Genomic DNA, 109,861 nt, shown 5'->3' on the forward strand with positions numbered 1-109,861 from the left:
ATGAATACATACTCAAAACATCAGTCTTGAAGATATGCTATATTTAATCTGCTTTGATAATTTCCTACCAACTTAATAACAGTTTTGCTGTGTTCTCACACATAGCATATACCAAAACCATGAGGTTTTGCATATGCTGTTCCCTCTGCCTGGAATGTCCTTCCTTTTCTATGTATTAAAATTCTACTTATCCTTGGCACAAGAACAGACACTCAGATCAATGGAACAGAATAGAGAACCCAGAAATGGAGTCGCAAACGTATGGCCAACTAATCTTTGACAAAGCAGGAAAGAATATCCAATAAAACAAAGACAGTCTCTTCAGCAAGTGGTGCCGGGAAAACTGGAGAGCAACATGCAGAAAAATGAAACCGGATCACTTTCTTACATCATACACAAAAATACACTCAAAATGGATTTAAGACCTGAATGTAAGACAGGAAGCCATCAAGATACTCGAGAAGAAAGCAGGCAAAAACCTCTTTGATCTTGGCCGCAGCAACTTCTAACTCAACGTGTCTCCGGAGGCAAGAGAAACAAAAGCAAAAATGAACTATGGGGACCTCATCAAAATAAAAAGCTTCTGCACAGCGAAGGAAACAATCAACAAACTAAAAGGCAACCGACAGAATGGGAGAAGATGTTTGCAAATGACATATTAAAAATAGAACCTACGACCCTACAATTGTACTACTAGGTATTTATCCAAGGGATACAGGTGTGCTGTTTCGAAGGGGCACAAGCACCCCAATGTTTACAGCAGCACTATCAAGAATAGCCAAAGTATGGAAAGAGCCCAAATGTCCATCGATGGATGAATGGATAAAGATGTGGTGTATATATACAATGGAGTATTACTCGGCAATCAAAAAGAATGAAATCTTGCCATTTGCAACTACATGGATGGAACTAGAGGGTATTATGTTAAGCGAAATTAGTCAGAGAAAGACAAGTATCACAGGACTTCACTCATATGAGGACTTCAAGATACAAAACAGATGGATGTAAGGGAAGGGAAGCAAAAATAATACAAAAACAGGGAGGGGGACAAAAACGTAAGAGACTCTTAAATGGAGAACAAACAGAGGGTTAATGGAGGGGTTGAGGGAGGGGGGATGGGCTAAATGGGTAAGGGGCACTAAGGCATCTACTCCTGAAATCATTGTTGCACTATAAGCTAACTTGGATGTGAATTTAAAAAATAAAATTAGAATTTAAAAAAAAACATTATAAATGGTATGCCTAGTAATCTTAGACATGTAAATATGCAATACTCAAATAGTAATTTATCTGGGTTTTAGAATTACCAATTGACTTTTACGGTCTTATTTTAATTTATATTTTCTTTTTTAGCAATGAGTATGACTTTTCAATAAGCAAAATTATTTCTTTGAAAAAATAAAACAAGTTCACCCAGAAAAAAAATAATAAAATTCTACTTATCCTTCAAAACATGATTCAAAATTCAAGTCCTTTTGAAGCTTATTCCTTATATTGGTGTATTTATTACTACAACGTGGGAAAGTGTTTTGGAATGGAGCCCCAGAGAGATTTACCTAGTTGACTAGAAATGAGTAAAAGGCATTCCAGGCAAAGGGACAGAGACAGAGATGGGAAATGGCGCATTGTTCACAAGAAACCCCAAATGGTTAGGTTGCAAAGGACTTTGCTGGATTGGTTGAAGAGGAGAGACTGGTCAGATAGGCTGAACCAGACTTGGCTATAGCATTAATATTTTATTCTGTTACTGATGGTGAGCCCTGAAAAGCCTTTTAAGGGGAAGAGAGACATCTTGGTACGTTGTACGTTAAGGAAGAAAACACCTGTGGCAATGTGGGGCCCGCCTGAGACAAAACTCCGGAGGCCAGTGTAAGTAACTGACGTCAGAGGTTAACAGACATGAGGCAGTAGAGGCATCTGCGAAAGGGGAGACCCAGGAGACACGAGTGGGAATGGCGGGATGTTGTGCTGGCCAAATGAACACAGCAGACGGTGTGTTGGAGAGGCTAAGATGACTCCGGTTCTGGTTTAGGTTACCAGGTACACTTTGGAAATGTGAAGCCCTTTAGCAGGAAATACTGTAGGAAGAGCAGGTCTGGGAGTGGACGGTGAAACGAGGGTTTTGGGACAAATAGCCTGAAAATATGATGGGAACATTCGAGAGGCCTGAGGATGCAGTTGGAATAAGGTCTAGAGCTCAGACCTAGAGAACGAATGTTGGCTGGAGTCATCCTGTTCGTGTTCTCTGAAACCATGGGATTAGAGGAGGTAGACTAGGCAGCACCAGAAAAGGGCCAGGTACAGAAGTTTGGCCTAGGAATTGCCTAGGGAAGAACGAAGAAGAAGAATCAGAGTGGGAGGGCAAGTCATAGGAGTAATTTTAGTAAAAAAAAGAAATGTTTTATAGCAGCAGAAACGCAGCAGAGTGATATGGAAAGACAAGAGACTGAGACGTTAGCTTGGGTCAGAAGTGGCATTAGGGGTCGCAGGGAAAATGGCGGTGGGGCGGAGGCAGGGCGGGCGCAGACAGGTGCAAAACAAACAGCAGAAGTGAGGGGGTTATGCCTCCTTCAGAAACCATGGCCTGTTGGTGAAGACCCCACAGAAACCAGCAGTAACGAGAGGGAGGAAGAAGCTCACGGGAAAGGTATGGGGTTTCTTTGTTTTTCGGTCCATTTGTGGTTTTGTTTTGTCTTCCAAACAGAAAGATTTAGGACAATTTTAGATTCAGGAGAAGGAGTGTAGGAAGAGAAGGACTTCAACATACAAGAAACGAGAGGACTGCTCGTTCGAGGTCTGAAACATGAGGGAGACTGGGTTCCCAATTTTCTTCATCTCTTTGTAAGGACGTCCTGTGGTACATAAATCATGTATTTCAGAAATAAATGAATACATAAAACAGTATTAATTCATGATATTTATTACTGGGGTTGTTTACAGAAAAGCCTTTTTCCCACTGTTAATTTAGGCCTAAGAAGAAGGGGTCTGTGTCTCATGTGACCTCCTATTAGAACTTTTATTTTAAAAAATCATAAAACTGTCTATATCTGGGAAGATATTAATATCAATTTTTTTAAAAAGTGGGGAGGGTTGGAGATAGGAGTTTTGCTTTATCCCTTAGTAACTACGACCAAACAAGGTATAGAACTTGGCAGGGTTCTTGCCACAGACGCATCTGGCTCCCGGCTGCAGCTCACAGAGCGGTGTGAAGGGGATGCAAAGGCTTTTAGCTCCCATGGATGGAGCCCCAGGTTCAAGATCTTGATCTCTGAAATTAAAAACAAATTAAGAATTCCACTCATTTATGCTCTAAATTCCCATTCTTTTTCACTGCAATGCTCACAAGTTCTGTTAACTACATTTACCTAGCAGTGGTCTTTTTGATCCAGTCTTCACAGTCAATTTCCCCACAGAATGGAATCTGAGCAATCTAATAGAAAAGAAAAAATATTCTGGGTTTAGAATTCCCTTCCGTAAAAGGAATACCTGAGTTGAAGCAAAAAGGACACGTCTCCCATGGTAGCTGTTTCAGGCCACGGTACCTTTCCAAACCTGCAAGAAACTCTGCTCAGAGGTGTAAGGGATGGGAAAATGTTTTTGTCCCTCTATCCAAAACCCATACACCGTAAAGCAACACGACAAAACATCTTTGCCATACACGTCAGTGTCCAAATAAACTGGCTACAACACAGTGCCTGAAGAGAGGAAAGGAAGGATCGGTAGATCTGAGCCCAGCCTCTCACTGTACTGCTCTCACTTCAGATCCGGACACTACCCGCTCTGCCTAGGTGACCAGCCGCAAGTAGGACAGAGGAGAGATGACGAATAGTAAACTGATGTTTAAACTGCCGTTAACGGTAACAATGAACAATCAGGTAAACCTCGCTTTATGCCATACTGCGATAGGCAAGTGAATCACTTTTAAAGTCCAAGGGTACTCAAAGTCAAAAATAATTTGTATCAGAAAAAAATAACTTCTCAAATTTTCTTTTCTAGATCATACAGAATAACGGGCAGAATCAAGAGAGCTGGGATTTTACCCTAATTTTGAAATTCATTGCATATTTGAAACTCTCTAGCTCTGAATCTTCTTTTGTAAAATGCGTGTTGGACTAGACAAGAATTAAGAGTTCTCTCAGCTGTAAACCCTAAACTTTTCATAGCATGTCTACTTCAAAGTGAGGTTTGTATGCAAGAACAATTATGTAACAATCCTACAGAAAGTTCCTGGAGATCAAGATTAGCAGCGGGGAGATCAAAGATGGGGACAATCCCCAGACATTAGTTTAAAAACAGAAAGTTATCCAGCTCCCTCATCAACTTTTTTTTTAATGTTTATTTTTGAGACAGAGACAGAGACAGAGAGAGAGACAGAGGGAGCGTGTGTGTGTGTGACCAGGGGAGGGGCAGAGAGAGAGTAGGGGACAGAGGATCTGAAGAGGGCTCTGCAATAACAGCAATGAGCCCAAGCTCAATGCAGGGCTTGAACTCACGAACCGCGAGATTATGACCTGAGCCAAAGTCGGACACTCAACCAACTGAGCCACCGAGGCGCACCCCCTCATCAATTTCTGATCAACTACTTTGAGCCACACATTCCATACTCAAATCATGACCCTCTTGCAAACCCCTTATAAGGCACTGGGAATTTAGTTAAACATACTTTAAAAGGTTTCTCTAAGAAGTAAAGTGAAAGTAACAGTAGGAAATTATAAAAAGAACAAGTAATTCATCAGGTGAACATTCTGCAGGATAAGGAATAGTTAGTTATCTGTCTCTTATTCAACAAAATGTGTTAGCCTAATTCCCAAAATTGATCAACTGTTATTTTGATAATCTGCCTTAAGACAATAAAGAAGTGATAACTTGCTAGGAAAATCCCGGCAGGGTAGTGGGGGGGTGGGAGGGAATGAGTGGGTGAAGAGAAGGTGTAAGGAATGGTATTAGTAAGAATTTTGAAACATTTTAATAAAAATTGTTTATGCGATGAAAGTGGAAGCAAAATAAACTTAGATATATAAGGGCTGAAATAACCCAAAGTTACCCCCCTGTATTGAAATTTGGTAAATCATTAGCATTTGTACAAACAGAAAGCATGAAAAGAATGCACATTCATAAAAGTATTGTTTAAAATTCATTACAAAAAACAGAATGGGAGGAAAACTTGGAACCACTGTCACTGTGCAATGATAAAAATATTAAGACTTAATTACAAAGAGGGTCTTTGGATTATAAATTTAAATTTGGTCTCTTAGAAAATTTTGCTTTTATTTTTAACCCACAACACAACTATATTTTCATTACTTTAACAAATTCTACAGTAAGTGGTCTTATTTTCTTTTTCCCTAAGAAAAAATTACTGAGCCTTGAGAAGGGATTTCTAAAATAATTTTTAAAATTTAAAAATGCCATAGTATGGAAAAATTCAACTGAAGTTATTTAAACTCATAAATGGTAATTTTGTAAAAATGCATGTTTTAATTCTTTGTAGCTTCAAAGTAAAGTGTAGGTGGTAAGACGTGAAATTTCTATTTATGCATATAATTCATTAATATGAAAGTAAAATATATATTTTTAGCCTATTTATTCAACCACAGAAAAGTTTTTAACTTTTATTTTTTATTATTTCTATATGCTTTAAAAAGATACAATTTTCCACAATGTATAATATCTTGAATTCTGAAGCAGAAAATGTTAATGACGAGAAATAGCAATACTCAAAAATCATAGTGATCAACAGATTAGTAACATACATCAAGACTAAAAAAATTATACATAAATAACATTTGTTTTTCATTTAATTATACTTTTGAAAAAATTTACTGAAGTTCTATAAATCAGATCTAATTTTTTTTTCATTTATACCAACAAAGAGTAGAAAATCAAACTTTCACCTACATGCAAGTTCCAAAGATCCCTTTCTCCTTCTCCCCACCTAGTAAATACAGTTTTATTTACAAGAGCCTCAAAGGTTGCTTGACGGTCAGTCAACACACAGAAGGTGACCAACATGAGGGGAGGTGGGGGGACAGAACTGGCTACTGATACAAGAAACAAAATCTAATCTCTACGTGCTCTTTGGACATACAACTAACATCCCACTTTGTGCTTTAGAATAGATGTTGAAATCTCTAATCTGATATTAGAATAAAAGATATGACTCTACTGATATCTGCTGAGATTCCTTTCTTTGAAAGCAATGGATTAACTGATAAGTTACTCTATTGATTTATTAACTCTTACATAATGTCTTTACCAGACTGGACTGCAAAAGTGACTACTATATTTCCATAATAAATGAAACATTATTTTTTTTTTTTTTTTTAAGTTTATTTTAAGAGAAACAGAGAGAGAGAGAAAGCAAGCAGGAGAGGGACAGAGAGAATCCCAAGCAGGTCCTGTACTCTCAGAGCAGAGCCCGACGCTGGGTTCGATCTCACAAACTGTAAGATCATGACCTGAGCTGAAACCAAGAGTCAGATGCTTAACCAACTGAGCCACCCACCCATGCACCCCAATAAAGGAAATTTTAAAAATTCAGTAATTAATGGAATAAAAATAAAATCATAAATAAATTACAGTGAAAGAAAAAATAAACATTGAATCTTTAGCCTTCTATCGGAAGTATGTAGTCTGAGGGGCTCCTGGGTGGCTCAGTTGGTTAAGCGTCCGACTTCGGCTCAGGTCATGATCTCACGGCTTATGAGTTCGAGCCCCGCGTCGGGCTCTGTGCTGGCAGCTCAGAGCCTAGAGCCTGCTTTGGATTCTGTGTTTCCCTCTCTCTGCCCTTTCCCCAGCTCTCTTTCTCTCAAAAATAAACAAACATTAAAAAAAAAATTTTTTTTAATTAAAAAAAAGAAGTACATAATCTGAACCAAGTGACAACTTCCAGAAACCAGAAAGGTGGAAGATCACAAAGGCAATAAACCAAGAATAATAGAAACCTACTGAAGAATTATGGATCTGAAGGGGATTTTAAGATTATCTATCTTGTACTCATTTACAGATTAGTAAACTGAGAGCCAGAGAGATTAACACATTGTCCCAGCTCATGCAATAAAAGACATATTAAGAGGTTATGACCTGGGGCGCCTGGGTGACTCAGTTGGTTAAGTGTCCCACTCGATTTTGGCTCAGGGCATGACCTCACCATTTGTGAGTTCGAGCCCTGCATCAGGGTCTGCGCTGACAGCGCAAAGACTGCTTGGGTTTCTCTCTCACCCTGTCTCTCTGTCCCTCCCCCGCTCTTGCTCTCTCTAAAAATAAACTTAAAAAAAATAATACATAAGAACAAAAATATACAGAAGAAAGTGCATTAAACTTAGTCAAAATGACATCTAAATTTTAGGACCAAGTTTGCCTCTGTAGAGCTCGGGGTAATTCATTTAGACTCTGGCCCATGGTTTTCTCATTTATAACCTGAGAACACAGGATTGGTTGTAAAATCAAGCATGAATACCAGAATATTAAAGTTCACAAGTGATTCATTGCAACAATTAATAATTGTGCGAATCAGGACACCTCTTTTCTTTGAAAATTAGAGAAGTTTCAGCTAGGAACATCTGCATACTCACAACACATAAAACTGATAAAATTCGAAAGAACCACTATGTACCCACCTGATTAGAAAGACCTAGGTTTTTTAAAGGAGCGTGAAGTACCCATTCATTTTGAAAAACAGGCTTAGACATGAGCAATATTTTCCCCCTTATTATTCAGAAAAGCTCAATCAATTAAGATCAGGGAATTGAAAATTTTGACATGGATTTTTAACCTTATTTTAGGAATATGCACATTATATTTCAATATTACATTATGTTAACGCTTACTTCAGGAACTTAATTCAAGATGAAAAACACCTTCAGCAATTAAAACATTAAGGGTCATACAGAATGAATGCTGTTTAGCCAGTATTTAAAGTGAGAGAAAAATTTTTTACATAATCAGTTCACAGTGTTATCCAGAAATGATATAATGCTGTAATGCTTTAGGAAAGCCAATGGAAAACAGGATAAAATGTGGAGGAATATATAATCCTGTTGCGTGACTGGCCTTATAAAAGGGATTAATATCATGCATAAATTCAGTGAGTCTTAAAATACCATTACTGAAATATTTTATATTCAAAACTTTCCAGAAGTCTCTTACCTTCCCAGAATCTAGCATCTTCTGAAAGTCTTCCATTGTATTAGCCACGACCATATGAGTCTTAAGGTCTTCAGAAGCCCTATCAAAACATAATTGAAAAAGAATATATTTTTTCTTACTAATATGACAAAGTTTTCTTTAAAAAATAAGCATAATCTAACAAAAGAGCAATTACCTGGAAGTGAGAACTTCTCAATTTGAATCTCCACTTTGTCACTTAACAGCAACACGCAGTAAGTCTCAGTCAACTCATCATTGTATTACCATTAACACTAAATGAAAGGGGAATTTCCCAAGCATACAACAGGTAATACTTTTTTTTTTTTTTTTTTAAGTTTGATTTATTTAAGTCACTTCAACATGGGGCTTGAACTCATGACCCTGAGATCAAGTCACAGGCTCTCCCACTGAGCCAGCCAGGTGCTCTAATTACTTTTGTTACTGCCATTAAATCTCTACTAACCAACATTCTATTCCTGTCTATACCACTACCATCTATGAGAGTATCATTTTTTAAACCTCTTTGGTCTTAAGTTTTTCCCTTCCACAAAACTGGAAAAACACTCAAGTAATCTAACTACCATATAGGATTATTGTAAGAATCGAACACAAAGGCATGAGCATGTTTTAAAAAAGGAAAAACAATAAATACACAATATTCGAGCAGTTATCGTATACTACGTAACTCCCTTATAAGAACTTCTAAACTACATTTAGAAATGGAAGTAAGTATTTATTCTCTTCCACATTCAAAGCCACACAATACATGAGGACCACTCATGGGTGGTGACAAAGAAAGAGAAAGCATATGCTTCTTTTCTGACTCTCAGGTCTAAGACCATGTGAATTCTGTGCCAGTGCCTGCTAGCTCTCCACCAAATCCCCTCCTGTGGACTTCTTCATATTGAGATAAGCTTATGTGAGTAAGTTACAGCCAATGAGATCGAGAAAAACGAATACACGCTTCCCAGGCTTAACACTTAGGTGGGAAAAAAGTGCAACTTTATGCAACCTACATTGTTAACAAATTTACTGAATAAAAATGCCAATGAAAAAAACTGCTTTTTAGCCACTAAAGCAGTTTTCCAACCAGGCGTGTGCATCTGAAATCACACAGAGAACACTTTAATACTACAGACAACCAGAATCTATCTTAAAACCTGTGAGGCTCAGGTATCTTTCTGTTCCCAAAGTTCCCAGGTGACTCTGAAGAGAATCCCTAGAAAAGAACCACTGTCCTAAATACATTACTTTCTTACTTACTTTTTAATGTTTTATTTATTTTTGAGTGAGAGAGTGCATGCGCTCAAGTGGACGGGCAGAGACAGACTGGGACAGAGGATCTGAGGCGGGCTCTGCACCGACATCAGAGTCCTATGCGGGGCTCGAACTCACAAACCGTGAGATCATAACCCAAGTCAAAGTCAGACACTTAACCAACTGAGTCCCCCAGGCACCCCCAAATGCACAGCAGCATTAAATGGCAGCAACAGAGACGGGCAGCCTTCTGATCTTTCACCTCTGACAGTATTACCTGTTCTGAGTTCAGATGGACTTCAAATGCACTATTCATTAGCTGGTTAAGTAAATCCTTGAAGTCAAGAGACTCATTATCATTCCATTTTAGGGCAAGCAAGCCCAGAGGAATGAAACCACTTGCCCAAAAACGTAAGCAAGCACCAATGCCACAGCTAAAATTAGTTCTTTCCTTAAATGCATGATTTATGGGAGCCTAATGAGTCCGGCACAAGGCATCAGAAGATACAGGAATAAACACGATGCAGGCACTACCTTCCCCCAAACTGAACCTCCATCCCCAGGGGCAGTGGGCCTTTCTCTCTGCCTCGGGTGGGTAGGAGAGAAAATATGGTGCCACACACACACACCAATCTTCTAGTGCCTCTGACTTGAAACCCCTGATTCTAGAAGACCCCTCTCCACAGGTCAGGGCAGCCCTGAAGCTTCCTCTCATCCCGGACCTACAATCTCAACCGAAAGGTTCTTAGCCTTGGCCACAGGTCATCACCACGTGGGGAGCTTTTAATACTACAGCTGCCAGGCTCACTCTAGACCTACTAAATTAATATTTCTAGGGAGGGTTCTAGGCACTGGTATTTTTTAAAGCTCCCTGGCTGCTGCTAATGTCTACCCACACAGGTGACAATCAGTGGCTTAATCCCCCAAATTCATATGTCATAAAAGCCTGCATCTAAAGTTAACCCCAATTAGTCCATGGGACAGAGAGGCCACTGCTGCAAACCTATTAAGCAGAAAGCTCTTGGAAAAATCGTCATGCTACCAGTCAAAAACACAAAGAGAAACGTAAATGAAGAACCATGGGAGCTCAGAGGGAAAGATGGCTTCCAGTTGGGGCGCTCAAAAAATCCCTCAGTAAGTTCTCAAAAGCTGAACAGGATTTCAAGATCAGAGACAAAAGCAATTCTAAGGACTAACTTTGTAAAAAGGTTCACATGGATGTCTTCCAAAACAGCTTGAAGTTTAGTCTCAGCCTCATTATCAGCAAATGTCAGCTTTTCTCCAGTATCTCGTCTGACAGCTACAAACTGACGGCTCTTCATATCACGTGGCCCAACTTCAAGTCTGATCGGAACTCCCTAGAAAACAAAAAAGACAGTTAAAATGATACATGCATGTCTCCACTCGAAGATAAAGAATTATTTCATGGCTTTATCTACCATAAATCATAAAAACCCTGAAATCAAAGGCATTAACAAATAAAGGCAGCAGGCAATATTCCTAAGATACTAAGGTGATCTCCAATAAGAACGTATGAACCTAAGAAAAGATGTAGTGCCCAAGTGGTTTTGAGCTAATAAAGTGTTTAATGGAGAAACAGGAGGGTAGTGCTCTCTAGATCAGTATTCTTGACTCTTCTCAAATGACAGCACGCACAGAAAGTTACATTTGTGTGGCACGAGCTGGTAAACAGAGGCGGCTTCTTGAACCTAAGGCCACCAAACCATTGATTAGCATACCTTGGCACATCTGCGACTCTTATGGGGCACGATGGTGTACTCTGGTTGGTCTCAGGTCTGGACACTCTACTGTGCAGCAGAATCTCTGAAGGCTTGCTAAAGCAGAGACTGCAAATTCTCTGCCCCCCAGAATTTATTACACTAGGCCCAGGAATGGGGCCTAAAGATTCATATTTCTCACAAGTTCTCAAGTGATGCTGGCACTGCTGGTCCTGGGGCTACACTCTGGGAACTACTCCCCTATTCAATACCTTTGGATTTTACAAAGACGCTGAAGGACTAAATGCAACTTTAAGCCTGTGAATGTTCAACCCTCATGAATGCTCCAGGAGGGGATTAAGGCTCAGGGAAACCTTATTTTTAGGGTAGAGTACCTTACCTGATAAACAGTAGGGGTTTTTTTCAAACTGTTTTTTGTTTTTTGTTTTTTTTTTTTTTTTTGAGTAAATGAGCTCTAAAACTAATTTGGGGTTTTCAAATTTAAGTTAGGCAACCTCTACATATATGGTTTTGCTGATAGTAGTCCTCCAAATCAAAGCCACAGGAAAATTTTAAATGTTATTCTAGAAAAAATGATTTACCTTTAGAGAAGCCTTGTTTTATAAAATAATGAACACCATCAAATTGTTGTATACTAAGTATGACATTATTTCATTGTATTCCTTTATTTACCCAATGTACATGCATGTGTAACAGTGTTGAGTGTAATGAGATTTACAAGAGGGATAAAAAACAGATCCTGTCCTCCAGGAGCTTCCCATTTGCCAGGCAAATAAGGCACGCATACAGACAGTAAGTACAGAAAATCAGAAGTGGGAGACCACCCTCAGCTGGAAGAGAGAAGAACGTTACTACAGAAGGCAAAACTTAATGAGGGATTTCATCAAAACTGAGGAACATTCTATGAAATAACTGACCTATATTTACAAAAATGCCCATTTCATGAATGGCAAAGAAAGGCTGATGAACTACTCCTGATGAAAGGAAACTAAAATGACACTGACAACTAACAGCAATAGATGGATCCTATACTGGACAAGGAGAGCCGTGGCAGCCCAGGGCAGGGCGTCAGAGCCTGAGTGGGGCGAGAGGGCCTGAGAAGAGCCTGGCATGGAGTGACACCACCCTTGTGGGATGGGAAGGGCATTCATGTGGGGAGTGGGTGGCAAAGGCAGAGAGAGACTGGTTGCATACAGAGGGGCTGATCAAATAAATCAAGGTATTACGGATAACTGGAGCTAGGTGTTTCACTGTCAGAGAAGGGAGTGAAAACCTGGAATGGGAGAAAACTAGAATGAGTCCTGTTTTTTTACTGGAATTGAAAGTATTAATGTGAACTCCCAGTTATCAAATTACATAGATATAGAAACACAGACGTAAATTTGTGTGTCTGTGTGCGTGCGTGTGTGTGTGCGTGCACATCCCCAGTCTGCAGCCCCGTCTACTGAGCAGGTCTGGAAAGAGGGACAGCTCAAAAGTGATGAGTGCGTCCAGCACGAAATACCATCTCTGCTCAGAGAACCAGGGCTTCTGTGAGATACGACTAATTCTAGTACCAGACAGCAAGGAAATGCTCAAAAGTCAGCTTTAAGGGATTTTATGAGTCGTATCAAAGATACTTTGAGCCTCAAAATAATGACTGTACTAGATTATAATCCACTGAATGACATGAGAAACCATGGCTCCACAAAAATATTTTTTTAAAAACAGAAATATGTATTATTTGATTAAAAGGTGAATGTGGAATGTGCTGTGTCAAGATCGTGATAATCAAAGAAAAGCCTAAGGCATTATTCCAGAGTAAAAAAGACTAACAAGATGTGATAACTACATGTAGCTCAGTTTTGAACCAGATCCTTCTGCTATGAAAGATACTAGGGGACAACTCAGAAAATTCGATGGGGTTCAAAAACTCACTGGTAATGGATCAATGTTAACTCTCCAATTTTGTGTTCATAGAGTGAAGAGGCATCAGGCTAGAATCTTACTTTCAACTGGTTCAGGAAGGAAAAATTAATTTTTTGTACTATACATGCTTGCCACAAAATTGAGACTGTCTGGGGTGCCTGGGTGGCTCAGTTGGTTAAGCGTCTGACTTCGGCTCAGGGCATGATCTCACGGTTCGTAGGTTCGAGCCCCACGGCGTCGAGCTCTGTGCTGACAGCTCAGAACCTAGAGCCTGCTTCGGATTCTGTGTCTCCCTCTCTCTCTGGCCCTCCCCTGCCCGTGCTCTGTTGTTCTCTCTCTCTCTCTCTCAAAAATAAATTAAAACATTACAAAACACATTAAAAAAATTTATGATTGTTTCATGATAGCAAATTTTACAACCGAGGTGGAAGAAATAGCACAAGCAAAGACATAAAGGTGGAAAAGAGACTGTCTGAGAACAGAGACAAGGATGTATGAAAGGAGGTTAACAAGAAATAACAGCTAGAAAGATAATCTGAGGCCAAACCATAGCAGAGGCATAGATTTTGTTGATAGTTTTTTCTAAGTAACAAGTTACGAATTTACTCATAAAAGGCTGTTTGCTTGTTTTTCTTTTCAATAGCAACACAACATGATCCAACACAGTAAAAGGAAAAGTACTGAATTCACTCACATTATTTTCCCCCTTTCTATTTTCCTACTACAGGAAGAGGTATTAAGGAAGTTGTGGGGGGTCGCAGGGTCTGGTCTCACCACCAAACCGTACCCCCAGTTATTCAACTGAGTCTCACAGTACATATCCCGCACCACCCCGACCGCCTCTCTATATAAAATTAATTACTACCAAATGAGTATGAATCTAGATCTTTCAAAATACTTTCTTTTCTCAGGAATCCTAGGACTAAATGGAGATTAAAATGGCATTAAAAAGTGCCATCAATACTTTTCACTAACTGGAGAACTCTCCTGGTGTGCCTTAGTTTTCGGAATCATGTTTGGAACACAGGGGCTTTGTTTTCTTTCCTGAGAACTGTAGACAAGGAAGCTGTGGGGGAGCCAACTCCTACTAAGAGGTCCCCTTCACGGTACAGGTTCAGCAGGATATGAAAAAGAAGAGTGACGGGGACAAAGTCAAGTCGGTTCTAAGAGAAGAAGGGAGACGAAAGGGGAACAACACAGAAGGGAGAAGTGAATACGGATGCCTTTTTTTCCCCTTTCAATCCAGCCAGCAGCAGAGTAAGTTTCTCCTCTAAGTACTCATGGGCTCAGACGAGCTGCCACCAGAATCACACAACAGTTACTTCTAAGTAAGCAAAAAACACTGCAGGTAAAGGCAAGTCATGCAGAGAAAACATTTATCTTTAAAGTCTTCATTAAACGTAGGAGAGTAAGTAAAGGAAAAAGCATTTTACACAGAAGGGAAGCAGAATGAATATAACTACTAAGTTTTAGCACAGAAGATTTACCTTAGGGGCCAGTTAAAATAAAGTGGGCCGTTAATAGCAATTTGGGGAACCCTATGTGTGTTCACACCGAATAATCCCCCTCCTGCTGAGCTTCCACACTTGGGACCAGCTTGCAGCTGCAGTGTCACTACTCTTCTCGCATGTTTCCTGGATTGTAAATTTATAAATTCTCGACTCCTCACTGCTAAATCTAATATGATTCCCTTGTTAAATAAAGCATATGAAATCAAGTTAAATCCCAGAAGTTTACAAAATGGAATTAACAATATAGATTATTCTACTAATGACAATGTGCAATAAATGAAATTCGTCTTAAAACATTAAGCCAGAATTTAGCCTTGAATATACAAAATAAAAACCAACAAATTGGTGTTGAAAAACAATGTGGTGTGAAAAACCAAATACGATGATAATCTCTGATGTTTTACAATGTCAGCTAGGTGATAACCATGCACCGTTATTCTGACAGTCTTACTGTTTAAATAGCTTAAATATTTAAATAGCTTATTATTATATGAATTCTTGGTGTAAACATTTTTGTATAACAGTCTTAAGTTTATTAATCATATAGAAGGTCTTTAAGATCATTTTTATTCTAACAATAAAAATAAGCTTCCACAGAAAAGATTTTAAATTTAGAAAATATGTAAGCTTTAGGTATCCCTCGCTGTAACAAAGATCTGGACTTTGTCTAAGTGAAGTTTAAGTGAAGAAAAAAAACAACTATCCAAACAGAGAAATGTAATGAGAAGCCTTATGTCTCACAAAAGCATATGCATAAAGAAGCTCTAACTCCAAACTGGGAGTGTGGAAGGGAAAGATACAACTGAAGAATTTACCTTGAGCTCCCAGTGGTTGAACTTCCAACCTGGAGAATAGTTATCTCGCAAATCAACTCTAACTCGAATATTAACACTCAGTAACCGCCTTCGATAATCATTGCATTTCGCAAGCAGAGCATCTCGGTCTTCTTCAGAAAGTGCATTTGTAATGCCACAAGGAATAACCACCACCTAGAACCAGCACAATGTCACAAATTTACACAAAGAAACAGTGTACAAAGGTAATGAAGTCTTACCGCTGCGGGACACCCAGATGTCAAAACCAACTAGGGACTATAAATTTTAACACGGATCAACTTATGTGATTTCTCATCTCCACTGAACGTGTAGCACTCAGCTGCATTACTTTTCTATGCTAAATGCATTTTTACTTGACCTACTATATTTCATTAAACCTATTGTAAGTCATTTCAAAAAATGATTTCTAAAAGAGTTTTACCTAAAAAGCAGCTAAAAATTACGAGCAAAGAAAACAATAAGAAAACAATAACAGAAATGATACACGTAGTTACACAATACTAACAGATCATACTCTATGTTGTTTCTATATTAGCAAAATCTACCTGAATGATACTCAGAAAATCACCCTTTCAAATTTCCTTTAGTAAACAGGGCTTGTATTTTATAAAAGGAATGATAAGCAGAAATATTTTCCTTACCTGAACACAAGCTACACGGGGTGGTAATACTAAGCCCATGTTGTCCCCATGAACCATGGTCATAACACCAATAGTGCGAGTTGTCAGGCCCCAGGAGTTCTGATAGGCAAACTGCTTCTCTCCTGGTGTCTTTGGATCTTCAAAAATAATTTCAAACATTTTGGAAAAATTCTGCCCTAAATGATGTGATGTTGCTCCCTAAAAATAGAAATATAAGCTTTAATTTTAATAACCCCAATCATGCCTCTGAAAATGATTTCTATAAGATCACACACCCAAAATGACACTAGATATATAAACTTAGCTTCTTTGCTTTTTTTATATTAAGTAAATTCTTAAAGCATAAATGATACAACAAAGAGACTAGGATTAGTCAAAAAAACACTACAGAAGTGTATTTGCTGGGAGCAGTCCCTTTCATAGGATTAATTTCAACTACAAAGGCTAAAAAGGAATCCGTGCTTTGGTAATTCAGGATACAAGCCTTTGCTTAACTAAGTGACCTCAGAGATTTAGAGAAGAATGGGACAGAGAAGCCTGAAATTATATGATCTAGGAGGCACACGAAATGTACTGATTTGTTTGAAAATGGTCTACTTCTCTGACGACCTGCAGTCTGTTGGATGTGCCCAGAGGCTATGCTCATAGTCCCTATGAACCGCTTGTGCACTTTGTGATACCTGGATGGCTCTTCCACTAGCAGATATAAATGCTTCTACGGTAGTTGTATAGTCTCCTCCTGCAAATTTTTCTTTTTCAGTCTTTCTGCCTTTTACAACAGGAATTGCCAGGAGCTCTTCGTACACCTGAGCATATAAGTCAAGTATCTGCAAGACCTGTAACAACATTTTAAATGTGAAAGCGATCAAAATTCATGGTGTATTTATTTCTTAAAGGTCTATAAAACTGTACTATTTAAAACTAAATGTGGTGGAACAAGCATCTCCAACAATAAATACCTTTTTTTTACGGGAAGGCTAAAGCAGCTAGTGTGTATTTATTATGGAAAAACATTCAACCAAGTAGGGTAAAAGAAACTGAATAATTTTTTTAAATGTTCATAAGTTTAGAATACAAGAAAAATAGGGGCACTGGGTGGCTTAAGCTTCCAACTTCAGCTCAGGTCATGATCTCACAGTTCGTGGGTTCGAGCCCCGCGTCGGGCTCTGTGCTGACAGCTCAGACCCTGGAGCCTGCTTCAGATTTGGGTCTCTGTCTCTCTCTCTGACCCTCTCCTGTTCATGCTCTGTCTGTCTGTCTGTCTGTCTCTCTCTCAAAAATAAACATAAATTTTTAAAAATTAAAAAAAAATAAAAAGAAACATTTATGAAAGATATAAAAATATATAGTAACCAGGGTGAAAATCTTCTGAAGAATAATTAATTTCACCCCTGGGATTATAATTTCCTCTATACATGGAAGTCCGAAAAAACTTTCATTTGAAAATATAAGGGCTGCCTGAGTGGCTAGCCGGTCAAGCATCTGACTCTTGATTTCCACTGAGGTCATGATCTTGCACATCGTGAGATCAAGCCCCACGTTGGGCTCCATGTGACAGCACCGACCCTCCTTGGGATTCTCTCTCTCTCCCTCTCTCTTTGGCCCTCCCCCACTCGTGTTCTCTAAATAAATAAGTAAATAACTTGCTTTTTTTTTTCTTTTAACAAGTAATACATACATTTTAAGTAACAAAATAATTATACCAGGAAATTATCTTTTAAAGTTATTTTGAGATCAGATTATATTTCCACTTGTATTTATTTGTTGAATGATTTCTATACAAATAGACAGCACTGTATTACTTACAGCTGGGGGAAAAAAAAAGCACAGCCTGGACAAAGAAATGGAACATAATTAATATGGAAGATAACTTTTTATACCTCTTCTGCTGCTTCTTCAAATGTAGCAAATGCACTGTGCCCTTCCTGCCAAAGGAATTCGCGAGTACGTAGGAAAGGTTGAGGATGTTTGAACTCCCAACGCTGGAAGAGGCAGGAATATAATTTCACCATTATGGAGAGCATTTCAATTTTTATTAACGATTTCATGTGGTAAGTAATCAGAAATCATAATTGTAATCCATAACTGTAATAAAAAAATACTTCCATTCTCCCAATCCCTTGAATATAAAAATCAGGAGAAACAAAATGTGCTTTAAAAAAAAATGAGTAAGAAGAAGAATGAAAGAACAGAAGAAGAAAGAGTGTGTACCTACCACGACATTACACCACTGATTGAGCCTGATGGGCAGGTCTCTGTGTGACTGCACCCATTTTGCATACGCAGGATACATCACTGAAAAGATACAGGCAAATACAGGCAGAGTTAATCACTGAAGATTTTGTTTCTCTTTGAAGGCTGCTAACAGTTACACCAACAACATAATTACCAGAAATTAAAATGATGTTTGTGTAAATGTGTATCTGACGTATGTAATGGTAAGTAAAAGGTATTGTTATATTTTGCATAAAGCGGATTAGTCAAGAAAATCTATCTAAACTTGACCTTATTTTATGTTCTTTTTACATTGGGATTTACATTTGACATTAAATTTGACTGCTTTTCAGCTGTTTTATTTTCAAAAACACTAAGCGAAGATCTTAGAGTATATATCATGTTCTATGTCATGTTCTTTGAATCATTATACTGTTCAATTCTCATTCAATCCACAAAGTAGATACTTGAATCTCATCATTAAAGATGCAGAATCTGAGCATAGAGAAGTTAAATAACTTGCTGAATCCTGCAAGTTAGATTTTATCTATTTAGAGTAAACCTATTCAATGCATCTATCCAAAGTATGGAAGCTCTTATCATGAACTGCTAATTTAAGGGAAGGTGTCGGTCTTATTATAGGTACTCACGACTACCTATAATTACTAAAATAAAACTCTGCCTATCTGAAAACAGTTGGGGTCATAGTTTCAATAATGCATCCTTATATTATACAAGAGTTATCCCTAGAAGTATGAAATAAAGAGCAAACAATCCCTCATTCTAAAGATGGATAATCACTTCACAAAACACTGACAAGCCCCAAAACTCAAAACCTCCAAGTGGCACTCCTACTCACTACATGTAACTTTAGAAAAACCACTCAACCTCAGAGACCTCTTTTTACCTCCACAACTGAGACAACAGCTGCCTCCACCTCTCCCACTCACTACTTTAAGAATAACACACCATGGAAATGAAGTCACTTAGGAACCTATAAAAACCTATACAAATATGAATGTCGTGTTAAAATGACTAAAAATTCCTAAGAAAATATGGCATAAAACATTAGTGCTTGCAAATTTATTATCAATTCCAAGAGAGGCGCATGGGTGGCTCAGTCGGTTAAGTGTCGGACTCTTGATTTTGGCTCAGGTCATGACCTCATGGTTCGTGGGTTTAGGTCCCATGTCGGGCTCCGGACTGACAGTGAGGACCCTGCTTGGGATTCTCTCTCCCTCTCTCTCTGCCCCTCCCCTGCTCGTACTCTCTCTCAAAATAAATAAATAAACATTAAAAAAAATATTCCAAGAATCAAATTCTTGGCAAGTTCTGAAAAGTTACAGCATCACATAAAAAATGATTAGTGTTTTTTATTTTAAAAAAACCACCTTCGTCCTAATGACTATTGCACACAGAATAAAATTCTACGCAACTTCAGTATACATTCACCTTTATCAACATTCGTTCAACTCTGTACCGTCAACAAGAATTCTAAATATCACAGAACAGACACGGAGACTCGACTCTAGAAGCCACCTCTAGTGTCCCAGTGAGTGCCCTCCTGCTCCAAGGCCCGTCCTCACCTGTTTCGCTAGTAGGACGAACGGCAATTGGTTCTGCCAACTCTGTTTTGCCAGATCGTGTAACCCAAGCAACCTAAGAAGAGAAAATCATTTTCCACACATTTTTTAAACAGCAGTTTAGAAAAACAGCACTAATGCAGGCAAATATCTACTTCAATTTTTGCTAGAGAAATTAAGGCAAGTTAAAATAATTGCCGCTGTTCATGGTAAGAAAAGTAGACACTTACTGTCCTTATAAATGTTTAGCAAAAAGTAAGAGCCAGTTAATGTAACAAACAGAACTGTAACTTGCCCTGAAGACAGAAATATATATATATATATATATATATATATATATACTTTTAAAAATGGCTGTGTATTTATCTGAACCGGTTGTTGTAACTTGTCATTTAAATTACCATTCAAGTGTGAACTGAAAATACACTTTCGAGTTGATGAGGAAACTGTAAAAATAAATAAAGCAAGCTGACTTACCTCAGGGGCAAAGTCAGCAACATGAGTCTTCTCTTTCTCTAATGCACCTTGAGACACAAACATGGGGAAATAGCAGTTTTCAACACCAAGTTTCTTGATCTCAGCATCAAAAAAGTCCTTGATGGATTCCCAAATGGAATATGCCCAGGGACGGAGAATATAGCAGCCACTTACATCATAGTATTCAATCATTTCTGACTTTGTGATGACCTTTTTAAAAGAAAAATACAGTCTGTGAAGCCTAAATTAAACCAAAATTACACTACAAGTGCCAAGTGAATGATAACCAAGCTTCAAATCTGAAGGCTTCCACTGTTACTGTGCCCGTAAAATGGACTTTCCTCGGCTGAGAAACACCAAGCCCTAAACTCTTAAGATCTGAATTCCAATCTTGCTTCTCCTGTTTACTGTCTTTGTGACTTTGGATTAATCCCTTTACCTCACCATTAAAAAATAACAACAGGGGCGCCTGGGTGGCTCCGTCGGTTAGGCATCCCACTTCGGTTCGGGTCATAATCTCGCAGTTCGTGAGTTCAAGCCCCGCGTCGGGTCCTGTGCTGACGGATCGGAGCCTGGAGCCTGCTTCTGCTTCTGTGTCTCCCTCTCTCTCTCTGCCCCTAACCCACTCACATTCTGTCTCTGTCTCTCTCAAAAATAAATAACATTAAAAAAAATTTTTTTTTAAAGCCTAAGTGCCCCATGGGGCACCTGGGTGGCTCAGTCGGTTAAGCATCCAACCTCAGCTTAGGTCATGATCTCACGGTTTGTGAGTTCAAGCCCTGCCTCGGGCTCTGTGCTGACAGCTCAGAGTCTAGAGCCTGCTTCGGAATCTGTGTCTCCCTCCCTCTCTGTTCCTCCCCCACTCACACTCTGTCTCTCAAAAATGAATAAACGTTAAAAAAAACAAACAACCTTGAATAATGACTATCTCATAGGGCTACTTCTCAATTCAATGCTTTATGTGAACATGCTTTGAAAACTGGGACACGTTAAAGGACTATACTATATATTACTAACAACATTACACATTATTACTTTGTCTGAACGTTAGAACCTAAATACAACGTAGTCTTTGAGAAATTGAAAACATAAAAATCAACTGAATAAAATACTCACTTGAGAATACCAATCTGCAAGATTTTCTTCTTTTTTTGCCTCAAGGCCCAACCTGCAGGCATGAAAAATAAAATATGAATCCCTTCGTTCATCAATTGCTTGTAGGTTGAATGAAAATAAGCCTCAAAACAGATTAGTTTCTCTTCAGTATGAGTTATTTCCATATGTATCTCTCTTGTACATTCATTCCCAAAATAAAGTTTTTAACCTAGAAAACAATTTCACCATCTCTTAAAGGTGGTAAGGTACTGTCCACAAAGAACTAGGAAAGTCAAGCCCAAGAACAGCTATGATTTTAATGCAGACATCTCTTTCACAAAGTCCTTTATAATTTATAAGGTAATGTATCTGTAATAAAGAATCTACTTACATGGGATTCTCTCACTAAAAAGAAGAATCTTTGACCAACCTCAATCCAGAAAAAAAATTATAATTAGCAAGATCAGTGTCCCACTGAAAGTAACATACAAAAAGTATAAAACCAATAGCTGTCTGTGTATAAATAAGCTTTACATGGTCTACAATTTTTTTTTTTTTTTTTTTTTTAAGAGACAGAGCACATGAGTGGGGGAGAGAGGCAGAGGGAGACAGACTCTTAAGCAGGCTCCCAGCTCAGCATGGAGCCTGACACGAGGCTCAATCCCAAGGCCCTGGGATCATGACGTAGCAGAAATCAAAGAGTCGGACACTCAATGGACAGAGCCACCCAGGTGTCCCTACAAATTTTTTTTAATTGCAGTAAATAAAAGTTGCAGGGGTGTCTGGGTGGCTCAGTTGGTTAAGCATCTGACTTCAGCTCAGGTCATGATCTCGCAGTTTATGGGTTTGAGCCCCGAGTCAGGCTCTGTGCTGACAGCTCAGAGCCTGGAGCCTGCTTTGGATTCTGTGTCTGCCTCTCTCTCTACCCCTCCCCTGCTCATGCTGTCTCTGTCTCTCAAAAATAAATCAATGTTTAAAAAAAAAAAAAAAAGTTGCACAGACAGATGCTTCTAAAATAAGTTAGATCTGCGATTAAAAAAAAAAAAAAAACTATTCCAGATGAGAATCCTTTTCTTGGAACATCAGTAATTATTCAAGCACTGTGGCTTATGATCCACATAGGAAAATTCACCCATTAGTTACGTTTTAGAGTTACCAACAAAGCATACTGGTTAAAATCTTAATGTATTTATATCTGACTTCTCCTGCTATTTCACTTTTGACACAGCTCAACAAGATGCCTACATGAAACCTGACCCTTTCACAAAGAGGTAAAAGGTGAGAGATTCTGTTCTCTCTTCTATTATTTTATAATCTATAAATCTGACCACCCAGTCAAAAGGCAAGAAAAACCACCGTTATATTCTGTTTAAGGAGATACTGCATGTATGACGTGAGAACTAAGAGGCAGAATTTTAAAATCAGCTAAACAAATCTAAAACCAAAAGACCTCACAATAGCAGTTGCTAATGGCAGCTTTCTCCTCTTATTAAGCCATGAAAGGAAGCTGGCACAAAGTTCACTCTAATTTTGCCATAGGGATTACAGACAGGGGCATCACATTATTCCTACGAACTGGAACATACTGAAACACCACCTATGCCACTGTTTTGTCTTTAAAACACCTTCGTTTCGTATTTAACCAACCAAATTTAAAATCCTATTGAGAATGATGTTGTCATTCCATAAAAGATTTTCATTCAAAAAATTTGCTTAAGGTAAAAAGCAATGACTACTGTCAGGCTACCAATTGTGTTAAAAGGGAGGAAAAAAGGATTGTTTACATATATTTGTTTTTACTGTGTGACCAAACGAACACCTGTCAGTGGTTACAGAAGAGACCAGCTGTGGTTACCAACTCGTTATGGCGGTAGGAGAAACTGGGAAGAAAGGACAAAAAGTGTAAGAGTGAGGCTTCACTGAGCTTTTTTACATTGAGATTCCTGAACCAAGCAAACGAATCTGTTGCCTATTTAAATAAACAGAAGATCGACAACAGCTGTCTGCAGGCACTATACTTCCAGCGTTCTCCAACCTCATGGGACAGTTAAACGAAGCAAAATTTGGTTTTTAAAAAAGCCATTTAAGAGCTGAATTCATTCAGAGCCTTGCTTCGCTCCTACTGAAGCTGCCACGCTTTGTTACCTGGTCTGTCTCTTGGGCCCTTGCCCTTCTCCTGCTCCACTTGATGACAGTCCACTTCCTCGGTTTTTTAAGGAGTCTTTCTTTGGGCCATCACTTTGTTTCTGAGGTTTATTCTGCTTTTCAGATTTATTTTCTTTTTCTTTCTTTCTCTTATCTTTGTCCTCAGCCCCAGTGGCAGAGACAGGCTTATACTCCACTCCTGTCAGAGATCTGTACTGTGCCTTCAGCCGAAGGAGTTCTTGGACAGCCGTATCTACCTGCTCCTTCAGTTTAACAAAAGAGGAAGAGAGAAGATAGTATTTAATTCAAATCACTGACTAAGCACCCATCTCCGAAGCTTCGAAAGCAGATTTGAAAACACAAGTAAAGGTAGAGGGGAATAGGGTAGGGGTGGCGAACATTAAATATGCTAACTACTGAGAACAAAAAAATATGATAAACAGGAACAGAATTATGCAAAAGAGGGACTGAAAAACAGTATTATAACTGCACTATCCGAACGGCAGTCACCAGCCACACGCGGCTATTTAAATGTGAAGTAAATAAAATTTGAAACTCAGTTCTTCAGTCACAACAGCCGTATTTCAAGTCTTCAATGGCGACACACGGCCAGTGACTGCTGTACTGGACAGAGCTGCTACACAACATGCCCGCCATCAGAGAAAGTTCTGTAAGAAAGCACTAGTATGTAACAAGCACTCCACTGCAATTTAAGTCAGGAGCCATTAAACTATACATGTTGAGCATTTCACAATCATAAAAATAACAGTAATCGGGGCGCCTGGGTGGCGCAGTCGGTTAAGCGTCCGACTTCAGCCAGGTCACGATCTCGCGGTCTGTGAGTTCGAGCCCCGCGTCAGGCTCTGGGCTGATGGCTCGGAGCCTGGAGCCTGTTTCCGATTCTGTGTCTCCCTCTCTCTCTGCCCCTCCCCCGTTCATGCTTTGTCTCTCTCTGTCCCAAAAATAAATAAAAAAAAAACGAAAAAAAAAAAAAAAAAAAAAAAAATAACAGTAATCAAGTTTCTGTACTACTGGTTAAACTTCAAAACCTGTAATGACTTACTGTTTCCCACTCACAAATCTGTACCCAAAAAATCCTACTCCTAGGAAGTGAATATAATTAGCACAAATTACACCAGAGCTCAAAATAAATAAAACCTGCCATTTGAGACTAATTCAGCTTTAGGAGAAGGAGTAAAACAAAGAGCAGACATCAAGGGCCTACAATGAGCCAGGCACTGCTAGAGTCTAGGGCCCCATTCTCCAGGATCTCACAACCTAGAGAGAAACGGACAATTGAACCAACAGCTAAAATACACAGGGTTTAAGTACTATGCCAGAGAAAGGCAGAGTCTTATATAAGAGACTGTCCAGTCAAATCTAGTTGGGGAGAGAAATGGTCAGCGAAGGCTTCTCTACTACACAGAGTTGAGAACTGAAATACGTGAGCAGAACTTAGATTTGATGGGCGAGAAAGTGTTTTGGGCAAAGAAAATAGCCTGTAATGTAAAAAACAAAAATACAAACTAAATATCCCACGAACCTTAGAAGCTTTTTCAGCTTTAAGTTTTCGAACTACTTCTCCTTGAGAAGCTACTTTGTCAAAAAGAACTTTGGCTTCTGGTGTTTCTGGACCCCTAGGCTCGGAGCTGTTGGTCGCACTTGAGTCTGAACTTTGAGATAATGGGGGCTGACCAGGAATGTACTCCTTCCCAGTTTTTTCCTTGTACTGAGCTTTCAGGGAGAGTAAGCATTCTACAGCTTCATTTACTTTAGCCTGAAATAAAAGACAAAAAACAATTATTTGAAACTTTGTGACATTTCTGAAAATTTCAATGATTATTAAAAATCATTTGTTCTATCAAAGTATTCCTATAAATAATCACGGAGAAACCCAAGCAACAAAGGAGCTCAATCATAAAATAACAGATCAAAGCTAAAAAAAATGTTGAAAACATAAATCAAATGATAATCCTTTATACAAGTCATAAAAGTAAACACACATACACATATAGTACCATAATTTCTCATTTTACACATGTAAACAGACAAATAAATAATAGAATATCCAAGCAAACTGGCAGTGTCCAAGCCCTGGGTCTATAAGTAGTGGAGTCAGCATTTACAAAATCAGAACAAAGATCAGCTCAATGGCTTTGCTATACAAACCTTATTTTCATTAGCCTAGTAAACAAACACTAAATACAGCATTAAAACAAACAAACCAGCTCGGGCCCAAGTAAAGAACAGTTACATTATTCTTTTAAAAATTTATAATACAATGGGTAGGTGTGCTGAGGTTTTAATTAGACATTAACCTATATACATCATCCTCTGATACTTCAACATAATCAGAATGAAAAAGAATGAAACACTCAGCCCAACTGAGACACTTGTGATGCCGGCAGAGGACAACACAGGCAAAGGGCCCAAGCTGGACGCCTTACCTGAACGGTAGTACTGTCTAAACACAGACCAAGATACCACTGAAAAGGCAAGGCATCAATCAATCAGAGAGAAAAAGGGCCTCTAAATTACCCTATCCAGGGGCGCCTGGGTGGCTCAGTCGGTTGAGCGGCTGACTTCGGCTCAGGTCACGATCTCGCGGTCCGTCAGTTCGAGCCCCGCGTCGGGCTCTGTGCTGACAGCTCGGAGCCTGGAGCCTGTTTCGGATTCTGTGTCTCCCTCTCTCTGACCCTCCCCACTTCATGCTCTGTCTCTCTCTGTCTCAAAAATAAATAAACGTTAAAAAAAAAAAAAAAAATTACCCTATCCAAGCTTCACGGCTACATTATGACAATGCTCCAGACAGCTAAAAGCAACACAACAGAAACCAGGAAGACTACCACAACTGGGGTCAAAAGCGTACAGGAAGCACCGGGACACCTTTAAAGAATTTGCATCTATGAATCAACAAGTGACATTTCCTCGTCACTTATGATACAACGTTTTGGTACTGAAGTAGAGTCTGTCACACCAGGTACCACACAGAAGGAGTAAACAGAAGAGGAGAAATCACACAAAGAGAAGCCGGCAGCTTGCCTGATTTGTACCCCTGACCTGTCTCTTGCTTACATTCTGTCTTTAGAATTAAAAGCATTTTGGGGGCACCTGGGTGGCTCGGTCAGTTAAGCGTCTGACTTTTGGTTTGGGCTCAGGTCATGATCTGACAGTTCACGAGTTCGTGCCCCATGTTGGGCTCCACACTGGTGATGGAGAGCCCGCTTGGGATTCTCCTTCTTTCCCTCTCTCTCTGCTCATGATCTCTCTCAAAATAAATAAATAAACTTAAAACTAAAAAAAAAAGAGTTAAAAGCATTTTCACAGCAGAATCTACCTGTCCATAAGAAGTAAGACACACTTAGTGATAAAAGAAGCAAGAAAAAGAAACTTCCATCAGCTAAAAGAAAGAAAATGGGAAAAAAGTTAAGGGACTTTCCTGCAACCACTTCTACAAAAAGAGGCCTTTGAAAGAAGTTCCAATCTACACCATAAGCAAGTACTGACCAGAGTCTGAAGTCAAATGGCACACACTTCATGAAGAAAAAAAAAAAACCTTGTTGGGCAAGATTACAATTCAAAATATTATAAAGAAGAAAATTCTAACGTGTCCATCACTTCATTATTATAGGATATTCTAAAAATAGACTAAATTATATACACTTATATCCCCTCCAACTGAGAAATGGAATACTGTGGGTAACCAAGTTTTCTATTCAGGTTATTTTTCAAAACAACGAAATTATACTACTCCCTATGCAGTTTTATCTGATGACTTAGAAGGTATCTAAAGATTCTTGAATTAGAATTATCAATATAAAAAAATTAGCACTATCATTTGATGGCCTATTTATTTACTGCGTACTAGACGTTATGCTTAGTGCTTTACGTGGATCATTTTATTTCTCGAAATAACCCTGACTCATTTTATACAAGTAGTAAAGCTTAGAAAGACTAAGCACCTTACCCAAAGTTACACACTAAGTGGCAGTGGAGCCAGGATTTCATCTAGGGTTTATTCTAGAGTCTGTGATCTTGACCCTCACAGTTTGCCAAGCATCACAGAAGGTATGAAACGATGATCTAAGTGTCCCGTTCACTCCTGCCATGCCACGAAAACGGCATTTTCAAAAGATATCTTTGATTCTACTTAATGATGACTCCTACAATGAGGAAAAAATATCTTTTAATATTCTAGTTTTCTGGAATAAGAGGCATTTACAAAGGGAAATTGGATGGTATTACTCCATACAAGAGTAAACAACAGAACCCTACAAAGCGTATGCTGATAAATTTTAAGTTCCTAGTAGACAAAGATCATTTAAAATTTTTTTTTTTTAACGTTTATTTATTTTTGAGAGAGAGAGAGACAGAGCATGAACAGGGGAGGGGCAGAGAGAGAGGGAGACACAGAATCGGAAGCAGGCTCCAGACTCCGAGCCATCAGCCCAGAGCCCGATGCAGGGCTCGAACTCACGGACCGCGAGATCGTGACCTGAGCTGAAGTCGGACGCCTAACCGACTGAGCCACCCAGGCGCCCCGACAAAGATCATTTTAAACTTATCTAACGTGTGCCAAATCAAACACGAAAAGTTTTCAGTAAATAATTGTTGATGCAGATGAATGAGAAAGGAACAGCCTACACACGAACACTTCTGTGGAAAGTTTAAGATGGGAATTGGAGGAAGTAAACATGATCTGCAGATGAGAGCTGACTCATAGGGCTGTGTGCAGATTGAGAAGGACCCAAACAGCCATGTGGGCAGCAGCTACTAGATGGAAACTTTCTAGAAAGTTCTAGAAAGAACTTTAGTAAGAAAAACCTAGAACTTTACCAATTTAAAATTTTAAGAACAGAACCTTTCGAAAGGGCCTGAGCACTTTAATTATCAGCGAAAACAGTTTTTTAAAAAAATGTTTTCCAATTCTATAATAAACATTCTCCCACTTTTTGTTCCTTTCTAACATAATTTGAGAGAACTACACCTGCACACATCAGTGATAATGACTCCGGAAGCAGATTCTCACTTGGTGGGGGGGGGGGACGGATGACAATCCAAAGCAGGAATCCTCCCAAGTTGAGGAGAGAAAGAAATGAAGCCGGTCTCATACAAAAAAGTCTGCTAGGAGATTTAGCGAACTAAAAGTTCACAGGTTTTCAAAGAAGGGTCTTTTTTTTCCTAAGTCAACTAATTAGAAACCTGTATTTAGCTTAAATAAATTTTATTTAAATCTACTTAAATTTATTTAAATCCCAACCTTGTAAGGAAATCCCAACCAGCCCAATTATGGAACCCCAATCCCAGGAGCCAGTCCAGCACAACAGAGGACCCAGACTAGAGTCGGGTTGGAACACCTGTTCTGCTGTTTCTCAGCTAATAGTTCATTTACCTAAATCACAATGTATCTGCTACTTTTCTCTGACACAAATCAGTCAATACAAACTCCTCAGATTTTCCTAGAAGATCCCTAAGCTGTAGCCAGTCTTGTGAAGTGTCCGGTCTCACAGACAAGATGGATAGGTTTTATACTTGTTTAGAGCAAAAGCAAGTTTGCATCAAGTACCAAATACAGATATAGCAGAAACCCACCACATACAAATCCTAAACAAGAAGCTCAAACTCTGTCAAGAAAAAGGATGGGTTTGTTTCTTCTTATATTCTCCCCCTTCAATCTTTATTTTTTGGCCTTAGAATTCTTAAGGCTATTTGGGGTAGGGGTGAGGGGCAGTGGTTTCCTAGAATAGCCTGTTTACCAGACAAAGGGGTAGAACGATGGGGTTTCCTTTCCTTAAGCTAAATACAGATAAGCTATGATTTGGGTTTTAAAACCACAAACACTGGTGTAAAATATAAAAGAGCACAGATGGGTGGGATATTGAAGATGAATTACTGGGGGCATAAATAACGTGCCATGAACTGAAATGCTGTAAGTGCAGAAGTAAAAGATGATCAACATCTGTCCACTGGGACGGGATCGGACAAAAAGAGGCTGTCAATGACAAGATGCAACAACTGTGAATTGTTTTTGTTTTTTTAAGTTTTTCTTTTATTTTTGAGAGAGAGAGCATGGGCAGGGGAGGGGTAGAGAGAGAGGAGGACAAAGGATCCAAGACAGGTCTGTGCTGACAGCAGCCAGCCCAATGTGGGCTTGAACCCACAAACTGTGAGATCATAACCTGAGATAAAGTCGGACATTTAACCAACTGAGTCACCCAGGTGCCCCTAAATTGTTTTTATTTAACATGATAATCATTTGATTTTGCTGCCATTTATTATTTCAATTAAAAAAGTCATTACCATAAAGCTTCTCAAAACTGTCCTCTAAAGAGATGGGTCAGCTGACTTTCCAGTAAAGGGCCAGGTCAATAAAAAATACTGTAGGTTTTTGAGAGTCTGTTATAACCACTCAACTCTGCAATTATAGCCCATAAACAGTCTTAGACAATATGTAAACTAAAACGCATGGTTGTGTCCCAGTAAAATTTCACTTACAAAACACAGGTGCAGACTACAGTTTGCCAAACCCGGTCCCAGAGTTTAAAGTGTTGTTAAGTATTCCATAAAGCCCTTAATTTTCTGACTCTCATTTCAAGCAACACTGTAATTTCATGTTCAAACTGCATTCATTTAGATTTCAAATTAGAGAAATGTGTTTTATTATTTATCAAAGTTTTATTTTTTGAAGCTATAACTTTAGAGCTTTAAAAGTTAGTATTTCAAATCTGAAAAGTGACTTCCATTTTTAAATAACTCAGCATGCAGAATTATTTTATCTTTGGTGTATTCTCAGACATGCAACTCGCACTGTATCTGCCTGACCCGCTGTTTTGTAACAACCTACTGAGCAGGAGAAAAAGGAAAAGAGGAGCAGAAGGTGGACTTGAAGGAGAAACTGAAGGTAGGTTCTTCCAGGTTTTCATTCCTTGCCTACCCGTTGCTTATACTCTGCCTTTATGCTTACAAGTTCCTACACAGAATCACGTATCTGATCCTCAAGTGGGGGGAGGGAGGCAGGGGAGGAGAACAGATGGACGGACAAACAGAAAAAGAAAAGTCTAATTGAAGCTTGTAACTATCGCTTACTTAGCCACTGAACATGACTTAATAGAAGCTACTTGTGTAGGAAATGGAAATAAGAGGCTTAGACAAGTTATTAATGTAAAATGTGTACGGACTTGCTTAATAAATTAATAAACTGGTAAAACCAGAACTCTCTAGTGTTCCTAATGCAATACACCACTCCCATCACCTCTGAAGGGAAATAACTTGGAATTTGACTGCAAAATTAGAATCCAGGCTTTGTAAACTTCAGGAAGTTACTCTCAGATCCAGTTTCTTACTGGTTACTAAAACAAGCCAATAAAAAGGGGAGCATTATCTGGACACTCTTGAACAAAGCTGTGGGGAGGAGTCAATGCAAGAACAGCACCAGTGTGTAGTCCACAGTGCCAGATGTGGTCTAAATAACACCGTCCGTTCCTAGCAATTGGGCTGATTCTCTGGAACAGGAAAGAGCACTATGTGCCACTGTTAGCATTTAGAGAAGAAAAAATACAAGCAGTATTTTAAAACACTGCTATGGTGCATTTTAAGCATTCAATTAAAACAAGGTTAAACTAAAGTCAGCTTAATTTCAGTATCCCATTCACCATGATCAAAAAGCACCTAGTAAAAGTATCTGACTAATTACCAAAGACACAGATTTTTTTACCCATAGGCGGACTTTTCATAAGCTTGACAATGCTGTGTCAGGAAAATATGCCATAATCCATTACTCAATGAGATGGGAGGTGTAGCTGGCTGTTGCCCTACATATAACGGTTACTGCTGTTACTACCCCACACATAATTAGCTGTCCAATAATCAGCACAGAATCTCAATATACTCTACTCAGAATGAAGGAATTTAATTTTTTTTTAACGTTTATTTATTATTGAGGGACACAGCATGAGCAGGGGAGGGGCAAAGAGGGGGGAGACACAGAATCGGAAGCGGGCTCCAGGCTCTGAGCTGTCAGCACAGAGCCCGATGCGGGCCTTGAACTCACAAACCGTGAGATCATGACCTGAGCCGAAGTCAGACACTTAACCGACCGAGCCGCCCAGGAGCCCCTCAGAATGAAGGAATTTAAAGACCAACGCTCTTCCCCTCAAATGACATCTAGAGAGGGGTCCATAGCTTGTGTCTGATCTATAGAGTGGATCATGTACAGAGTGGAAATACTCCTAACCTTGCCAGAGGGTGGGAGAGATCAAGGATTTATGTCCTAAGCTCCAGGATTTATTCCTAGGAGCAGAGCTATTTTAAGATCGTCATGGCTCTGCAGGACTTCCAACAGGCTCACTAAAGAGAAAAAAGATTTATCACACTTCACAATAGAGAGAAAAACATTAACTTCTGGACCAAAACCTTAAGACTTCCCTAAAGCATTTTCTCTCTTCAGCAGAGGTCAAATGTCCATGAAAGAAAGAATCTTAGGGGGACAGTTTCCAGTCAGAGGCCTAGCAACTGTTAATGAGGTGAGGAACCTCCTATTCCATTCTTCTCCAACCAAAGCCCAGGACACTGATGGGACAACATATCCCCTCCAGTACCAGAAGTCAAGTCCGAGAGTTCCCCATACCTCTCTGTGTTCTTGTCACAGCCCAGAGTCTATAATTTTGGAAGTTTAAGAGGGACTGAATTATATCCAGTTACAGCACTACTCGTTGGGTCATGTTTTAGAACTACACTACTGTTTGAACAGAACTGTACATCTTGATTATTAAATATGGCCCTTTTCTACCACAGATGCCATTCCTTTCATCTCTCACAGCAAACAATCCTGTTCCATACTCAGTGCTACCATCCATTTGGCTAAATGTTTTGCCTAAAGATATCATTAAAACAAGAATAATATGTATACTTTAGTCAAAACTTAGTATCACTTTAGGGTTCCCCTGAGAAGAATGAGAAATAGTCACTGGTCCAAAACCTCTTGACAACCCATTACTCCCTGAATACACCTTGAACCTTCATACCTCTCTGCCTCTGCCAGTGTGTGTCTTCCACACCCGGCCCCAGGCCAGCAGCACGAGCATCCCCTGGACAACTGTTTACAAGTGCACACTCTCTGCATACTGTGAACTTACTGAGGAGAAGTTCAAGAGGTGGGACCCTGCAATCGGTGTTTTAGCAAGCTCCCTAGTAATTCTGATGTACAATGAAGCTTGAGAAGCACGGATCTACGCTTAAAGAGTACCTTCCCTGAACTTTATTCATCCATAAAGGGCTTCCTCTACCTCAGGACTATTTTAAATATCCTTTATGAACTGCTTCCTCCTTCCCTGCCACTTAACAACCACAAACACTTGGGAGAACAGTTTACACGTCATACAGGACTACCGTCGCGTCACATGGGATACGGCGTGTATGTTTCTTCCCTGACACCTCTCCCAACTAGATGGTGAGCTGCTGCTTGCTAGTATCTCGAGCTTGGCACACAGCAGGCATCAGTAGGTGTTGACTGTTCCGCCAAAATATTCAAGCAGACAGTCTATACACAGTATGTCTTCACAGAAGATGAGACGCGACCATCCTAGACCATCCGAATTCATGAGCTTCCTCACAATGCTGTCTCGACTCATTCCAGCATACTGACCTTGGGGGCTTTTTCAGCTTTCAGTTTACGAACCACCTCTCCTTGGGCAGCAACTTCATCATACAGAGATTTACTCTCCAGAGGACGTGCTACTGATACAGAAGAAACATTCTGTACCAGTGCGGCAGGATTTCCAGGCTTGTACTCCTGGCCAGTTTTCTCCTTATATTCAGCTTTCAAGGCCAAAAGTTGTTTTACAGCCGCATCTATATCTTCCTTGGCTGCTTTCTTGGCTTTTAATTCACGAACCACATCCCCTTGAGCAGCCACTCTGTTGTAAAGGACCAAGGAATCCTCAAATGTAGCACAAGTATTATCCAAAGAAGGACCTGGTCTTTCCTTAAAAGGAATAGTTGGCTACAGAGACAGAAAACCAAAAGTGAAATAGTTAATTCATGTTAAATGTCTTCCCACAAAATTATACACATTGTCTTATAACATTCCATGCTAAAAAATTTTTAAGTTTTAATCCCTTAAAAAGTTTAAGTAAATAACCTCACTCCTAACAATTTATCTTAATGAAAAATGACAGAAATAAAAACAGACGTAGGTAGATATTTCACTGGAGCATTTTTAGCACAGTAAAAAACTGAAAATAACCTAAATCTTAACCATTAGAGGATTAAAGAAATTATGACACATCCCATGTATCTGAGAAGAAATCATGGTTCCACCACATGCTGCGACCCTGAATTACTTACAAAAGCTGTTTCTGGTTTCAACTAGAAGACAGGAATAACTGTACTGAACCCAACAGTGTGATGGGAAAATACAGGTAATAAAGATGTGTAAAGCTTTTAGTTACAAAGCCTGAGAAAAAGTATCACGGAGTTTTAGGTATTATTAATTTTGTAAAAGAGGAGACAATATCTCGATTACTGACAAGGAAGACTTCCACGAAACACTGATACAAATTTAACTCAGTACTGTGGAACAACTCCATTTGTATAAAATTACATACTTATGGGCAAATGGTTATATAAAGGTGTATGCAATAAACCTAGAGATATGTTCTGGATAGTGAATAACTGTGCTATTTTTATTCTCAATGTCATACTTTCCTTCTGCCTAGGATGCTTTCTACCCTACTGAAACCCTTCCAAATTTAAAACCCAGCTCACATCATACCTTCCCCATGACTGTTTTCTTCGATGGTCTTCCACTTAACTTTTCAAAATCTCATCCATATTCATGAGTCACATGCATTACCTCTAAAATGTTTCATCTCTAGGCCAGGACTCTGTCCTGACCCCAGACCCAGCATTCTGAATGGTCTTTAAGACATCTTTATCTGGATAGCTAAGAAGCACCTTAAGCTACATCAGAGTTGCATTTTACATGGGGGCTAAGTTCTGAAGTTAGCATGTAAGTCAAAAACCACATACACGTGGAGCACCTGGCTGGCTCAATGGGTACAGCATGTGACTCTTAATCTCGGGGTCACACATTGGGTGCAGAGGTTACTTAAAAAAATAATAAAATCTTAAAAAAAAAAAACCTACATACACTCAAAACTACTCCTTCAAAATACACAACCATGAATGTTAATATACACATATAAATGCCTATTATACAGTAAAGGAAAATACACAAAGGGAGCCACTCTGTGCCAAAAATGCATACATTCTGTTCTGTTATACTTATTTTTGATAACGTGAACTGACTCAACCATGCCTGGTAAAGAACGAAATAATATTAGGGTAACACTGAAAAATCACACCACCTGGTGGTGATTTCTCCCAGTGTGTTCGTTCATGTACATGAGACAAAGAAGCATTCAGGGAAAAGCTTTCTCACTATTAAAAGAGAAAGCTTTAGAAGTGGCTTGAGTGCAGGTGGTACTTTAAAAACACTGTTTACCACAACATTAAGCCATCAAATGAAGGTGCAAGTGTAAATGAAGAAATTTCAAAAAACTATCCTCCTGGGCTTTAAAAAAAAAAAAAGAAAAGAAGAGAAAAGATGAAGCAGGGTCCATGATGAGTCAGACTTTATTTTTGATGACACTGATCTCTACTAGAGGCAAATACCCTCAAACCTACATATCAAAGGACAGGGCATTAGCCTTAAGATTTAAGGCTGCAAACAATGGCTGACTGCAGTGTTGGACACCAATGCCAGTCAACTGTTCTTGAGTTTCTAGGAGGGTCTGTGCAGGTTCCAAAGCATATCCACAAACGTTCTGACACTCCTTCCATCAAGAGGTGGAGTCTATGTCCCCTCCCCTCGAAATGTGGGCAAGCTTATGAGTGCTCGGTACAACAGACAACAGCAGAAATGACACTGTGTGAGATTTTCAAAGTTAAATCATAAAAGGCAATGGTGTTCCCACCGTGTCTACTGGACATTCACTTCTGAAGCCTCAAGCTGTCATATACAAAGTCTCACTACCCGGACGCTACCAGACTAAAGAGGTTTCTTGCAGCTGTTCCATTCGATACTTTCTGAGTGAGCCACTGTGATGTCCAGCCTAGCTGAGCCTTCCATGACTGCTAACCAGCCACCACTTGACTGAAACTACATGAGATGTACAGGTTCTTATTCTTAGTGTTTTGCCCCAACTCTATTTTCCCTAATAAAGCAGCCCTGTTATTTTTAGTATGCCATTTTGCAAAACATAAAGTTTTTCAGGAATACACAAATTTCTGAAACCAATATTACACTATATGCTAGTTAACTAAAATGTATATAAAATTTTGAAAATAAAAAAGGAATACATAAACTTATAGCATAACACTAGCATCGTTATAGGATACGTAAAAGGTGAGAGGTACCGGTGGAAACTGGGACCAATGAGGGAATGGGTAGCCACATCTCCCAGTTCATGTTTATTTCATTACAAATACTAGTGGTTCTCAAAGTGTGGTCTACAGAACCCAGAGGATTTCTTCCTTTCTTTTTTTTTTTTTTTAAATGTTTACTTTTGAGAGATTGAGCACGAGCTGGGAAGGAGCAGAGAGAGAGGGAGAGATAGAATCCCAAACAGGCTCCACACTGTCAGCGTGGAGCATCGCGGGGCTTGAACCCACAAACCATGAGATCATGGCCTGAGCCAAAGTTGAAGACTTAATTGACTGAGCCACCCAGGCACCCTGAACCCAGAAGAGTTCTGAGATCCTTTTGAAGGAGGGCTGCGAGCCCACAGTTATTTAATAATAATACTAACACGTAGTCTGTCATTTTGAGTCAGTCCTTCATGAGGGTACAATGCAATGTCTTGGAGGCTGTTAAGTCAGACACTAAAGAGAGATTTAAAAGTGCTGGAGCGCCTGGGTGGTTCAGTGGGTTAAGCACCTGACACTTGACTTTTAGCTCAGGTCATGATCTCACGGTCATGGGATTGAGCCCTGCATCAGGCTCTGTGCTGACAGCGCGGAGCCTGCTTAAGATTCTCCCTCTCCCTCTATCTCTGCCCCTCCCCCGCATGTGCGCACTCTCTCTCAAAAATAAACAAACATTTAAAAACAAGTAAAATAAAAGTGCAAAAACCACACCATTCTAATTCACAAATCTGTTTTGGAAAACATATTTTTCATAAAAAGTGTTATTTATATAAACATATAATTGGGTTTATAATTGTCATTTTAAAATGAATATGTTCTTTAAAAACTTGTCAATTTTATTTTTAGTGTAGCCAATACTAATAAACATAACTCACATAAAACAAAAGGGGTCCAGTTTTAAGAATGTAAGGGTCTTGAGACTAAATAGTTTGAGAGCTGCTGGTATATACTTATAAAAAACAGAACGTAGATACTGCCCCATTAAAATTCTTATTTTTCGGGGTGCCTGGGTGGCTCAGTCCATTAAGTGCCTGACTTCGGCTCAAGTCACGATCTCAGGTTCCTGAGCTCGGGCCCCGCGTCGGGCTCTGTGCTGACAGCTCAGAGCCTGGAGCCTGCTTTGGATTCTCTGTCTCCCTCTCTCTGCCCCTCCCCCGCTTGCACTCTGTCTCTCTTTCTCAAAAATAAATAAACGTTAAAAAATTTTTTTTAAAAACCTCTTGTTTTTCTTCAATTTTCTTTTGGCTGAGATCCCACAATATTTGTGTAAATTAAAAGCTCAAGCCACGACATCATCACTGTAAACAGTTCCAAACTCACATCTAATAAACTTACGTGTCTCTGTCTTCCCTAGCTCAGGTTATTTATCTTTATTTACCTAGTCAACCCAACAGAATTAGAAATTACTGTCTCAACAATTCTACTTCCCAAATTCATGTCTTCCTTTACATCCTCCATGCTCTCACGCTCTGGCTTCCTCACCACTCATAACATCTTCTAGTCCTACTTCCAGTCCACCCTCCAAAGTATCTTCTACGCTGATACCAAATCATCAGTGTTTACCCAATTGCCAACATCTGTGGATCCCAAACCAGGTATCAAGGTGCTCCAGGGTGCCACAAAATATTTTATGTATTTGAGGTAAACAGAGCAATATACCCAGCATCTCTCAAACATTACATGTTTGTAGTTTGCATGTACCACAAGCTCAAAGTGGTTCAGTCTTAACATTACAGTATGCTACATTTCTTTCAATGATGTCATATCTTTGCAAAACTAAATTTTCCACAACTGCTGTGTTAAAATCAAGTACTACAGGAAAATCATTGTGGAACAGTAAATTAGCATGGCAGTGTCCAATCTGAGTCCAAGATTCAAGAAAGAAACCTATCGCCCACAACATGGCAACTCCTATCCATGTTCTCTTTTCTGAACCTCGGTCTATCAGGAGCTCTTCTCTCAGAGGCACTGGAGTCTGACAGAAAAGTACAGATAGGGAACCATAAAACCGCTTCAATGTCCTAACTCTGTCAATAACAACTTTTGTTATCTTGGGCAAGGGATTTTTCCTTTGCTTTCCATGTGTAAATGAGTAGCTAAGAACAGGTGGTCCTCTAAGTACTCTTTAGCTCTACACAACGATCCTAAAGTAGACAGGTTATTAAAAAAAAAAAAGGGGGGGGGGTGCCTGGGTGGCTCAGCTGGTTGAGTGTCCAACTCTTGATTTCAGCTCAGGTCGTGATCTCATGGTTATGAGATAGAGCCCCATGTCAGGCTCCAAGCTGGGGGTGGGCCCTACGCGATTCTCTTTCTGCCCCTTCCCAACTGGTATGTGAGCTCTCTCCAAAAAAAGAAAGAAGAAGAAAAGAAAAGGATTTGGGGCACCTGGCTGGCTCAATTGGTGGAGCATGTTCTGGATCCTGGGGTGTGAGTTCGAGCCCCACATTGAATGCAGAGATTACTGAAGGTAAAGAAAGAGTGTAAACCCTGGGGCAAAAATATCATCGACTAGAGCCATATCCATAAAAGTCAACATTTACCTCATTTTTTGTTGTTTCTACCTTGGTCTTTTCCTTTGACCCAGATGTTGGCATTTCCTTAGTATGTCCATCTGGAATGTATATCAAAACACATGGGGCTTCTTTGCAGCTATAGGGGCTAAAGAGAAAATAGAGGGTCAAAAAAAGTTTATTTGAACAAAATTATCTGACATCAATTAAAACCGAATTCCTAGATTAATTCAATGGTACCGTCTACGTTAATGTTTTTCAAAGTATAAACAGTCCATTCTCTTATTATTCAAATCAGAAGCTCTTCAGAGTAGTTTAAAACCAATAAATACACAAATAAAAATTTGCAGTTCTAAGTGCATGCTTCCAATTTAAGAACTTTTTATAGATATAAACATGTTAACTCCTGGACAAAAGCTACTCTGTCACCAGAAATGGCACTAGTGGCTGCTAATGGTCTCATTCTTGATTTAGAGCAAGTGCGTCTACATACCACACCTAATCTGCTTATAAACAGAAGAATTTCTGTAAAACATGTATAAGAATTTCTCAATTCTAAAAGTAATTAGCAAGATCCACTGTCCCGGAGACTATTCATAAGCAAATGATTTCTTCAAATTTTGTAGGAAAAACAAAAAGAATTCAGTGACAATAGGGTCCTGTATCTCTGCAATGTTTTTAAATAGTCTTATTGAGATATTATTATAAATCAGCCTTCGAAAGTACACAATTCAATGATTATATGAAACTGTGCAACATCACCACCCTCTAACTTTAAAACATCTACATCACCCCAAAAAGAAATTCTGGGCCCTTTATCTACCACTTCCTGGTCCCCCATGCCTCTAGCATCTGGCAGCGACTAATTTGTTTCTATGGATTTGTCTATTCTTGTATTTTGTTTAAATGGAGTCACACAATACGTGGTCGGCTGTGACCAGCTTCTTTCACTTAGCGTATGTTTAAAGGTTCGTGCACGCTACTGCATGAAGGGTACCTCACTATTGTTTAGGACTGAATAATGCTCCCTTGTATGAACATACCACATTTTGTTTATCCATTCATCAGCTGAGGAACATCTGGGTTATTTGTAACTTAGCTATTACAAATGAGGCTACTCAGCGTTCCTGTCAAAGTTTCTTATGAACACGTTATTATTTTTCTGGAGTACACAGGTAGGAGGAAATTGCTGGCTCAAACGCTAACTCTATGTTTAACTTTTTGAGGAATTGCCACAGTTTCCAAAGTGGCCAGATCATCTTAAAATTCATAATCCTATCAGCAGTGTATGAGGGTTCCAATTTTTCCACATCCTCCACCACTTGTTATTGTTGGTCTTTTTGACTATAGTCATCCCAGTGGGTGTGGAGTGACGCCTCATTATGGTATTGATTTGCATTTACCTAATGACTAACGATACTGAGTGTCTTTTTGTATGCTGACTGATGATTTGTATATCCACTTTGGAGAAATATCTATTCAAATCCTTTGCCCATTTTTAATCTGTTTTTATGAGTTGTGAGAATTCTTCATTTATTCTGTACACAAGTCCCTTATCAGACACACGTGTAAACATTTTTCTCCCATTCTGTGGGTTTTTTCACTTCCTTGGTGGTATCCCTCGAAGCACAAAATTTTTTAATTTTGATGTAGTCCAATTTATGTATATTTTCTTCGGTTGCTTGTGCTTTGTTTAAGAAAGCAATGCTAAGGTACAAAGACTTACACTTAATGTTTCTCCTAAGTGGTTTATAGTTTTAGCTCTGATATTTAGTTCTTCGATTCATACTTAATTTTTGTAGATGGAGTGAGGTCCAACTTCACTCTTTTGCATGTGACCATCCAACTGATCCGGCACATTTGTTTAAACTCGACAATTTTTTAGACTAAGTTAAGAACCTACTCTGTTCGGGGCATTACTCTAATTGTGGTACCGTCACCACCCACACCACTACCACCATCATCACTAAATGTGTGACAAGGGTTACTAGGTACCAGGCACTGTACCACACTGTTTACATGTATGATGTTATTATGACTGAATGCAATGTGGCATTAAGGGAAAAAAAAAAAAAGTATCTGTCCCTGATGAATGAATTCCAGTAGCGGAAACAAGACAGATTCAATAGCATTCAAGACACATTCAATAGAGTGTGATAAACACTCTAAAGAGGAAAAGTGCCAGATACTATGGACATACATAGGTTGGGTACCTATCCAGACCAGAGCTCTGGGAGAAGTAACATCTGAAAGGTTACCCAGCTGAAGAAAAAGCAGGGCCATTCCAGCAAAAGGCAGGACAGGAGGTTCAAAAGCATTTGATGCCTTTGGAAAGCTCCAAGCTATCCAGTATCTTGAACAGGACGGATACGTGAGAGGGTAATTACAAAAGATACGGCTCAGCGGGGTGGAGAGGCCACAACATAAAAAAATCCTACAAGTCACACTAAGAAGTTTAGATTTTACCCTGAAATCAAGAAGAGGTTTTAAGCAGGGGGGGAAATGTGATAAAATTGTTATTTTGAAATTTTTAGAGTTGGGCCCATGTGAAAAGTGGATTAGAAATGGACAGAACTGGAGGCAGGGACGCTACTTTAGAAGCTGTTTTGGTAATCAAGAAGAAATGCCAGGGGAGGGGCGGGCAGGGGCGGAGGGGCTAACACAGCAGAGCAGGGGCCACACAGAGATAGCCTAGACTGGCAGTTAAAGCACTAGAGTTTACCAACTGGAATGAGGGGATGAAGGAGCAAAGCAGAGATGGTACTAAGGATCTCGGGATTTTGAAGATACTGGGTTTGACATATCTATTCAAGGATGTCTAAAAGGCATCAGATTCCCAAGTGTAGCGCTCAAGAGAAAGGTCTGATCACGCAAGAGATGACAATGAAAAAACAGCAGAGACAAAAAAGAAAACCAAAAGGAACACGGACAAAAATTTAGAAACTAAAAGTTTTCCTAATAATCCCATTAGCTCACAGTTTAAAAAGCAACAGAGGGAGGGGCACCTGGGTGGCTCAGTGGGTTGAGCATCATACTTCTGTGCTCACTGCTCAGAGCCTGGAGCCTGCTTCGGATTCTGTGTCTCTCTCTCTCTCTGCCCTTCCCCCACTTGCGCTCTGTGTCTCTCTCAAAAATAAATAAACATCAAAAAAAATTTTTTTAATAAAAAAATAAAATAAAGAGAAACACAGGGGTGCCTGGGTGGCTCAGTCGGTTAAGCATCTGACTCTTGATTTCAGCTCAGGTCATGATCTCATGTTTTGTGAGTTCAAGCCTGGATGGGGCTTCACTCTAACAGCACAGAGCCTGCTTGGGCCTCTCTCTCTCTCTGCCCCTTCCTCAGTTCATGCTTTTTCTCTCAAAATAAATATTTTTTTAAAAAATTTAAAAAAAGAAAATACACTATGAAAAAAGAGGTAAGAGTGATAATTTTCACCCAAAGGTAAGATATGATGAAACTTTTTTGTTTATACTTGGACTCCATGAAGATGAATTATAAGATGGTTTAATTTTAGAAATGAATAATTTGTTATTAGTAATTACTGTTTCAAAGTTACCCCTTATTACTATAAAGCCTGAAATACTAAATATAAAACAAACAAATCGGACCGAATAGAGAATTATCAGGGACGGTACTTAAGTAGAAACTTAATTTTTAAAATATTATTTACTGTAAGAACTTTAAGCATTTTCATTTAAACGCTCAAAGACAGGCGTGCCTAGGTAGCTCAGTCAGTTGAGCATCTGACTCTTGATTTTGGCTCAGGTCATGATCCCAGGGTTGTGGGATTGAGCCCACCATTGGGCTCCATGCTGAGCAGGTAGCCTGCTTAAGATTCTCTTTCTCTCTGCCTCTACCCCTTTTCCCTGCTCACATGCTCTAAAATAAAAAAATTTACAAAAAATTTTTTAATTAAAAATTAAAAAAATAAATGAATGCTTAACTACATTTACTTACCTAACAGGTTCATATGGTTGATCACAAATAAAGAACCCTCTTCTCTGGAGTTGTATAATGTCTCCTTTTTTCAAATCCTTCAGGCAGGGATCGCCCAGCATTAGTTCCTCATGCTGTAAAGAGGACAGAAGATGAAAATACACCTTCTCAGAAATCAGAGCACTCAAGAGAACTCTACAGTACAAGCTGTTTTTCCAGAGGCTATTTTCAACAAATATGTTAAAAGCTTTACTACTTAAGCAGACACTGTGAAACAGTGAAGAATTAAACAATTACATTTATTGTATTTTCAAAAGTCAAAATCTATAAATTGACGAATTTCAGAAAACCTCTCAACTAACTTGATTGGTGTCCCTGAAGATATATAAATAAGTTTCCCACCACAGGTAGGAGCCACAGTGCAAAAAGCACACTCAGACCTGGCTGAAACTCACGGCAGCCCTCAGCACTTAGGCACAAGGGCTCTGCCTGTCCTCAGGCAACTTACTCACCTTCAGTGTGCTTCAGCTTCTATCTTCCGTAAAATGGAAACATCACCCTTTTACATCTTTTCATTTTAATAAAATTTTACAGATCTTTTCTCCATTTTGTTTGAAAACCAAGTACTTAAAAGTAATTTTTAAAAATTCTTAAAAAAAAAAAAGCTTATATGACAGGGAAAAAAGAAATACGATTTCTTTCAGGGGTCTACCTTACTGTTCTTGTTGACATACTGCTTAAAGTCTTCATCTTTTCCTAGCACGGGCTTTGTGATCAAGTGCTCATAAGTGACACAGACTGCCGGGATGGGAAGAGCTTGCGCGGTCTCTGCAAGCCAAGTGATCTTAGTGGTTTTCTTGTAGTCTTTGTTCTCCAAATTCAATTTTGCATCAAGAGACACAATTTTTCCATCTGCATTTCTAGATATAAGATTGAAAAGTGTTTAGAGAAAACAAACCATAATTGCTATGAATGCATTATTTTGTTCTGTGATCTGTAATAAATGGCTAGAAATTTTCTTTGGAAGAGTGTCAAACATGTATTTGAATGTCTAATATTTGATGAAAAACAAGAATATATTTACAGATTTTAAAGTCACCAGCACGAAGTATTAAAAAATGTAAAGAATTTTAAAGCATGTAACAATTACTTGAAATCATATGCAATGACTGGACAATTAAGATTTCTGAGTTCACATAAACTAATTTTACTAGCATGCTATGTTCCATTTACATAATCTTAAGAACTGACAAGTGTAGCACACTATAATAACTGGACAGTAGCATACTCATCACAAAATAATTTTAAAGCAGATTTTAGGATAAAGATTATGTTACATATACAAATTCTGTCCAAAGGGTCCCTCCCGCAAACTGTATAATGAGAATTAATGACAAAAAGGGATCCCATAAGCATTAGAACTTTTTTTATATTCAGATGTAGTAATTTTCAACATCACAAGCAAAACATATCCCAATATCCAATTAATAAATTGGAACACCTATGGAAAAGAAATTTGTTATGTGTCCAGAATTGAGAGTTTCTACACCTGAGCAAGTTAACCAGTTGGGAAAATGAATGAGTCTAAATTAGGTTATTTTTAATAATGAATAAACTTAAGAATTTCCTTTCACACTTATTAGAAAATAGATGAAAAGTTCTTACTTGTTTATTTTAATAATGTTGATGTTGCCCCAATTTATGAAGGTAACCATCTCACCCTCTGATAATGTCTCTGCATCAGCACCTTCAATGAAAACTTTAGGACTATACCACACTGGCTTTAAGCCAACATCAGGATTCTGATTTAAAAAAAAAAAAAGAGTGTTGATTGAAACAACTTATTGAACCCAGCATGCAGACTTATATATTCGTTCATTTTATTCTTTAACCAAATGTATTACCTGTGTTGGTCTGAATCCCAGCTCTATGACAATGAGTAAGCCATCTGACCAATAACGCTAAGGGGAGTCAGAGGAAGTGACCTGTCCCTCTAAACTTACTTCCAGCCTAAAATTCTTTGTTTTTCAGAGCTAAGCCCATATTATTTGTCCTTGGTGTCCCTCCAAACAGAATCTGCTTTGCTATCCTCAGAATCTCACTAAAGGTTTTTCAGCAAAGGAGAAAATAAAGTCAGTCCTGATCAGTGACTACAGAATATTACAGGACAACAGATGTCCCCACAGCAGGAAATTGTGGACCTTTCATATTTTAAAAAACAAATTTTAACAAGTATTATATTTGCATACAGATAAATTTTCTGCCTTGTCAGAAAATGTGTTATATAAAGAAGAAAAAAGACCTAAGGAATAAAAAGAATGCTGTGTTAACTTTCAGTTGTTTCACTTCAAGAGAAAAAAGTATAAGAAGATCCTTTGAAATAAATCTTACATAGCATGTATTTAATAACTGTTCAATGAAAGTACCAATACATCTGAGAAAAATTAGTATATTGTATCAAGCTATATTCTGCTGGGCTCAGAACAGAATGCTAAAAGGCTAAATCTGTAACACTTTGTGAGGGTAATAATACTGAAAATTCCACATATCAAATTGAGTAATCCAGTCATCATCTAAAGTGTATTTCCAAATCAATTAGTTCCTAACTTATTACTTTCCTTTATCACTTACTCTATTAACTAAGCTATCTGAATACATTTAACCATCATTTTAAAAGCAGCAGCACCCTTAAAAAGTTTTATCCTCACCATTCAAATTTCAAAACATTCAGTTAGCTTCACAATTAAACTAACAGTAGTAGGTGATAGATCAGATACTACCACTCACCAGGCTGAACCAATCAGATGTAAGATAAAGGCAAAGCCAAATCAATAACAGACACACACACTTTCCACATCTTATCAGGAATCTCCTTAAAATAACTCAAATCTTTAAAGTTAAAAATAGCCAATGTCATATAGAAAGGCAATCATATTAAGGCTGCATCTTAGAAAATCCATAGCTCTTCGTGATGCATGTTGTTATACGTGAGTTAGTCTGTGAACGTAACGTAATTATGAGTAAGGCTATGAGGGTAGTGAATCGGTCTATGAATCTCCATCACACAATGAAGGTATTTATAGACAACCCCCAAAGCTGGAATACATGGACCTATTTTTGCTTCATGACTGTCAACCAAGCAGTCATAACTATCTAAGACGACAACCATGCTTTAACTTAAGAGGAATTCGCCACTATCTACATTTAAGATTTATGTTCTCACTTTGCTGATACTTTCTACAACAGAGTAAATGATAGATCCTGGACTAAAATCGTGATTCAAAGGGCGCTTGGCTGACTCAGTTGGTAAAGCATGTGACTCTTCATCTCAGGGTCATGGTTGAAGCCCCTCGTTGGGTGTGGAGTCACTGGGTGTAGAGACTACTTTAAAAAAAAATGTGATTAATATTACTAGGTCTAATGTTTGGCTTCAGGACAAAGAAAGGTAATGATGAATAACCTCATTAACAGCGAATGCACCTCGTCTTCCCTATAAAGATAAGAGCATGAATTGTAATACCTCATCTTTCAAAATGACTCCAGAAAGATAAATCTTATTTATATACTTCCACACTATCTCTACAGAATAAGAAAAAGAGGCACAGAGGGTAGTAGTTCTCTGAGACGTGTTGTGGATTATTACTAGAATAATTTTCTTCAGCAGGAAACCCACAAAAATATTTACTTCAATTAGTATCAACCCCTAACAAATAAGGTTGAATAGAAAATGATCCCCAAACCACACTATTACCACTAAACCACACTGTCCCCTCTTTAATCCTGCTCCTTCTGAGAATAACATTGGTGGAAGTGAAGGTGACCTTTGGGTGTTTGGCTACTTCCTTCATCTCCTCCTGAGCCTCAGGGACATTCACCGGAATCACTTCTTTCTTCAGTAATGCAACATATCGCGGAGCCACCGGGTCAATAACCTGCAACAAATGCACCCTCGTTTTAAAACATTCAGACATTTTAAAAACTTCATAAATAAATAATAGCACAGGAATACTAACTGGCTTTCTTTGTTACTGCATTTACTAATTTTTTGGTTTACCTGTTAAGTCTTCTACTTCTAATATTTAACTGTCAAGTAGAAAGAAAGAAAAAAAACAATCATGAAATTTAGAGTTCCTTTCCAAGAATTAACTACTAACAGGTAAAAAGAAACCAATTAGGTAAAGCAAAATACTTCTTTTGAAAGTCATGTTTTACTCTGGTATAAGAAGGTGAGGAAAAATTATCCTGTGGGGTTATGTATCAATCCTACAGGTAAATGTGTTACGTAATTTTGTATTGTTGGAAAGTCCATTTTGAAAGAATATAGATATATGTGTTTTAGTACCGTTTTTAGCGTTTGGCAACACAACACCATCAAAAGCAAAATAGCATTAGGTCACTATAATAAGGCAATTCTACAAATCTTAGTATAAACAAGACATTTCTACTGGTCTGCAAGCCATATATACAGGGAACGCTGTGTTCCCAGTACTCAGCAAGGGCCTGGCACACACAGGTAATGAACAAGCATTTGCAGGCTAACTGAACAAATGGTCGTGCTCCCGAGGCTCTAAACTAACTCCACCTCCAAAACATGAGTAGGCTGCCCTTCTAGGTCTGATGTCTTTTCTTCACTTCACTGTTCAAAATTTAAAATGATCCATGATGACCACATATAACAGCAGTGTTTAGACACTAAATAAAGCGTATGGAAGAAAATGTAGATAGAGGCATGTGTAGAGTCAAACAGCTAAGTAGAAGGATGCAGGAAATAGTGGTATGGCTAATTAAACTTGGCTGTTTGGTTTGTTTTGTATTAACTTTGTCGTTGCCACTGTTGGGTTGGTTTTTGTTTGTTTGCTTTGAGACTATTTTTCGGCTTCTGAAAATTACGAGTGACTCGAAACATCCTTAGAGAGTCCCTCAAAGAAACTAGAAAAGCTACTGAACTTCCCCATGTCTGCTACTCCTAATGGCTTATATTCCACGTCGGTAGTAGATCAACACCAGCCTCTCTGTTTATTATTTCATTCTTTGCTCCCCTGAGTTAGCTTACAGGTCATTCTTACTCGTTTGGGATTTCTTCATTCAGCTACAACTGGGCTAGAATGATCCAAGATTTAATTAGTGACTACTCAGTTCAGTATTTAAGCCAGGAAGACAGATGAAATTTCTTTAAAGTTACAACCAGACAAGCCAACCTGACAAGTCAGTTTCCTCAACTGATGAAAGGAGTAGAAGACGGCCTCCCACAGCTGACTACCTGAGACGCTCACTCAGGGCACTGGCCGGCACTGTACTCGGGCCACTCGACACTAAAAGATTATCAAGGTAATGGTCTGAAGTAAAGTCTAGGAATCTATATATTTTTTAAGTTTATTTATTTTGAGAGAGAGCGTGAGCAGGGGAGGGACAGAGAGAATCCCAAGCAGGCTCTGCACCATCAGCACAGAGCCTGACACAGGACTCGAACTCACGAGCCGTGAGACCATGACCTGAGCCGAAGTCAAGAGTCAGACACTCGACCGACTGAGCCACCCAGGCACCTCTAGAAATCTATTTTTAATAAGCATTCCATAGATGGTCAGGATCAGACAAGTTTGGGAAATCTTGGATTAAAAGATTTAAGTCTTTTACAGCTCTAAAATTATACTTTTATTTATCTAAAGGTTTGTAATTCTAAAACTTTCTGGATCAAATTACTCTAAAGGGTCCCCGGAATTTCAAGGAGTTGCTCTAGCAGACACCACCGAGTGGGGGAAGGACAGGCCTCGTACTGGGCAGAAGAGGACTCCAGAACCCTTGACACACTTCAACCAGGACACCCTTTCACTGACTGGGGTTTACTTGAAAGTTGTTCATTTCAAGGAAGACTTTGCTTGTTTGGGGTTGAAGAGGGAAGTCTCTACATAAATTTTCTAGCTAGGAGCGCACATGAGGGTAAAGATGAGATTTGGGGAAAAAACTATTGTATTATCATACCACTGAAATACTAACACAGACTGTAAAATTAAAGCACTAAATAAAATTTGATGGAAGTAAATACTATTCTGAAATGAACACCTTAATAAAGCTTGTGACTCTTCTGCCTTGACTGAAGACTTCAAATCTTAACATGTAAAACCAAGAAGGAAGTTAGAGAGGAGCTGGTGAAATGTCTATCAGTAATAAGGTAGATCATTTAATGGAAATGGATTCTATTTAGTTATTCTGTATTAGTTTCCTTCTGAGATGAAAAGTCAGGCTAAGAAAATACAGACTATAGTAGTTGCAGAGGGATACTAAGATTATTACCACCCCACATGTCACTGTCTCCTTCATCCATTTGTCCCCTCTTCTCTTTACTATATATACCACACTCTGTAAATAAAGCTCTTTCCCCAAGGAGAATGTATTTAAAGAGTCCCAGCTAATCCAGAGTTAATCCACTTGTCTTTTAGCAGGAGATGCTTTAACAGAAATGCTAAGTTACCAAGAGTGGGAGAGTGTCCAAAGAATGACATTTTCTCTGTCCTTAATAACTGCTTCACAATGCCAGAGCATTAAATTTAGTTCACTGATGCTTCACTTACATTTTATTTGCAGAACTTGGAAAAAAAGAACAAGCCACAAAAAAACAAAGCAGTGATCAGACTGAATGTGACATGAGCCCTAAATAAGAGATCTGTACCGCAAGGGTCAGAGAGAATGGCAAAGTGAAGGACATGTGGGAAGATGTCAGGAAGGCCAGCAGTAGAAACAAAAAGGTACATATCAGAACAACTTCATTTTTACTACCAATGAAAAATTTTAGCCGTGCTATGTGTTTAACATGGTGCTTGATGATTAGGGATCCCACAGATGTATGGATAAACAAAGTAGACTGAAAAATACTCACCTACCTTCACTTCCTCCCACATCCCCACTAAAAAGACATAAAGGATTTTTTTTGTTTGTTTAAAGGTACAAACCCAGAAAAATTAGTGTAATTGGAGAGGAGATAACAACAACAAAATGCTGGAATCTGGAGACCATGTGGAAACAGCCCCTCTCTGCAACTGCCTCTCCCCCAGCCCCACTGAAGAACGGAAGATTACTCTAGGAGGAGCGTGTCCAGATCCTTCTTGATACCAGATACCAGAAAGAGCTGAAGGGGAGGGTTCTGCACGAGGGGATTAAGTGAACGTATGACACCACACAGGCCGCACCAGGCTGCTCAGTTCAGCTCCAAAGCCGAGAGCAGCCAAGCCTTCACACTTCAGGCACGTAACTGAAAGAAACCCTCTGGAAAAACTGCCTAATCCAAGAAGTGAGATATAAAGTTACTGACACAGAAGCTGTCCAACTGACTGACTCAGCCAGGTCATCCTACAGTGAGTCTCAGCTGAAGGTCCAACTCTTCCCTTCAGGGCTTCTAACTGCTCCCTTAGTCCATGTTACACGTGCAGATGACCAAGACTAACCAGACGTCAGAGATGCCTCTGATACGCCTTTCACAGGAAAGAATAAGCCTAAAGAAACAATCTGCAGGAAAGAGATGTCATGAGAAAAATACTCCTAGTGATGTTAGCGTTCTAAGCAGGAACAGAACAAGAAGCAGAGAATAAAAAAGAAATCTTAGAAATAAGATACATAAATGAAAACCTCAACAGAAGGGTAGGAAGACAGAGTCAAGTAGATCTAGCGGAAAGCAAAGGCAAAAGAGAGAAAATAAAATTAGAGGACCAGTCCAGGAGGCCCAACATTTGCTCAAGAAGAGTTCCAGAGAGAAGAAAACATAGTAGAGAAAAAATAAAGCATTCAAGAAAATTTCCCAGAACTGAAGGAATGAGTTTCCAAACTAGGAGCCACATGTTCTTCTGATGGATAGGGATGAAAACAGACCCCCAGCACAGCACATAATCATGAAATTTTTTAAGTGAAAAAAAAGTCAGGGGGCGCCTGGGTGGCTTGGTCGGTTAAGCGTCTGACTTCGGCTCAGGTCATGGTCTCACGGTCCGTGAGTTCGAGCCCCGCGTCGGGCTCTGTGTTGACAGCTCAGAGCCTGGAGCCTGTTTCAGATTCTGTGCCTCCCTCTCTGTCTGCTCCTCCCCTGTTCATGCTCTGTCTCTCTCTGTCTCAAAAATAAATAAACGTTATAAAAAAAAAAAAAAAAAAAAAGTCAGGCGCCTGGATGGTTCAGCGGGTTAAGCATCCAACTTCAGCTCCGTTGATGATCTCACAGTTCATGGGTTCAAGCCCTGCACCGGGGCTAAGAACACAGAGCCTGCTTCAGATACTCTTTCTCCCTCTCTCTCTGCCCCTCCCTCACTTGCACTCTCTCTCTCTCTCTCGCTCTCAAAAATAAACAAACATTAGAAAAATAATAATTAAAAAAAAAGGCCATATACAAGGTCTCAAAAATCTTCATCCCTTGCCCCCTTCTCAGGGAGCTACCAAAGGACAGAGTACAGCAAAGCAAGAGAGTAATAAAAAGAGAAGGGAGATCCAAGAACCAGAGGATCCATCATAGAACAAACACAAAGGGGATTCCGGGACGATGATGACTGACCTCAGAAGACTGCCTGCTGTGCTTCAGAAGCTAACGGGCCCTAATCTAGATCAGAAGGGAGTAGCGCAGAAGGCTCTGGAAGAGATGTCTCCACAATGAAACTGAAAGTATACTGAGGCATAAGAACATCTTGTTAGGAAATTTAGATAACTTGCAGAAAGCTGCAGACAGATTTAGAAAACTAAACAAATGAGGGGGAAAACAAAACAATCAGCTACAAGAAAGCCAACAAGATATAAGAAAAAGTAAGAGACCCACATCCCTGCTTTCCACTGTAGGAAGTCAAATAAGGATGCCTGAAACCAAAAAAAAAAAAAAAAAAATCAAGAAGTAAGAACACACATCTTATTTAGAGATACAGGCAAGAAAAATACCAAAAGGATTACCCAAAAGAGCTGAAAGTGATTTCTCTAGAGGGAGAAAATGTAAGAACAGAAGACAGGAAAATCTGCTGTTCACTTTAACAGACCCTACAGAATTCTCTAACCATAATGAAATATATAGTTCATACAATTGAACTAAGTGCACATGTATGATTTTATTAGAACTGAAAACCTGTAAAATTTGGTTTATTAATGAAAAGTACTCCAAATTAACTTTACCTATAAATTCTACTTGTACTTATTATTAGTAACTGCAGCAACAGAAAGAACCAATTAGTTCCGTTATGTATCAAAAAACACACAAGACTAAATAAAACAAATTCAAGACACATGCGAGACAAGCAAGTATTTCTTGAGGCAAGGCATCAGCACAATCAAGCAGCAATAAGAAAAAAAAAATTACAGAACACAATCACAGAGACTATAGTTCAAAACATGGCATTTTAATGATTTGCCTTATTATAGTGTCTAAGCATCTGCTTCCAATTAGAAATTAATAATGTCCATATGCAGTATTCCTTGACTTTCATTTAAGAAATAGTTAAAAAAAATAAAAGCTACATTCAGTTAAGACACAGTGAACCTTCAATACAACTCAATGAAACATACAACTTTAAAACTCTGTCCTCTCAGTACACAAGGGAACAGGAGAATGGAGTTAGCCCAATCTTCCCTTTGCCACTAAGAAAACTAGAGGACATGTGTTTTTGAAACTAGGAATAATGCATTTTCAATGGATTTGTATAAGCAAGTCTTTTATATAAATGTGATTGTGCTTCAAGGCTGTATAACATCTCAGGTTATAACATGTATGCTAAAAGCTATGTGCTAAGTAAGGCAGATAAAAGCATTAGGTAATACCTTCTTACAGAGAGCTCGCAGCTTGAAAGCAGAAAAATGAAATGCAGTGTTCATAAAAGATTGAACGAAAAAACTGTTACCGTTCCCCACTAACTCCAAGTTTGTTTTAATCATGGTTACCTGCTTGGTATAGCTAATAGGCTTAATGCTCTTTTTATGTTTAAGAAAGGAAAACATTCCATTTTCCTGAAGGTCTGCAAAATGACAACATCCTTCACAAAATTTTCTCTACAATGAACACATTAATGAATTCCACACATATTACATTATTCAGGAGTTAGGCATGAGAAAGGAGGACCAAGAGTCAAAACATGTACCTTTTTATTAAATGCCCAAATTTTGTCCCATTCCATGTTCACAACTGAACGTGAAGAGCCCTAGAAAAACAATAAATAAAACGATTTAAAGGTCAAGAAGTGTCCATTAGAATATTTAATTAATTACGTTATTAATTAAATTAATATTATATTTATTATAAATTAAATTAATTAATTTAATTAATTATTTAAATTAATTAATTTAATTAATTTTCTACACATGTTAGAAAAGAATACACCCAATAAATACTGTTGACTTCCACTGGGATATAAAACTGAGTGTGCACGAACCAATCCAGTTGCCCTGAACAGCCACAGTCAAGAGCACGTATTTCAACAGGTAAGCATACCATGGCTGCCTCTGTCCCACTCCAGCTTAAGGGCTTAGGACATTCTCAATTTTCCACTATTAGAAACATACTCCTTAAAAAAAAAAAAAAAAAAATCCTACCCTTACATTAGAAGGAACAAATAAGGAACAGAATGGACAGAAATAACAGAGACTAAAGGGGTATTAATGAGACACGTAAAAACACCGAGAAGCCGGAAAACAAAGCATAGGTCACCTGAGCCGCAATAAACTGTTTCAGCCCTTCGACAGTCATCCCTCTTCTGAGCACACCACGAACTGTGGGAAATCGGGGGTCATCCCTGGGAAAAAAGGAAATGTTCAGTTACCAAGGAGAACTCTTTAATGTATAATCACAAAGAGTACAAAATGCCTTAATGAATAATAAACTATAAACAGCTTGTGAAAAGACTTGTGACTAACAGTTGCTTATAAGAACTGGGTTCCCGTGAGCCCTCGTTCATGGAAGAGCAAAACTGCTCTCTGGTCAAATACTGCTCAGTAAAATAAATGTACTAGAAAGAGTAAAGTACATTTCAAAAAGACACAAAGGTGACATCTTCAAATACAGAAAATCCATGCATTAAGACATTCTTATTTGCTTTTTATTTTACAATATTCATGGTCTCTATTCTATACATGACCATGAAAATCAGAGAAGAGATGGTCTCATGTCATCCACGTATGAATGTACTTCACAAAGCCCTTTGGGTTATAAAAAAATATACACATTTGGGTTATAAAAAATATACGCACTGCTTATTAATATTCTGCAGAAATTTGCACACTTTAGTAAGTTTGCAGTAAAACCCTTTGCCTGGAGCCCAACATTTGCCTTTTGTCAAATATAGCTTCACAATAAACCAGTATAAAATACATCTTATTCAACATATAATACTTAATACATACTGTCACTATTATGTGATGCCAACAGAAACTACTGTATACATTCTTATTTAGATAAAAAATATTCTTGACTTATCAGCATGGTAACCCATCTGAACAGGTTTTGTTTACACAGATACATGGCTACAAGGTGACTTTAATTTTCATACTCTTCTTCCTCATAGAAATCCCATATAGGTTATTAATATGCTACCGAGATTTGCAAACTTTTCCTAGGTGCTGAATCCTCTGGGCAACCGACTGCTCCACAAGGTGGATCTTCACCACCAAGGCAGAGACCATTTATGTCTTTGCTTCAACTCAGGGCATCCTGGTCTTCATGGGACCCAGCTGAAAAGAAAAGCCTCAGAGCCTCAGCAGTGTGGAGAGTGGTAACTAGGTCTACAAAGGACCAGAGTCACAACTATTTTTCTAAACAATGCTGAGATTTGCAGAGGCTGTGCCCTTGTGTGTTTCATTCCCATGCACCAGGGTCCACAATGGGCACTCCGTGTTTGTAGCATTAAAATAAAGGGGAGGGGAAGGGGACCCGATGCACTGGATGAAATAAAGACAAGGACCAAAAACCCTGGAGACCCACCCATTCCACCTCTTCCCATTCATCCTCCCCACCACTCAAAAGTTTTAAAATCACTGATATACCACGTTCTTACTTCCTCTCAATTCTAAGTAACAGTAAACATACCATCCGTCTACCAATCCTTCATTGACAAACCATGTGAGTTTTCTCTTGGATAGCACTGTGTTGTTGAGATTTAATCGACTATATTCCCAAATATATGGCTTTCTTATGCCTAAGGCTTCAATAATCCAATAAAACTGTTCATCTCTGTCATGGTATTCTGTTGTTCTCAGGGCATGTGTAACACCTTCAATACTGTCTACTATGGGGCAGGCAAAATCGTATGTCGGATACACACTGGAAAAAAAAGAATATTTTTAAAAGCAAAATAAAGCATTTTACCCTTTCCATATTAGATCGTGCATTATAAGCAGCAACAGTAATTTGAAATAATTCCTTACAAGTTAGGAATTTCTTAAAAATAATAGGTTTTGCAACCCATAATATTATCAAAGCATATCAAAACATCAGTCTTTGAGGAAAATAAATCAGTTAACCCACTCAATATTCAAACCAATTCACAGCAAATTCCACAATCACATTTCTGTAACGGCCAATGTATACCATGGTAGAAAACAAAAGCAATATACATACAGTTGACCTTGAACAACACAAATTGGAACTATATGGGTCCACTTACGCATGAATTTTTATAAATACAATACTACACTATAAATGTATTCTCTCTTCCTTACGATTTTCTTAACATTTTCTTTTCTCTGGCTTATTTAAGAGCACAATATATATTACATATAACAAACAAAATATGTGTTAATTGTGTTATCGGTAAGGCTTCTGGTCAATAGGAGGCTATTAATAGTCAAGTTTTTGGGGAATCCAAAGTTATATACAGATTTTTGACTGCACAACCCCCTGCATTGCTCAAGAGTCAACTGTACTTAATAATTCAAGGGAAATTTTAGCTTTCCATTATCTTAATTAATCCCACACTCAAGTAAATCCCTATGCTTAATCTCCTGTAATTAAATGAATTCAAGAACAAAGCATTTCCTTCTCTGACAAGTAAAAGGGAAGAAAACTAGGTTAATTAAAATTCTATTTAAGATGGAATAGTCTTAAAAACAATTCCTGATTAATATAATGTACATAATGCACAAGTACTTTTAATTTGAATTTTAAAAATATGCCGTATTATGCCTTCTAATTTTTAGGCTACAACTTCATTAAACTTCTACTTCATTATGCTTAGCAATTATTTCATACTGAAAATGCACATCCAAATTAACTTTTCCAATGTATTCAAAGTATTTGCCTAGTAAAATGAGTAAGCACCCTGTTAAAAATGAGAGACTTATTAAAAAAAAACAACAACGAAAGATTTGTGTATACATGTGTAACCACACCCATAATGTGTTTGTCTACATACGGACACACAGATCTATACCCACAAGTTTAAAGTCACGTTAGCTAAACAGGTTATCATTTACATTCACTAATCTCTTCAGAAGTTATGATTCAGCATTTATCTATAGTGGGTTTCTTCAAAGTATAAAAAAATACATTCTATGGTTGCCTTATATGGTAAATTAATGGAGAAGGGGAACCCATTTAAAGAAAAAGAATCTTTTAACTGAAAACCCACTTAGAAAACTAATCGAAACTAGAAAAAAAGAACCCATGTATTTTCTTATAATGCTCACATTTCTGTAAAGTTTCAAGTCCATCACTTTTTTTTTTTTTTTTTTTGTGAATCAACTTATGCCCAGCAGAATCCAAGTTTATAAGAGGAAGAAAAAGATCTTCTAAAGATACACACCACAATACACCTAATCAATATGTAAAAAGCAACTTTAGGCAAACTGAAGGACCTTAAGGAAGTACCTTAGAAACAACCTAGTATAACCTTAATCAATAGGTGAGTAAACAGCCCAAGAGATTAGGTTACATGCTTTCCCAAAAGCAGTTATTAATCTATGAGTGAACAAAGATCCAGGTCTCTTGACTATTCTGCATCTACTCTTGTGTGTAGAGGCAATCAAAGTGAAATCACAGTAGGCTGCCTAGCATAATGAAAGAGATACACCTACTTGTATTTATTTCCAGTTCTTGGATGTGGTTGAATTTTACAGCGATAAAGCGTTGGGTCTCTCATACATCCATTGTTACTACTCATGTCGATTTTTGCTCTCAGACAACAGGACTGACCAAACTGGCTCCCTTTTTTCATTTCTTCCCACATTTGTAGATTCTTCTCAATAGCTGTAAGATTAATTATATTACAGTTTATCTAATATATTACTAACCTAGTTGAACTGAAATTATTTTAATAGTTTACTTTTATATTATAAGCACACTCCCCTAGTTTAAAAATACCATCATAACTGTATGTATGTAGAGAATAAGTTGTCAATAGAAACGAACGTGGCCTCTTAAAAATAAATAAATATACAAATTAAAAAAAATAAAATAAAAAATAAATTAAAATACCATCATAGTTCCAATACCTGGTACGAAGAGTAAATGCATCATTTTTTATGAAGAAGTCTCACAAAAAACACTTAGGAAAAGTACTCTATGAATATGTTTTTAGAAGTCAAAGCAATACATTTCACTGATATAGTACTCATTAAGGGTAAGAGACCTGGGGCACCTGGGTGGCTCAGTCAGTTAATTATCCTACTTCAGCTCAGGTCATGACTCTTGGTTCACGAGTTTGAGCCCCGCATCGGGCTCTGTGCTAAGAGAGTCTGGAGCCTGCTTCAGAGTTTGTGTCTCCCTCTGCCTCTGCCCCTCCCCTGCTCGTACTCTGTCTCTCTTTCAAAACTAAATAAAAATTTTTTTTCACTGAGATAAATAAATAAAAGGGTAAGAGACGAAACATGAGACTTGAAGGTTTTTCTCGCCCTGTGTTTCCCACTTGCCGATCAAGGCACAGCTAGCCAGCCCCTGAGCGTCTCAAATTTAATTCTGCTTTTGAAGCAGAAGCATTCTGTTCCTCTGCTTCCTCATGCTCAGGAGACAGACCAGACTGGCCTGATCCACAGGGCCCACAGGCATCAGTGCTACAGCCTGTGCCCATGTAAAGAACATGACTTGGGCTGTGAGCCTGAGTCCATGGGCTACCAGAAAACCCTGTCAGTCATTCCAGTGGAAAACAGGACTCTCTTGGATCAAAAAAAAAAAAAAAAAAAAAAGAGAGAGATCACAGAAAACAGTGATACAAATTTCATCCCAGAAAATTCTGTCCCAAGTAGCTATGGTTCTATCTTGTGAAAATACTGAAAACCTGCCCCATGCAGGTAAGAAAGAACTATTAAACAATGACTCTCTGTGGAACCTCCTGAAGATATGATGGACACTTTGTCCTCAAAAAAAATCAAATGAGTCTAAAACTACAGTTGTTAACTATTTTTGAAAATGTTAGGGAAACCTCAAAAAGAGGGGAAAAAAAGACTTTTTAACAATTTGACAACAATTCACTATACACTTCCCAAATGTGACATCATGGCAACATAAATGCAGAATAAAAACAGCCCCAATCAGTAGCTCAGGAGACAAGTAATGAATAAGAAATACGCTTTTTCGTTAAGTGATATCTCAGAGGTATAGAGTTGTACTAACTAAGCTTACATATTACACTCACATGCTGAAAAGAAGATTCGGGTACTAATAACATGATCACTGAACCTCTTAGAAAGGCTAAGTATTTAAATTGGGAGAACTACAAAGAATTGCAGAAGTACTCACTGCAGTGGAATGAACGCAATGCAAAGGACCAAGTGCAGTGAGACACTATGGGCACAACTACGGGCACACACACTTCGCATGTAGTTGTGACACCAACAAAGTAGTAACGATGTAAAGATGATAACGAAAGAAAAAAAGAAACCTGTGATGAACGTATGGGTCACATTCCCAAATGGGTCTCAAACCAGCATCTTTCACAGAAATCTTGTTCTACTAAAGAAGTAGAACACAAGACCGCCAATTAAAATGTAAGACATTAAATGAGCCTTACAGTTTTCTCTATGCTTGGATTCTATCCTCTGTTCACGTTCTGCTTTCATCTGCTCAGCAGGAGTATCATCCACATAAGCCTTCCCTTCCTGAATTAGCTTCTCTGCGTATTTCATTATAGTTTCAAAATGATCCGAGGTATAAGTAAATTGATCCGGTTTGATATGCAACATTGCAACATCCTCCAAGATAACCTGCAAAGAGAATCCAAAATAACCATCAACTTATCTTTTGCATTTTCTTGTGTATTTTCAATCCTTGATACTGCATTTGGGCAAATGTAATAATACACCATCAGTCAAAAAAAGAAAAAAAGCCTGAAAATGGTTGTACAAGTTGTATATTAGGTCAGAAAAGAAAAAAAAAAAAAAGAGAATCATTATACTAGTCTCCAAATTTTCAGCTGAGAAAGCTGATTTCATGATGGAGCTTTCCATTTACTCTGGAAAACTGGTTATTATTGGTCATACCGACAATCATTTGCCCTCTCTTTGAACATATTGCAGTGCTTCTGAACAAAGAGGATAGAAGAGGCCAAGAAACCTCCCCATTTTCCGATACCTACTTGGTGTTTGTTTCATTCACACACTTACAATTATATGACAGAAAGGAAACCTGTCTCTAGTGACCAATTCATTTAAGAAATTGGTACTTATAGGAAAACATAGCACTTTGGTAAAATTGTACAATTGAGGAAGAAAACAGTAAGTGGAAGTTTTTTGCTATAGGAGCTCAATATTGCTTGCCTTAGGTCTCAGACACAGAATAGACAGATGAGGGAAAAAGGCAGCTATGAGAACAAACTTCATTTATTTTCTTACCATGAAGGTATCCAGTCACCCTCTAATTTTAATTAACTTTTCTGACAAAGGGTCATCACTACACCTTTAATTACCTTCTCAAAATCTTCCTTTTCTTTTTCGGGATTTGTGTCATCAAATCTCATGATCAGTTTCCCTTTAAAGTTAACCTGGTAGTGCTGGTTCAGAAGAGCAGCTTTTGCATGCCCAATGTGTAAGTAACTAAAACAAAAACATTTCACAAAGAAACTCATTAACATGTTTTACCTAAATACTTGAACTTAACCTTCCTGAGGAGATGAGAACTAAACAAAAATCCTTCTAGTTGGTACTCCCGTCATAGTTTATTTTCTAACAAGAAAGTACTCTGATAGAAAAGCTGACCCTCACAGGAAGAAAAAGACACTACAACATTTATAAAGTCATCACAAGAAACAATTTCACATGGAACATCTCACAAAGAGACAAGTGATTTAGTCACGTTACCACCTTAAGGAGAATCTTTTTCTTTTTTACAGAGGAAATGAGTGGTCGTTTCGTTAGGGGAAACCTGCTTCCTGGACAACGGTGTCCAGGGCTACACGGGAGGCTACACGGTGTCCAGGGCTACTCTGCACAGAGACCTGACTCTGCGGTGGACGGAGCACCCACCTCATGCACGCCAGCGAGAGGTGCCTCTGAGATCGCCACTGCCACGTGCTAACTCGTGGACGGACACGCGGGAATCGGGAAGCTGCAGAAGAGCCACTTATTCTCAAGGCTTCGATTCTCTCAAAAGCCAAAATACAAGGATTTCAACTAAAGGACTTGACAGGTCTCATCCAGGACCAACGCTCCATGAATCGCAATCTGTGAAAATACTATTCTATTCCTATGGGCAGTTGGCAATTACAAGTAAAATATATCAGAGGCCCTGTTGATATAATATGTCACCATTTCCCTTGATCAGTGAAGTGGGTAAAAAGCAGTATCTTGTACCACTAACAATGAAAATACACTTTCCTGGGCAGCAAACAGGGCATGAAGTGAGGAAGTTTAATAATCCGCTCTCACGAACTTTTATTAGTTGCCACTGACAATGGTAGCCACCGTTCCCCTGTGCTAGTCTCCTAGTTTCTCGCCCACCTCTGATCTCAGCTGGGGTCAACAGGGGAGAGGGAAATACAACTCCTTGCATGTCTTCACACCAGTTTTTAAATCAATCCATGTTTTAGAAATTCACGCAGCATTCTAGATCAATGATTCAATGTTAAGAAGGATTTATATGCACCAGTTAATGCAGACAAGTACAAAGCAATGCATTTACGGCTATTCAAAACTTTCTATATAAAATAAAAGGCTGTCACTGGTATCCCAGATGAGATTCTAAAACAGGAAAAGGACATTAGTCAAAAACTAATGAAATCAAAAAAAGGTATGGAGTTTAGGTGTTAATAGTAATATACTGATATTGGTTCACCACTTGTGACAATGGTACCTTAGAGTAGCGTTAAGATGTTAAGATCATGGACAACTGGGTATGGTATATGTGGGAACTTTCTGTACTATCTTTGCTACATTTCTGTAAATCTAAAACTATGCTAAAATAAAAGGTTTACCGAAAGTAAAATAAAACAAAGGACCGTGAGTTCCAAGAAAGAAACAGAAACACCTACTGCAGTTTTCATGGAAAGTGTTATACTTGTATCATGTTATACCTATCATTAAAAACAGGAAAAAAAAGACAACTACTCATCACTGACTACCCATACTATATGATAGTTAATGTGCTAGGCTTTACACAAAAGAATTAATTTAAGAGGAATGAGGAAATCAAACCATTATCTTACACTTAAAGATATTATTTCTGGGGGCACCTCGGTGGCTCAGTAGGTTAAGCGTCCGACTTCGGCTCAGGTCACGATCTCACGGTTCGTGAGTTTCAGCCCTGTGTCAGGCTTTGTGCTGATTCAGATTCTGTGTTTCCCTCTGTCTCTGCCCCTCCCCCACTCACACTCTGTCTCTCTCTCTCTCTCTCTCTCTCTCTCTCTCAAAAATAAAGATTAAAAAAACAAAAAAAATTTTAAAGATATTATTCTGAACCTGAAATAATGTGTGCAGTTCTAACAAGTGTAAATGTCAAGAAAGCTAACAAGACTATGAAATATTCACAAGGTAACTAAAATAGTAATCAGCTCAAGAAACAACCTAATTGGAATAGCTAAAAAAGTGAGATTCGCGCTATGTCACAGTTAGCACTTATGCTGAATAGGGCTTCTGCCACCCATAACAAACATAGGCAATAGAACTTTAAGTCAAATGGATTCTAGAACCAGATAGCACAGGTTTGAGTTTGGCAAATTACTAAAATGTTGAATGAATCAGTTTCCGAAACCATCTGTAAAATGGAGATGTTAACAGTGCTTTCTTCACAGGGCTGTGAGGATTAAAACGCTGTGTGTATAGTGTTTGATAGTACCTGTACATAACAGCTCCTATATATGTTAGCTAGGAATAAGAAAAAGGGCTGGGGTGCCTGGGTGGCTCAGGTGGTTAAGTGTCCAATTCTCAATTTCGGCTAAGGTCACGATCTTACAGTTTGTGAGTTTGAGCCCTGCATGGGGCTCTGTGCTGACAGTGCGGAGCCTGGATTCTCTCTCTCCGTCCACCCCTCCCCAGCTTGTGCCCTCTCTCTCTCTCTCAAAAATAAACCTTAAAAAAAAAAAAAAAAAACAGAAACAGGGCTGAAGCCGTGCCTTCTGGCCCTTCATGAAAGACATAGAAAAAGAAAAAAGAAAAATTAAAGAATTCTTTAGCAGTATACGGGGATAGGACAAAAATTATGAATAAGAAAACAAAACAAAAACCCACCAAACAAAAAACAAGATTCCCAAAATACCTGAACATTAATTTATATTCCAAATCCCAAAACTGTATTTGGCCAACACTATGGTCTCTGAAATTGACATGACTTATGGCAGACAAATGTGTTTTACAGAGTAAATTATAAATGTGAGGCACTCACTATTCCAAGAAATGATGGTGACAAAAATATAAGAAGATTCTAAAAGGACAAATGTCCAAATGCCGCAGCTATAAACAGCCACTGCTTAGAAAGTGGCTTTTTATCAAACCATTAAAGTCACTCACTCCCAACGGGAAAGCATGACCTGTCGCAGTAAGCACACAGGAACAGAACACAGGGCCGCATGGACCCAAGATGTCAGTAGGAATAAAGTGTGTATGAGAAGTCTTATCTATGAGATTCCACTTAGTCAACTACCCATCGATCACTTAATGATTTAGTCTGTGAATTTTCCAAAATCCTTATTTCTCTTTCATCCCCTTCCATCAATCCTTTATTTTGACACTTAGAAAAGCAGAGAGAAAACTTAGAGAAAACTTAGAAAAGCAGAGAGAAAATGTAGAATTCTAAAACAGATTTTCTTGTCAGTGGTGCTTCTGAAAACTTTGTGGAGAACTCTTAAGAACAGCTAAAATAAAATGGATTTTTCCTTATCTGCCACTTTCTGTTATCTACACATTCCACTTACCACAAATGGGTAAGAAAATCTGAAACTAAGCAAAATTCTGGCATTAATAAGAGGTATTTTACTGTATTACTCACTATCACGGGAAAGGGGCTATCACAAAGCTTGTCCGGTATGCTCACAGAGGCTGGTGCAAAGGTGGACTCCCCCTGGCCTTGGGTAATGCTGGGCAAGGCCTGAGACAGCCCCAGGCTGGTGACCACCAGCCAGAACAGTCTTCTTCTCTATTGCACCCTTCAAATATTATTTTCTATTGGTGCCAAAAGTGAAAGGGGTTGGGAAACATGCTAACAACAGAAAGAATTCAGTAAGAATAGGCTTCTCAGGATGCCATTTTCTTTATTTCGGAAAAAAGTAACTTAAAAATAATTCTACCATAACTTCTGCTCACCAAACGGACTGCTCAGGATACAAAACAAATCCCTATTAAATAAGAGCCTAAAAATCTCAAAATGTAAATAAAACTTAAGGGTTTCTATTTATGGAAAGTTTCCTATTTATAATTAAAATTCCATCTGGGGTAAAATAACAATGTTGTCTAATTGCTTTAAAAAGCTAAAACTACAAATTCAATACATTAACATTAATAGACTTAAATGTTCAGAAATTTGACACCCCCCACAATTAAAACCTTACTTATTTTCTTCCATATTAGTAATCTAGTAATATTAAAAGCATTTAATGGTCTTTAAGCTTTTCCATTAAATATATTTCATTGTAATTACAAGTTACATTTTCTTACCCACTAGCCTCTGGAGGAAATCTGACAGTAACCTTTCCCATCTCAGCACCTGGAAGCTCAACAAATTTCCCAACATCTTGCTTTTTCTCAGATGTCTGAAAAGCAGAAGAAAAACAACATATGAAAATAGTTACATTGTTAAATGTTTAAGAATACACTCATTCAACAAATACTCAATACCCACTATGTGCCAGGCACGGTTACAAGACAAATGATGACTAGAACGTCATCCTTGCACTTAAGGACCCCAAATCTTGTGAAGGACATAAATAAAACTAAACACTGGCAACAGACCATACATATGTATGTATAGAATGCGTTACAGCAGTGAGTTGAAGTTAACCAACAGCATCTAGGGTCATCAGGAAAAGCTTAAAAGGAGGTAAGAACCAAGCTGGACCTTAAAAAGTACGTGGAGATACATCAGATGCAGAATGTAGAAGGTATTCATTCTAAGAAAAGGGGGAACAGCACACAAAGGTAAGGTAAGACACAAAGACAATGCAATGTCTATGAAAAGTTAGAAATACATGGGGTGGGTGAATGAGCAAAGAAGCTGAAGCTGTTGACAAGGTCCAAAACATGAAGCCTCTTATGAACTTGCTTTTAGGTTTTAGGCAATGAGGAAATCTCAGGGGATAATGGGACCATTTATTTGTACTTTCTAAAATGATACCCAGCCCAGTGCAGAAGCTGAACTAGAAAAGAGAGAGACCTTTGATGAGATTATGGTATTAAATCAACAGGGGGTAATGAGGCCTCAATAAAAATCAAAAGCAGTGGAGACAGAAAACAGATATGAGAACACAACTTGTTGATTGATTTCATGGGAAAAAAATGGTGAAGGATGAATGAAGATTTTTAGCCAAAACAGCTGAGTGGACTGTGGTGTCTTTACCCAAGCAGACAGTAGTTTTCAAATTTTACTGTGCCAGAAAATCTTTAAACTTTACTATACATGCCTAATATGTTAAACAGATCACAGTACAGAGACCTTGGGAAGAGAATCTTTTCTACTGTACTCTACATCACACGTCCTACAGAATCAACAAAAAGGCTCTGCAGAAGCCTAGGACTCAATGGTTAAAAATCAACAAACAGGAGAGAGTCAGGAGGAAGAAAATACGGTACAGCTATAAAAAGGAGGTTTTAGTTACTTGGAGTTTGGATTTCCTAAGGGACATACACCGGATGACCATAATATTTTAGACATATAATTACAAAGATTAGGCTTTATGTAGTTAAATAATTAAAGGTAAGTCAAAACTTTATAATAGCCTTGGCAGATTTTTCCAAGAAGATCCTTTTTCATGGATGGAAAGGGGAAAAAAAAACCAAACTATTAGTAGGAATAATTTTCTTTTCAGATCTACAGTCTCAGCATTAAAAATGGCTCACCACTTTAGCTTTGGTCGTTGAAACGTTCCACTTGGTACCTACGGACTGGAAGGCCTGGTGGGCTTCAAGGAAGCCAAACCAGCGTTTGACATGCACTGGAGTTTTGCTCTGTTTCAACTGTTCCTGCCACGCCGGATTTCCTGTTAGCAAACATAATTTTAAAACCATTCAATAAATCTGCGACTTTGAAAGCAAAGTTCTAGATGTAGTTAATTTAAATAAACAAGATGGCTCAAAGTTGTTCTTCTATAGGGGCGCCTGGCTGGCTCAGTCGGTGGAGCATGTGACTCTTAACCTCAGGGTCTTGAGTTCAAGCCCCCTGTTGAGTGTGGAGTCTACTTACCAAAAAAAAAAAAAAAAAAGGTACACTTCCAAAATGAAACATTTTAAATCTAGACACACATTGCAATGTTTTCATGTAATTCTTTAACATACTTTACAGAATTCACAAAAGGTAATTAAAACTATTTCTGCAGTTCAACTCAATGAAATGAATACTAAATCCTGCTCTCACCACCACCACACACCCACTGTAAGGCCAATGCCACACTTTTTTTTTTTTTTTTTTATAAAAGTTTATTTGAGGGGAGGGAGAGAGAAAATCCCAAGCAGGCTCTGCCTTCTCAGGGCACAGCCTGACGACACAGGGCTCAATCTCAAGAACTGTGAGATCATGACCACAGCCCAAACCAAGAGTGGGTCACTTAACTGACTGAGCCACCCAGGCACCCCAACCAATGCTACATTTCGTAGATAAGGAAAAACTTTAAGTAGATCCACTAGAAAACAAAATAGAAATCAAGATCAAGAAGTAGCTCATTTCTTCAGATGTAACATCAAAAGTAGGCACTGAAGGAAAATTTAATTAACATCACAAAGCTACATCCTTAAGATATTATCTTCCTTTTCACACATATTAAGTCAGAAATAAAAAAAAGACAACAATGTCAAACCTATACATGAAAACATTTAATTAGAAAAGGACTTCATTTTATGTTGATTATTTTAATAACAATTTAATTGAATTTGGAGGAAAGTTTTAGCCACAAAAATATTACACATAATGTAAAAAATGCCACATAATGCAGAATTAAAGAATGATAAAACCTTCTGGCGTATTTGCTTCTATTTTTTTTTTTAAAGAAAATAACAAAATTCAAGTCCCCTTTATACCTCTCATCAATCCCATAATCTTACCCTGTTACAAACTAGTCACAGAAGAGCAGATCAGTGACCCCCAAGAGAAACAACTCTAGATTACCCCCCAAACACATATACACCCATAATCAGAGACAACAATGCCTGGAGTAAAGGAATGGCTGAGACAGGAGAGGTGCTGACATAAATGGGATGAGGGCTTCTTTAGCAGGGCCAAGGTCAGCTTCATAGGCAGCAGGGAGATGGATTAGTGAGAAAGATGACCTCTAGGGACAGCAAAGGATAGGGAATCCCTGTGACTTGACCGGCATAAAATAGCAGGTGGTCAATCCTTTGCAAGGAAGTCCTAAGTGACTCTTTCTATGTGGATATGTTTCTGTGTATGCACATGTATATGTATGTATATATTCACATATGCAGAAATATGTACACTTCTTACCCATCAAAATATCAATTAAAATAGAACAAACTTCAGGAAGAATAATTGATACCTTTTAGGGTAGCCCAAACACATAAATCTGCTAAGCTCAAGGAATTTCCAACTAAGTATGTTCTCAGAGACAGGCAATGATTGAGCTCGTTGATTGCAGAAGTAAACAAATTACATGAAGACAATTTTGTGGCACTAAACTCCAGCCAGTGATCAATCTGTGAACATAAAAGATGGAAAATAAATGCACACCACGGTTTAAATTTAAACAAACAAATGGCCTTAGTTAGAAACATGCCTATCTTATCTCCAATTACAGAATCTGCCATTATGTGGATTTAATTCTGGTTGCCCGGGATCTAAATTGGCATTAAAATAAACACATTTCATTCATTCATTTTTCATTTTAATTTCATTCATTTTTCTGTTTTTTCTTTTTGCAGGGGTGTGGAGGGGCACTTCAAGGAAGAAAAAGATTTGAAAACTGGCAGCAGCAGGAAGGAATAACCAACTTGATCAAAACCGGCAGGTGATTATCCACCTGCAAAATTTAAAAGTAAATTCTTAGGAAACTATTCTTTGTATTTCAAATTTTGCAAATTTAGGAAAATTAGAGCTGACTACAAACAAAGAGAAAAGCATCTAAACAACTGTACAGGAAGTTAATCTACTGTTGCTATAATTAATCAAAGTATACACCTAGAAAGGAAAAGAGAATCCAAGCTATGTGTGTGACCCTGGGAAAACCTCCTAATTTTCTAGGCCTGCTGCCTCATCTGTAACGTTAAGGGAGGTGCAGGAGATGATCTATACAGTTACATCCAGGTATGAAATTTTAGGACTCTATGAAGAAGACAGCACTCGCTGACCCAACAGGACTGCTGGTGGGGATTAAAAGTTGAAATTTAGGAGCTAGGAAGTTTTTTCCTGAAAATAAAAATAAGATGAGAATTCCTTAGCTAGGTCTGTAACTAAAACTCCATCAATAACCTTAAATAGAATAATCATACATAAGTCAACAATAAAATGAAGTTCTCAAAAGAATAGAAGTATAAATCAAAACAAAAGAAAACAAACCCAAGGAAGTGTTCCTTCCTTACCTCAGTATGTTCCAGCAGGTTCGAGCCATAGAGCCTAGCTGTAGTTGCAACTCGAGCCAAGTAGCGAAGTATGGAATTTATGTCTGTGAATACCACATTTCTAGAATACAAGCAGGAGATAAAATATTACCATAGCTCTAGCGAATCAGTAGGAGTCATGAGACTTACGAAGAACTGTAAAAATAGAACCCTTACATTTACCATGTATTTTCTACTACAGTTTAAAAAAAATCTGCCTAAAAAAAACAATCTGCCTAATTCATTCTTTACTGTTTCTATCAAATTCCAATATGTTCTGAATGTTCAGTTAAATCTGACAATTCAGTTAAGAGTGGACACTGCTTTGTCCTTCTAACTATTGTCTATTCAGTGGTGAAAATATGAAAATATAATTGGGGTATCAAGAGTAACTGATGTAAAATAAATCAAGGCAGAGAAGTCAAGGATATACAGTCATAAAGATGCTAGTTGTATCAACTTCCAAGTAAAGATGACAGATCAAACCATATAAAAACTGTTCTGTAAAAATTATTTTTTAAAAAGACACACACCCATAGGAAAAAGAGACTAAGGAAAAGAAAGAATAACAATAAAAATTCAGAAGCTAGAGAGATGAATTTAACAGGTCTGAAAAAACCGAATCTTAAGCAGACAGTGGACAAAGCTGAAAACCAACCTAACTTCAATTTTAGAATCCACAAAAGACTTAGGAATGGAAATAAGAATGAACTGGGGCTAAAATTAGGAGGGCTGGTAAAAAGTCTATTTAAGAATCACTTGGAGGACACACGGGTGGCTCAGTTAAGTGTCCAATTCTTGATTTTGGCTCAGGTCATGATCTCATGGTTCATGGGGTCAAGCTCCAATTCAGGCCCTGCACAGACAGCCCAGAGCCTGCTTGGGATTCTCTCTCTCCCTCTGCCCCTCCCCCACTTGCGTGCGCGTGCGCGCGCACACTCTCTCTCTCTCACAATAAATAAATAAACATTAAAAAAAAAAAGAGAATCAGCTGGAAATAGATACCATCAAACCCTATTCTGCACAGCTGGGCTGCTTCTCTTATTCAATCTTGGCAAAAACTGGAGGTTTATTCTCTAAGCACTAAAACAGAGGGTCTCTCAACTGGCGGAAATTGGTCACTGCTGAGTTGGTTTATGCAAGTAACTGGGTAAATGAATATACATATACTAGATGCTGAGATCTTTAGCCTTCTTCCCTCTCAGCTCCCAAAATATTCTGGTATGAACTCTTTACCTTCTAAACAAGAGACTGAAAGTCTTCATTGAATAATCTGATCAGCTTAAGAAGAAATAACTAAGGATACTAACATCAGAAGTTCCCACTAAATAAACTGCTCAATCAGACCAAAGTATGCTCAGAGCTGACAAGCCCACCCTTGAGGTCAGAATTTGCAAACAGCTTTAAATTCCTACCAAAATCTAAGAAGGTCATCAGGAATTACCAAATATTTGAAGAAATAAGCACACAGTAAAATGCAACCTGGACAAATTAGGAAAAAGAAAACGAAACAATATATTGCAATCATAAAATAACAAGATACTGTTAAGAGAAGTACCCAAAAAATAAAAAAAGCTCTTAGATACTAAAAATATAGTAGCAAAAATAGAAAAAACTCAATAGAAAAAATGGGATGATAAAGTTGAAGAACACTCCAGAAAGTAAAAAGAAAAAAATAGATGGAAAGTGAAGGTGATACTTAATCCTAATATCCATATAAAGAACAGAAAATGGAGGAGAAAATCATCAAAAATTTTTAAACATTTTCCAAAACAGAAGGATTTCCATTCCACATTTAAAAGAGACCAAGCACCCAGTGGAAGAGATTTTTTAAAAGGCCCACACGGGGCACGTGGCTGGCTCAGTGGGTAGAACATGTGACTTAATCTCATGGTTGTGAGTTCGAGCCCCAGGTTGGGGGTAGTGATTACTTTAACATCTTAACAAAAAAAACCAGACCCACACTAAAGCATATCATTGTGAAATTTCAGAATACTGAATCACCAGAAAATATTCCTGCAAATTCCTAAAGTCACACAGAACAGATCAGGAATCAGACAGGCTTCAAAAGAGAACAAAGCAAACAATTATTCCATAGAAAAGTAAAAGTTGTACACAAAAAGTAATCATAGTATGTGGCTCAGCAGTAAATAAAACTTACTAGGTCATTACAGTGTAAACACTGAAAGGTGACCTAATCAAAATTACAATACAACTACACTGGGAGGAAGGACGAGAGGGGAGTGGAAGAGTGTGTTTGAGTATGTGTTTTTGTGTATCTTGCCCCTTTCCCAAAATAAGTCTTTCTGTCAGTTTATTATGAACCTTTCAACACTTTTCAAATCTGCACCTTGCTGGAGAATATCCTGGAAATTTTCTTTCAATTTGGTCTAGATTCTACTATCTGGTGAAATACTGTTAAAAGAATCTGAAACCAGGTTGTGTCCATTTCTTAGTTTCATTAAACAAAAATTAAAGAGAATAATATCTCCCTTTCCAGTTCTTTTTATTCTTTCCAGTGGGTTCCAAAAGAAAGATGTTTAATCTTCCATATATCCCAGGATGCAAATGATTCACTTTAATCAAGAACATACAGTATATGCTCATTGTAGAAAACTTGGAAAACAGAGAAGGAAAAAAAAAACCCAAACACCCATCATTCCATCACCCAGAAACAGACACCATTAAAAGTGCTGCACACTTCTCAAACATATTTTTCTATGCAAATATGTGATTTTATCTTTACGTTCTGTTGTTTTAATTAACATTATATTGTAAATATAACCCATCACTAAAAGTTTTTCATAAGCTTTTTCACAGATGCCTAACATTCCATGCTGTGGATTTACCATATTTATTTATTTGCTATTACTACTAATTTTGAATATTTCCAATTTTCTACCAGAATAAATCACAGAATTAAAAACCCTTATGTATAGGGGCACCTGGGTGGCTCAGTCAGTTGAGCATCTGACTTTGGCTCAGGTCGTGATCTCACAGCTCATGGGTTCAATCCCTGGATTGTCATGTCAGCTGTGCTGACAGCTCAGAGCCTGGAGCCTGCTTCAAATTCTCTCTGCCCCTCCCCCACTCCCCCACTCTGTCTCTCAAAAATAGACAATCATTAAAAATTCTTCACTCTTAAAAAAAAACCTCATGTATAAATCTTTCTGTACATTTCTACTTTCTTTTAGATTATAAGTGGGATCAGATACCTTACTGACAAATATGTGTCTCTGGATATACTTCTTTTAAGAATGAAGAATAGCAGACTTCTTTCTAGGGACAATCTACCAACTAGCAAGTAAAACAAGCACACAACACTGAATTCTGAATATTTCAAAAAATGCTGTTCAGTACTGAAAACAGAGATATAAAAGTACTTACTCAGATACATGAAGAATATTCTCTTTCCCTTCTTCAACAGAAATGCTGACATTGTCTTTCACATGTTCTACAGCCAACAAAGCTCCTAAAAATAATGACATGAAAAGATTTTTCTTTATAAACTTGAATCATAAAGCAGTAAGAATGACTCAACAAACCAGTGTTAAGTCCTACAAGGAGTAAACTTTTTTCCTAATGGTCTATAAACAGAAAGTATGGTCTTCTGGTCTTGGGGAAATATTACATCAGAAATTATTCATTGGCACAGTCCAACTGCTTTTGAATATGTTCAGCTTCCAGGTAAGGACACTGAAATTAATCTTTTCCTCCGTCAGAAGACAAGAAGAAATGAGAATAGCGCCTTCTATAAAAACTATTGTTAATAACATTTCAGTGATTACTATGTGGCGGACACTGCGCTAAATGCTTTACAGTCATCGGAATTTTCAATCTTTATGGTAACCTTAAGAGGTGGTCACCTTTATCTCCATTTTACAGAGGAGGAAACTGGGCTCGGAAGGATTAAATAACGAACCCAAGTTCTTGACTAAATATGTGCCACTCGGGAATTGAATGCAGGTCTAAGGCAGTCCAGAATTCAAACTCTAAAACACGGTGTAATCTGCCTCTCAATACCTATTAAATATCCTAAATTGACTCATTTAGTCCTATAAGTTTGGATAACATGGGCCACCAACACCCAGATATTGATTTCTAAATATCATGCTCTACTGGAAACAGGGCTGCGGCAGGGAAGGTACGAGATAACCCCGGAAAATCTTGTGCTAGAAAGCAAGTACACAAATAGATATGCCAAAAGGACACAGAGGCCAGCTTGGAGGGGCTCCCACTGGCAAACAGTAGCAATGTAACCACTAAAGTAAATAATACAAGTTTTACTGTATTCATACAATGAAATCCTAAATGGCAAATAAAAAGCATGAAGTACTGTTACAGGCGGCAGGATAGATGAATCCCAAAGCATTATCCTATGTACAAAAGAATATATATGATATAATTCAGTGTATATGTAATTCTAGAAAAAGACAACAGTGACAGAAAACAGATCAGTGACTATCAGGGACGAGAGATGGGGAAGGGAAACTCACTGCAAAGGGGCATAAAGGTACTTTCCGAAATCAGAGAAATATTCTCTATCATTATTGTGGTGGTTACTGTATGTTACTTGTCAATTTTAAATTGGCAAAGTTTAGTATATGCATGTTGTAAGTCAATAAAATGGATTTCAAAAAATAAAAATTTTAAAAGAATAAAAGTAAATAATACAGATTATAACTTTTGAGTACATTTTGTTATGAATTTTTTTTAATGGGAAAGAAAAATATCTTCTGACACAAAAATGCCAACTAATACATGTAGAAAGAACAGCAGAATTGGAAGGTCACCTTTGGCACCTTCTTAATCATAATCAAGTTGGGAAGGAAGCATCAATGGATGATGAAACCAGTAAGTGAAGGTTTGAGCAGGATGTTTACATGGTCCCAAAGCATTCAAAATGCCTTTTAAACGCAAAGGGAAAACTTTCCAGTGCGAACAGCTGGCTGACAACATCTTAAGTAACTGAGATCAGATCACCGGTAATGGGAAAAATCAACTTCATGCGCCAATTAATGGGTGGAAATGAAGAACACTGAATCACTTCTGTGCTACTCTTGCCAAAGATGTGTAGCTGAATCTAGCCACAAGGAAACATCAAACAATCCGATCAGGGGACATTCTTCAAGTAATTGGTCTTCAGCCTTCACAGAGGTCAAAGCTATGAAAGTCAAGGAAAGACTAAGACTATATATTCCAGATTGAAAGAAACCGCAGAGACATGACAACTAGGTGCAAAGCATGATTTTGGATTTTGATTCCTGCACTATGGAGAGTACTGCTGGAACAACTGGTGTTGGAATATGAATGAACAGGGTCTGTGCATTAAGTGGAAGAATGATACCAATGTGTACTTCCTGATTTTGATGTTCCTGTCAGGTCACAAAGTTTTTCCTCACTTGAGAGAGCACTACACTGGCATATTCTGGATGCTGAAGCATCATTATCTGCAGTGTGCTCTCCAGTGGTACAAGGGGAAAAGCATTTTGTTCTATTCTTGTACCTTGAAGTTTGAAGTTATCTTAACATTAAAACTTCACATGCTGAACGCATATAAAATAGGGAAATAACAATAATGCAATCTGTTTTCTAAATGTTTCATCTAATTTTACTGATTTAAAGGTAAGATGTATTTTAATTAAGCAATGTGAAGAATTAAAAACAAAAAAGGAGAGAAGCAAATATATATTCGATAACTGGTCTACCGTTCAAAATGACAATAATTTTTTTTAAGATTCTCTTCCAGAATTAAGTCAGAATGTGATTCTGAGTTCTACAATTCACTAAGGAAACAGGTCTATCACCTTCAAGGTGATTTTCTAAGTAACATTAGTAAAAACTACAGCTAGAAAATACATAAATTGTGTTAGGAATTTTACCTACAGTCTCACGTAATTCTGGCAACCAACCCTATGTGGAAGATACTATTCCTCTTAATCAAGGAAACTGTAGGAGAAGCCAAACAAGGAACTTGCCAATGTTCCACAACTAGTAAGTGGCAGCCAGGATTGGACCTAAGTCTCCAGGAAGCAAATGTCTTTGCTCTTAACCATGAGACCACACTGTCTAGTGCTTTCCAGCCCAAAAAGCAAAACCCATTTCTTCCGGAGTTCATGGATTAGGGTGAGGTTAGCCCATAATTACTGGAACCAATAGGTTCAAACACCAGCATTTTTAAAGTACTTAAAATGGCAATTGTGGGTTTTGTTCCAAAAGACTCAGAATGCCACCAAAGGTGAAAATGTAGTGAATAATTCTGTCAACCGTATGTGGTCAACTGCATCTAAAGATCGGCACTTCTCCCACATTAGTAAAGTATCTGTGAGTCTAGACTATGTAAACACATTACCAAATAGGACATTAATAAACTACTTAAATTCTTTTGTGTAATTTTCCAAAGTAATAAAAAAGCAGAAATTCCAAGCTGTCTATCTACAATAACCTCAGCCACAAAAAAAAAAGCAATTCCAAATAGAACTTAAGATGTATTAGGTGTATGGAAACCAATATGACAATAAATTTCATACAGTGAGAAAAAAATCCCTATCTAAAATAAGTACCTATGAATAAGAAAAGTATTTACAACTGAATTCAAATAATATACTTCCTTTGATAATATTTAAAATGACTTCACAATATATCACATACTATGTAAAATGCAAAAAATAATTCTGTAAATAAAACTCTAGGCAGTTAAAAAAAAAAAAAATGTATTAGGAAGGTGACAGATCCGATGTTTATTCTGGCCTTGACTACATCCATAAGGATGTGTGTGGTAAAGCAACCCGATCACTCCGCAGTATACTTGAGTGTTCCAGCAATTACCGTGCCACCATTAATTAAAAACAAGTGCAACCTCAGTTTTAATACAACCTCAGCTACTACGATCGTCTGCCTGGTTCCCTTTGAATCCAATAAAACATAAAGTAGTGAAGTGGCCTGAAGATCTTTTCTGAGACGAGGGAGGAAGGGAGACGGAAGGGGGATATGCTACAAGAGAGGCGAAGATAATGGGATTTTAACTTTCAAAATGATATTTCTATGAGCAGTTCTAGGTCTCTAGGGAAAGCCACTTCAAAAAGGGAGAGGGGAGCTGGCTGAGAGTCATCCCTCTTAGAGAAAAGGACCGAGGCTGAGCGACGTGTCGCCCTGCCCGGGCTCACACCACGCCTCCCTCCACGCCCGAGTAAACCGTCTCCGGGAGCAGATCCACACGCCAAGGACGGAAGATGAGGGCCGCGCTGCTTACTCCGTGTACAGTTTCGGGGAGACGGCAGGCCTAATCCCACACCGCGACCGCCACTGCGCAACGCCGGGCGCGGCGACCTTCCCTGCCCCGCACCCTCCCCGGCTGATGCAACCCACTTAGGTCGGCGGCCTCGGTCCCTTACCCAGCGGAGGGTCTCCTGCATTTACGGTCAGACAGAGCATCGCCATCCCCGCCGGTCCGCGGCTCTACCTGTCAGTGCGCCTGCCTGGCCGTCAGAACCACCCCGAACCCGCCGAAAGCGAGAAGCTGCAACGTGTGCACGCGCCTGACGCTGCCGCAGCCTTCGCCCCTCCCCTGCGTCGTGGCTGCCGCCGTCTCCGCGCACACCGTGATGCGTCATCGCCGTGCGCCGTCTCCGCCCCGCCGCGGGCCCCGTGGTCTTCGACCCCGCCCCTCTGCTTCAGAGGGAAGGAGGGCCTAGAGGCGTTTCGCGCCGCCAACGGAGGGTGCTGAGGCGAACGAGTCTTTACGACCCTTCGCAAAGCGAGGAGAGCAGGTGTGAGAGCGTTTCCGAGGTGTGAGGGCTTGCACGTGAGCCACAAAACGGAACACGCCAGGGGAGCGGTGTGTTGTTGATGGGCACTGTGTGTTTAGAAACGCAGAGAAGTCGTGGAAGCACCCTGCACATCAAACCATGGTTACACTGGGGATGGGGGGAGCTTTTCTGATTTTCCGCATTTTTCAAAAGAAGAATGCATTTCCAAGAGTTATTTTCATATTTGAAAATAATGCTTAAAAAGAAAGGATTTATTCGTAAAAGGCGTTACTAAAAGCCAGTGCCCGCGTTTGTCTTGGCTTTGTTTGCCTGGACGCGGATTTCTCCTCTACACCCCGTGGGAAGGGGTGGGGGTAGAGGTAGGGGCATGTGTGTGCGTGTGTGTACTCCAAGGGCTGGTATTCGAGCCAAGGGGTCAAGAATTGATTCCAAAAAAATATCTCAACCTCATCACCCCACCAGTACCACCACCAATACATGCCCCACGTGGCCTCAAGTGGGGGTGGCATTAAGTGGGGCCACTTGGTGCTATTCAACTGGAGCCTGGGGTGGTCAAAGGTGCAGAAGGGCTTCACTCACCTGATGCCTGAGGTGGGAAGTCTGGAAGCCTAGGCTCAGCTGGACCCCACCCGTCTCCATAGGTCCTCTCCATGTGAAGCCTCCAGCAGGGGAGTAAGACTTCTTACAGGGTATCTCAGTATCAGGAAAGTGAAGGTTCCAAAAGACCAAGATGAAAACTGCTAGGGTCCTCCTGATCTAGCTTTGGAAGTCACATAGCGTCACTTTTGGGCCACTTGATTGGTGACCAGTGAATCACAGGGCCCACCTGGATACAAAAGAAGGGACTACACAAAAGCATCAATACGAGGAGGTATGGTTCACTGGGGTCTGTAGTAGATTTCTTGTGTCTCCCAAGAAAAGTCCAAGTCCTGGCCCTCAGTCCCTCTAAATGTGACTATTTGGAAACAGAGTCTTTGCATATGTAATGAAGTTAAGGATATTAAGATGACATCATCTTAGAAGGAGAGGGAAATTTGACACACTTTAATGAAGTCACAGAGACACAAAAGGAAGGGCTCCAATGGGTCAGGTTGAAAGTCAGGATGTCTGCATCACCAATTTCAAAATCTTCTTACTGAATCAGAGAAACCCACTGATGCATAATGAACTGAACATCACCACCAATAGGCTCTATGGAAAAATGATGCATCAATTTCTTTAGGACTTGGATAAAGTTAACAAACTGTACCTAGCCAGTGTGGGTTCTGCTGATTAGGTAAATGCTGCTGAAGAACGTAAAGAAGGTTCATTCCTCAGTGAAAAGCCAAACAAATGAAGAACATCAAGGACTGTTTCCCAGTGGCTCTCTTAGCAAATCTGTTGTGCTAATCTTAGCAAATCTGGTTCTGGTGGACACAGTCTATTTCAAAGAGCAGTGGGACCAGGAATTTGATAAAGAACATACTGAAGAGGGAGAATTTGGACTGAACAAGAATATGAGCAGAGCTGAGCAAGGTCTTTAATTCTGCCTTCCTTAAGGATGTGCAAGCCAAGATTCTGAAATGCCATAAAAAGGCAAGCATGGCTTTGCTGATCTAAGCACGATTGATCATGCAGATCTAAGGAGGATTTTGCTGCTGCCAAATGAAGTAAATGGTCGGCAGAAGCTTGAAGATAAACTCACTCCTGAAAAATTGATAGCCTGGGCAACTTAGAGAATGCGAGCAAGAGTGATGTAGATTTGTACTTATATCAGTTCAAAGCGGAAGAGGGCTCTGGTATCAAGGCCATGCTGGGAGCCATGGGAATAGTGGATGCTTTCAGTCAACAGAGCATGATCAGGAGCCAGGGTGTTGAGGTGTCTAAAGTCCTACACAAGTCACTTGTGGAGGTGGCTGAGCAAGGCACAGAATCTGCAGCTGCCACTGGCATGGAAACTTCCGACGTCATTGCCCTTTTATGAAAATTTCCATTGCGATCACCCTTTTCTGTTCTTTGAGCACATTAAAACCAACAGCATCTTTTTCTTTGGCAGAGCCTCCCCTCCCTAGATGCTGTCAGCCAGTCACTACTTTTGGTAAAAGCTCACAGAGTTGTTCCGGGAAATTGACTGCTAGAAATAACAGGTTCTATTTGTTTTCCTTTCTAGTATCAGTCACAACCAAGAATTTAATAGTTGGAATATCATGTCTGCCTATCTCTCTCGCTCCACAAATGTGTAAACCTACATTTTTCCCACTAAAGTTCCCTTTGGACATTAAAATAACACTCCCTTTGGACAAAATGTTCAGCTTCAAGATTCGACAAAGGGATATTTCAATACTGCATCTTCTAAAGTTGAAATATTGTTTCTGAACTGTTTACATGAATCAAACCAAATTATGCCTGCTCTTCAAACTTATTAACTCAGACTCCTCCATTTCTTTGAATTTAGCTAATATCTGGGACCCTTACATGTCTATTTTATTTTATTTTATAAAATACATTGTCAGTAAACCAATGACTAAAAAGAAAAAAAAAAAAGTAGTACATCTTTTATCTTTGCACCACTTTCCTTTTGCCTGAAATTATTTTCCCCCAGATTTTCATGACTGACTTCTTATTCAAATTTCAGATCTGAATGTACCTTCACACGTCCCTTTTGATGTCTTTAGCTTTTAATTTTTGCTAATATTGCATTTCTTATCTATAGCCTTTCAGACATAATATTTACAGATTAAGGTCTTTTTAACTTGCAAACACAAAAGTGAGAAGTGGAATTGTTACCTGTTTAGCCTTGTAAAGATGGTTCCATAACATGTTTAACCTCGTATTCTCCATGGATGGTCCCTCTCAGCTAGTAAATCAGACAGAATGTTCTATTTGAAGTCAGTGTAGTCTTAGATCATCTTTTGTTACTTCTTCTGTTTTATATTTATCCTTTTAAAATTGCTTAGCAGAGAGCTCCTTATGCTGCCACTTCAAGCTTCTATGTTTTGGCCCTTTTATTATATATCTGCTTTTTTTATGATTATAGACTCATAATTTCATTCAAACAAAACAATGGAAGAGGCTTTCATTTTTCCTGGTCACAATATCATAAATGGCCAAGGGACAATATGTATCTTTTTCTAAATGTGTGGAAACACTTAAATGAGATAATGGTTAGAGGGGGTAGGAAAAAGAGAATTATAAAGTGCGATGTGATGCCATTAAGATAAGGAAACTTGTATTGTCATGCTCGGCATTTATTTTATGACTATTAAGAACTCCAAGGCGAAAGTCACATTCCCCCCTAGTTATGGGCCCCTCCACTTCATCAACCAATACCTCACGTAACTTTCGGGGAGCTGTTTCAGATTTGGTCACAGCTTCCATCTAGGTAGTAAGCAATGTGTTCACAGAGTGCTAATACTGTGATAGATTACACTGATACTTTGAAGCTGCCCTCTTCTAAATATACTCCTCTTGGTCAAAGTGATTTTTAAGATTTTTTTGATATTATTAAGTTTCACAAAGGGTCCAATAGACTTTCCTGCACGTCGCCGATGTACACTCACTAAATATTATGCAGTGATTGAATCGTACATGAGATATAGGGAAAAGATCAGTGTTTATTTGCTGAGGAATTCTTGGGTCTCTCTTAAAAATTCTTTTCATATTGAGTGTCTTTTTCCATATGACGTACTAGGGATACAGAGAATCTTGAAATCACTTCCTCAACAGATGAATAACCAAATAACCTGTTTTTGAACACCTTCAGTGATGAGGAACTTAATACTGCTCAAGACAGCCCCCTCTGTTTTTAAACACCTATTACTACTAGAGGCATCTAAATCTGCTTTTCTGTACATCTGCCCACTACCCTCAGAGGCTGTTCAGAACAGGTCTGGGATCCTCTACATGGCAACTTTTCATACACTGGAAGTTGTCATGATGCCTCCCATGTCTTTGTTCTCTAGGCCAGATGTCTCCAGACCTTTCAACAATCCTTCAAATGATAGTTTTAATCTATCCCACCTTCCCTCTTCCAAACATGCTTCTGTTACTCAATGTGTCTTTTAAAATGTGATACTCAGAACTGAACAAAAGGTTCTGGGTGTGGTGTGATCAGGGCAGAGTGCAGGCAGAAGCACTGTCTTTTGTTTTGCCCATCACCATGCTATTAACGTACGCCACGTTAGCTCTTTACAGCCACAAGAAACTGTTGACTCATATTAATATTGTAAACAACTCCAGGACAGAGAGCCCAGAAATAAACCCATACTTATAAGGTCAATTAACTATGAGAAAGGAGGCAAGAATATACAATTCTTGAATATACAAGTGTTTTAAATAAATGGTATTGGGAATACTGGACAGCTACATGTAAAAGAATGACCACTTTCTCACACCATACACAAAAATAAACTCAAAATGTATTAAAGACCTAATGTGAGACCTGAAACCGTAAAAACCCTAGAAGAGAACATAGGCAGTAATTTCTCTGACATCGGCCCTAGCAATATTTTTCTAGATATGTCTCCTAAGGCAAAGGAAACAAAAGCAAAAATAAACTGTTGGGACTACATCGAAATAAAAAGTTTCTGCACAGCAAAAGAAACAATCAACGAAACAAAAGGCAACCTACAGAATGGAAGAAGATATTTGCAAATGATATATCTGATAAGGGGTTAATATCCAAAATATATAAAGAACTTATACAACTCAAAACCAAAAAAACCCACAAATAATCCAATTAAAAATGGACAGAAGACATGAATATACATTTCTCCAAAGAAAACATGCAGATGGCCAACACACACATGAAAAGATGTTCAACATCACTAATCATCACAGAAATGTAAATTAAAACCACAATGAGATACCACCGGTCAGAATGGCTAGTTGCAAAAAAAACAAGAAACAACAAGTGTTGGCAAGGATGTGGGGAAAAGGAAACCCTTGTGCACTTTTGTTGGGAATGTAAATTGGTACAAGCATTGTGGAAAGAAATATGGAGTTTCTTCAAATACTAAAAAGAAATATACCATATGACCCACTAATTCTACTACTGGGTATCTGCCACCAAAAAACCAAAAATACCAATTTAAAAATATATATGCACCCCTACGTTTACTGCAGCATTATTCACAATAGCCAAGATATGGAGACAACCCAAGTGTCCATCCATAGATGAGTGGATAAAGATATGGTATACACACACACACACACACACACACACACACACACACGAATATTACTCAGGCATGAAAAAGAATGAAATCTTACCATTAGTAACAACATGGATGGACCCAGAGGGTATTATGCTAAGTGAGATAAGTCAGACAAAGAAAGACAAATACATATGATTTCACTCATATGTGGAATCTAAAAAAAAACAAAATAAATGAACAAATAAGAAACCAGACTCTTAAATACAGGGAACAAACCAGTAGTTGCCAGAAGGGAGGTGGGGGAGGGGACAGATGAAATAGGTGAAGGGGATTAAGAGGTAGAAACTTCCATTTGTAAAATAAATAAGTCATGGAGACAAGAAAAGTACAGCATAGGGATTTTAGTTAAAAAAAAGAAAGATTGTAAACAACTAAAATCCCTCAAGTTCCCCATTCTCTGCTTAACTAATGTAAGACGTTGCATGCACTAACTTAGCCTAGTCTTGATCCATAGAAGATTTGATAGAGCTAACATTTTCATTTTAAATATCATTGCTAACTTTTAACTTTTTTTTTTAAATTTTTTTTTCAACGTTTTTTATTTATTTTTGGGACAGAGAGAGACAGAGCATGAACGGGGGAGGGGCAGAGAGAGAGGGAGACACAGAATCGGAAACAGGCTCCAGGCTCCGAGCCATCAGCCCAGAGCCTGACGCGGGGCTCGAACTCACGGACCGCGAGATTGTGACCTGGCTGAAGTCGGACGCTTAACCGACTGCGCCACCCAGGCGCCCCGCTAACTTTTAACTTTTGAGATTTAGTTCCATCTATGTCATTCAGCACATTGACTACTGTCAAAGTAATACAGACAGTTCTGAAAAGACTTAGGTACAAACATTCCAAGTGCCCAATGACTGGATGAGTCCAGAAATGCCTTAACAATTCAGAAGAGAGTGGGATTGTTTATGGAGTAGGAAAGAGATTAGTGCTAAGAAGTAATGATAACTATTCTATTTGTTTATAGAGTTCTGCAATCGTATTATTCTTCCCAGTCGAAACCGTATCATTCTTGATTTTGAGAAGCATGGAATCATCAAGAAAATTGATGTCATCAATAGAAATGACAAAAAGAGTGCACAACTGTGGTACACAAATAGAAACCTGCTTTCGGGAAAGTAGGACTACAGCAGTAAGAGTCTCAGGTCTTAGGACCATTATCTTGTTGGATGATTTTATTAGTTCCAATCGTTTTCTTAGACATTTTGAATTTTCTAGGTACTTTTTTTCTTTCTAGCCAATATTTCTACCTCCTATTTCTTTCATTGTCAAAGGGGCAATGTTTATGTTGAGCAAAAACATATTTCTCTTACTCCTGACTTTGTGGGAATGTAGCTGTTTCACTATCAAGAATAGTGTTTCCTTCTGGTATCTCACTATCCAATTAAGGAAAATTGCTTCTGTTCTTAGGTTAGCAGTATTTTTTCTTAAAAAAAATTAAAATGGGCATTTTCAGCATCTACTGAGATTCAAACAACACATTAAACCCTTCCTACAATGTAAATTAACAGGAAATACAGATCTGCCCTTCATAAAGGGACCTAGTCTTATACATGAAAGAGACAAATAAAATTTGCTATACAATGGGATACATGCAGCAACAGAAATACATTCATCTTTCTTTTTAAACATTTATTTATTTTCAAGAGATGCAGAGTGCAAGTGGGGGAAGGGCAGAGAGAGTGAGGGAGACACAGAATCTGAAGCAGGCTCCAGGCTCTGAGCTGTCAGCACAGAGTCCGACATGGGGCTCAAACTCACGAACCGTGAGATCATGACCTGAGCCGACATTGGCCACTTAACTGACCGAGCCACCCAGGTGCCCCAGAAATACCTTCACCTTAAAAACATTTTGGAGGGGGCACCTGGGTGGCTCAATCAGTTAAGAGGCCACTTTTGGTTTCCACTCAGGTCATGATTTCACCGTTTCTGAGTTCCAGCCCTGCAGCAGGCTCTGTGCTGACAGTGCGGAGCCTACTTGGGATTCTCTCTCTCTCTGTGTCTCTGTCCACCCCTCCCCGGCTCATGCTCACTCTCTCACAAAATAAATAAATAAACTAAAAAATAAAAATAAAAAAAACATTTTGGAAATAAGAGTAATAACAATAAATGCATGAGTAAAAGCTTACACAAGGTACAAAGTAGCTCAGAAGATGGAAAATGATTATTCACGGTGAGTAGGGGAGGGAAGAGAGAATAGTAAAGGAAAGCTTCCAGTAAGAGATGGCATATCTAAGGGATGGAAAAAAAGAGGTCAAAGAAAGAACATGAGCTAAAGCCTGGAGTTGTGAAGCTGTGTGTATTTGGAAAACCGGCCAGTTCGTTACTGCCAGAATGTAAAATGTTTTGCAATGAGAGATTAAAAAGCTGGAATGTCAGCAGATACTAAATTATAAAGAGTTCTGAGGAACTAGAGTTCATCCCGTGATAGGAAGTCAGTAAAGAGTTTTAAGCAGCAGCAAGAGATATGATTAGGATTGCATTTTACAAGGACCGTTTCGACAACAGTATGGCAGGTGGATTGCTGTGTGCAGAAACGGTGGCAGAGAGACCAGTTAAAATGTCATTACAGCAATCTATCAGAGAGGAGGTAAAAGATGAAGGCCTAAACTAAGGCAATAAAAATCAGAATTGAGAACAGAGAGGAAGTTCCAGACATATTTGAGAGGTCGACTCAGTGGTGATTGGTGAGATGCTGAGGAAGGGGGTGGTGGGAGGGAAGCAGGTGTGCCTGCGTTTATAGACAGGCTTCAGGTGGGATGATTGGGTGGATGGTTGTCATCGTCTAAGAAGCAAGACAGGAGGGAAAACAGGTTGGCCAAGTATTTGGCCCCAAACTGATTGAGATGCTTCCATCTAGACAAAGGGGTGCCTGGCTGGCTCAGGCGGTAGAACACGCGACTCTTGATCTTTGGGTCGTGAGTTCAGGCCCCATGGTGGGCATGGAGACTACTTAAAAAAAAAAAAGGTATCTAGATGAAAATATCCCATAGCAACTGCATAATATAATTCTGAGGCTTAGTTCAAACATCTTGCTGGAGTTGAGTGGTTGTCGAAATTGTGGCGATAAACCAGGAAGAGGATATGGAGCTGTCCTATGTAATATGATGGGCACTAGCCACGCAGGGCTATTTAATTTTTTTTCTAACAGTTTCATTAAAATATAGTTCATACACCGTACAATTTACTGATTTAAAGTGTACTTTAAACTCAATGGCCTTTAGTGTATTCAGAGTTGTCCAATCATTAACACGATTTTAAACCATCACTCCAGAAAGAAACCCTGTATCTCTTAATAGTCATTTTCATTTCTCCTAAATACTTAAAACTAAACAAAAAAAAATTTTAAGACTGTACATGTCCTGGCTCCTGCCTCCCCAACCTCATTTTATAACGTTCTTCACTCCTTGTTCACTTTATTTCAGCCTATCCTGGCTCCCTTCCTGCTTTGTTTTTCTTTCTTTCCTCAGAGACACTGTGCTCATTATTCCTACTGGAAATCTCAGCTTGGACATCACCTCCACAGAGAAGATATCCACTTTATGTAAAAGAGATCATCTTCCAGCCCCCCATCCTGCCCCAGTTGCTTTCTAGCTAATCTTCCTACTTGATTTCCTCTGCAGCATTTACCACAATCAAAATAATTTCATTTACTTGCTCATTATCTGATTTGCTTTACAAGAACATGAGCTCAACAGAGGAAAAGATTAGAGGTCAGTGTTATGTCCACTGTCGCATGTACCTAGAGCAGTGACTCACATATGTACTCAAAACATACTTGTTGGGCCACCTGGGTGGCTCAGTTGGTTAAGTGTCTGACTTTGGCTCAGGCCATGATCTCATAGTTCAGGAGTTTGAGCCCCACATGAGGCTGTGCACTGACGGTGCAGGGCCTGCCTGTGATTCTCTCGCTCTCCCTCTCTGCCCTTTCCCACTTGAGCACGCTCTTTCTCTCTCAAAAGTAAATAAGCTTTATGTTTATTTACTTTTGAGAGAGAGAGAGAAAGAGACACAGAGCATGAGCAGGGGAGGGGCAGAGAGAGAGGGAGACACAGAATCCGAAGGAGGCTCCAGGCTCTGAGCTGTCAGCACAGAGCCTGACGCGGTCTCAAACTCGTGAACCGTGAGATCATGACCTGGGTCAAAGCTAGACATTTAACTGACTGAGCTACCCAGGTGTCCCAAGGTCCCAAAATAAATAAACTTTAAACACCCCCCCACACACACACACACACTTGTTGAATGAATGAATGGAAGCCAAGGTGAGAGAAAGCATGGTATTTGGGGAGACCTCTAAATGGTTGAGCACAGCTGGATATAAGCTAGTGATCAGAGTTGATGCTGGAGAAGGAAGGCATCAGAGTTTACATGCTATGATAAGAAACTAGTATTTCATCTTGAAGGCAATAAGAAGCTCTAAAAGATTTTAAGTAAGGGAGTGGCACTACTAGATTTGACTTTGTAAAAAATCACCCTAGAGAATATGATAAGTGGAGTGAAGAAGAACTACAGCACAGGCAGGCAGATTCGTCAGGAAGATATCACAGTGATCCGTGGAAGAAATAAAGGTGTATGAGGGTATAAATTAATGTATAAGCAATGGGATTGAAGAGAGAATGTAGACTTTCAAATATGTCTCTTGGATAACTCATTTTTTAAATTTTAATTTAATTTTTTATTTTTTATTTTTTATTTATTTTTTATTTTTTTAAAATTTTTTTTCAACGTTTTTTACTTATTTTTGGGACAGAGAGAGACAGAGCATGAACGGGGGAGGGGCAGAGAGAGAGGGAGACACAGAATCGGAAACAGGCTCCAGGCTCCGAGCCATCAGCCCAGAGCCCGACGCGGGGCTCGAACTCACGGACCGCGAGATCGTGACCTGGCTGAAGTCGGACGCTTAACCGACTGCGCCACCCAGGCGCCCCTAATTTTTTATTTTTTAAAATTTACATCCAAGTTAGTTAGCATATAGTGAAGCAGTGATTTCAGGAGTATTGGATAACTCATTTTTAAATAGGAGCCTATAGGGGTGCCTGGTGGCTCAGTCGGTTAAGCATCTGACTTCAGCTCAGGTCATGATCTCATGGCTCAAGAGTTTGAGCCCCACGTCAGGCTCTGTGCTGACAGCTCAGAGCCTGGAGCCTGCTTCAGATTCTGTGTCTCCCTCTCTCTCTGCCCCTCCCCTGCTCGTGCTCTGTCTCTGTCTCTCTTTCTCAAAAATAAATAAACATTAAAAAAAAATTAAATAGGAGCCTGTAGAAAATGGCTTCAGAAGTTATTCTCACATTGCACTTGGGCTTTTTTTTAAAATTAGGTTTAACTGAGAATAAACTGAGGGTTGATGGGGGGTGGGAGGGAGGGGAAAGTGGGCGATGGGCATTGAGGAGGGCACCTGTTGGGATGAGCAATGGGTGTTGTATGGAAACCAATTTCACAATAAATTTCATATTAAGAAAATTAGGTTTAGTCTCCTCTTTATAGATAGAGAACTCTACTCTTGGAAGTAAATGGATTTAGGAAGCGATTTCCAAATTTGTTCAATTACTAGAATCACCTTGAGGACTGGTAAAATAAGGAGGGATGGGAAAGAATGAAGAGCTTTGTAGACATAGTAATTCACAGATACCTGAGAGACACCAAAACAGGCTTTTGGGCATGGCAATTTAAAATTTGAGAGGATTGTTGTTGTTGTTTTAAAGTAAGCTCTACACCCAAAGTGGGGCTTGCACTTCACAACTCCCAGATCAAGAATCATATGCTCTACTGACTGAGCCAGTCAGGTGCCCCTGAGAATTCTAAACTAGACAAAGATTTTGGAATTAAAGGTAAACAGGTGAAGCCATATGTGTGGATTAGATCATCTAGTGAAAAGGTAGAACCCAGAGCAGAATCTTGGTGAACCCAGTGACATTGAAATGAAGAGAGACAAAGAGAAATCAAGAAAGGAGACTAGGTGGGAATGGCTGGAGAGGGAAGAAGAAAATCACTGAGAAGAGAGTTATAAGAGACTGGAGTGGTCAAAGGTGTCAATGTCAAGACGCCACACTTCAGGCTACGTTACAGATGCTGTGAAGTTATTATCTAAACTTCAATGATTATCAAAGTCCACAGAATAGCTTTCTAAAAATATATAGAATCAAAACTGCTGGGATGAAGCCTATGAACGTATTTTTGAAAAGCTTCCTAGGTGATGTAGTTGGGTTTGAGGACCATTAATTTAAACCACTTTTCTCTAATCCAATAACAGAGAAATGTATTTAAAAGCACTGCAAAGAGACCTAAAAAAGAAAAATCTGGGCAGAACGTCAGAATGATTTTGATAGCTTATGTTATAATCTCCCCTTGGAAAAAACTAAGGTAATTACCTAAATTTCCATAGTCATTACAATGATGCCATAAGAATAATGTGCACAGTAGAGAATATGTAATTTTCAAATACTACTCAAAATTTTTAAAAGATGGTAAAGAACATAAAGAACTAGAATTAAATGATTTCATTTATTATAAAGAATCTTCCCATAAATCTGTTTCATCCACATACATGACATTTTAGTGTATTCATCCCTGGAGTATTAGTGTATTCATCACTGGAATAAGGACAACTTTTAAAACTACTGTGAAAAACAAGAATGAGATTCAGGTAACAACTTGTCGTTTTGTGCCCTAAAGAAATCTTGTTCACAATAACAGGAATGTTGATTATACAACTGACCAGAATAGGGAGTTGAAATTAAACCTTCCTTTCATTTATCCAAATACAAGGAGGAAAAGAACCATCAACACACTTACTTGATAAACCCTTCAGTTGTCACAACTGGTCTGGGTGAATAATTAATCAAGAAATTCTTTAATTCCTTTTTCTACTCCTAAGTAAATATAAATCACTGATCAACAATGAATAAAGTGGAACTCTAATTCCATCTAATTAAAGTACAGTATTTTGAGAATCAAGTTCTTCTCCTAGCTAAGTCCATGAGATTTTCCTTTAAGGAACAAGAGCACTTTTAACGGATTCTGGAACTCGACTTGCATAGTAGTTGTGATTGCGCAGTGTGGCCAGGACGCCTGCGGAGTTCATATGCTTCACTTCCTTGTTATACTGAAGGGCATTTCCATGGATATCGGTTAACTTGCCTACAGCAAAAAAACATCAATACGACATTAGTGGCTGACCACATGGTTATGTTTCTAGCTATTTTTAAGTTCCTTTTACTTCCCTGTACAATAATATCAATTCATTCTGGATAAGATAAATGCGTGACTAGAAAGGTTAAGTTTTCATTCACTTGAATTTAAAACTATAGAGCAATTTTGACTAACTGAAAGATAACAAACTATTTTTCTCCCTGATTAAAACTAATTTCACTTAGCATTTTTTTAAATTTTTTTTTTTTTCAACGTTTTTTATTTATTTTTGGGACAGAGAGAGACAGAGCATGAACGGGGGAGGGGCAGAGAGAGAGGGAGACACAGAATTGGGAACAGGCTCCAGGCTCCGAGCCCTCAGCCCAGAGCCTGACGCGGGGCTCGAACTCACGGACCGCGAGATCGTGACCTGGCTGAAGTCGGACGCTTAACCGACTGCGCCACCCAGGCGCCCCAAGCATTTTTAATTTATATTTCTCAGTATCAATTAATTTCTCTTATCCTGAGGTGATTACATTTCTTGTCGGTTCTACTCCAACACAACGATTCCCATTTTCAGAAGTGTTTTCTTTATTCTTCCATTGAATATTAATACTTTATTTAATAAGAGTTTAAGTGAAGTATGTTCATCAAATATAATTGTGTTACAATACAGTTTAATTATATACTTTAAAGAGATGGGATTGTGATGAATCTAACTTCCTTGTCATGTAATATACTAATGAGATATTGATAATATATTAGGAGAAATTATAGAAAAAAGTCAAGTGTTTCAAGAGTACAAGTGAACTGATGTCTATTAGAAATTGAAAAATCATCTTACTATGCATATATTTGTAGTATATTTTCAGTCAGATTAAAAAAAATTCTAACTCTATGATCTTAAGCACTAGTACTAAGATATTTACCAATATTTGCTTAAATGAAACTGCAGTGAAGACAATGGTGATGAATATTTTACTTTTCAAGGAAAAAAAAAAAAAACCCTAGTAGCATTAAAGCCATAAATCATTAAGGGCTTAAATGAAGCAACTGTATGTGGGGCACCTGGGTGGCTCTGTTGGTTAAGTGGCCCACTTAGGCTCAGGTCATGATCTCGTGGTTTGCAATTCGAGCCCCGTGTCCAGCTCTGTGCTGACAGCTCAGAGCCTGGAGCCTCCTCGGATTCTGTGTGTCTCTCTCTTTGCCCCTCCCCTGTTCACGCTCTGTCTCTCTCTCAAAAATAAATTAAAAAAAAAAAAAACATTAAAAAAATAAATCAACTGTATGTAGGGGTGCCTGGTTGGCACAATTGGTGAGTGTCTGACTCTTGATTTTGGCTCAGATCATGATCCCAGGGTTGTGGGATTGAACCCTGAATCAGCGTGGAGACTGCTCAAGATTCTCTCTCTCTCTCTCTCTCTCTCTCTCTCTCTCTCTCTCTCTCCCCCTCTGCCCCCTCTCCTGTTCTCACTCTCCCTCTAAAATAAAAAAAAAATCAAATCAAATCAAATCAAATCAAATCAACTGTATGTAGATCAAAGTCCAAAAGGTAAACAATAACTAAAGAAAGAGGAATTTACTGAAAATCTATTTTCTATCTCTATGAAATACAGGAGTTGCACTGGCTAATCTCTAGGATTCCTTGTAGCTTTTATATCCTCACAGTCTAGGTAAAATAACATACTGAAAAATTATATCTTAGCATAACATAAAAACTATAAAAACTGTAATTCCCCAAAATAAAAGGGACTGACCTCCCACAGCATGTAAAATAACTTCTGGAGCACAAGTATCCCATTTCTTACATCCAGGACTTGCAAATACATAGGCAGAGGCTTTGCCTTCAATCAGCTGAATAATCTGTAAGGTTAGAGATAATAATTATCCTTGGACCATGAAATAATTGAAAAACAAATCAGAGAAATTGCTTTTTATCAAGTATATTTCAATTCCTCTGTCCAACTCAACTTAGGTTAAAGCTTTTAGCAGGTTTAAATGATATGAGTATTAGGGAGAAACATATAGAATACTATAGAATATAGAATAATATAGTGACCTGAGGGGGGAAAGTGGTTTAATAAGCTACGAGTCTATCGGAACAGTCTTCATAGTCCTAGTCAGATAGATTTAATTTTCTTTTTATTATGTTGTTTTTCTCTTACTGTAAAATCAACATATTGCATATTATAGAAAAATGAAAGTTTTTCAATCTCGTAAGGAAGTGACCATTGTTAGATAAAGGATAGAAGAATATCAAGTAGTGCGCTAATGTATAAACTATAGTAAGTCCTAACAGATATGCAGCGCGGACTAGTCTAACAAGTAGCTTCTGAAGTCTTGGGAATCCTACGCATTGCGGTTTCTAATGCCAAAATATGAATTTTTAAATTGTCATCTTAGTAACTCTTACAACTCTCAAACAAAACTGAGGTCACTGATAGAAACTGCATGACTCTATAAAGAGCAATTATATCAAGCTTTCATTAGTTATTTACTTATTTTTTGGTTATGCTGTAAAATAATTAGTACTATAAAATTCAGATTTCAAATATTCAGATGAGGAGGCCACACTGACAGAATGAGGAAAATCTCAGTGAATTCTTTAAGGAAAGGAATTGGTCACATTCAATTGTTTTTCTTGATGCTCAAGAACGCCAGCAAACTTGATTAAACCTTCCTGGAGACTTTTAAGTAAACGGTTTTCCTTTCATTTAGCAACTGTGTGTCAAGTCTTATTATGGGCCAAGAACTATTTCAGGTATATTTTTTGAGGGAGGAAGGGCTGTAGCCTTCATTAGATCCTTAAATAAGTCCTTGATATATATAAAAAAAGTGAATAACTGCCTAACAAGGTCTTTTTATAGGAGAAAAGGTGGGGAATGTGCAGGATGGGGACTTAGTTCCTAAGGAGAATGGTGCTCCTTGGGAATAAAAGATGTAATGGGATTTTTGTGGTTATAAAAGTAAGGGCAAAGAGAAATCACACCTGTCACTATTTATATTTGGTGAATACCAAGAATATATTTTTACTTTGAAATGTTTTAGGTTTTTTTCCAAAATATTATTATTTTTAAACTCCTATTTTCATCCTCATACCAGTAAGTGCTTTTGAAAAATCTAAAAATGGTTGATTATTGCTTCCAAAGGGTAGGTGAAGAAAAATTAAATCCACTCAGTTCGGTAAGTATTTATTCTTTGCCTTCCTGTGCCAGGCACACAAGTGTGCAATGCACATGCATCCAGAACCACGGGCAGTATCACTAGCTTCTGAGCTGGCGGATGTCGTGAGATAAGGCTTGGGTGTGTCCAAGGAACAAGATATAGAGGAATTTACATTCCATTCTTATAGGCTTGGGTTTTCAATTGTGGTGCAGGGAGGTGTCCAAGGGTCTGGGGCAAGGGAGTGGCAGATGGTAAGTTTTGCATGTTTAACGGCTCTATGTTAATGTGAGGGCTGGGACTGAACAGAGAGACCACTGCAAGCTACTGTAAAGTCTGGGTGAAGGATGATAATAGGATTCAAGTAGGGTGGGGGCAGTTAAGATGGACAAGAGGAGACATTAGGGAGGAATTAAGAAGATACAGAGATAGGCTGTGAGGAATGAAGGAGTGTAGGAAGACTTTCAGGAGTCTGCCTGGAGCAGTTAGGAAAATGGTGGTGCCATTTAGCAGACAGGAAATAGGAGGAACGCACATGGAGCAGGAAGAAAAAGGAAGAGCTCCAACTAGACATGTTGACTTTGAGATACCTGAAGGATGTCAGGATGATGATATCCAGGGGGCAACCAGAGGAGAAGAGATCAGGGCTGGGAAGGATGAAGATCAAATTGTGTTCCATTTCACAATTTTTTCAGGAGGATGGAAGCCTAGATGAAAGAATGGGGGAAGCATCCAGGAAAGGCAGGCAGGCCCATCCTTGGAGTCCGCAGAATAAAAGATCTAGAAGTAACCCCGGAGAGTCCTCGAGAACAGGAGGGCTGGCAAGAGGCACAGGATCTTATCCTGGTGACTTCTATTAGCACTGAACACTCTTAGGTAAAAAAGACTTGAACCATAACATTTTTTAAAAATTCAAATGTTGCTGAAATGTGCCTTTGATGGTCAGTTACAATCTCTAATTCTTTCTCCCCAACCCTGATTTCACTTTTTTTTTTTTTTTTTTTTTAAAGCTTGGGATTTCTGTCAAAGACTCAATTGCATTTCAGCGGAACGGCAGACGCTTTCGTACCTTATTTCCTGCTCCTCCCACTCGTAGCACATCGTCCGGGTTCATGGCCGCCACACAGTCCATCACCAACTTGCTGCCATGGGACCGGGTGGTTGTGATGATGTGTTTTCCAGCAGGCGCCTCTTTCAGCTGAAACCCAAAGGCACCTAAACCTAAAACTCCCCAGATTGTCCTCCCCAACACAGCATCTGGTCCTGCCTATATAAATGAGTGAAACAGAAAAGCTTGTAATAGTCTGGAGAAAAATGTCAGCCATAAATAGAATGCTGAGTTATGTTAGCATCATGATTTTTTTGAAATAAAAATATGATAATGTTATAAAGAACCAGAACAATATCATCGACAATGAAATTTTCCTGAGATAATCAGAGGATTATTCTCTTGTTGTTTTGGCTAATAATTGGGTTTAAGAGGCACTGAAGGGGGGCGCCTGGGTGGCGCAGTCGGTTGAGCGTCCGACTTCAGCCAGGTCACGATCTCACGGTCCGTGAGTTCGAGCCCCGCGTCGGGCTCTGGGCTGATGGCTCAGAGCCTGGAGCCTGTTTCCGATTCTGTGTCTCCCTCTTTCTCTGTCCCTCCCCCGTTCATGCTCTGTCTCTCTCTGTCCCAAAAATAAATAAAAAAATTTAAAAAAAAAAAAAAAAAAAAAAAAAAAAAAAAAAAAAAGAGGCACTGAAGGGAACTTATGGTTATTCCTTGGAGTCCTCAGGCAAGGAAAAATCATATACCGATTCGTGTCTCTCTCTGAATCAGCCAATGATATCGTTGTTGTATCTGAAAATGGTTGTTTGCAAAAGGTACTGAAGTACCCAGGAAATGAAACACCATATACTGATTACTACTTTTCATCATCTAAGGAACACCAAGGGTCTTGTTACTATGGAAATAAGTAACAGTGATAATGTATTTTGCAGCTATGGAGACACGGCAACTGAATAGGCTGATACTGAAGAGTAGCCACGGATAATGGGGTCAGGGTTAACATTTTTACTGACAATTGTGGTGGTAAAATGGCAATGATAATGCAATCTTAGCACCTGCATTTTCCTTTGCAGAGCTCAAAGAACTTTGTTTTAGCTATATACTTTATACAGAAAAACAAAACTTGTATTTCATGGAAAGTAAAACTGATGCATAAAATCATTAGCACAGAATCATCAAAACACCATTATGTTAATATACTAAACATATACCAGAGACATACAGACATATATGTTACTGAATTCTAAGCAAGTACCATACCAGGCACTATACTAAGTGCCTTACATGTATTATTTCATTTAACCCCCCAAGCAACTCCATGAAGCAAGTATTACCATCCTTGTTTTACAGATAAGAAATATGAGATGTGGAATCATTAAGTAACCTGACCAAGGACTCTGGGAAGACCATAACCAAACTCAGGCTCATCTGTATTCAAAGCTGATATCCTTCATTGCTAAATTATACTGCATTTTACTTATCAAAATGCTTTGAAACACATCATCTTATTTGTCCACTGGCAGCATCCTGGGTGCTGTTATAGTGAAATATGCTTATGTTGCAGGTTGCATTCCGTGGGAAGCAGACTCTGAATTAGGGAGGGTGTTCATTAGGGAGGACCCTTGGGATTAACACCTGTGCAAGGGAGGGAAGGAAACATGAGAGTGGGCAGAGGGAGAAACCGAGCTGTGATGCAGATCCAACAACAGTCTCAGCTGATTAGCTCTGAAGCTAGAATGGCCCTCAGGGTGGTAAAAATTGGAAGGAAATACCAGGCATTTATACTCATGCAATAATCAGTCATTGGAAATGGACTGCCTTGAAAAAGGGCACGTCACTGGGTGAGGCAGCTCTTTTCAGGTGAGACAATGCTTGAAGAGGCTGCCTGCTGAAGGCGGTCTGTGCATAGCTCTCCCTGCATATGGGGCAACAAAGGAACCAAAGAATAAGCACTTGGTGTTCAGTATATGTTCATGCGCTTCCTCTGTTCTGTAGATTCTTGAATCTACACCCCAGGAGAGTCTTAGAACCTGAAAAGTACCGATGGGCTCTGGTGCTCATTGGGCCTCAGTTTGATTGCTGAGATAAATCTCATGCTCTCAAGAAACTTATTTATCAATTCATCTCCATTTATTCTGAAAAAGAATGGAAATCATACTAAAAGAGCAGACATGGGTATTCTGGTTCCTAAAATGTCACATTCACTCCATAAATGAGTATGTAGGCAAAGAGGATGTGACCAAGGAATCTGGCACCTGGGTGCGATAATGCAATCTCATGAGGCAGCCAGCTAGCCTTCCTCTGTGCTCCTGATCTCTCCATCTCCTTCAAAAGCACCACACCAACTTTCTGGACATAACAAAGGCTTCATGATGGTTAATTACAGTTCATAATGGTTAAGAGGCTATCTCTGACATAAAGACCAATTAGGTTTCTTTGCACTAAGCCACCCTGCTTCCTTTAAGTGCTTACCAGGCTCAGTATCTGTTAGAAGTAACACTAAAGTTCAAATTGTTAGAAGTCTTCTATCTGGCTCAAGAAGGCAATATAGAGTAATGGTAAGAGCTGGACCTCGGTTTCAGTCTCCAGATCTTGTCCATGACAGGCAAGTTACTTGCCTGAGTTTCGTCTTCTTTAAAACAAGGATAAAGGTTTCCTTATAGGACTGTGGTATTACATGAGATAAAGCCTGTGAATCTCTTGAGTCTGGCAGCACACAGTAAGCTCTTGATAAACTTTAGCAATTATTCTTATACTGATGACTATTTGAAGCTGAATATCCATCCTTGAATACCATCAACAGAGCTGGGCAACTTTTCCACTTGTTGCAACAAATTTTAAGGCATATGCAAGCGTGAAGGATGAGAGGAAAAAGAGAGTACAGAAGGGACTGTAGAGGAGAGAGAGGTAGCAGTGGGAGAAGCAGGACAGGAGGAATTGAACAGACACACGAGAGGGACAATGGCCACGGGGTACCACAAGTAGCCTGCCTTGTTTTCTACCTACTAGTGGAGCCAAAACCCTACCTATTTTTTCTCACCTTTGCTTCATTCCCGTGTTCCCTTAACTTCTGCTTTTCATTGTTCTGTGGAAAATGAATACAAGTTTTCTAATCTCAGAAAGAAGTGATGGAAACTATCAACAACCCCTAAGCACTGCGATCGTCTTTGGATGAAAGGTGCCATGCATTACAACATCATCTGTGAACTAAACACCCCTCTTTTAAGTAATGGTATTAACTTACTTTAAAGTTTACATAAAAACCACAAACTTGTGTCTGCGTATAGTACTGTATAAACGTTAAAGTCATGTTAAAAAAATTAAAAGACACTTAAGCAAAGTAATACGAGAGAGTTGTTCAGTAATGCAGAACTATTTTTGCTAAATAATTTTAAGAGGCACATAATTATAAATAAAAAGTTATGATCATACACATGAAAAAAATATCTTAGAAGCAAAGATTAATCCTGCTCTTAAACTCAAGCTAGCAATTCAGAAGTAATAGTCCCCACTCTGGTTACTTCGATTCTCCAAGTTCTATCAAGGTCACAGTAATGCAAATACCTCAACTGTTTCATTTCAACAATTTCCTTCAACATTTAATGTGATTTCACAGTATATTTATGCCTTGGAATTACATTATTCTCTTGTTTCTAAGGAAGGCAATTTCTTGGGAGCATAATAGAAAGTCAAAGCAGATTAGAGAGACAAAATAGGAGAAATGAGTGCAAGAGCATAGCTAGTTCTATTATCAATGCTGACTGCAATTTAGGGATTATATAGCTTTACCTGGAAAACAACATGGCTAGCATCTTTTCTTGGTTGAAATGGCTCATTTCTTCAATATGCTTCAAGAACCACCTGTAAATCAGGTGTCTCAATAACCAAGCTAATCAAGAACCATGTCAGTAATTCCCAAACTTTGGCATTCAAATAAGGCATACATAAAAAAGTATATGTAGTATACATAGTGTCCCTCTGTACACACAAATACATATGTATACATTCCTCGTATCAGTGCCCTGAGGGGTTCTGATTCAACAGGTCTGGGGTATGACCTGGGAATCTGTATTTTGTTGACTTCCCTAATAACTGCATGGGCAATGAAGTTAGAAATCACTGGATTAGATAACATCAGGAATCATATAACACTGTATCTAATAAAATATTTTTATATCATTTATAGTAATACCTGGTAGTTGTAATACGGCTGATTAATAACTCCTGCTATGGCTCTTCCTTCATAAGCAATTCCAATAAGAACTGTCACGTTGTCAAGAAGACCTATGAGGAAGAAATGAATATCAATTATATAACTTTCTCATATTACATATAATGCATCATCAGCACATCAACTGCTCCAAGTTATTTTTGGAATAAAGGTAAGAAATTTGTAATGATTCATCCACGATCAATCCCTCTGCTGGCAAAATGCACAAATTATAAGAGATAGCTGGCCAGAGACAGAAGAAGGATCTATGGCCACTTAACTGAATCAATAGGCATGGTCTCATTAGTACAATTTGTAAACCAATTGAATAAACCAGCCATAACTCCACAGCCATTATTGTCAAACTGCTGTGACCTTCTGCCACCATCCATGTCACTCTTGCCTGCTGGATCACTCCCTGTTCCAGGATTACTGTCTAGACCTCCATTTCAAGTCTCTAAGGTAACATTTCTCCAAGTGGGGTCTGTGCGTTGTCAAGCAGCATCAGAATTAACTGGCATGCTTTTTCTTGTTTGTTTGTTTTTTAAAGTCAGCTTGATGCCCAACGTAGGGTTCAAACTTACGACCCTGAAATCAAGAGTCTCATGCTCTACTGACTGAGCCAGCCAGTGCCCCTTAACTGGCATAATTTTTAACACTGATTCTCAGGGTTCTTCCCAGAGCCAGTGAATCAAATTCTCTGGAGGTGGGGGTCAAGATCTAAACAATCTATCTGGGTGTTCTTATATGTACTAAGCTATCTAGAGCTTCCCTATTTCTCTACGGATCATTGAGAAGTTGTACTGTGTGTGCATATGTACATTTGCATATACACTGTGCAACAGACTCATTACAGGTATGTCTCATCCAAAGACAGAGAAAGTTTTTCTAATAATGATGTGAAATCTTCTTTTTCTTAAGCTATAAAGCTGAGAGCCAGTATCAGAAAACCTACGTAGATCTCTGTTTCAAAAATAAAACTCTAAGCGTATGTACGCTATGCTCCTAAAACCTAAGACTCGGAGCATGGTCTTTTTACTTTAATGCTGTCCATTTTATTTTAATCTGCTGCTTTCTGAGTTTTCTCATTGTAGACAATTTCACAAAGAAATATTGTACTGTGTTTCCAAACTCATCTTTATTTTTTTCCTAATTTTTTTAAGTTCATTTATTTATTTTGAGAGAGAGACAGCAAGTGGGGGAAGGGCAGAGAGAGGGAGACAGAGGGTCCAAAGCAGGCTCCTCGCTGTCAGCGCAGAGTCCGATGTGAGGCTTGAACCCAGGAACCATGATATCATGACCTCAGCCAAGGTTGGACGCTTAGCCGACTGAGCCTCCCAGGCGCCCCTCCAAACTCATCTTTAAAGGTGAGGCTGTGAGTGAGAAGGCAGCTCACAGTTGAGGGGAGGGTGAGTGGAAGCGGTGTGGGAGGGCAGAGGCGGCACAGCCCAGCAGTGCAGCTGGGCTTTACATTGTTTTCTACCCCAACAGAGCTGGGGGTTCAGCGCTGTCACTGTTGACACTGGCTTAGTGTCAGCTATCCTCACCTGGGGGACATTAGAATTGTGCGGCTGTTAGACGGTCGGGGGCGGGGGGTGGTATTTGAAGGAGATGAATTTTCTCCCTCGCTGTCTTGACACTCACTGATATACAATAACAGTTAGCGAGGATGAGCACAAATATAGCTTCAGGCCATGGACGTGAGATAGGATACCAGGTTTTCATGCAGCAGACAAAATATTAAGTGTTGCCGACCAAATATCATACACTAGACCTATTGCTGTTGGAAACAAATACCAAAGAGATACCAACCTTCAGTGTATTCCTTGGTCCCGTCCAGAGGATCAACCCAGACCACAAGCTAAATAAGAGAAATATCCAAAGTAAGTATCCAACATTTAAAAAATAGGTTTAAGTAGATTAAAAATACTTTTTTCATTTTTAAAATTATACTATGAATTGCTTAAGCTAATGTCATCAGTTTCGTGATAGTAAAAAACCTTATATTTTGTAATCATGGAAAACGTCCATTTAAATTGGAGAAAAGTCTGATTTAAGAATTTTAATTTTTTTTTTTAACATTTATTTACCTTTGAGAGACAGAGAAAGACAGAACACGAACGGGGGAGGGGCAGAGAGAGAAGGAGACACAGACTCTGAAGCAGGCTCCAGGCTCCAAGCTGTCAGCACAGAGCCCAAGGGGGTGCTCAAACCCACGAACTGTGAGATCGTGACCTGAGCCAAAGTCGGATGCTTAACCTACTGAGCCACGCAGGCACCCCTGACCTAAAAATTTCAAATATGTGGGGCGCCTGGGTGGCTCAGTCGGTTGAGCGTCCAACTCGTGATTTCAGCTCACATCATAATCCCACGGTTGTGGGATCAAGCTCTGCGTGGGCTCTATGCCAAGTGTGGAGCTTGCTTAAGGTTATCTCTCTCTCTCTCCCTCTGCCCCTCTCCCCAACTCGCACTCTCTCAAAGACTTTTAAATACAAAATGCTTAACTAATAAATTTGCTGTCACCTGAACACTAAACACAATGCTATGAACACACTGAGCTCTATGTGGTAATACAGGGAAAACTAAAGTGGCACCCAAAATATTTTGAACAACATGTGGCTGGTACTCAGTTTGGCATATAATGCTGATTTAAAAAAATAATGACAGTCTGACTTGAACTTAAGGATACCAATAATATACAGCAAAGAAAAATGAATGTTTTATGAACGGATGGTACATTAAAAAGAAATCCCTTCTCCTTAGGATTTTAACGTGATTCACGATATGTAGCCATTACCCACTAGAGCTATAATGCTTGATGTGAATTTGTGAATGAGGCATATTTCGGATGGAAGACACCATGTTTCATTTTCTTTCTGTCCTCCAAATCACAGAGCAAAGTGCCTTACTCATAGTAGGTATTTGACGAATGTATGTTAAACAAATCAAAATAAGTAAGGTGATTTTTATGGCCTTCAAAACATATAACGTAGGGATCTATTTCATCTCCTTCTAGCAATGGAATGTTTTACCCAAATCTAACAAATTAGATGTTCTTCCTTCAGGTATTTTTAATAATAGTTTTAGAGAAGAAGCCAAGAGGATAAGAAACTAAACCCTAACTTAACAGATCATACATTCCATGTGGTTGCCTGGTACTTCTATGCTGGCCCTGAAAGATTTCAAGCTCCTGGTTGGCCCTATTTTATATCTACCAACTTCTCAACATTACTGGCAAATTTTATCTACTAGAGCAACAACATGAAGGCTGACAAAGAACGAAATAATGATCTGGATCATACGTCCTCCTCTTTAATAGCACTGTACTGTGATGGGCACGGTTGCTTCAGTATCTCCTCCCACTGACCATCTTCAATCAGTTCTTGATCTACTTCTTCAGAAGGCAGATCCTAGGGCAGAGAACACTGATGGTCACTGAAGCTATTTGGTGTTTACAGAGCAGCCTTTGTCTTCGTAACAGAACAACTGCAGCACCGTGGGTCACGAGGGCTTCCTGTTTGCCCTTTATGTTTAGAGTTTAACCGAGTAGAAAGTAAAGCAAATCAAATCAAATTGCAAAAATGACCACATATGGCTGAGCAAAGTTGACTACAAAAAACCCCATCCTTCTTATCCTGAACAATTAAAAAAAATATATCTCAGTGCTATAAATGTATTTAAGTAAAGTTGTTCTGACATCTGATACCTCCCTCTCAAACACAGGACAGGCAAACTCCACCACTTCCAGTGTTCTAGTCTTTGGGTAAGTGCACAAATACGCCTAATTTTAAACAAAAAACGCAACGAGAAATAACAAAATCCATTTTTATTCCAAAGTTCTAGAACTCATCCCATCTTATAGTTTGTCTGCTGATTATTACAACAGGAACTATCTTTTACGGTCTAGAAGTGAGATACCTGCCTAAAAATGGACCAAAATATTTTATTATCAGACATTTCCTTCAAGTCCAAGGAATATGACAAATCATTTTGGTGTTAAAACACCAGATACAACACTTTGAAATAGGAATAGTGGTATATAAATCTTTAAGGGGCAATTGTAAATCCATATGGGGAACAGTCATTAAAAACGTATTGCATCACACATATTGTATCACAACATTGAATTCACAGATTCACACAAGTCTTACCTCTTCCCCTATAATTGTTAGTTTGGGGAATTTCCGTGCCAGTGAAGAGCATACACTCATTTGTGCCAACCGGTCAGCTTTGGTCTGCAGGTCTGTGGGACAGGTCTGCAACAAAGAATGCAAATTTCAGCAGAACTAGTATGAAATAAGTTGTCCTCTGACTCCTAACGCATGAGTGTCCATATCATTTAAATCACACTGTCTACTTTTAGATTCATGGAACTTAACACCAAAGGAGTCAACTAGTTTCCCAGTTTGGTTTTTCTCATGGGATTTATAGTGGTTAAAGTTGGGAAAGGAGTTTTTAGATTATTAGACCATTTTATCCCCCAATTGAGAAATCCTCTTCATAAGATCTCTACATCAATCTTTTTTTTTTTTTTTTAATGTTTATTTATTTTTGAGACAGACAGAGACAGAGCATGAACGGGGGAGGGCCAGAGAGAGAGGGAAACACAGAATCCGAAGCAGGCTTCAGGCTCTGAGCCGTCAGCACAGAGCTCGACGCGGGGCTCGAACTCACAGACTGCGAGATCATGACCGGAGCTGAAGTCGGACGCTTAATCAACTGAGCCACCCAGGCGCCCCTCTACATCAATATTTTACTTAAAAAGGATGAAGAGAGAGGAAATTGATAACTTTCCAAGGCAATCAGAGCTAAAAACTTTAGCTATTTGAAAGGTATTCCTTACACGGATCCTTCTACAACTTCTACTCACTAATCTTCTACTAGTCTACTCATCTACTTCCCTAATAATTCAATAGGTCCTCAGGATGATACAAAGAATTCCTATTTCTCAAATATAAAAAATATGAAAATGAACAGCAATAATATTCGACACGTATAGCTCATCTACAATATTCTCACTCAAGCCGTATGTCAGATAGTCATTCTAGTGCAAGACAGTGGAAAATCTGGTAATTGACAGCTACAACCTCTTTTGTTAGTTTGCTTTCACAGAATTATGAAATGTTGCAATTTACATATGCCTGGTTAGGTGGGTTTACGGATTATGTTATTTCAAATAGTAGAAATTTTATAATACTTTTGAGTGAGAGTGAGACAAGAGAACGATCATGAAAATCAAAGACTCTTATGCCACACTGAAGTCTGCTCGTCATCTCAATGCAAAGTAACTGTATAATATAGGGCCACAGAGACAAAGATCTTTGTTTTATTTCCTAAAGAATTGTGTCTGGCACATGGTAGCCGCTCTAGAAATATCTGCTGAAACTTTGAAAAGATTTGTTAAATTTGGAGATAACATACAGCAATCAAGTCTAGACATTGCTCTCTAGAGAAAAGACACTGACGGCCATGAAGTATACGAGGAAAGCTATCCCAATTCTTTTCTTCTCCAGGATGATACTTCCTGCGCTTTCTACTGACATAGTGCCAGACCTCATCTGGCACTCGATACTTTGTGTGACAAATTTAATTCTGCCCTTCCTCTTTTAAAATGAGCTGTCAACAAGTAGATATAAAGTACTCGAAGCGTCTGACCGGTAAAGAGGACAGTGCGATTATTACCTTTTCCTAACTTGAATACTGTTTTTCCATTACTTCTGAGCTACAGACTACAATGTGGTACATCTAACACAATGACAATATAAAATCAATGTAAAAATAAGCGATGCCGTAAGGAAACTATCTGAAAAGAAATGATCATAAGTATTGGCAGTGGTGGTGTGATGGATAACTTTTCTTTATTTTTGCTATTTTTCTTTATTTCCTATTTTTCATAACAGTAAAAACACTTTATAAAAAAGGCAGTGAGATTAGTAGCCTTCTGAAAGTTGCCAAATTACATTGCTGATTTATCACTCAGTATGTTTTCAACTAAAACCTCTTTTTCAAACAATTATAAATCAGATTTACTTCTTATTCCTTGAACATTAATACTTTGGGACCTTATAATTATTCCCAATATAATATCCTGTTGGACTTGGCCCTCTTTTCTCAGTGTTTGTAACTTTTTGAATACTTATTCTGTGATCCAATATATTAACTAACCAATATATTAACTACTCTTACCAGGTTCATTTTTTGATAAATTTGGTAAGTGTGATTTCTTTTTTTTTAATGTTTATTTATTTTTGAAACAGCACACATGCACACCAGCGGGAGAGGGGTAGAGAGAGAGGAAGACAGGAAATCCCAAGCAGGCTCCCTGCTGTCAGTGCAGAGCCCGACGTGGGGCTTGAACTCACGAACTGTGAGATCATGACCTGAGCCAAAATCAAGAGTCCAACACTTAACCAACTGAGCCACCCATGGGCCCCAGATAAGTATGATTTCATGTCCTCCTCTTCCACAACATTTTTGAGAAGATGCGTTCAATGAATTAAAACTGTATTAAGTTAATCGTTAGAGAAAAAGAGAAGCAGAGTCTTATGATCTATCAGCAATGATCTTTTCTTGGTTGACATGAAACATGAATTAAAGTGAAATGTTTGGGGCCACCTGTGTGGCTCCGTCGGTTAGGCGTCCAACTTTGGCTCAGGTCATGGTCTCATGGTTCATGGGTTCGAGCCCCGTGAGCCCCACATGGGGCTATTTGCTGTCAGCACAGAGCCCGCTGCGGATCCTCTGTCCCTCTCTCTCTGCCCTTCCCCTGCTCGCACTCTCTCTCTCTCAAAAATATAAATAAATTAAACTTCAAGGAACAAAAATAAAGTTGGTATGAAATGAGATGAGACTTTCAGTACCTTCTCCACGATACCCAGGTCTCCTTCAGCAAGAACACGTCTGATTATGGTTCCTGCCTTTTGAGCAACAGAATACGCCGAGGCCACCAGCCGCATCAACACAGTGTGACTGGAAGCCATGATAAGCCCTGGGGGGAAATGAAGAGAAAGTTGTGTTACTTTCTACTGGTTTTATTTACTTGAATTCAACTCAATACATATTTATTGAGTGCCTAACTGTGCAGATTCCTTAATAAATATTTACTAAAAGAGACTTGGAAAAACTTCCATTTCAGCATTGATTCTTTCAATAAATTTTATAGCACTCTCTCTCTGCAGATGGTATATTTTGAAGCATAGGGTAAGCTGGCCCAGGCCTATGAGCATGTGAAAAAGTTGGATGTATGAGATATATGAATGTATGTGCAAAGGCCATGGAAGGTGCTGCAGAGACTAATAAGATAAAACATCTGCCACCGAGGAGCTAATATTTTGGTGGATTGGTGATAAAATATTATAACCTAAAGCCTGTAACATAAAACTAGTAAGTGCCAAGAGAGGTATGGACAGCGTAAGGGATGTGGATGGATGTGTGCAGTAATTAAAAAGAGGAGGGACTGCACGTGATGATAATTAGTTCCTAAAAAACACAGAATAGTCCATTACAGATTAAATAAAATTTAACCTGCTGGTTATTTATTACTACCATCGTCAGTTACCAGATAAAGAGAACAAGTGACATAATTAATTGGGGTAAAGACCAATCATGTGGAAAAGTAATGAGCGTCAGAATAGCCCCTGGCCCAATGAAAAATGCGGAAAAAAACAGCCTTTAGGATAAAGTAAATTCCTCTTTGAAAATACAAATACAAATCCTGCAATTTTAGTGACTGTTCTGAGGCTGCAATGTACCATTCAGATTCCCTTCAGGGCTGAAGGACATTTCCCCAGCTGCTGAGAGTGCCACGAACAGATGGCCCTTACCTGCCACCTTTCTCTGGGAATTTATCTGCTAAGATGAGTCACTTCACCTGAAACTCGTCAACAGAGGGGATGGATTTAAAGGTCACTCCACACTCCAGCTGGGTGCCACCCTAACTCTGATGGCTCATCCGAGCTTCTGAATGCCCAGCACGGTTGGTTGACCAAGACCTTGGCTGGGACTCTGTCCTGGCCCAACTCCCAACCCCCCACAAGGCATCACTGCTTACTTTCCACTTCCCACAAGTGATCCCAAGAACACTCCCTAATAAACCTCTTGGGCTTTATCTCTGTCTCAGAATGCTTACAGGGAACTGCCCGATGATCCCCTCCCCCCTCCCCCAATCAAATCAGGTCAACATTATTTTAATGCACTAAAGGAACACAAAACAGAACAGAAAAGACATTATAAACCTCAATTCGGCAACAGCCATCATCCTACCACCAATTTCTGACTGCGTGTTTGATCTGATGAGGCTTTCAAGCTCTTTTTTACATCTTTTTCCTATCATCCACATTTTATTCACAGGCATTATGAACATAATTGAGACAAAAAACAAGTGAAGCATTTGAAACCCTTCAGAAGGAGAACAGAATTGAATTTGATGTAAGGTAATGAACACCATCCTGTGGCCAGTAGCTGTCAGGAATTAAGATGAAAATAAAACAAATTCCTATGTATTTAAATCCTGTTTATCTTATTATATCATCAGGCTACAGTCATTTTCTTGGCATGCTAGGTACTACATGTGGAAAAACTGCTCATGAAAATTACTCATGCAGGAACACCTCAAATTGAAAACAGGAGAAATAATTCAGCAAATACTTTGTAGACTTTACCTCTACTCCCTTAGTATCCATGACTGGCTACCTATCTGATTTATTCTACTCTGGAAAAGGTAGTCTTCAGGCAACTAATTACGTACTGCCCAAATGTCTTAACCGCTGTTGTGGCACTATGTGTTAGTATGCTTGTTCAGTCCCCATCTTCTATAAAATGACATTTATGAAAGGCAGATCCTTTTCCCTCACTGTGTGGTAGTATTCTAACTTTTCAAGATATCATTTACCTTTGAGTTAATTAAGCAATCATTCTAGACTTATCAGGCTTCATATCTAAATAAACCACTTCCCTTTATGTTTGCCAAGTTCACAGTATTTTTTCATAAAGACAAGCTTTCAGGCTTTGTACTACATTCCTCATAAAATGCATACTACATGAACTGCCATTTAAAGCTAACATCAGTTTCATAAGAATGGTTTGGTTTTTAATTTTGTTTATGTTTATTTTTGAGAGAGAGAGAGAGAGAATGAGCAGGGGGAGGCGCGGGGGGGGGGGGTGGGCAGAGGATCCAAAGCGGGCTCTGCACTGACAGCAGCGAGCCCCATGTGGGGCTCCAACTCCCGAACCCTGAGATCAAGACCTGCGCCGAAGTCTGACGCTTAACCAACTGAGTCACCCAGGCGCCCCTAGGTTTGATTTTTAAAGAGATCCTGCAAATCACTTCTAGTTGGCAAGTAAGAAAATATGCCAACCAATTGCTCTGAAATACTTTGATCCAAACATAATTAATAAAATTATTATCCCTGTCTAATATTCTTACATATTTCTTGAACAAATGAATACAATTTTGGCCCTTAATATAAAGAAAATTAATCTAATCACAGTATCAAAACACATCTGTAAAAGAGGTTCCTGTTAGCCTTTTTAATTGCGTTCCCTCCCAGAACCCAAACGAGAATCACCTGTTGGAGAATCACTCGTTGACGGTATTGGAGCGCCAGAGCAAGTCTGAAAAGCTACCTGCAAGTTGCTAACTTCCTTATAGCAGGTCAAATTACACACACTGTACTTCCTTCTCTACCAGTTTTATACCTTCTGGGTCCTAAAACACCGCCTCTTGTGAACACGTCTTTCTGAAAGCTTACTCAAAACATCATGAGGTAGCTAAAGGCACAGGCACTGGAGCTCACTGCCAGTCTTCAAATCCTGGCTCTGGCATATGTTAGCTGTCCGATCTTTGGAAAGCCACTTAATTTTCTGTGCCTCCAGCTGTAAAACGGAGCTAACAATATCATCTATAGCATAGGGTTGCTGTAATTATTAAATGAGGATTGCATGCAAAGCACTTGTAACAGTTCCTGGCACAAAGTAAGCACTAAATGATACTGGCTAACCATTATTGTAATAATTGTCCTCATTACTGGCTCTCCTGCAGAGACATCAGGGCAGTGTTAAGGGTGAAACAATTCCTATAACTTCTGCAACATTATTTTGACCCTGGGGTCAATGTAATATGTAGTATGATAATATGTAATCATTGTAATATGATAACCAATACGACCCTGAATCACAGTACAGATTCTTTTTCATAACATTTGGAGGTTGAGGTTTAGAGTATGTATGAAAAAGGTTGCATGCCAGTTAAGGCTATCAACCCGACATCCCACTCTTTAAGAAATCTTTACAGTTGTCAATAGGGCTAACTTGGAAGGATAAACACAACAGGAATCAAATGATCCATTTCCTCTGATAGCCTGGGAAATGTACCTTGAATCGATATAAAGGTGGTGAGCACATGAGGATTAGGATCCAAAAACGAATGATGACGGGGCGCCTGGCTGGCAGTCGGTTAAACATCCCACTTTGGCTCAAGTCATGATCTCATAGTCCATGAGTTCGAGCCCCATGTTGGGCTCTGTAATGACAGCCCAGAGCCTGGAGCCTGGTTTGGATTCTGTGTCTCCCGCTCTCCCTGCCCAAACATTAAAAAAAATTTTTAAATGAATGATGAGTTCCCAATCAAAATACAAAGATTATATATCTTTTGAAACCTGATCAAATGATGCTAGGTGCAAAGGCATCTGGAAAAATAAAAATATGAGCACGACAGAGCAAATTCTGAAAAAAGAACAACAAGCAGAGATACACTCTTTACCAGTTATCAAAATACGATATAAAACTATAGTAATTAAAGAGTTTAGTCCTGGGCAGAATTAAATTCCAGAAACAGATACTACAGGTGGTATTTCAAATCACAAGGGAAAGTTAATTGTGCAAAAAAATGACAAGAACAATTACTAATCTTTTTAAAAGTTAAAACTTTCTGCATTCTTTGTATCAAATATATACTCCAGATCAATGAATGATTTTAGAAGTAAAGAATGAACCATAAAAGTATGAAAATAAAACTATATTAAATATTTTATAAATTTGGTAAAGGACTTTTAAACATGAGAAAAACTAACAATCTATAAAAGAACATTGACAAATTTGACTGCATAAAAACTAAAATATCTATGTAGCCAGTTTACCACAAAGCAGATGAGTGACAAAATGAGAAAAAAAAAAATTGTATCACAGCCTAGACATCTGGGTTAACTTTGGTTATGTAGAGGGCTTTTTACATCATCATGTTAAAGATAAATAATCCAGTAGAAAAATGAGCAAAGGACACAGTCTATTCCTAGAAAACGAAAAGCAATGGCCATTAGTTAATTACATGAAATGCTCAACCTCACTAATTATGAAAGAAATGCAAATTAAAACAGCAAAAGATGATTGTTCATGTGTAAGACTGGCATGGATAAATATGACCAATGTGGGCTAGCCTGTGAGGGAACATCCTCCAGAGCACTGTTAGCAAGGATGCATTCAAGCAAGTCTATAAGTATGCAGCAAAGACAGTAGGAAGAATGTGTGCTATTTTAACGAAATTTAATTTTAGGCGTAACGCAGTCTCTAACGAACCCACTGTCTAGGTTTGCCTTGCTATTTCTACAATATATTGCCATGAAAAGATCCCAGAGCACAAAAACAAATCAAACAATCAAATTGTTGACACTCAAGAATCTAGGTCCGAAATTGGAATGTCTGGAGAGGCAATCTGATTCCCGCAATCTTTTCTTTTCTTTTTTTAACATAAATCCCTGAAATCTCCTTATATCTCTGCAAAGGGGTGGAGTTAGGGGACCAATAAATGACTCAGATCTGCCCAAGGCCCTTGCTCTGACCCGCAGGGGAGAAACTTACAGTGACAAGCCTGGAACAAAGCTAGACGAAAGATACTTGGAAGGTTGACAACAACAACTAAAAGCTATCAAGCAACAGGTCCCTGGTAGCTTCCAGTACCTGGCCTTCTCCCCGGCAATAGGTCGTACGTTGGCGGCTGCAGGACAACCTACTGCAGCTACTGAGCATGCGGGAAATTCGGCGCAGGCGCAGAACAGCTGCTCCCACGACCGCGGGAGACTCCGGACCTGCAGGGTAACTCCGTTTCTCCGTGTTTTCCCTGAACTTTCCGGCGGCCCATGTCGCCTCGGGTCACAGCGAGGGGTGTGTCTACTTTTAAAGGTTCATTCTGATTTCAGGGGTCTTCCAGTCCTCTTTGTATGTATGTTTCACTCTTAAAATGTTAGTAGTAATGTTAGATAGTAATATCGCCCTGCGGCGGCCAGCGACTGCTTAACCTCGAACCCCAGTTGTTCGAGAAGTGGCTTCAGGAGGTCCACGACACCTGCACTTCTGCTCGCAATGGCAGTGGGACTTTCTGCGAAATGGTCACTAGCTTTTACCTTTTTTTTTTTTTAAACATTTATGAGATTTTTTTTTTTTTTTTGTAATGTTTATTCGCTTAGAGAGAGAGAGAGAGAGCACAGTGGGGAAGGGACAGAGAGAGAGAGGGGGGGACAGAGAATCCAAAACGGGCTCTGACCTGAGCCTGATGCCGGCTGGAACTCACCAACGGTGTGATCATGACCTCATGACCTGAGCCCAAAATCCTATGCTCAAGCGACTGAGTCACCCAGGTGCCCCAGCATTTATGAGATTCTTAAAAGGGTCTGTGACCCTTTCATATGTCTGACAGTAAGCCCTGGGGATAGTCTCTTTTCCTGGCTAGATGTTCCTTGTTAACGATTTGGGGGTTTTGTTTTCGCTTCTCGGCGGCACGGAGGAAAACCTGCTTATGATTTTGTATTGTTAAAGGTATCCTTCATATTAATAAAGGTACTACTTTCTTTTTAAATTAGATAAGTAATTCATGACATTCTCATTGCTTAAAAGAAAAAAATGCAAAGGATACTATCTGCCCAGGCCTTTTCTTAGAGCACGTGTTTTGGGATTGGAATTTTGCTTTCTGTCTCCTGAGAATGCAGAGCCATAATGCACTGTCTAGTTTTGTAGTTTAGACACTTAGACACGTTTTTTTTTTTTAATTTTTTTATGTTTATTTATTTTTGAGAGAGAGGGAGAGACAGAGCGTGAGCAGGGGAGGGGCAGAGAGCGAGGGAGACACAGAATCCGAAGCAGGCTCCAGGCTCCGAGCTGTCAGCACAGAGCCCCATGCGGGGCTGGAACTCACAAACCTGAGATCATGACCTGAGCCAAAGTCGGACACGCTCAGCCAACTGAGCCACCCAGGCGCCCCCAAACGGAGACACGTTCTAACTGCAGAATTCTTATAATTTTTTTATGATATTTTCTCCACTACTATGCACTTGTTTTATCTTCACCTGATTTAACAGCAGTTTGTTTTGTGTTTTGGAGATTTTAATTTACTGGACTCTTTAGAGCATTCAGCTTGATTTTCATAAAAGCAATTACCTTTGCATTAAAAAAACCGCATTGGTTTTGGGAAGAGAGTAGTCAGTGAACCATTTTTGTTTCTGTGTGCTCTTCTGTAACTCCCAAACTTTTATGAGTAGAAACAATAATTTCCATTAAAAAAAAACAACAGCTCATAGGAGAATATCAACAAATGGCTACCATTACAGGAGTTCTAGTTTGAGAAATCTTTTTTTAAAACTTTTTTTTAAATGCTTATTTATTTTTGACAGAGCATGAGTGGGGAAGGGGCAGAGAGAGAGAGGGAGACACAGAATCTGAAACAGGCTCCAGGCTCCGAGTCGTCAGCACAGAGCCCAACGCAGGTCTTGAACTCACAGACAGTGAGATCATGACCTGAGCTGAAGTCGGATGCTT

General features: G+C 38.9%; 2 protein-coding genes and 1 long non-coding RNA gene across 7 annotated transcripts; 1 reads left to right on the forward strand and 2 right to left on the reverse strand.

Moving 5' to 3' along the window:
* Positions 1-2,904: 2,904 nt before the first annotated feature.
* On the reverse strand, positions 2,905-75,125 carry EPRS1 (glutamyl-prolyl-tRNA synthetase 1). The gene is made up of 32 exons (XM_060644380.2): positions 74,941-75,125; positions 70,934-71,018; positions 67,529-67,628; positions 66,490-66,646; positions 64,841-64,980; positions 63,443-63,537; positions 59,266-59,392; positions 58,372-58,564; positions 56,441-56,612; positions 54,456-54,689; positions 53,082-53,166; positions 52,516-52,575; positions 46,249-46,359; positions 44,093-44,229; positions 43,140-43,347; positions 42,449-42,561; positions 38,521-38,638; positions 33,198-33,554; positions 25,098-25,331; positions 23,555-23,817; positions 21,431-21,482; positions 20,315-20,524; positions 19,841-19,913; positions 18,256-18,335; positions 17,921-18,022; positions 16,721-16,876; positions 16,041-16,238; positions 15,379-15,552; positions 10,603-10,763; positions 8,149-8,227; positions 3,366-3,430; positions 2,905-3,268 (listed from the first exon to the last, which is right to left on the reverse strand). Exons 1-32 carry the CDS (start codon positions 74,984-74,986, stop codon positions 3,118-3,120), a joined length of 4,536 nt encoding a protein of 1,511 aa, XP_060500363.1. The 5' UTR covers positions 74,987-75,125; the 3' UTR covers positions 2,905-3,117.
* Positions 75,126-86,989: 11,864 nt separating this feature from the next.
* Positions 86,990-108,126, reverse strand: BPNT1 (3'(2'), 5'-bisphosphate nucleotidase 1). Of its 5 annotated transcripts, none has more exons than XM_060644391.2 (10): positions 108,011-108,126; positions 102,919-103,046; positions 100,210-100,314; positions 99,361-99,468; positions 97,871-97,919; positions 96,041-96,132; positions 94,889-94,933; positions 91,867-92,064; positions 89,393-89,498; positions 86,990-87,644 (listed from the first exon to the last, which is right to left on the reverse strand). In XM_060644391.2, the coding sequence occupies exons 2-10, from the start codon at positions 103,036-103,038 to the stop codon at positions 87,496-87,498; spliced, it is 972 nt and encodes a 323-aa protein (XP_060500374.1). In that variant the 5' UTR covers positions 103,039-103,046; positions 108,011-108,126; the 3' UTR covers positions 86,990-87,495. The 5 variants fall into 5 exon arrangements, with proteins under 5 accessions (XP_060500374.1, XP_060500372.1, XP_060500375.1 ...); XM_060644389.2 differs by having other exon boundaries at positions 107,912-108,025; XM_060644392.2 differs by lacking the exon at positions 108,011-108,126 and adding an exon at positions 106,430-106,634.
* LOC144614943 (uncharacterized) lies at positions 91,591-92,646 on the forward strand. The gene is made up of 3 exons (XR_013553265.2): positions 91,591-91,673; positions 91,808-92,279; positions 92,536-92,646. It is a non-coding gene; the product is annotated as an uncharacterized LOC144614943 (long non-coding RNA).
* Positions 108,127-109,861: the final 1,735 nt, after the last annotated feature.

Source organism: Panthera onca, chromosome F1 (assembly GCF_046562875.1).
Source record: "Panthera onca isolate mPanOnc1 chromosome F1, mPanOnc1 haplotype 2, whole genome shotgun sequence".
Taxonomy (NCBI): domain Eukaryota; kingdom Metazoa; phylum Chordata; class Mammalia; order Carnivora; family Felidae; genus Panthera; species Panthera onca.

What these genes read in the sequence shown, in the direction of transcription:
- EPRS1 (XM_060644380.2), bottom strand. Translation starts at nt 74,986, where the DNA reads ATGGCGATGCTCTGTCTGACCGTAAATGCAGGAGACCCTCCGCTGG. An exon ending in GGGCCCAAGAGACAGACCAG is followed by an intron (nt 21,483 to 23,554) that starts GTAACAAAGCGT and finishes TCATGCCTGCAG; the next exon opens with GTTGGGCCTTGAGGCAAAAA. An exon ending in TTGCTGACTTTGCCCCTGAG is followed by an intron (nt 19,914 to 20,314) that starts GTAAGTCAGCTT and finishes TTCTCTTCTTAG; the next exon opens with GTTGCTTGGGTTACACGATC.
- BPNT1 (XM_060644391.2), bottom strand. Translation starts at nt 103,038, where the DNA reads ATGGCTTCCAGTCACACTGTGTTGATGCGGCTGGTGGCCTCGGCGTAT. An exon ending in TAACAATTATAGGGGAAGAG is followed by an intron (nt 99,469 to 100,209) that starts GTAAGACTTGTG and finishes TCTCTGCCCTAG; the next exon opens with GATCTGCCTTCTGAAGAAGT. An exon ending in GACCAAGGAATACACTGAAG is followed by an intron (nt 96,133 to 97,870) that starts GTTGGTATCTCT and finishes TCTTCCTCATAG; the next exon opens with GTCTTCTTGACAACGTGACA.